Below are 144,179 nucleotides of genomic sequence, written 5' to 3' on the forward strand. Positions count from 1 at the left end.
AACGGAGGATGTGAGTGACCTCCTGCATCGCTGCGAGTGCCCCCTTGATGGTTTATATACGCCACAGCTGTAACGTTGTCCGACTGTATTCGGACTGGGCGACCCGCTAGCAGAGGGTGAAAACGTCTCAGGGCAAACCTGATAGCACGGATCTCCAGAATGTTTGTGGGAAGTTTCAACTCCCGCATCGACCAACGCCCCTGGGCAGTGTGGTGGAGAAACACCGCCCCCCAGCCGAGGAGACTGGCGTTGGTGGACACCACCAGCCAGTGGATCGGAAGAAAAGACCTTCCCTGGTGGAGAGTTGAGTCCAAAGTCCACCTCGCGAGCGCCTGCCTGGTCCGTGGGGACAGAGGGCATGGGCGGTCGAGGGTAAAGGGACTCCTGTCCCAGTTGTCCAGAAGAACCTGTTGTAAAGGACGGAGATGCAGTTGGGTGAAGGGAATCGCCTCCATTGAGGCCACCATCATCCCCAGGATCTTCATGGCAAACCGAATGGACTGCGGGTGAGGGCGAGACAACGTCCTGGCCCCCTGTTGAAGCGCTTGGGCCTTGGAAGAAAGATCAGTCCCTTGGACGTGTCTACGATCATGCCTAGGAAGGAGATCCTTCGAGCTGGAACAGGGGAGGATTTTTCCAGGTTGATTAACCAGCCAAGGCGCGAAAGGGAATCCAACGTAATGCGGACACTTGCTTCGCAGGCATGGAAAGATGGACGTTTGACCAGAAGATCGTCTAAGTATGGCAACACGACCACTCCTCGGGAGTGCAGGATGGCCATGACCGCCGCCATGACCTTCGTGAATACCCTGGGTGCTGTGGCAAGACCGAAGGGCAAGGCCGTGAATTGAAAAAGGTCCTCTTGGATGGCGAAGCGGAGGAATCTTTGGTGTGGCGGAAAGATTGGGATGTGAAGGTAAGCATCTCTGATGTCTATTGATGCTAGGAACTCGTCTCGCTCCAATGAGGAAATGACCGACCGAAGAGACTCCATCCGGAAGTGTCGTACCTTTACGTGCTTGTTTAGGAGTTTCAAGTCCAAGATGGGGCGCACGGACCCGTCCTTCTTCGGTACGACAAAGAGATTTGAATAGAAACCTTTGAATCTCTCGTGTTCCGGAACCGGGACGATGACTCCGTTTTAGCGGAGGGAATCGATGGGGCAATGGAGAGCGCGTGACTGAGCTCTTGAACTTGGGAGACGAGAGGGAAAGAAGCGAGCTGGAGGAGAGACAGAAAATTCTATTTTGTAACCAGACGACACCAGGTCTCTGACCTATTCGTCGGGGATGACGGAAAGCCAGACGTGACGAAAAAGAAACAGGCGTCCGCCTACCTTGGTGGTGTCGACTGGAATACTCCCCGAGTCATTGTGAAGGGAATCTGGCAGGTCTAGAACCTCTGGTTCTGGGTTGTCTAGGTCTTCCTCTCCATGAAGGATTTGGTTTGTAAGAAGGCCGAGAGTCCCTGTCTGTGCGTGTAGATCGTTCTGATCTAGACGATGCAGTGGAATTGGACCAGAAAGGGCCACCTCAAAAGGAGCGAAAACGAAAATACTGTTGGCGCTGAAAAGCAGCTTTTGGTCTGTGTTGAGGGAGGAACTTACTTTTTCCCCCTGTCGCATCGGAAATAAGTTGGTCCAATTTTTCTCCAAATAGGCGTCCACCCTGAAAGGGGAGAGAAATCAGAGACTTTTTTGAGGAGGAATCCGCCCGCCACTCTCTAAGCCAGATAGCTCTCCTGATGGTGACGGCGTTTGAAGCCGCTGTAGCCGCGCAGTCTGCTGCGTCTAAAGATGCATACATCAAATAATCTGCTGCCATAGCAATTTGTTTGGCGAGGTCCGCCGCTTCAGCCGGAAGAGCGTGGTCCTGAAAGGAATGTGCTAGAGTATCTGCCCAGGAAACCATAGCTTTGGCGACCCAGGCCGCAGCGAAGGAAGGGGATAGGGAGGAACCTGAGGCTTCATACACTGATCGCGCCAGGGAATCCAACTGGCGCTCTGTGGGACTTTTAATTGATGCACCGTCAGGTACTGATAACAGCGTTTTGGTAGCCAAACGCGACACCGGAGGATCCACCAGCGGTGGCTCTGTCCAATCCTTTACCAGCTCTGAGGAAAAAGGATATTTAGATTCCAAAGTCTTTTTGCCCGTAAACTGTTTATCCGGTCGCTCCCTGTGCCTCTTAACTATCTCTAGAAAATCCGGATGGGAGGCGAACACCTTATGGGATCGCTTGTTTCTAGTGAAGGAAACTGCGTGATCCGGAGCTGAATTAGGGTCCTCATTAACCTTTAGCGCATGATTGACAGCCTCAATGAGGGAGTCAACAGTTGAACGGAACTCCGGAGAATCCGGATCCATGGACACCTCAGACTCAAACTCAGAGTCGTGATCGCTTCTGGCCCCTGGAGAGGGTGAGCGAGAAGTGGAGCTATTGGAGGCTGAATGGCGCAGTGAATGATCAGGAGAGGTAATGCGGATCCGTTTAGTGGATGTCCGAACCTCCTGTGGGTGAGAGCGGCCCCTGCTGGCCGAGGATTCCCCTGAAATAGAGGGATCTCTTAACCCAGGTAAACAAACACCCCGCTCCCCAGAGGGGTCATGAAGGGATTCAATAGCCTTAGCTAGCGAGGCCACGGACTGGGACAGGGACGTGGCCCACTCAGGGGGGCTAGGAGCACTGGGGTCGGTAGCGGCGGAGGGCTCCTGGGCACATTGGGCATCACAGGATGGGCAGAATGGGGAGCTCTGAGGCTTGGGAAGAGGAGCCTGGCAGGTGGTACAAGCAGAGAAAAAGGTGGTATGAACCTTGAACCTTATTGACCTTTTTACCCCTTGACTGGGACATGTTGTACCCCAATGTAATGCACAGAGCTGCTATGAGGAGACAGGGAAGCTGAGGGATATCGCTGCAGGGAAGCAGATAAAGCCGTCTCCTTACCCTGTCCTGTGCCCCGCAATAGAGTGGAAAAGGAAGATCCTCCGTGGGAGTGAGTGGGAAGGCCGGCCGGCGCTGCGTGCTGCAGGAAGATGGCTGCCAAGACCCTGAAGTAAAGTCTCGCAGGGAGCGAGAAGCGCCAGAAGCATGGGCGGGGCCGTAGAAGTGATGCGTGGAGTGGGCGGAGCCTACCGGAGTGCGGCCTAGTAAGGGGCCGAAGCCGGGGACTAAATTTCTGGCCTCGGCCGGCGCGCACCCGCGGACCGCGGGGAAGAGAATCGCGGCGCTCTGAAATGGTTCTGCTGCTAAGGAGCCCCCAGAAAAGGTGACCGCCACAGAAAAACAACCGACCCCTTTGGCCATACACAGTGGTAGGGGCGCACGCCGTCTGCACTTACCCCATAAATGTCAGGGATGCAAGGGACGGTGCAGGGTTAGGGGAGCCTCCATCCACCATCCCCATGAAAGGGGGGTGGAGAAGAACTGTCCGCCTCCTTCCATCATCCGCTCTTTTTCAGTGGTGATGCAGTGGGGGCTGCACGGACGCCACAGGGAATAGTGCCTCTGTACAGCCGAGGGTGAAACCTGGTGGGCAGGGCAGATGTCCGGCAATGAAAGGCCTGGCTGCAGAAGAGGATACTGGAGGTAAAACACCAGTGCTCGTCTGTTAGTCGGGGGGAGATCGGTGCCCGTGAAAGGGTCCCGTCACCCAAAAAGATCAGCTCAGGCAGTGGCTTCCCACGTCGCAGGAGAGGATACGGAGAGGTGAAACTCCCGTGCTCGCCTGTTGTTGGTTCGGGGGAGATCGGAACATGAAAGAATCCGTCGCCCCCTTCGTCCGGAATAGCAAGGTTTAAATCCAGTGTGCCTCCTACGGACACTAAGCTTGAACTGGGTCTCTGGAAGCCAGCATGAGGGTGTATACTGCAGGGGAGGAGCTAACCCTTTTTGTCTCAACTTAGTGTCAGCCTCCTAGTGACAGCAGCATAACACATGATCCTGTGTCCCCCAATGTGGCGAAGGAGAAAAGCCTGCAGAATTTCCACTACTTAAGTACATGGCCTTAAAGAGTTTTCCCATGGACAAAGTACAAAAAAATAAGTTCCACAATTGAGTAGCAGCAAGAGAGTATACAGACAGGACCTCATTCTGTGAGGTAAAGCTTTTGTTTTTAAACATGCAAAAACTCACAAAAAAGGGATTTCATATTGTCCTGTCTGTACACACTCTTGCTTCCTCCCCTGCCCAGGAGCTGTGGTATGATCAGACCATGTTCCTGCACGGTCAGACACAGCCATTACACAGTACATAGCAGGGACAGTGGTTTTTTTTTTTTGTTGTTTGTTTTTTTTTGTTTTTTTAACACATCCAATTGTGGAATTTATTTTTATACCATTAATTAAAATTCACTTTATTTGTGGGAAAACGCCTTTAAAAGGCAAAAATTACCTTATTTAGTTACCTTCAGTTTTCCCTTTATAGTACACTAATATACAAGATTGAAATACTCTGTGAATGGAGCAGTAATAGTAATGTTCCACTTTGGGACGAGTGTGGGGCAATTTTTTAAGCAGATGGGTTTCTGACAATTTAATGAAAGGACTTGGGTAATGGCTTTGAGCAGTGATCCATTGACAATCTCTTCATTATTTCAGTCAACAATTATTGTAACATTTAGGGTGTGTTTTCACAAGGCGGATAAGCAACAGATGTAATAATTCAGATTTGATTAAGAAAAATCTGAATCTGACAGTAGCAGCAGTGTGGAACAAACTTCACAAAGTCTCATGAAATGTGCAGCAGAAAAGTCAATCGGGAGTTCATCCTACAAGAGGCATTTCCACAATAAAATGCACAGCAGTTTTTGCAGCTGTGGAAAATATGGACTGGAAATGTCCAAGTGGAATTTACCCATAACGTTAAAGTAGTCGTCTGACTTTTTTTTTTTTTTTTTTTTAAATCTCTTCCACTAACCATAGATAATACATGCAAAGACAATGTATCAAGATACTTTTCCACTGCTGCCGTCTTCCATTTCCAGTGCTGTTAAGGTCCTCTTTTGCAGCATGTGACCACAGCTCTGACTTGTCAGTTCACACAGTAGACTTACTTTCTCAGTGCAAGTATATCAGAATCTCAGACTTAAATAAAGTGACCCATTCACAAGGGCTGTGGAGTCGGTAAGCTGAACCTCAGACTCGTCAATTTCCACGACACCGACTCCAAAAAAATGGGCTCCGACTCCACAGCCCTCCCTTACACATTGAATAAGCTGTGTATTTCAGCAAGTCAGAACTGTCATATGGTGCAGGGGGAGGAACGTAGTGAAAAGGAACTGCAGACACATGGTGCAGGAGGAGGATCGGAGTGAGAAGCAACTGCAGTTACATGGTGCAAAAGGGGGTACCGGAGAGAAAAAGAACTGCAGTCACATGATGCAAATGGGGGGACCGGAGTGAAAAAGAACTGCAGTCACATGGGGACCGGAGTGGAAACTGGAAAAGGCACCGGAGGTTAAGTATTTTACTACATCAACTGTGCACCTTATACCTGTGGTTGAGGGAAGACTTATTAAAAAAAAAAACACCAGAAGGTTACTTTAATCAGTCATTCAGGAAAATGATCGTGGTGAATACATCCAGTGCACAATAATATGGGGGGAAACAAATTGTTACTTTCATCATTTGGTCTTACCAAATTTAATGAACAATATGTGAGCAGCTCTTGCATTATAACTTTCACCAACAGTTGTATTACACGGTAACAAAATCTATGCTTTTTATAGTCAACCCTTTTTGGTTCGATTCTTCCTGTTCAACTGTATAGTTTTCCTTAATTTAAAAGGCAAAAAATAATTACGTTCTCCTACTGTACAATGCTCACTAATGGTCAACTCTCATAATGCTGCAGGCACTCTGTAGCATCACATTAGCAAAAATACTCAATACAGAGACAATCTGCAAGAAGGTCATGTCCGGTTCAAGCAAAATGTCCCTTCACTCATTCTCATTTTAATATTTTCAAGTAACATAGTTCATGGAGTCCTAACATCTAGTGGCATTCACACTCAATCACACACAGTGCCTCCCTGGAAATGTTATTTCAGCCAGCACAGCCAGATTTAATGCAATGTACACAACCAACATTCTCTATGGAGTGGTTATTGTGGCAACTGGAAAAATCTTTTTAGACTGTGTGGCATTTGTAGACACATTGTCTAGTCAAAAAGACTAAAGAATAAACAGCACAGCCAGAACCAACGATCTTCAAGAAAGAATAAATATTTTTTCCCCATATTGTACTTGAACATGATGCAAACACCATGCGTGTCCCACCTCAACCCTTCTCATGCAGATGCACTATTTACAAGGTTGAAAAATACTGCTGTCTTCTGTTCACTTTAATCTTGTTTTGTTTTTAAAAGTCATGTACAAAGCTATTTTTTTTTTTTTCTTCTATTTTTTCAACTTTTCAAAGCAGTTCAGCTCCAACCCAGGAATAGAAAAGATGCAGAGGGGTAGTCTGAAGATAAAAATGAAATCGAGAAAAAGGGGAGAAACTGGCAGAAAAGCAGACAGGTTTAACAGGGGAGACATCGGCAGAAAAGAAGTTGGCGAGATGTTATAAAAGAATGAAAGGAAATGTTCTTGAGGGGGAGGGTGAAGGGGAAATCAGCCCGATTGTGGCAAGCCAAAGTTAGGGGAAAGCATTCGCAAATAGCTGAGGTGCTGCACACATTTTAACCCCCTGGTATAAAGTATCCAGTAACCAGTCACTATTAGCCAAGGGGTTAAACAAGCCTACAATACTGTCAAACCCACTGCCTCTGCTAACTGCTTTCTTTTTATTATTACAATATAATTTACTTAAACGTTCTGTTAACAAAGAAAAAAAAAAAAAAAAAGATTGGGGGAAAAAAACCCAAAACATTCTGGTAGGAGCGCAACAGATAAGAGCAAGAAATCAAAAAGGAGACGGCTGAATGTGCGGGGACCGGCCTCATGGGGCAGAGATGCATTTAATGGGATTTGAAATCTAGTGTCTGGTGGTGACAGGGTGGTCTGTGAAGACGGCTCAGTCCTCAATATATTCCCACAAGTCCTTCTCATAACCTTCGTGCACATGAAGAAGCAGTACCCGCCTCCTACTCTCGCAGTATCTAAGGGAACAAAGAAAAAATTAGGCTACTTTACAATGAATGTATCTACTTACACAGGTGATGCATACTCGTGCAATACAGCAATGTGAGTGGTTCCTGATGGGTTTCAAAATGTCTGCTTGCAATCAATATTCGGTATTTACATTCAGAAGATTGTGTCAATCCAGACTTGATCTAGGAGAAGCTTTTTACCTGTTGTTTTTAAGTCTGCAAGACAAAAAAATGGCAACAAAAAAGAAACCAAAATGTAAAGAAATGTCCACCCATGGGGCGTATGGGGGACACACAGTCTCAGTGGGATACCATAAATGTAGTAGTTGAAGTAGGAATATGTATTTTTATCTTCTAACCTTCAGTAGGCAAGTGTATGTAAGATTTTTCATTTCTTAGTGGTCAATAGACAGGCTTGTCAGTGTTTGGCTCTAATGCCCAGGTCTTCAATGCATGGACTGTCAAACGTCTGCAGTTACTATCCGGCTGGTCACGATCTGTGATTGTAGCATCTACATTCAGTCAGAAATCTACTGCAGCTCTCTCACATTGGATCACGCATACACCGGATGTCAACCAAATGATAAGACAAGGCCCCTTCCAGACTTCAGTCTTTGGGACATGTGGCCTTTATTAGCAAAAAAAAAAAAAAATCTTGCTCTAAGTGCATTTTGTACTGAAAAATACAGTAACTCATTTACAATAATTTTTTTCACTTATGTTCATACCTACAGATCAAAAGGTATATAGAAAGAGGCATGAGTACAGTTCAGAGCGCTATAACCTTTACTATTCTGTCAACCTATCTGTATTGGTGGTTTTATGCCATAAGTTTTGTGGGAAAAGATTGAAAGGAAAAAAAAAACCACATAATTTCTGCCATTGGTTTTCTACTTCCTTTCAAATTTAGTTTTTACATATAACATGCTAAATATTTGTAGTTTTATATTTTACTAGAAAATAGCACTCTTGTTTTTATATCACTATACTCCAAAAAGTGAACCTGTTTCACCCCTTATGCTTTTTTTTACACATACCGTGTTTTTTGCGGCCTGTTATTGCGGGCCTTTTTTGTTGGCCGTATTGACGCAATTTTCAAGGTCTGCCACAATAACGGACCGCAAAAAACTTGTGGATCACGGTTTTCCATGTTTCCAATACTATAGCAAAAGTATTGGGAAAAGAAAACGGTGATGTGCAAAACTGGAAGTCACGGTGCACCGCAAAAACAACCTTCCGTTGATTTTCAATAGGGCCGGTGGACGTAAGCCGTGAAAGCAGAATGCTAGATAAGCCTCTGATGCCGGTGGGCTTAGCTCACCTTTGATTTTGAGGGTGACAGGTTCCCTTTAACATCCCTGTTTGAAGAAAAGCTCCACCCTGGCTCTGTTAACCTGCTAAATGCCTCTCTCAATCACTGACAGCAACATTTACAGCAGATCGAAAGGGAAACAAGTTATTCTATGTGTCCATCGGTGCCTATTGCAGATAGGCTGCCATGACAGCCACATTTCTGCTGAAGACCTCCATGCCTGTCAAGAGAACACCAGCTTCTGACTGTTTTGATAGGAAACCATGATTTATCTGCAATAATTCTGTGGTATTGTAGTATATAGCAGAAGTGATCAGACGATCGCAGGTTCAAATCCTCTAAAAAAACAATAAATACAGTAAAAAGTTTAAAAAAAAAGTTTAAAAGAATATGAAAAAAATAATAATTTCAAATCACCCCCCCCCCATTTTACCCATTAAAAATAAAAAATACATATGTATTATTTCCATATCTGTATAAATCTGATGTATCAAAATATCAAATTAACCAGTTCAGTAAACAGTCTCATGACAAAAATATCTAGAATGCCAAAATTACACTTTTTCGGCCACTGCAATAATAAATAATATAAAAAAAAAAAATCAATGAAAGGTGATCACAACATCACATCTATCCCAAAAGGGTATATACTAAAAAGTTGGCTTAGAGTGCAAATAAACAAGTGTTCACACAGCTTCACTGACTGAAAATGTAAAATGTTACCGGTCTCGGAAAATCATACTGTTGGTAAATTTTTACCATATAGTAAACACTGTAAATAAATTTAAAAAAAACAAAACAAAAAAAAACAACTGTTGATTTGCGTTAGTTTTGCAATGTCATGGCACCTTGAATGTTTTTCACAATTTCCAATACATCATAAGATAAAATAAATTATATTATTCAAAAGTACAACTCGTCCTGCAAAAAAACAAGCCATCATATGGCTATGACCAGAGGAAAAAAAAAAAAGTTACAGCTGTTGGAAAGAGGAGAGGAGAAAACAAAAACGGAAAATAGCCATGTTGGGAAGGGATTCATAAATTCATTTTGGAGTAAAAATAAATGACTGATGAACCTGCAATCTTATTATTGATCAAATATTGCTTTGGTGTAATCAGTAATAAACAGACAGGCAATGGCTTTGCCAAATCCTAACAAACAGCCTCTGACTTAACACCTAGATGTCAAGGCTGCCATCAACTATGCAATATACGAGTCTATACTGCAGTGTTGCACAGTGTATAGTACAGTAGTGTTCACAGGGTTCAGCAGAGCCATTGGGGCACCAGACATCCGAAACTTCAGCTATCGTATAGAAAAAAGGCCATAGTGGGCAAAGTGCCTACTGCTGCAACAATCAATCATTCTGTGGTACACAAGAGACAGAATTATATATATATTTTTTATTGTATATTTTTCATTTATTTTTGAGGGAAGACCATCACTAAAAGAGGTACTATTCAGAGCTTTGAGTGGCAGAATTATAGGTTCCCTTAGAGCAGGCACTGTGCAGAAGAGAACTGGAATCAGAGACAGCCATGTATCCTAATAGAACAGTGTGACCAGACCGTCTGCGCCTGTAAGTAAATGGGGATGACATCACATAGCAAAGAGGCAGCCTGTGACTCCCGAGATGGCATGTATATTTCACAAGGTGCGCATGTGACTGACAACTGTGGCTCGGCAAGTATGAAAACATGTTTGTCCTTTTAGAACAAGTGATTTTTTGTAAAATGGTAATAATCAAAACACCCTGCTATTCTTTTAAAAAAAATTGAATTGGCACATGTGAAATCAGCAGCGCAGATCACTTTAAGCTGCAGAATTTCTCTACAGAATGTGGATGAGATTTTCTTAAAAAATCTCAACAATGCCATAATACACAGCAAAAAGTTTGTGGGAATCGATTCACACGTCCCATTCCATTGGCCATGGCTTTGATCTGTGGCTGGTGGACAAGAAAGGGGGCATTCCCCTCTTACCTGCAACTCTGCTTTTGATTAGACAGCCTATGGTGACGTCATCATTGCAGCAGGACGCACGTGATGTCGCACTAGGCCTGCTAGTCAAAAGAAGGGCATTGGCACAGCCAGGTAAGTAGCGGCACTCCCTCTCCTGTCCAGTGGGCCACTGTTGTGGCAGATAAAGTGGGACGTGTAAATAAATTGGCACCAACTCTAATAGCAGATATTTATTCTGGAGCTGCTGTGTATCCGACAGAGTGTGAACATACACTAAATGGAAAAAAAAAGGCGAGTATAGACTACAACACATCCCTTTTGTTCTGCTGCAACTATGTAATCTGGGCATGATGTGCGGAAGCAGCGCCTATACGAGCACAATGCCAGTGAGTAGTTATCTGTCATTGCACCCCTCCTCCAATGATAAGAAGGTGGACGTGCACAGCACATAAAAGAACTGAGCTACTTAAAAGGCTCCATTTACCTATAATATTTAAAATGTTTTTGTGTATAGGCAGTGGCATGGAAAATGGGAAACAAAATGTAAAAAAGAGTGTTTTCCTAAAAAAAATAAATGAATTTCCTTCCTCACTCCAAAATATACTAAGGCTTCCAATTAAATGAATTCAAGTGGGCGTTGGAAGACTGCCCCTGTTCTCTCCACATTTGTGAGAGAGGGGCACATTGCAAAGGTTTGTTATTTTCTGATAGTACATTCCATTTCATGCATGTTAAATTGAAGACAAAACTAAAAATGTGCAGAATAGCACAAATACCAGTGGTTCTCACCTGTACTTATCTTGTACTTTTTGCTTAATGTCTTGAAGGGAGTCCTGGGAAATATCTCGTTCCAGATATCCAGACAGAACTTCTGTTGCATTCTCTAAATCTGCCTGATTATTCTGCATATGAGGAAAAGTGAAGATGATAAATATTTGATTGTCTTAAAAGTTAGATCTATGCAAAATGTATAATTATTTGACACTTATCGCCAACTAGTATTTTCCATTTTCGCTGAAGCAGTTCACTGCTTATTGAGGTAGCATCATTAACCCCTTAATGACCTTGAGATTTTTCGTTTTTCCGTGTTCGTTTTTCACTCCCCTCCTTCCCAGAGCCATAACTTTTTTATTTTTCCGTCAATTTGGCCATGTGAGGGCTTATTTTTTGCGGGACGAGTTGTACTTTTGAACGACATCATTGGTTTTAGCATGTCGTGTACTAGAAAACGAGAAAAAAATTCCAAGTGCGGTGAAATTGCAAAAAAAAGTGCAGTCCCACACTGGTTTTTTGTTTGGCTTTTTTGCTAGGTTCACTAAATGCTAAAACTGATCTGACATTATGATTCTCCAGGTCAGTACGAGTTCATAGACACCTAACATGACTAGGTTCTTTTTTACCTAAGTGGTGAAAAAAAAATCCTAACTTTGCTAAAAAAAAAAAAAAAAAAAAAAAAAAAAAATTTGCGCCATTTTCCGATACTCGTAGCGTCTCCATTTTTCATGATCTGGGGTCGGTTGAGGGCTTATTTTTTGCGTGCAGAGATGACGTTTTTAATGATAGCATTTTGGTGCAGATACGTTCTATTGATCGCCCGTTATTGCATTTTAATGCAATGTCGCGGCGACCAAAAAAATGTAATTCTGGCATTTCAAATTTTTTTCTTGCTACGCCGTTTAGCGATCAGGTTAATGCTTTTTTTTTTTTGATAGATCGGGCGATTCTGAACGTGGCGATACCAAATATGTGTAGATTTGATTTTTTTTTATTGATTTATTTTGATTGGGGCGAAAGGGGGGTGATTTAAGCTTTTATATTTTTTTCACATTTTTTTTTACTTTTTTTTTTTTTTTACTTTTGCCATGCTTCAATTGCCTCCATGGGAGGCTAGAAGCAGGCACAGCACGATCGCCTCTGCTACATAGCAGCGATCTGCCGTTCGGCACCCGGCAGCAGCACAAGAAAAATACGGTAAATAAAAAACAACCTTTACATATTTGATGTCTATGAACTCGTAATTACTTGGACAATGATAATGGCAGGTCAGGTTTAGCATTTGGTGAACATGGTAAAAATAAAAATACAAAAACCAGCTGTGGAATTGCATTTTTTTGCAATTTCGCAGCATTTGGACTTTTTTTCCTGTTTCCTACTACATGACATGGTAAAACCAATGATGTCATTCAAAGGTACAACTCGTCTCACAAAAAAACAAGCCCTCACATGGCCATATTGACGGAAAAAAAAAATAAAAAAATATGGCTCCGTCATGAAGGGGTTAAAGTAGCGGCCTTTGTCGACGATCTGCTCATGAAGGTCTCATCCCCAAAACAAACACTTTATAATATCTTAATATCTTGGAAGATCTAAAACTTATAGGCACCTCATCAGATTTAGTATTTAACATAGACAAATGTAAAGCACAGATTCTGAAGAGTCAGAGTCAGCCTATCAATCCCACTTGAATGGAATTCTTCCTCTTTATGATATTTGTGTGAGTGATTTCATACAAGGCTGGAAAAGATTTATTCTTTAATCCTTTGATCCCTCAGCCTGTTTTCACACTCTGGACCAGGTCAATTGTTTCAATTCTGACCACTATAACTTTATGAGGTAATAACTCTGAACGCTTCAACATATCCCACGGATTCTGACATTGTTTTTTAATAGTAGAATAATAGGAAACAAAAAAGCACAAATGGAGTCTTATCCCACGGATTACTCTAATCAATGTTTAGAGAACTGCTCACTTGATGGTGCAGAGTAAGGGCATGTAGATGTCAGCTGCTGCAGATCCACAGGTCGGCAAACCGACTTCTCAAGAGACGTTATAATAAATATGGGTGGGTGATATCCGAGCAGCTGTGATAGAACGAATCCAGATATAGTTGTTGTAATACATTTTGGTGGTTTATTCAACGAGTTTCAAAGCCTATTGCTTCTTCAGGAAATTATCACAGAGACATGTCTCTGTGTTAATTTCCTGAAGAAGAAGCAATAGGCTTTGAAACGCGTTGAATAAACCACTAAAGTGTATTACAACTGTATCTGGATTTGTTCTATCACAGCAGCGCGGATATCACCCACCCATATTTATTGTTTTTAATGACATATTGTACTTCATAGAAGTAGTAAATTTAGACTGATATGATTCATGTTTATTTATGGAAATACTGAAAATTTGACAAAAGTTTGAAAATTTAGCAATTTTAAAACTTTGCATTTTTATAACCTTAAACAATATAGTTATACCACACGAAACCGTTAATAAATAACATTTACCACGTCTAATTCACATCAGCAACATTTTTTTTAAACAATTTTTTCTGTTAAGAATTTAGAAGGGTTTCTAAGCACCACATCCCTTCTGAAGTCATTTTGAAGGGCCTATTTGACAGATAATACCCAAAAGTGACACCATTTTAAAAACTGCACCCCTCAAAGTGCTCAAAAGTACATCAGTTTATTAACCTTTTAGGGGTTTCATAAGAATTAAAGCAGTATAGGAGGGGAAAAAAAGTGACTTTCTCCAAACTAAACATTGATTTAGCCCCTAATCTTGCATTTTTAAAAGGGTAACAGGAGAAATTGGACCACACTATTTGTTGTGCAATTACTCAACTACTGTTTGGTACATGGCAGTGCTCAGAAGGGTAAGTAGCACCCTTCTACTTTTGGAGAGCAAAATTGTCTGGAACAGATGTCGCGTTTGGAGAGCCACTGATATGGAAAACCCCTCCCCCATAACCTTATTTTGGAAACTACACCCTTCAAGGAACTTACCGTATTTAGAGGTGTGGTGTGCACATTGCACCTTTAGGTGCTTAACCACACAGCGAGACTCAGGAGGGAAGGAGTGCTATTTGACATTTTGAGAACAAAATCGTAGAATAGCTTGCAGACTCCATATATAAAGCCCTTAAGTGGCAAAAGAGCAGAATCCCCCCCCCCTTTAAGTGACCTCACTTTGGAAATTACACCCCTCTGAAATATCATCTACAGCTGTAGTGATGATTTTGAGTTTCTGGAGTCACGAACCCCATAAATTAGGCGGGCTCTCAGGGCTACAGAAATGCTAAACATTTGGATAATAAATGTGGTTTAGACACACTCTGAGGTTCAGAAAGGAGAGGGGCATTTGGATTTAGGACTGTGGAATTCGCTGGATTTCTTTGGGAGGGCTGGGGTGATGAGCCATAGCGCTTCTCCAGAGCCTTTGAACTACCAGTAACACGGAAGCCCTCTATATTTCCATTGACAGATGACAGACCTGAGTAGGACTTGCTTTTTTTGTTTGTTAAGTTGAAGCTTTTCTTGGGAACATTTAACATGATATTTTGGACTAGATGGTGGCCCGATTCTAACGCATCGGGTATTCTAGAATATGTATGTATGTATATAGAAGCCACATAGTATATAGCACAGGCCACGTAGTATATAGGAGCCATGTAGTATATAGCAAATACTACGTGGACTGTGCTATATACTATGTGGCTGCTATATACATACATACATATTGCAGAATACCCGATGCATTAATACAGCCCGCGCAGTCTACAGCACAGCCCGCGCAGTCTACAGCACAGCCCGCGCAGTCTACAGCACAGCCCGCGCAGTCTACAGCACAGCCCGCGCAGTCTACAGCACAGCCCGCGCAGTCTACAGCACAGCCCGCGCAGTCTACAGCACAGCCCGCGCAGTCTACAGCACAGCCCGCGCAGTCTACAGCACAGCCCGCGCAGTCTACAACACAGCCCGCGCAGTCTACAACACAGCCCGCGCAGTCTACAACACAGCCCACGCATAATACAACACAGCCCACGCATAATACAACACAGCCCACGCATAATACAACACAGCCCACGCAGTATACAACACAGCCCACGCATAATACAACACAGCCCACGCAGTATACAACACAGCCCACGCAGTATACAACACAGCCCACGCAGTATACAACACAGCCCACGCAGTATACAACACAGCCCACGCAGTATACAACACAGCCCACGCAGTATACAACACAGCCCACGCAGTATACAACACTGGCCACGTAATATACAGCACAGCCCACGCAGTATACAACACAGCCCACGCATAATACAACACAGCCCACGCAGTATACAACACAGCCCACGCAGTATACAACACAGCCCACGCAGTATACAACACAGCCCACGCAGTATACAACACAGCCCACGCAGTATACAACACAGCCCACGCAGTATACAACACAGCCCACGCAGTATACAACACAGCCCACGCAGTATACAACACAGCCCACGCAGTATACAACACTGGCCACGTAATATACAGCACAGCCCACGCATAATACAACACAGCCCACGCAGTATACAACACAGCCCACGCAGTATACAACACAGCCCACGCAGTATACAACACAGCCCACGCAGTATACAACACAGCCCACGCAGTATACAACACTGGGCCACGCAGTATATAGCACAGCCCACGCACTATATAACACAGCCCACGCACTATATAACACAGCCCACGCACTATATAACACAGCCCACGCACTATATAACACAGCCCACGCACTATATAACACAGCCCACGCACTATATAACACAGCCCACGCACTATATAACACAGCCCACGCACTATATAACACAGCCCACGCACTATATAACACAGCCCACGCACTATATAACACAGCCCACGCACTATATAACACAGCCCACGCACTATATAACACAGCCCACGCACTATATAACACAGCCCACGCACTATATAACACAGCCCACGCACTATATAACACAGCCCACGCACTATATAACACAGCCCACGCACTATATAACACAGCCCACGCACTATATAACACAGCCCACGCACTATATAACACAGCCCACGCACTATATAACACAGCCCACGCACTATATAACACAGCCCACGCACTATATAACACAGCCCACGCACTATATAACACAGCCCACGCACTATATAACACAGCCCACGTACTATATAACACAGCCCACGTACTATATAACACAGCCCACGTACTATATAACACAGCCCACGTACTATATAACACAGCCCACGTACTATATAACACAGCCCACGTACTATATAACACAGCCCACGTACTATACAACACAGCCCACGTACTATACAACACAGCCCACGTACTATACAACACAGCCCACGTACTATACAACACAGCCCACGTACTATATAACACAGCCCACGTACTATATAACACAGCCCACGCACTATACAACACAGCCCACGTACTATACAACACAGCCCACGTACTATACAACACAGCCCACGTACTATACAACACAGCCCACGTACTATATAACAGAGCCCACGTACTATATAACACAGCCCACGTACTATATAACACAGCCCACGTACTATATAACAGCCCACGCACTATATAACACAGCCCACGCACTATATAACACAGCCCACGCACTATATAACACAGCCCACGCACTATATAACACAGCCCACGCACTATATAACACAGCCCACGCACTATATAACACAGCCCACGCACTATATAACACAGCCCACGCACTATATAACACAGCCCACGCACTATATAACACAGCCCACGCACTATATAACACAGCCCACGCACTATATAACACAGCCCACGCACTATATAACACAGCCCACGCACTATATAACACAGCCCACGCACTATATAACACAGCCCACGCACTATATAACACAGCCCACGTACTATATAACACAGCCCACGTACTATATAACACAGCCCACGTACTATGTAACACAGCCCACGTACTATATAACACAGCCCACGCACTATATAACACAGCCCACGTACTATATAACACAGCCCACGTACTATATAACACAGCCCACGTACTATATAACACAGCCCACGTACTATGTAACACAGCCCACGTACTATGTAACACAGCCCACGCACTATATAACACAGCCCACGCACTATATAACACAGCCCACGTACTATATAACACAGCCCACGTACTATATAACACAGCCCACGTACTATGTAACACAGCCCACGTACTATATAACACAGCCCACGTACTATATAACACAGCCCACGTACTATATAACACAGCCCACGTACTATACAACACAGCCCACGTACTATACAACACAGCCCACGTACTATATAACACAGCCCACGTACTATATAACACAGCCCACGTACTATATAACACAGCCCACGTACTATATAAAACAGCCCACGTACTATATAACACAGCCCACGCAGTATATAGCAGTCACGTTGTATATAAGACAGGCGACGTAGTATATAACACAGGCCATGCAGAATATAACACTGGCCACGAAATATATAGCACAGCCCACGCAGTATATAACACAGCCCACATAGTATCTAACACTGGCCAGGTAGTATATAGCAGCCACACGGTATTTAACACAGCCCACATAGTATATAGCAGTGTGGTCACCATATCCCTGTTAAAAAAAATAATTATAATAAAAAATAGTTATATACTCACCCTCCGGCGTCAAGCGAAGCTGTGCCGATGCGCACACGGCTGCCGCCATCTTCTCTTCCCAGGATGCATAGCGAAATTACCCAGATGACTTAGCGGTCTCGCGAGTCCGCTAAGTCTTCTGAGTAATTTCGCAATGCATCTCTGGGAACGGAAGCTGGCGGCAGCCGCGCACCTGGGCAGACTACGGAAGGTGAGAATAGCAGTTTTTTAAATTATTTTTAGCATTACATCTTTTTACTATTGATGCTGCATAGGCAGCATCAATAGTAAAAAGTTGGGGACACACAGGGTTAATATCAGCGTTAAAGGAGTGCGTTACCCGCGGCATAACACGGACTGTTAACGCTGGCATTAACCCTGTGTGAGCGCTGAGTGGAGGGAGTATGGAGCGGGCGGCGGGCACTGACTGGACGGAAGTAGGGAGGGACTAATTCTCGGCCGGGCTGTGGCCGTCGCTGATTGGTCGCGGCAGCCAGGACAGGCAGATGGTGAGACCAATCAGTGACGCGGGATTTCCGGGACAGACAGACGGAAGTACCCCTTAGACAATTATATAGTAGATAACATTTATCCGGCACTCTTCGATGGGCACTGACATTGGAGTTTCCATAGTATTGGGTCTTATTCCAGAAAATCAGGTTTTGGCACAAAAAACGCAGCAAAACAACCTACGGTACTTGCATTTTTGGTGCATTTTTTCACCACCCATTCAAGTCAACAACAGAAAAAACGCTGAAAAAAGGGACATGCTCCATGTCCAAAAAAAACATGCAAAGTACAAAATACTGATGACAAAAAAACCAATGTGTGTGCATGAGATTTCTGTAAAATGCAACTGAAAATTAGCACTAAAAAAAACGTATCAAAAATGCCTGGTGTGGACTTTTCTTTACACTGATAGAAGCCTCTTAGACCATGCTCTTAGACCATTGTCTAAAAGGCACATGCCTGCCGCGGAAACACAGCTTTGTTTATTCCGCAGCATGTCAATTCTTTGTGCAGATTCCGCAGCGGTTTACACCTGCTCCTCAATAGGAATCCGCAAGTGTAAAACCGCAGGTGAAATCCGCACAAAAACCACGCGCAGTGCGGATTTCCTGCGGATTTACCAAAATCGGTGCGGAAAAATCCACACACCATTCCGCAACATGTGCACACACCCTTAGGCAGCGTCAGCAGAATCGCCGGCAGGAGCAGTATGTGACCGCTCTGTGCTGGCAGAGATCTGCTCTGAGCAGAAAAGGCAGGTATTTCGCAACTATCTGCCTGTTCATTCTCAGGCTCATATTAAAAAAAATAAAATAGTCCCAGACAACCCCTTTGAGTATCCAAACATGTAAAACATCTGAAAACAATTTTTTTTTCCAAACAAAAACATTCTGCTCATCTTTATAGGCAGATCAAACCTTTTAAAAATAATAGAGTAGCGTAGGAAGTTCTTTTTCATGCAGGAACTTCCTGTTAATCTTCATCACAGTAAAGAGCAAAGGATCAATTTCCTTTATCGATCTTTAACATGGGAGAAACAAAAAATAAAAGCTCCCCCTTAAAATCTTACAACAAAGTAGACTGCACGGTGGTGTGAACTAAGTTCTCAGACATATGCACTCTCAACCTGGCATCAATACTTATGTCAGGGGTCACCCCTGATGAAGCTGCTGCGTAGCAGCAACACGCATTGGGTCTTTCTGAAACATGCACTACGAACATACCCTGGTAAATACCATATATGTTACTTATGCATTGTATTTGCTACTAATTGTATGGTTTTACATCCACTGTGCCTTTCCACTTTATATGTTTTTGCCTGTTGAAGAGGTGCTAATTAAACCACTACATACAAGGACTTAAATTTCTCTATGTAAATACATTTTTAAATGTTTTTGTCAGTTAATGTTGATTTTCTGTTGTTTATGGTCATTAATAACATGTATCAATTCTTATAATGGGTGTACACATTTTCTTCCTTACTACCTTTTTCTCTTATACATTGCTATACAGCTCTTGTAGGGTTGATGTAGCACCTTACTGGTACTGTCTACTGTGCCCACTATAGCCCGTTGTGATTCTACATGCGGAAATACAGCAATTGGGCAGGGCTTGTCCAAACAGTGGACAATACCCTTTAAGAACCTATCGCAGATCATATGTCTCTCCCGACCAGAGGCGTTTCAAATGTGGCATTCCCCAAGCCGACATCACCCATTGCCTGTGGTCATGTGTAATGATTGAGAAATTCTGGCTAAGGATAAACATTTTGTCCTGATTCCTGACCACCTTTTTGCCCTTTGACATGCTGTGAATTTGTGGTAACAAAAAGTCTAAAAAAAAAACCTTACACCTGATCTCAACTGTAGCAAAGAAAGCAATCCTTCAAACTTGGATATATCTCCAGGCACCTTAACAAATTAAGAAAAACTATCCGTTCTTTTTCAGATGAACATGGCAGAGGCGTCCATCCTCAAAGGAGCTGAGTGGGAAAGTTGTTTTTTTTTTAACATATTGGAAAATATCATAGCTTCTCACCCTTCAGGCTATGTGCACACGTTCAGGATTTTTCAAGTTTTTTTCGGCCGTTTTCCACGGGGAAAACGCTTAAAAAACGCATACATAAGCATCCCATCATTTTGAATGCATCCTGCAATTTTTGTGCACATGATGCGTTTTTTTCTGTGAAAAAAACCGCATTGCGGTAAAAAACGCAGCATGTTCAATAATTTTGCATATTTTTCTCATTTTTCACGCTATTTAATGCATTGGGAAGCTGCGGAATAAAACGCACAAAAAATGCATGCGGATTACCTGCAGAAAAAGTCCGGTTTTGTTCAGGAAAATTCTGCAGAAAATGTTGACGTGTGCACATAGCGTCACAGTCCAGAGCAAAGTCAAAACGTATTATAAGAATGGAACTTGGTACTTGAAAAGGGACCCGATAGAAGATGTGCCCATTTAACTTACATAAAAAGCACCTTTATATAAAAAAAAAAAAAAGTATGGGAACTCACGGATCTCCTCCTCCCATGGTTTTTATTTATTATTGGTTATTTGTGACCCAATAAACTAGATCCTATCTCATCAAGAAGCTATTCTTAATTCTGGAAAAACTTTAAAAGGAAATTATCTAGTTCTTGGTAACCTTAAAGGGGTTGTTCTGGCTTGGAGCTTGATTCCCATCTCCACGAACCTATCCCAATATGTACCGTACTAGGTGTAGTAATAATAATAATAATAATAATAATAATAATAATGATATTAGCAAATACCTCCAATAAGAAATGTAGCATAGTTTTTCTGATTTGCTTATGTTTTTTTCATCATGTGCAGGCATTGTAGGTCCTTATGTATTCGTGGTTACATCCACTAGCAACCAGCTAACTGTCACTATATCAATGGTCATAACCATGGATATCTAAGGTCCTGCAATGCCTGCACATGAAGACATAGCAAATCAGAAAAAAACTATACATTTCTAATTGGAGGTATTTTCAAACATTATTACCCTAATACATATTGAGAGAGGATCTTGGAGATGGGAATACACCTTTAAGTCTGCAGTCACTCTGTGAGACCTCAGACTTGTGAATCATCACAATGCTCAGTGTACAGGCTGTTAGGACTTACTTACTGTACCTGGGACCGGCTGGGCATGTGACTACTTGCATGCTACATAAAATTAATGTATATAAGGAAACCAGCAATGTAGAAATTAAACTCAATCATATATTAACTCAATATTAACTATACTAAGTTAGGAGAACTAGAGTTATTTAATAAAAAGTATATTTTTTATTGAATACAAACAATAAGAGAGCTACAACAGAAAAAATGTAAGAAAAAACACGTAATTCATGTATTAGCATGGACAGATACCATTGTATATAGTGTGATCCCAATAAGTGCAAACGCACAGCGGTCGCAATCCTGGACTGATCAGAGCAGCTATCAATCAAATAGCTGTTAGGTGGCCATGATAGGCAGCACAAAGCAAAAAAGTCCCCATGATATATACAATAAGGGAAAGTACTTGGTCACGTGTTGGAATTAAGTACTAAGAGCTGCTATGCCCCATTTATAGAGAAAGATGATTGCTGCCCCAAAAATAATAGTAGTAAGTCAACGTAAAAGGTTAACGTAAAAGGTTAATTACCCATGAGATGCGAAGTAAAGTCCAGGACCAGACCGCTCTCCCCGACGCGCGTTTCGCGAGAGTAACTCTCGCTTCCTTCCGACGCCCCCTTGAGGAAGCGAGTCGCGCGTCGGGGAGAGCGGTCTGGTCCTGGACTTTACTTCGCATCTCATGGGTAATTAACCTTTTACGTTAACCTTTTACGTTGACTTACTACTATTATTTTTGGGGCAGCAATCATCTTTCTCTATAAATGGGGCATAGCAGCTCTTAGTACTTAATTCCAACACGTGACCAAGTACTTTCCCTTATTGTATATATCATGGGGACTTTTTTGCTTTGTGCTGCCTATCATGGCCACCTAACAGCTATTTGATTGATAGCTGCTCTGATCAGTCCAGGATTGTGACCGCTGTGCGTTTGCACTTATTGGGATCACACTATATACAATGGTATCTGTCCATGCTAATACATGAATTACGTGTTTTTTCTTACATTTTTTCTGTTGTAGCTCTCTTATTGTTTGTATTCAATAAAAAATATACTTTTTATTAAATAACTCTAGTTCTCCTAATTTAGTATAAAATTAATGTGGTCAAGTGCCAGGTAAATGTGCGCAGAAACGTCTGGCCCTTTCCCAGAGAATCCTGAGAGCGCGCACTAACTTTTGACAATTTTCAAACAGGTTTCTGGCAGCTTTATTATAAGAACTGTTATTTTTGAATACCAATATTGTAACCGTTTACTAAATAATACATTGCCTTAGAATATCTTACACACAAATTTATTGGTTGATCTATACCTTAGGACTCAAGTCTTAAATTCGACATACAAGCTTAAAAAAAACAAAAAACAAACCCTCACCTCAAAGATAATCGACTGGTTGTTCTTCTTGAGGTAGAACGCGAAGACGTAAGTGTACATGAGCGTGGAGCGGCACTGGCACAGCACGTCCACAGCCTTTTTCAGAAACTGCACTTCAATCCATGACATATTATGTTGCTGCATCTCCTCCATCTTCTGCTTGACTTGGGCATATAGTTTGTGCTCAAATCGCAAGCTCTGCATGTGGTTCATGTAGCGATTACAGTAGAACAGATACCTTTGTAAGGCTGCTCTGGATCGCTGCACCAGTAGGATGAAGTACAAAAATTAGTTCTTTCTTAAGGAATGCAAAGTCTTATTATATAACAAAATAAATAGAAAATCCTAATAAAGCAATGGCATAAGACATACCCTAACCTTCCCTTTTTAGGATAATATATATATATATATATATATATATACATACACACATACGTATATATATATATATATATATATATATATATATATATATATATATATATATATATATATATATATATATATATATATACATACATACATACACACACACACACATACATACATACATACATACATACAGACATACACACACACACACTTGGCAGACTTCCTGCAATTCTAGTATCCAAATTGAGATCATCATAGAACCCAATGTAAATTTAAGTTTGTTTTTGGGAACAATGGGACGTATGGGAAATTGACTTTCCCAAATAACATTCATTTACAAAATCAGGCCATTTTGGATAATAACGAGGTTTTCATACATTTTCTCATTGGGATGTGAGTGATGATGTTATGTCTACACATAACTGTCAGGATGCATGCTCAATCGGCAGGTAACACACTTCTGTCCTACAACATACTACAGGAGCATAAACCTACCAATTGATCCCGCTTTCCAGCAGGTATGTTTACATATGACGCTACTGCAATATCTGCATTTCCTTAAGGGGATATTAGATACTAGATGGTGGCCCAATTCTAACACATCGGGTATTCTAGAATATGTATGTAGTTTATTTATGAAGATTTTAGAATAATACAATGAATACACAGAATTCGGCTGGCCGGGTGCGACCAATTAGCGAAGCGTGGTTCAAATCCCGAGCCAATTTGCGGCCGGAGTGCGCCTATTGCTTATTGTTTGCGGCCGGCCACGTAGTATATAACACAGCCACGTAGTATATAACACTGCCCACGTAGTATATAACACAGCCCACGCAGTATATAGCAATGTGGGCACCATATCCCTGTTAGAAAAAAGAATTCAAATAAAAAATAGTTATATACTCACCCTACGACGGCCCCCGGATCCAGCCCAGGCCTTTCCCAGCTCTTCACGCGCCGCTCCGGTCCCAAGCAGCAATAACACGTGATGATATAGCGGTCTCACGAGACCGCTATGTCATCTCCGGTCATGGCCGCAATGCATTCTGTGGACCGGAGCGGCGCACGAGGAGCAGGAAAGGACTGGGCTGGATCCGGGGGCAGTCGGGGGGGTGAGTATATAATGATTTTTTTATTATTTTTAACAAATGTTTTTACTATTGATGCTACATAGGCAGCATCAATAGTAAAAAAATTGGTCACACAGAGGGTTAATGGCAGCGTTAACGGACTGTCTTACACGTTAACGTCTTACCGCGTTATGCTGAGGTGTAAGGCAGTCCTTTTAACGCTATGTGGGCGCTGACTGGGGGGCGGGGGTGGTGGAGTATGGAGGAGGCGCTGACTGCAGGGGAGTAGGGAGGGGCCAATTCACGTCCGGACTGTGCCCAGCGACGCGGGATTTCCGTGACAGACACAGACGGAAGTGGACCTTAGACGATTATATAGATAGATGGAAATGAGTGGCACCAAACAAACCCTTTAAAGAATTGTAAATATTGCAAGTCCACAAACTAAGTTTGCCATTCCATGTGCTCACCTCTTGTGCATCTCGGGCAGCTTTTGCGTCATCTTCATTGTAGCGATTACAATTATACCTGTAATATTTGGTACAATTATTGCAGCGAATTGTAAAAATAGCAGAAACCCCTGATATAAAGGATAACAATGATCAACAATATAGGTGTGTAAACACACAGATTTTTATCTATTGTCAGTCAATAAATGCTTATAAATTGGGAATCAACATTGGCAGTCTGATGGACAGACAATTTAAAGGGAACCTTTCATCAGGATTTTGCTCAGTAACCTACAAACACTGTCAGTTTGGTGCTGTTACACTGATTAAAATGATACCTGGGTTGAAGAAATCTGTCTTGTGGTTGTAGCCTTATCATAGTTCGCAGTTAATGAGATGCTCATGCTCTGGGGCGACCTGGGCGCAGTAGCATCTATCTGGAAGCAATGTTCTTAATCTGCACATGCACCACCGCCATTTTTTGGAGCACAAAAAATTTTTTGGCTCCAGCAAAATGGCACCAGCGCATGCGCAGTAGCATCTATCAGCAAGAGATTTTTTTTTTTTAAAGACCACAATATTAACTGTGCAAGTGCAGTATTTACAGCAGAAGGCAGGTTACTGAAGGTTCAATTACCTATCATTTAAGCCCACAAGGATGACTAAGCCAGGGCACCAAAAAAAGATCCGACCACCTGCCCACCCCGATGCACAAGAATCTAAACTGATCAGGCCAGTGATCGAGAAAATGATCACAAATATCCAACACAATCTATATTCTCTGCAAACATTAGACCCACAGTTCTCATGGTTCTATCAAAGCTTCAAACAGCACTACCCTTACCAAGCTGATCCATGGGGTTCCCAAGGACCCAAACACACCCAGCAGAACTCAGCTTTGCAATTTTGGTTCCGACACACCATATGATTACAGCCTCCATCTTTCTCTATGGTAACATGACATTTGGGACACTCCTAGTGTGGAGGAAACAAGAAATAAATAAAAGTGGTATTTCCTATGAGTTCAAATACATCTGTATTTTGAGCTTCTATCAAATAATGTTAAAATGAATGACTGGAGTGGGATAAGATTCACACAAGGTACCAAATAGAGAGTTTTCATTTAAACATGCGCTCTGAATAAAGTTTTTATGGGCTAAACCAGTATGAATATATGTGTAGTGATGTGTAAGTATTAATATGCTAGTTGATCACCATCTTATCCAGTTTTTAACGCCACTCTGGTACTCTTCTGGGTCATGCGACAAATATTGTGACTTACCTACTCACATTGGGGTTTATGTATGAGCTGGAAGTCGCTATTACTATGTAAGCCCATGGAGCCGCTTTGTGATATACCACAGGCTTACATTTTAAAAGCGACTTCTGGCTCACACAGAGCCATTTGTGATCCAGATTGTCCGAACTTCAGTCACGTGACTCAGAAGAGGCCTGGAGCGGCACTAGAAAAGACGGCCATCAGCGAGTATATTAATACACCTACAGTACACTACATAAACATTCACACAGGTATAGCCCATAAAATGTTAATCGGAATGCTCCTTTAACAGGTTAGGCTACGTTCACATTTGCGTTGTGTCGGGCGTAGGTTCGGCGACGCATAGCGGCGCATGCATCATGCGCCCCTATATTTAACATGGGGGCGCATGGACATGCGTTGTCTTGCGTTTTGTGACGCATGTGTCATTTTTGGCGCAAGCGTCAGGGCGCACAGGACGCTGCATGTTGCATTTTTTTTTCGTCCAAAATCAAGCCAAAAATGGACGCATGCGTCACAAAACAATGCGTTTTTGCATGTGTTTTGCATGCGTTGTGTCGCCGACGCAATGCCCAACAACGCAAATGTGAACTTAGCCTTAGTCCTGACACTGCAAGTTATCACGTATTCACAGGGCAGGTGATAACTTGCTCATCAGTGTATATCTGACCGCAAGGATCACCACTGACCTCAAAAATGGGGCTCGGAGTATGAACAACATTGCATAATTCATTGTCAAGTGGACTGTGTATATTGCTAATATGCAAATTAACATAGCATTCAGGGTCTGAGGAACGCTACACTAAAAAGAAAACACCAGTAAATTACCAATCTTACCTTTGTGTTAGCTGCAATCCAATTTGAGGTCTCACTATCATCATCACACTTCTTAATCCATTTTTTTAGCCACTGGGGGGGGAAAAAAAAAAAAATCACATTCAAAAAACTTAATCTCTCCTTCTATTCCCTTCATGACAGATTGATATTTAATACTTCTTTACGCAATACCCCAGAAAAAGAATTAGGCAAAGAAAAGTACCGTATTTTCCGGGGTATAAGACGACCGGGCGTATAAGACGACCCCCCAACTTTTCCAGTTAAAATATAAAATCTTCTTAAAAGTCGGGGGTCTTCTTATACGCCGTATGTCGTCTTATAGGGCCGGTGACTAATGTGCCTTTTGGGTGGGAGTGGTCCGATGACGACGAGGGGGCGTCTCACAGTAAAGTGTGAGTGGACTATCCCCCATTACCTCATCGTAGCGCTGAAGCGTGGGGTCTCTGCTGGGAGCGGCGGCTCCTCTTTGTGCCGCGTGGGTGCTGTGGGGCGGCGCCTCCTCTTCTGCAGTGTGGGGCCCCTGCGCTGTGGGGCGTCGGCGTCGTATTTTCATGCAGTCAGTCGGGGCTCCTCCGGCATCTTCTTAAAGCCCGGAGGCCCCGCCGGCAGCTCCATTGCTACGATGCGGTGGCCTCCGGGAAAATGGCCGCTAGGGGCGGCGCATGCTCAGAATTCAGATCTCGTCCCGAGATCTCGGGAGCCGAGATCTGAATCTGAGCAGCGGCCATTTTCCCGGAGGCAGCTCCATTGCTGCGATGCGGTGGCCTCCGGGAAAATGGCCGCTGGGGGCGGCGCATGCTCAGATTCAGATCTCGTCCCGAGATCTCGGGAGACAAGATCTGAATCTGAGCAGCGGCCATTTTCCCGGAGGCCACCGCATCATAGCAATGGAGCTGCCAGCGGGGCTTTAAGGAGATGCCGGAGGAGCCCCGACTGACTGCATGAAGATACGTCGCCGCCGCCCCACAGCACAGAGGCCCCACACTGCAGAAGAGGAGCCGCCGCCCCACAGCACAGCACCCACGCGGCACAAAGAGGAGCAGCAGCCGCCGCTCCCAGCGCAGAGACCCCACGCTGCAGCGCTACGATGAGGTAATGGGGGATACTCCACGCACTTTCCTGTGAGACTCCCCCTCGTCGTCATCAGGACCACTCCCCCCCCCCCCCCACCCACCATATACACCCGGCGTACAAGACGATACCCGGCGTATAAGACGACCCCCGACTTTTAAGATTTTCAGGAGTTAAAAAGTCGTCTTATACGCCGGAAAATACGGTAGTATGTTTACTAAATGTACTTACCTTGCATTTAACAGGATCATGCCAATTCTCTCCACAATTGAAACTATCAAAAATAGAAAATTATCAATTATCTATAGGGTTTATTTAAATATCTAAAATAGAGCATATCCTACCACCGTGGAAAACCGTGACATCCATACATGTATTACACAGTGCATCCTCCTGTGCACATGGTCACTCCACTTCATCTGTTACTCAAGGGCTCTTATTTGAACAATTACTATTATCGCAATATGTAATACTGGTCCAAAATACAATTCCAGCACACAAACAAAATGACTATTCATAATATAATTGTAATAAAAACTTTTACATTATTTATATATCAAAGAATAAAATCAGAAAACTGAAATATTTGGTCTATTATTCATTTACAAAACTGATAAAACCAATCCAGATGGAAGCAAAAAAATACATGAGCAGCACGGTGGCTCAGTGGTCATCACTGTTGCTTTGCAGCGCTGGGGTCATGGGTTCAAATCCAATCAAGGACGTCTGCAAGGAGTTTGCATGGGTTTCCTCCCACACTCAAAACACATACTGAGAGGGATTTTATTTAGATTGTGAGATCCAAAGGGAACAGTGATGGTGAAAAGCATATCTATCCATCTCTCTCTATAATAATAATAATAATAATAATAATAATAAATAACAATATATTCTATTGTTCACTGCCTAGGTTACTGGCCACCTCTAATGTATCTGAGGCGGCAGATCTCCTAGGCAAGGGGCACTGCGTTTAAAAGCCCTTTACTATAGATTGCTGCATCCAGCCAGCTTCAAAGCCCATGTGGGCTTTACTGATGCTCCCAAAGCAAAGCTGCTTGCAGTATCAGAGAGAGCATAAGTTTACTGTGCCAAACGCTCAATCATTCAACAGCGCATTGCCCCCAGCAAGAATGAAGCTGGGAGGCAAAGGAGATAAGCACTCCTGTACAATAATATTGGGATAACCCCTTTAAATAAGCAACAACAGATGGGTACTTAAAGACACACTTTTTTTTTTCAAAGGTCATTACGGTTTTTTTTTTTGTTTTGCACCAATTTATAGCTGTATTAGAGCTTGTTTTTTGTTGGACGAGTAGAATTTGAGTCTCATCATTTTGGGGTACATATATACCAAATAATTTATTTTTGTGGGTGTAGGGACAGGTTGTTTTGACAGCATTCAGCCTGTGGTATCTATGACATAACTTTCATGTGCAGGACATAATAATGACAATACCAAACTTACATAGTAGTTTGATTTTCTCCTTTAGTACAGATAAAACAATGTTGTCCCCTCACCCATTAAAGCTGGGTGTCGGTTCTAAAATGTGGTTGACATCGATAATTGGCAAAGCGGACCAGAGCTCTCGCTACCAGACTTATGGGACCCCCACCATTGCAGTTAGGTCCCCCAAGCTGCCATTCTTCGCCGAGAGGAGCAATAACTGTGCTTATTCAGCTTTTTCAAGTGAATAAGAGGTTTGGATGTAGACATGCTAGAACACTGTGCTTTTCAATAATGTTTTTACTGTAACTGGACCCCTGTACACAAAGGGGTGATCTATAAATACCATTCTTTCCACTAGTGTCTCACCAGAACTGACGGCCACATTTGCAACGCACAGGTTTGGCATCTGGATACTGAACTTTAACAACATGATGACAGTCTGGAGCAGGACACCACTTCAATAGTCTGTTACACTGCAGAGAGGAAATAAGAAAAAAATAATTAGGTAATGATATCATTTAGTGATGTGCATTATTTAGCATTGCTGAAACACGGTGAATAAAAGCAGGTGTATGTGTAGAAAAGCACTCTCAAAGTCATCTAAAGGAAACCTGTCAACAGGAATAACACTGTTAACCTGCAGATTAAAAGCGTTATGATGCAGAAGGGAAAAAAATTTCTTAATTCTCCCTTCCAACATTCGCTGTTCAGTCACCGCTCTGAATATAAACAGCAGCCACTGAAACCGGGGGTGCTCCTCGCTGCATTTGGCTGCGTGCAGGCGCCAGACAGCATTGTAACGCTGCTGACCTGCAGATTAACAGTGTTATTCCTGGCGACAGGTTCCCTTAAAGAATCTTTCTTTACATCATGCTTATACTGGTCACACATCGGGTCAACATCTCTCTCAATGCCTATATGCACAGGAACACTGCTTGGCCTATAAAGTGAGCTGGAAAGCCTCCATACACCTTACATGGTCGGGTGATCCTGACGAAGTCGGTGGGTTGCTTTTATTCTTCAACTTGACTAAACAGTAAATAACAAGGATATATAATTTGCATTCATAGTACAAACTTAAAGAAGCATTTGAGAATTATTTCTGCTCATATAATGCTTACTCACTATTAAAGGGGTATTCCCATCTCCAAGATCCTATCCCAATATGTAATAGGTGTAATAATATTACTATTAGCCAATGCCTCCAAATAGAAATGTAGGATAGTTTTTCTAATTTGCTGTCTCTTTCCTAATGTGCAGGCATTGCAGGACCTTCGGTATCCATGGTTACGTCCACTGATGAACTGACAGCTGTTTGTAAAGGTACCTTCACACTCAGCAACTTTACAACGAGAACGACAACGATCCGTGACGTTGCAGCGTCCTGGATAGCGATCTTGTTGTGTTTGACACGCAGCAGCGATCTGGATCCCGCTGTGATATCGCTGGTCGGAGCTAGAAGTCCAGAACTTTATTTGGTCGTCAGGTCGACGTGTATCGCTGTGTTTGACAGCAAAAGCAACGATGCCAGCAATGTTTTACATGGAGCTAACGACCTGTGAGAACGATAAGTGCGTCACCGTTACGTCACAGGATCGCTCCTGCATCGTTCTGGAGCTGCTGTGTTTGACATCTCTCCAGCGACCTAAACAGCGACGCTGCAGCGATTGGCTCGTTGTCTATATCGCTGCAGCGTCGCTGAGTGTGACGGTACCTTTAGTGGTCATAACCATGGATAAGTAAGGTCCTGCATTGCCTGCACATGAAGAAACATGGCAAAATTAAAAAAAAAAACCACACCTATACTACATTTCTAGTTGGAGGTATTTGCTAATATTATACACTGAGACTGCTATATACATCACTTAACATACACTGTGACTATACACAACATAGGATACAGACTGCTGTATCCATCACAAAGGATACACAGACTACTGTATACATCACATTAGATACACAAAATCTGCAACGTATACAACATAGACTATGGAGGGTCTTCCGAATATATCACATAGACTACACCGAGACTGTGCAGTATACATCACACAGGACACACCGATTACTGATGCATGCACACCATGAAAAAAAAAAAAGTGTCCGGAACACCTTAAGTATTAACGCCTTCATGACCCAGCCTATTTTGACCTTAATGACCTTGCCGTTTTTTGCAATTCTGACCAGTTTCCCTTTATGAGGTAATAACTCAGGAACGCTTCAACGGTTCCTAGCGATTCTGAGATTGTTTTTTCGTGACATATTGGGCTTCATGTTAGTGGTAAATTTAGGTCGATAATTTCTGAGTTTATTTGTGAAAAAAACGGAAATTTGGCAAAAATTTTGAAAATTTCGCAATTTTCACATTTTGAATTTTTATTCTGTTAAACGAGAGATTTATGTGACACAAAACAGTTAATAAATAACACTACCCACATGTCTACTTTACACCAGCACAATTTTGGAAACAATTCTTTTTTGCTAGGAAGTTATAAAAGTCTTAAAATCTGACCAGCGATTTCTCATTTTTACAACAAAATTTACAAAACCATTTTTTTAGGGACCACCTCACATTTGAAGTCAGTTTGAGGGGTCTAAATGGCTGAAAATACCCAAAAGTGACACCATTCTAAAAACTGCACCCCTCAAGGTGCTCAAAACCACATTCAAGAAGTTTATTAACCCTTCAGGTGCTTCACAGCAGCAGAAGCAACATGGAAGGAAAAAATGAACATTTAACTTTTTAGTCACAAAAATGATCTTTTAGCAACAATTTTTTTTTATTTTCCCAAGGGTAAAAGGAGAAATTGAACCCCAAAAGTTATTGTACAATTTGTCCTGAGTACGCCGATACCCCATATGTGGGGGGGAACCACTGTTTGGGCGCACAACAGGGTTCGGAAGGGAAGGAGCGCCATTTGACTTTTTCAATGAAAAATTGGCTCCAATCTTTAGTGGACACCATGTCACGTTTGGAGAGCCCCTGTGTGCCTAAACATTGGAGATCCCACACAAGTGACCCCATTTTGGAAACTAGACCCCCCCAAGGAACTTATCTAGATGCATAGTGAGCACTTTGAACCCCCAGGTGCTTCACAAATTGATCCATAAAAATGAAAAAGCACTTTTTTTTATTATTATTATTTCTTTTAGCCTCAATTTGTTTATTTCCACATGGGCAACAGGATAAAATGGATCCTAAAATTTATTGGGCAATTTCTGCTGAGTACACCGATACCTCACATGTGGGGGTAAACCACTGTTTGGGCACACGGCAGGGCTCGAAAGGGAAGGAGCGCCATTTGACTTTTTGAATGAAAAATTAGCTCCAATCGTTAGCGGACACCATGTCGCATTTGGAGAGCCCCTGTGTACCTAAACATTGGAGCTCCCCCATAAGTGACCCATTTGGAAACTAGACCTCCCAAGGAACTAATCTAGATGTGCTGTGACCACTTTAAACCCCCAAGTGCTTCACAGAAGTTTATAACGCAGAGCCGTGAAAATAAAAAATCATTTTTCTTTCCTCAAAAATTATTTTTTAGCCCGCAATTTTTTATTTTCACAAGAGTAACAGGAGAAATTGGACCCCAAAAGTTGTTGTCCAGTTTGTCCTGAGTGCGCTGATACCCCATATGTGGGGGGGAGACCACTGTTTGGGCACACGTCGGGGCTCGGAAGGGAAGTAGTGACGTTTTGGAATGCAGACTTTGATGGAATGGTCTGTGGGCATCAAGTTACGTTTGCAGAGCCCCTGATATGCCTAAACAGTAGAAACTCCCACAAGTGACCCCATTTTGGAAACTAGACCCCCCAAGGAACTTATCTAGATGTGTGGTGAGCACTTTGAACCCCCAAGTGCTTCACAGAAGTTTACAACGTAGAGCCGTGAAAATAAAAAATCATTTTTTTCCCACAAAAATAATATTTAGCCCCCATTTTGTTATTTTCCCACTGTTTGGGTGCACGTCGGGGCTCGGAAGGGAGGGAGCACCATTTGACTTTTTGAACGCAAGATTGGCTGGAATCAATGGTGGCACCATGTTGCGTTTGGAAACCTTATGTGCCTAAACAGTGGAAACCCCTCAATTCTAACTCCAACCCTAACCCCAACACACCCCTAACCCTAATCCCAAACCTAACCCTAATCCCAGCACACCCCTAACCCTAATCATAACTCTAACCACAAGCTTAATCTTAACCCTATTTCCAACCCTAACCCTAATTCCAACCCTAACCCTAAGGCTATGTGCCCACGTTGCGGGTTCGTGTGAGATTTTTCCGCACCATTATTGAAAAATCCGCAGGTAAAAGGCACTGCGTTTTACCTGCGGATTTACCGCGGATTTCCAGTGTTTTTTGTGCGGATTTCACCTGCGGATTCCTATTGATTAACAGGTGTAAAACGCTGCGGAATCAGTACAAAGAATTGACATGCTGCGGAAAATACAACGCAGCGTTTACGCGCAGTATTTTCCGCACCATGGGCACAGCGGATTTGGTTTTCCATAGGTTTACATGGTACTGTAAACCTGATGGAAAACTGCTACGAATCTGCAGCGGCCAATCCGCTGCGGATCCGCAGCCAAATCCGCACCATGTGCACATAACCTAATTCTAACCCTAACCCTAGTTCTAACCCAAGTTCTAACCCAAATTCTAACATTAACCCTAGCTCAAACCCTAACCCTAGCTCAAACCCTAACCCTAGTTCTAACCCTAACCCTAGTTCTAACCCTAACCCTAGTTCTAATCCTAACCCTAGTTCTAATCCAAGTTCTAACCCAAATTCTAACCCTAACCCTAGCCCTAACCCTAGCTCTAACCCTAACCCTAGCTCTAACCCGAACCCTAGCTCTAACCCGAACCCTAGTTCTAACCCGAACCCTAGTTCTAACCCGAACCCTAGTTCTAACCCGAACCCTAGTTCTAACCCGAACCCTAGTTCTAACCCGAACCCTAGTTCTAACCCGAACCCTAGTTCTAACACTAATTCTAACCCTAGCCCTAACCCCAGTTCTAACCCTAACCCTAGTGGAAAAATAAAAGTAAATATATTTTCTTTATTTTATTATTGTCCCTACCTATGGGGGTGATAAAGGGGGGGGGGGAGAGGTCATTTACTATTTTTTATTTTATTTTGATCGCTGTGATAGAACCTATGAAAGCGATCAAAATGTACCTGAACAAATCTGCCGGCCGATTCGGCGGGCGCACTGCGCATGCGCCCTTTATTTTGGAAGATGGCGGCGCCCAAGGAGAAGACGGACGGACACTGGAGGTCGGTAAGTATGCGGGGGTGGGATCGGACAGCAGGGGGGGTGATATCGGACTGCGGGGGGTGCGGACAGGAGGGAGCGGACAGGAGGATAGAGGGGAGCGGGGCACATTACAGGACAGGACGGAGGACTGGGGAGGAGATTGGTGGCGGTGGCAGATCAGGGTTTCCAGCCATGGCCGATGACATTGCAGCATCGGCCATGGCTGGATTGCAATATTTCACCACGTTTCATAGGTGAAATATTACAAATTGCTCTGATTGGCTGTTGAAAGTGAAACAGCCAATCAGAGCGATCGTAGCCACGGGAGGGCGAAGCCACCCCCCCCCCCCGGGCTGAAGCACCACTCCCCCTGTCCCTGTAGGTCGGGTGAAATTACAGTTAACCCTTTCACCCGACCTGCTGGGATGCGGTCATTCTGTGACACAGCATATGCGTCACAGTTCGGATTGGCACCGACTTTCATGACGTATACGCTGTGTCACAGGTTGGGAAGGGGTTAAATAAATAATATACAGGTCCACAAATGCGCCACAGTGATTAATATAAAAACTTTATACATACACTGTGTACCAGCACACAGATACATGAATACACAAATTCCATATTGCTAAACATACAAAAAAAATTGAGGTACTTGGAGTATATACCGTATTTTTCGGACTATAGGACGCATCGGACTATAAGGCGCACCCAGGTTTTAGAGGTGGAAAATAGGGAAAAAAATATTTGAAGCAAAAAAAATGTGGTAAAATATTTAATAACATAAATAACATACTATTATATGTGGTGTTATTATATATAATAGTATGTTATTATGTTGGAAGCTGCGGGACCAGTGTGGTGTCTGTGAAGTACGATATGAAGACGCTGGAGGGTGAGTATAAGGGCTCATTTCCACATGCGAGGCACACGTCCGTATCTTGCATGTGGAAACCAAGCTCTGGCGCCGGCACTTTGGAGCGGAGCTGTGCAGCTCCATGTGTTCCTATGCGGCCACACGCTCCGCTCTGGAGTGCCTGCTCCACAGCTTGGTTTCCACATGCGAGATACGGTTGTGTGCCTCGCATGTGGAAATGAGCCCTAAGAATGGGTGCACAGGGCTTATAGTGAAAGCACCACTCCAGCACTGCAAAATAACACTGGAGTGCTGCTTTAAAATCCCATGGGAGAACTATAACTCCCAGCATGTCCTGCAGATCCTATGACATGCTGGGAGTTATAGTTCACCAAAGGAGTGGCAGAGTGCTTTATTGTGTTTTGTAAAGACTAACCTCTTAATTGTGGCAGCCAGCCACACTGTTCTGAGGTAAAAGCTGGAGCATCCCATGGCTGCACACACAGAGCCCTCCCTGTTGTTGTTGTCTTTCCACAGCGCAGGACATAAGAGGAAGCTGCAGATTCTAGGTGGGAGTCTGAAGGACCTGTGATGATGTCAGAAGAGGGAGGGCTCTGAGCTGCCATGTGATGCTCCAGCCCGCCCACTTCTGACATCACACAGGTCCTCCCTGTGCACCAGACAGCTCAGCGTCCAGCACAGGCAGGTAGACAGCGATCTCCTGGCCCCTGCTGCTGCCTCCTCCTCCCCCGGACACACAGATTCTCCCCGGAATCAGTGCTGGGGAAACTGTGTGTCGCTGCTTAAGTGCAGTATTCATTTGCTGCTCCCGGCTCACAGCTCAGCTGATCGGTGGGCGGGGAGCAGCTAATAAATATTCACTGCACTTAATCAGCGGGGCCATGTGCTTTCCCCAGCAGCTGATTCCGGGCAGCGGGGACATCCTGAAGTGGGATATCATTGCGATCCCACTGCTGCTGCCCCCCTCCCCACATGCTATATCCGTACTATAAGACGCACCCACACTTTCCTCCCAAATTTGGAGGAAAAAAAGTGCGTCTTATAGTCGGAAAAATACGGTACTTATTTTTTATCAAGAGTTAAACTCCAACCACGATAAGGTGCACTTCACGAGTTGTCCCTAGGTTGTCTAGTTTAACTTCCCTTTCCATGTACCCCTACAGGCTACAAATTAAATAGGGAACATATACCACCATTCCTTCCCAAAAAGGTTTCATTATGATTTAAGCTTAGTTCTAGCTCTTCATTTCACTTGAGTCAAGAAATAATGTATCAATATATTAAGTTTCGGACTAGATGGCCTTCATCAGCTATACACCAGTAGCACATAATTTTAGAAATGTCTGTATATTAGACACAGGCTATTTCAATTTCAAATAGCAGCCCGTGTCGGAAACAAGGAGTACCTTGAGCAGTGACGCGGTGCGACATAGCAATGATTGTCAGCCAATATCGCACTGCAAAACTTCGCCAGGTACTCCTGGTTTCCAACACGGGCTGCTATTTGAAATTTAAACACCCGGAATCTAATCTTCAAACATTTATGAAATTATATACTACTAGTGTATATCTGAAGAAGGTCATCCAGACCGAAACGTTATACAGTGGGTACGGAAAGTATTCATAACCCTTTAAATTTTTCACTGTTTGTTTCATTGCAGCCGTTTGGTAAATTCAAAAAAGTTCATTTTTTTCACATTAATGTACACTCTGCACCCCATCTTGACTGAAAAAAATGGAAATCTAGAAATTTTTGCAAATTTAATTAAAAAAACAACTGAAATATCACATGGTCATAAGTATTCAGACCCTTTGCTCAGACAAATTTAAGTCACATGCTGTCCATTTACTTGTGATCCTCCTTGAGATGGTCCTACTCCTTCATTGGAGTCCAGCTGTGTTTAATGAAACTGATAGGACTTGATTTGGAAAGGCACACACCTGTCTATATAAGACCACACAGCTCACAGTGCATGTCAGACCAAATGAGAATCATGAGGTCAAAAGGAAGTGGCCAAGGAGCTCAGAGACAGAATTGTGGCAAGGCACAGATCTGGCCAAGGTTACAACAGAATTTCTGCAGTACTCAAGGTTCCTAAGAGCACAGTGGCCTCCATAATCCTTAAATGGAAGAAGTTTGGGACCAACAGAAGTCTTCCTAGACCTGGCCATCCAGCCAAACTGAGCAATCGTGGGAGAAAAGCCTTAGTGAGAGAGGTTAAGAACTAAAGAACCCCGAGATCACTGTGGCTGAGCTCCAGAGATGCAGTAGGGAGATGGGATAAAGTTCGACAAAGTCAACTATCACTGCAGACCTCCATCAGTCAGGCCTTTATGGCAGAGTGGACCAACGGAAGCCTCTCCTCAGTGCAAGACATGTGAAAGCCCGCATACAGTTTGCAAAAAAACACATGAAGGACTCCCAGACTATGAGAAATAAGATTCTCTGGTCTGATGACACGTAGATAGACCTTTTTGTTGATAATTCTAAGCGGTATCTGTGAAACAAAACAGGCACAGCTCATCACCTGCCCAATATCCCAACTGTGAAACATGGTGGTGGTAGCATCATGCTATGGGGGTATTTTTCAGCTGCAGGGACAGGACGACTGGTTGTCATTGAAGGAAGCATGAATACGGCCAAGTACAGAGATATCCTGGATGAAAACCTCTTCCAGAGTGCTATGGACCTCAGACTTGGCCAAAGGTTCACCTTCCAACAAGACAATGACCCTAAGCACACAGCTAAAATAAAATAGAGTGGCTTCAGAACAACTCTATGACCATTCTTGACTGGCCCAGCAAGAGCCCTGACCTAAACCCAATTGAGCATCTCTGGAGAGACTTGAAAATGGCTGTCCACCAACGTTCACCATCCAACCTGAGAACTGGAGAGGATCAGCAAGGAAGAATGGCAGAGGATCCCCAAATCCAGGTATGAAAAACTTGTTGCATCATTCTCAAGAAGACTCATGGCTGTACTAGCTCAAAGGGTGCTTATACTCAATACTGAGCAAAGAGTCTGAATACTTATGACCATGTGATATTTCAGCATTTCAGTTTTTATTTTTTAATAAATTTGCAAAAATTACATTTCTGTTTTTTTCAGTCAAGATGGGGTGCAGAGTGTACATTAATGGAAAAAAAATGAACTTTTTTGAATTTACCAAATGACTGTAATGAAAGAGTGAAAAATTTAAAGGGGTCTGAATACTTTCCGTACCCACTGTATATTGATACACTTTATTATATAAAAATTTGCTCTTTTTTTGAGGGTGCCGGATACCACATATTTTGTATTGTAAGGGTTGGGACCCTATCAGTGCACCTCCTATGTGTCTAAGAAGTGCCGTTCTTTTTTCTAATTTTCATTTCAATTCATTTGAGGCCTGTCCCGGGCTTTCTGTACCCTACATTGTCACTGTATGTGTCCTCTAAAAGTTTCTAAGGGGTAAGTCATAAGCAGTCTGATTCGGAGAGTCGGAGTCGTGAGTCAGGGAAATTGATGAGTCGGAGGTTTGGCTTACCGACTCCACAGCCCTGCCAAGAAGGAAAAATGTCAGGGTAGTATTAAAGGGAGCCTACCAGCAGGATTGTGCACAGTAACTTACAGAGAGTGTCAGGTTGGCGCCATTATACTGATTAAAATGATATCTTGGTCGATGAAATTCGTCTTGTGGTTGTTGTAAAATCTTTATTTTCAGTTTTGAGTTAATGACATGCTCGTGCTCCGGGGTGGCCTTCAGGTGGTGCTCTGCTTAGGTATTCGTAATGCAGACTGCTGATAGGTCACCGATCTCTCACTGACCCGCCCCCTAGTTTATATAATGAATACCTGTACACACTGGAAAAAAAGAAACATTCTGCAGGCACTGCAGCATAATCGCATGCTTAATGTCCCAATAATAAATGTGGTTGATGTTCTTTGGATAGGAAAAAAAAATCATTTTAAAATGGCGCCCGCATGCACATTAGCATCTATCAGTTCATCCATATACACCAATAGCTGCAACTGTGCATTTTAAAATTGATTTTTTTTTTCCGAATAACATCAACCACATTTATTATTGGGACATTAAACATGCGATTATGCTGCAGCTCAGGGGCCAAGGTTGGCAACAACCACAAGACGGATTTCATCAACCAAGGTATCATTTTAATCAGTAAAACGGTGCCGACCTGACACTCTCTGTAAGTTACTGTGCAAAATCCTGCTGACAGGTTCCCTTTAAGATAACAATATCTAGACATGTTAACAATATACAAATGTTGAAGAAATAGAAACAAAATTTTCAAAACTTCTTAATTCATTCCGGATCGAGTATGAGCACCATACAATAAAATAAATAAACACTTACATGCCTTGGCATGCAATCAGGTTGTTAATGGTTGTGTGAGCAATGTTCTGCCACACTGAATGCCCTTGGGCACGCGATTCATGAAGGTCTTACGCTAGCATTTCCCTTTTCAATTACTGACCAATGATGTTCTAGATGTGCTCAATGTGACAAGGCTGGAGACTCTGCTGGCCATGGTAGCACGACTAGGCTATGCACAGTAGAACAAACAAAGTGCAGTCTGGAACTGTGTTGAAAACCAGCTCCTGGGACACATTCACTCTTGAAGTTGCCCATGTGGTCTCCAAACCAATCACGGGCTATTTATGCATGCAAAACAAAAGCAGGACTCTTCTCTGAAGAGGATAGACCTCTATTCCAGCACCACTGCCCGCTTGCTCTACAATATGATAGCCTATGATAGCTTTGGAGTGAGAACATCCATAACTGGTCATCTGCTTTGTAGGCCAATGTCAACAAATGCCTTCTGATGGTTTGTGCAGATACTATTTGACACATTAGACTTGGTATGTAATATCCAATTTGACTTGCATTACAGAATTAATCACTACACAACATGACGTTCCCTAGCAAAGTACTCATCGATCCTACTCCTGGTATTATGGGATGGGGTGGCATAATGTAGGTAACTTGACCCCTTTAGTCTTTCAGGTACACTAACAGCTCTGTGTTACACTAATCTGGTTGTGGAACCAGTTCTATGGCCATTTCTCCAAGGAGCTGTTTTTCAACACCGCAAGGCCAGGCCGCATGTTGTGGGGCTACTGTGAGCAGCCTGCGTAGCCTACAAGTGCTACTACATGGCCTGGTGCATCTCTAGACTTGTCGCCCATCGAAAACATCTGGGAATCATGGGCCGGAAAATTACAAAGGCAGCTTCCAACAGCGGATCTTGATGATTCGCACACTCAAGTACATTCATTGTAGCAGAACACTCCCCATGCAACAAATATTAACTTCATTAATAGTAGCCAAGGTGTGTAAGTCATGATGGATACAGAAGAAATCAAGATGTTTTGAAAATTTTGCTTTCATTTTTTCACGATTTGAATATCATGAATATGTTTATCGATTCTGTGATTTTCATAATTCAATTGCTTTTTCTTCTTGGTGTTGCAATTTCAATGTTGAGAAGTGTAGAGGCGTTCAATCCAACATTTGTACATCAAGCAAAATATAGAATAAATTATCTTTTTAGCCAAAGATGATGTTGGATGTCTGCTTCTACGGGATGATAGTTCAGTAAAGAATGCTCCTTTATCAGTTAATCAACAAGGTCTAACATCTATGTTCACCTTTACAGTTTTAGGCTGTGATAAATGCATCAAATAAAACAGTGCTGAAAAAAAGCTTTTTCGGCAATGAATGGCTGCTTTTAAAGGGAACAATATGCCAATCATAGAACACGCTGACTAGTTTACCATCTTTCCATATTTTTTTCTCTTAAATACAAGGCGTTTTAAATAGTAATGAGCAAATGTGCTCAGATAAGGTGTTATCGGAGCATGCTTGTGTGCGGAGTGTTTTCGGCGTGCTCAAAAAATATGTGCGAGTCCCCGCGCCTGCATGTCTCACGGCTGTTCCAACAGCTGCAACACATGTAGGGATTGCCTGTTTGGTAGGTAATCCCTGCATGTGTTTTGGCTGTCGAACAGCAGCGAGACATGCAGGCGCAGGAACTCCGGACATTTTTCGAGCACGCCGAAGACACTCAGCACACGAGCATGCTCTGATAACACCTTATTCGAGCACTTTCGGTCATCACTAGTTTAATCAAAAAAATCACTGACATATAGAAATGTGTGGAGCTATAAAAAGACGCTCCAAAATTTTTTGATTTACTAAAAGACAATTCACGACAGAAAACATTTTTTTTCAGACCCCAGTATAAGGCCCTCTGATCTATACTAAAACACTAACAGAATTCTGTGAATCAAGCACTTACCTCTACAAAGCTATTAGTTATTAAATGCTGATACTTTAATTTCACTTTTGAATCTGTGATTAAACGCCTGATGGAGAAAAGAGATCAAATAAGTTATAAGATCTAAATATCTTACATTTTAAAAATTTTGGGTGGATCCAGGATAAGCCAAACTGGCTCGTCGCCCTATCCATGGGAGAAATCCAGGAGAACACGTCAGATCTTGGACATAGAAGCTTCCATTAGCACTAGTTAATTGTAGCACATACATACTTTTGTCTATATACACAATTTTAAAAAGTAGTTGGGAGAAAATAATATCAACTGGGGACATGATGGCAGAGTGAACTGTAAATAAAAAGAGGAGCCCTCCACTGAAGACAAAAAGATACCCGTGATCCGCTACTCTGCTGGAAATGACTTGGAAACTGAGCAACAGTCAGAAATGTGTTCAGTGGAATTATACATGAACCATTTCATCATCACTTGCTTAAGTGGCTTTATTTTCCAGCACAAATAAAACATGACACCAAAGAAAATTATTTTGAGGCTGGAATCCACATGCAGTTTTAGAGTAGTTTGAGGTGCCATCTGTGATGCAGTATTTTGAGCCAAATCGGATCCAGCAGAAAGGAGAAAATACTTTTTATTTTATTTCCCATTCCCATAGAGTCCAATACTGGTTTTGGGGGTTGCCCCGTTTCAAATATTTTTTCACCATAAAATAATTGCTTTGGATCTAGGAAAGGAAAAAAATAGGCAGGGTGTGAAATGCTTTTACACCATGTAAATTTATAACATGTGATGTAGCCAGGTCCTATGAAGAATATGTAAGTGGGTAAGACATTCATTCTGACTGGATGACACCACCTTCAGCGAGGCTACTGCTCCGTCACATTCCTCCTCAGTAAATTGACCCAAACCTTACCCTCTTATCTCTGTTCTGTTGTTTTTTCTTATAATTATTACTTTTTTTTTTATATAATTATCAATTCTCTACCAGTCATGGTGTTCAAAGTTTAAACTTCAAATAGATAAAAACCTGCAATGAGGATGGTCATAGGTGAAAATCAGTTCCCGTGTATATTTCAGATATAAACCAGATACCAGAAACCTTTTCGTTAACACAACATTTTTCATGATGCCAGAGAAGTGGATTTCTTCTATTGCATGCCATACTAACAGCACCTGCTGAACACAGCAGCGCAAGAGCTGACTGTTTAATTGTGGCCTGATATAACCTAACCTGGTGATGAGTACCATAGAAAAACAGATACCGTAGTCAATATTATTCCCTTCATCTTTGTGCGTTTAATGGTATGTTTTATCAGTCCGTGTAAAATAGATTTAAAAAAAAAAAAAAAAAAAAGGTTACACACCCCTGTTAAAATGCCAGGTTTTGGTCTTGAAGAAAAATAATTTCAGAACTTTTTCCACCTTCAATATCACCTATAATCTGAACAATTCAAATGAAAAAAGTATATATTTTCAGGTCGAAAAAAGAAAAATACAGAACCAAAATAATGTGGGTACATAAATGTCCACACCCTTAAACTAATACAGTGTTGAAGTACCCTTTTAATTTATAACAGTATTCAGTCTTTTTGGATAGAAGTCTATCAGCATGGCACATCTAGAATTGGCAATCTTGCAGTAGCATTCTGAATCTGTTAGATTGAAAGGTCATTCTCCTGTCCACAGGTCTGGGCTCTGGGTGGGCCTTTCCAAAATGTTGATGATCTTCTAGTGAAGTCATGTTTTTGCTAATTTGGAGGCTTATGCTTAAAGTCATTATAATGCTGAAATTCATCTTTATCATTTTAGAAAACGTATGACTGTTTTGTTGCAAAATTTGGAACGGTTCATAATTCACCCCCCATCTGCACTAAAACCCCAGTTCCAGCTGCCAAAAAACAGCAACAGCCCCAAATGCTGTCTCCGCCATGCTTTATTGGGTACAGGGTGGGTTTTTTTTTGTTTTTTTTGTTTTAATTATTGCCAAAAAGTACAACCTAGGTCTTATCAGACCATAATTAAGTTTTCCCACATGCGTTTGCCATTTTCAGGTTTGTAGATGTAATTTTGGCAAAACATAGCTGGGATTAAAAGTTTTTCTTTGTAAGAAAAGCCTTCCACCGTGCCACCCTATGCCACAGGCCAGACATATCAAAACTTGGGGAGATTGCTGTCACGTGCGCTACACAACCAGTAGTTGCAAAAATGTCTGCCTCTCCTTTACTGTTGTCGTAGGCCTCTATTCAACCTTCCAGACTTATTTTAATTTTCTTCTAGTCTTTTTATCATTTTTTTGGGAGATACCGAGTTCTAGGAAAAGACACAGTGTTCCATGGTATATCTCACGTCTTGAAAATTTCTTTGTATTCGTCTCCTGACTGACAACTTTCAACGAGATCCTTTTCCTGTGCAGTAACCCATTTACAGACAATGGATTTTGCTGTAAAATGCAACTAAGGGTACCTTCACACGAAGCGACGCTGCAGCGATAGCGACAACGATGCCGATCGCTGCAGCGTCGCTGTTTGGTCGCTGGAGAGCTGTCACACAGACCGCTCTCCAGCAACCAACGATGCCGAGGTCCCCGGGTAACCAGGGTAAACATCGGGTTGCTAAGCGCAGGGCCGCGCTTAGTAACCCGATGTTTACCCTGGTTACCAGCGTAAAAGTAAAAATAACAAACAGTACATACTCACCTGCGCGTCCCCCGGCGTCCGCTTCCTGTACTGTGTGAGCGCCGGCCCTAACAGCAGAGCGGTGACGTCACCGCTGTGCTTTTACTTTCACTTTAGGGCCGGCGCTCAGTCAGAGCAGGAAGCGGACGGCGGGGGACGCGCAGGTGAGTATGTACTGTTTGTTTTTTTTACTTTTACGCTGGTAACCAGGGTAAACATCGGGTTACTAAGCGCGGCCCTGCGCTTAGTAACCCGATATTTACCCTGGTTACCAGCGTAAAACATCGCTGGTATCGTTGCTTTTGGTGTCAAACCTGACGATACACGCCGGTCTGACGACCAAATAAAGTTCTGAACTTTATTCAACGACCAGCGATATCACAGCAGGATCCAGATCGCTGCTGCGTGTCAAACACAACGATATCGCTATCCAGGACGCTGCAACGTCACGGATCGTTGTCGTTCTCGTTGTAAAGTCGTTTCGTGTGAAGGTACCTTAAGAAAATGTCAGGAAAATCCTACTAGAACAGCTAAACTTTATAATATAATTTCTATAAAAAATGGCAGCTATGTAATGAGCATCATGAGAATAAATGTGATTGGAAAATTCTAAAGACCACATCCTGAATTTTAATACAGTGTTCAACGCTATGCAACATTATTTTAGTTTTGTTATTTTTATTTTCCCCTCAAAAATGGTTTCAGTTTGTTTCTCTATGCATTTGTACAGATTATGAGTGGCATTAAAAGGTGGAAAAAGTTCTAAAATGATTTTTCTGGTTCTGTTTTTTTTAACATGACAAAACTAACATTACACTGGGATGTGTAGACTTTTTATTTCCGCTGTGTGTACCGAAGTCTTAAATGAAAACTCAAAAGCTCTCTAAAGTTATTGCTTTTTATAATTAGCACTAGCATTTTTGACAGCAATAGGTCTACTAATAGCACCATTAACCATGAAATACTGTGGAAACATGACACCTATATCCCTATAAACAGTCTATTGGATACATCAGTATTGCTTCAAATAAGGATCTGCCATAACCAGTGACATTCTAAGATCATAGAAATGGGCACACACAGAAGATCATTTAGTGAAAGTTTTTTTTAGCATACACACATTTGTATCTGAGATGCTGTGAAAAAGAAAAAAAAAAAAAAAAGTTGCTTCGTTTGGCTATTAGCAGCACTTAAAACACCGGACACAGAATCCGAAGACAGAGTCTGGCATGTTCAAGTATAATATGCTGCCCTTTCATCATATTAAGCCGACAGGTCTGAACACATATAGTGTAAATATATTTTTATATTCAAACTGTATAAGAGACAAAGTCGCTCAACCTTATTTAATAGTTTCAGATAATATTTGAACACTTAAGAAATACAGTAAAATATATTAGCTCACCACTTACATTACTGTATTGTCATCAACTAAAATGTCGCAGCCATGAGCTGGGCAGGAGATGGTCTAAAGAAAAAAAAATACGTGAATGTAAAATCAGCTAAAGTAAGATAATAAAATATTTAAAACTATTAGCTTAAGTACGAAACAAACCCAGGAACATTTTTTTTTAACTATTGTAAGAAGTGTAGAAAAAAAAACCAACATAATTAAAGAGCAGATAATAGAAAAAAATAACTACTAAAAAGGTTATTACCTGTCCCATTCCTTCCTCAATGATTTTGGTGGTTAAATATTCACCCCAGCACTGCATGCAGAACTTGTGACCACACTCAAGACCTGTGAAATACTGCAGAAAACACAAGGAGAGGAAGATGTTTCAAATACGCACGGAACAAAATTGTAAAATTGTACAGTGTAGAAGAACTGAATCAATAATCTCTATACACCTGGAGTCTCCAAATCACAGGGCTGTGCATATTTTATCTTCAAGTAATAAATGCACTCTATTTGCGACAGAAGGCAACTGTCTCACAAGAGAAATATTGTGTTTAGTCTTTGGAAACTTGCAAACATTTCTTCTTTGGGTTTGGTTACTTCAATCATCTAGTTTTGAAGAGTATGCTTGCTTTTACATTTTATCATATCCATATTTTCATCCAAAGGTACAAAAGCAAAAGGAAACTTCCTTAAAAGAAACAATAGTGCAGGTTTCCCAAACATACTCATGCATGGATTCACTTACCGTATACACTCGTGTATAAGCAGAGTTTTTCAGCACCTTTTTTTGTGTGCTAAAAATGCCCAAAGCCCCCAAACCCCCCCCCCCCCCCGCAGAGCTTACACGAGTCATTGTCCTAGAAAGACGGCGGGGAAGGGGTCACAGAGGCAGGGGCCAGCGGCTGTGGCTAAAGTCTGTGGCGCTGCTAAAGAGAAATGAATATTCACTGCACTGGCAATGAATATTCATTTCTCTAATAGCGCACACAGTTACAGCCACCAGCCTCCGGCACACATCCTACTTGCCTTTCCTGCGCGTCCTCGCTGCATCTTGTTCCGGCACCAGCAGCTCTTCTGGCCGAGCGATCACGTGGCCCCGCTCATTAGGGTAATGAATATTCACCCCTCTCCACTCCCATAGGCGTGGAGTGAAAATTAAATATAAATATATATATATATATATATATATAAATATATATATATATATATATATATATATATATATATATATATATATATATATATATATATATATATATACACATACACAGTTAGGTCCATATATATTTGGACAGAGACAACAATTTTCTAATTTTGGTTATAGACATTACCACAATGAATTTTAAACAAAACAAATCAGATGCAGTTGAAGTTCAGACTTTCAGCTTTCATTTGAGGGTATCCACATTAAAATTGGATGAAGGGTTTAGGAGTTTCAGTTCCTTAACATGGGCCACCCTGTTTTTAAAGGGACCAAAAGTAATTGGACAATTGACTCCAAGGCTATTTCATGGACAGGTATGGGCAATCCCTTTGTTATGTCATTCTCAATTAAGCAGATAAAAGGCCTGGAGTTGATTTGAGGTGTGGTACTTGCATTTGGAAGGTTTTGCTGTGACGTATACATGCGGTCAAAGGAGCTCTCCCTGCAGGTGAAGCAAGCCATCCTTAAGCTGCGAAAACAGAAAAAACCCATCCGAGAAATTGCTACAATATTAGGAGTGGCAAAATCTACAGTTTGGTACATCCTGAGAACGAAAGAAAGCACTGGTGAACTCATCAATGCAAAAAGACCTGGGCGCCCACGGAAGATAACAGTGGTGGATGATCGCAGAATAATCTCCATGGTGAAGAGAAACCCCTTCACAACAGCCAACCAAGTGAACAACACTCTCCAGGAGGTCGGCGTATCAATATCCAAATCTACCATAAAGAGAAGACTGCATGAAAGTAAATACAGAGGGTTCACTGCACGGTGCAAGCCACTCATAAGCATCAAGAATAAAAAGGCTAGACTGGACTTTGCTAAAAAAACATCTAAAAAAGCCAACACAGTTCTGGAAGAACATTCTTTGGACAGATTAAACCAAGATCAACCTCTACCAGAATGATGGAAAGAGAAAAGTATGGCGAAGGCGTGGTACAGCTCATGATCCAAAGCATACCACATCATCTGTAAAACATGGCGGAGGCAGTATGATGGCTTGGGCATGCATGGCTGCCAGTAGCACTGGGTCACTAGTGTTTATTGATGATGTGACACAGGACAGAAGCAGCCAAATTAATTCTAAGGTATTCAGAGACATACTGTGTGCTCAGATCCAGCCAACTGCAGCAAAACTGATTGGTCATCGTTTCATACCACAGATGGACAATGACCCAAAACATAAAGCCAAAGCAATCCAGGAGTTTTTTAAAGCAAAGAAGTGGAATATTCTTGAATGGCCAAGTCAGTCACCCGATCTCAACCCAATTGAGCATGCATTTCACTTGTTAAGACTAAACTTCAGACAGAAAGGCCCACAAACAAACAGCAACTGAAGACCACCGCAGTGAAGGCCTGGCAGAGCATCAAAAAGGAGGAAACACAGCGTCTTGTGATGTCCATGAGTTCAAGACTTCAGGCAGTCATTGCCAACAAAGGGTTTTCAACCAAGTACTAGAAATGAACATTTTATTTAAAATTATTGATTCTGTCCAATTACTTTTGGTCCCTTTAAAAACAGGGTAGTACATGTTAAGGATCTGAAACTCCTAAACCCTTCATCCAATTTTCATGTGGATACCCTCAAATGAAAGCTGAAAGTCTGAACTTCAACTACATCTGAATTGTTTTGTTTAAAATTCATTGTGGTAAAGTCTATAACCAAAATTAGAAAAATGTTGTCTCTGTCCAAATATATATGGACCTAACTGTATATATACATACATATACATATCTATATATATAATTGTCTAAGGGTTTTTCCGTCTGTCTGTCTGTCTGTCTGTCCTGGAAATCCCGCGTCTCTGATTGGTCGAGGCCGCCGGGCCTCGACCAATCAGCAACGGGCACAGCATGGCGACGATGATGTCATAATGGAAATCCCGCGTCTGATTGGTAGAGGCCGCCAGGTCTCGACCAATCAGCGATGGGCACAGTATCGACGTAGATGTCATAATGTTTGCCATGGCGACGATGTCATAAAGGTTGCCTCGACCAATCAGCGACGGGCACAGTCTGCCGCGAATTCTGGAATCATCATTGTCCATATACTACGGGGACATGCATATTCTAGAATACCCGATGCGTTAGAATCGGGCCACAGTCTAGTATATATATATATATATATATATACATACACACACACACACACACACACACACATATTTTATAGGAACCATACATACAAGGACGGGGATGTGGAGCCATACATACAAGGACAACATACAAGGACAGGGATAAGGAGCCATGCATACAAGGACAGGGATAAGGAGCCATGCATACAAGGACAGGGATAAGAAGCCATGCATACAAGGACAGGGATAAGGAGCCATGCATACAAGGACAGGGATAAGGAGCCATGCATACAAGGACAGGGATAAAGAGCCATGCATACAAGGACAGGGATAAGGAGCCATGCATACAAGGACAGGGATAAGGAGCCATGCATACAAGGACAGGGATAAGGAGCCATGCATACAAGGACAGGGATAAGGAGCCATGCATACAAGGACAGGGATAAGAAGCCATGCATACAAGGACAGGGATAAGGAGCCATGCATACAAGGACAGGGATAAGGAGCCATGCATACAAGGACAGGGATAAAGAGCCATGCATACAAGGACAGGGATAAGGAGCCATGCATACAAGGACAGGGATAAGGAGCCATGCATACAAGGACAGGGATAAGGAGCCATGCATACAAGGACAGGGATAAGAAGCCATGCATACAAGGACAGGGATAAGGAGCCATGCATACAAGGACAGGGATAAGGAGCCATGCATACAAGGACAGGGATAAAGAGCCATGCATACAAGGACAGGGATAAGGAGCCATGCATACAAGGACAGGGATAAGGAGCCATGCATACAAGGACAGGGATAAGGAGCCATGCATACAAGGACAGGGATAAGGAGCCATGCATACAAGGACAGGGATAAGGAGCCATGCATACAAGGACAGGGATAAGGAGCCATGCATACAAGGACAGGGATGAGGTGACAATGCATACCTGGCTTATACTCAAGTCAATAAGTTTTCACAGCTTTTTGTGGCAAAATTAGGTGCCTCGGCTTATACTCGGGTTGACTTATACTAGAGTATATACGGTAATTAGAAATTATGATGCCTTCGGTTTTGACAGAGCAATAGCCATCATATAGCTGCACAGCATTATTTCTGGACTGATTTTTTTTTCTTCTAGGACATATGATGGATCTCTTCTCTACTTTGATGGCGAACAACTTTCTCCTCAGCATCAGCAGTTGTGCTCTCCTCTCTGTACACTCAAACACAGCCTATAAGAGCTCTCTCCCACCTACAACCTTTTTTTTGTGTTATTTCCACCATATCTACAGCGTCTGTGACCTGTTGTTCCAGTAGACTTAGATGCTTTCTAGGAGCAGTGCACTGCCGGATACATTTTAGAATATGCAGTGCCATTAAGTAGGTGAAGTTTACACAGACTACACAACGGCAAAACGGTAGGAAACCTTAAATGAAGATTATGTAAACTGTTTAATAAGTTCCCTAACAGTTTCTAGTCACTGTACTAGATTTTCAAGCCCTAATCGAATGTGCCGCTTTCCATTAGGACGTGAAAAGGCGTCCTGGATCATGATTGTTCCCACTCTCTCACCTAGCTCAATCCCCGCTGCATGCAGGGATACAGCAGCTAGGAATGAACAGTGTGTGTTGTCCAAAACACCAGTGTTAACTCCTTACGATTAGCAAAAGCACATTAAGATTGCATATAAATAAAATCCATTGAGTTGAAAGATCAATATACTATAACTACACAATCTAGGTTTTTGCATAGACTTTACTATTCTGCCAAATTTTATCAACACTCCATAATGGATATATACTGTATATATTCAAGTATAAGTGGAGGCACCTAATTTTACCACAAAAAAACTGGGAAAACTTATTGACTCGCACATAAGAAGGGTATGCATGCCCCCTCAGCCCCATCCTGGTCTGCACGGCCCCCTCATCCCCATCCTGGTATGCATGGCCTCCTCATCCCCATCCTGGTCTGCACGGCCTCCTCATCCCCATCCTGGTCTGCATGGCCTCCTCATCCCCATCCTGGTCTGCACGGCCTCCTCATCCCCATCCTGGTCTGCACGGCCTCCTCATCCCCATCCTGGTCTGCACGGCCTCCTCATCCCCATCCTGGTCTGCACGGCCTCCTCATCCCCATCCTGGTCTGCACGGCCTCCTCATCCCCATCCTGGTCTGCACGGCCTCCTCATCCCCATCCTGGTCTGCACGGCCTCCTCATCCCCATCCTGGTCTGCACGGCCTCCTCATCCCCATCCTGGTCTGCACGGCCTCCTCATCCCCATCCTGGTCTGCACGGCCTCCTCATCCCCATCCTGGTCTGCACGGCCTCCTCATCCCCATCCTGGTCTGCACGGCCTCCTCATCCCCATCCTGGTCTGCACGGCCTCCTCATCCCCATCCTGGTCTGCACGGCCTCCTCATCCCCATCCTGGTCTGCATGGCCTCCTCATCCCCATCCTGGTCTGCACGGCCTCCTCATCCCCATCCTGGTCTGCACGGCCTCCTCATCCCCATCCTGGTCTGCACGGCCTCCTCATCGCCATCCTGGTCTGCACGGCCTCCTCATCGCCATCCTGGTCTGCACGGCCTCCTCATCCCCATCCTGGTCTGCATGGCCTCCTCATCCCCATCCTGGTCTGCATGGCCTCCTCATCCCCATCCTGGTCTGCACGGCCTCCTCATCCCCATCCTGGTCTGCACGGCCTCCTCATCCCCATCCTGGTCTGCACGGCCTCCTCATCCCCATCCTGGTCTGCATGGCCTCCTCATCCCCATCCTGGTATGCATGGCTCCTCATCCCCATCCTGGTATGCATGGCTCCTCATCCCCATCCTGTAAGGCATGGCTCCTCATCCCCATCCTGTAAGGCATGGCTCCTCATCCCCATCATGGTCACTGTTTTTCCACAAATTTTTTATTTTTATTTTTAGGAAAAATAAACCAATTTCAAAACTACACCCACAAAGAGCTCAAAACCACATTCAAGAAGTTTATTAACCCTTTAGGTGTTTCACAGAAATTAAAAATGTGGAAAGAAAAAACGAAAATTGCCATTCTTCACACAGAAATGTTGCTATAACCCCAAATTTTTCATTTTCACAAGGGTAAAAGGAGACAATGGACAGTAAAATTTGCTGTGCAATTTCTCCCGAGTACACCAATACCTCATATGTGGTGTAAAACTACTGTTTAGGAGCGTCCAGCAGGGTTTGGAAGGGAAGGTGCACCATTTGACTTGTGAAGAGTAAAACTAGCTGGAATAGAGAGCGGATGCCATGTCGTGTATGCAGAACAAACTGATGTTGCCTAAATAATGGAAACCTCCACAAGTGACCCTATTTTAGGAACTACACCCCTCAAGGAATTTATCTAGAGGTGTGGTGAGCACCTTGAACCCACAGGTGATTCATTGAATTTTAAAATAGACTGGGAAAATCAAAAATTTCATTTTCATAAAGGTAACAAGAGAAAATGAACTGCCAAATTTGTAGTGAAATTGCTCGAGTAGATCGATGCCCCATATGTTTGAGAAAAGAACTGTTCAGGCACACGGGAAAGCTACACAAGAAAGGAGTGTCGTTTTGGGAAGCGCTTATGGACACTGTTGGGTGCATATGTTTGGGCGGTATACGCCCTGTCAGGATAGATCCCAAAGCACCTGTCCACCATAAGGACAAATTTTATTTCACTTATTTTTTTTTTTTTTTTTTACTTGGTCCCACGAAGGGACATCAATTTTATCTGCCCTGATCGCTGATCTAACAGTCTCCAATGCTTTTACTTTGCAGAGCATTAGACCAGTTAATCAAACAAAGGCAGGAGGCATGTTAGGTCCGGCTCTCCGTGGGACCTTACAGGCCACCATACCTGGGTGACCCTGGGCCATTTTTCGGCTTAGGGTCACTATGGAGTCCATTACATGATGCAGTCATGTGCTGATAGGAGCAGAGAGGGAGCCCAATTACGGTACTCTGTAAGCAGATCGATGCCACTATCACTTCAGGCAGCGGCATCAGAGGCGTTAAACGCTCGTGATCGCCGTTAGCGCTGATCATAGGGGTTAAGCGCCATCGATTAGAGCTAGCACCAATAGTGGGTGTTACTGCAGGGTGTTAGCTATGATGTATAGCTGACACCCACTGATGATATTACAGGTTTTGCTAGTGAGCAAGTGCCGTACTCATAAGGTGGTTTGCAAAAACGCACTTCCCACATATGTACGGCGAATGTTGTGAAGAGGTTAAGACACAAATAGTAAAAAAACAAGTTATACTTGTTTAGTATTACAGTAATCATACTGACCTGGAAAATCATGTAAGGTAATTTTTTCTACTCAATTAGGCTAAGGCTGAACAAAGACGTGTGTCCCACGTCAATGAAGTCGTAACAACACATTGCAACAATCACTGCAATGGATTTCCTATGGTGTAGCGTTGTGACTTGAATTGCAAATGTTTTTATAAATCTGTTGGATTATCCGTTATATTTACAGCAAAAATCAGAGCTCTAAAATTGTCACACGATAGTAAGTCTGCCTGTCGCATGACTGTTGGAGCTCTGATTTTGCTGTAAATAAAACAGCCAAATTGCAGATATGTCGCAGGTCACTTGAATTGAAGTTTATGTTACACAAAAGTTTTGGTCACACGACTTTTCAGAGAATAGCTGTTGCATGACATGTTGCCGTGTAGCCCCAGCCTAAACACTGCAAAAATAAATACCAAACCACTTCACCATTTTACTGCACTAGGACTTTTTTGCCATCTTACCCATATTCTATATGTTAAAATGAATGTCATTCAAAACCACAACTTATCCCACAAAAATACAAGCCCTCATAAAAATAAAGTTATGGCTACTTGAAAAGGGGGGAAAAATGAAAATGCAATAAGAAAAATTGTCTACATCACTAAGGGGTTAAAGTTTCCCTGCATAATCTTAAAGTGCTGCGGAATATGTTGATGCTATATAAACAAAATTATTATTATTGTTATTATTACTAACCCCTTCCAGACACCGGATGTATTCTGTACGTCATGGTCGGCTGGTACTTACAGACCTATGACGTATGGATAAGTCATGGGGATTTTGTGTACACACAAGCTGTGTGCGTGCAATCGCCGCCGGGTGTCAGCTGATTCTGCCAGCTGACACCCGGCACTCAGTACAGGAGTCTTGCCAGCATCTCTCCCAGCACTTAACCCCCTAAATACGGATATCGATAGCAGTATTTAGCAGGCAATCAATCGAAGGGAGCCCCATCTGCTCTCCGATCCGTGTCCCCATGACATCAGTACGAGGGGGCGGTCGTTGCCATGGTGACCCGATGTCTACATCCGAGGCACCAGAGCTAGCAAGCTTGCTAGATCATGGTCAGAGCATGATTCATGGTCAGAGCATGATGTAGCGAGTTTGTCTATCCGTGCAGCCGTGGCAGTTTGTAAAAGCATAATTCCTGATTTGCTATGCTTTACACGCGCGATCAGACTGTAAAAAGTGAAAGTTCCACAGTGGGACAAAGTAGTAAAGCAAGAAAAAAGTGAAAAAAATTGACAAAATAGTGATAAAATAATATGATATATATACTTTATTATCCATAAACAAATATTTTTCTGGAAGAAACCTTTTTCTCTTACACTTTTCGTGTATCTGCAGCACATGCATCTACACATTCACAGCCTGTGTTAGCTTTGGATTTCTGCCTCGGATGTTCAAGTGTTTAGTGTTAATCACCAGATGATAAAAACGCTGATTGGATTGAAACTACAACACACAGCCTAGTAAGTGACCCATAGCTGGAATCAGGCTCTCTGCATCTACATTATGCTGCTCTCAGATTACACAGCAAAAATCTTCTGACAGATTCCCTTTAAAAGAGGTTACCCACTACTTGGACAACCCCTTCTCAATCACCATATTGCCCCATGCAAAATAATAACCTGTACTAACCTCCAGTGCTCATGCGAGCTCTGCAGCCACTTAGCGGCCTCTAATAGCCCGCTCCATACTCACTTCACTCAGATAAAACTGACATTCAGAAGATGCGAGAGCTGCTGCTGCTCTCTGAATTCCTCTAGATGTCAGATATGTCTAAAGAAAGAGAGAGTAAAACAGCCTATTAGTGGCCCCTGATTGGCTGCAGGGCTCACGTGACAAAATGTCGTGTAAGCAAAGGGAATCCCAGAGCTGACGTTACTAACAGTGCCAGCACCGAAGGGGAACACAGGCTATTATTTTAGGTTAGGAATAGGATGATTGAAAAGGGGTTGTCAGAGTAGCGGACAACGCCGTTAATCAGGATCATAATTACAAGACCACTTACTGAGTTTGGGTAATTCAAGTAGCAAATCTGACAGGGCATATCTTGGGCAGAGGAACGTGTGTTCATCTGCCGTGTCCGAGACTTCTTACTAGGGTTTATGACGTGACATTCCGAGAAGAGTTTCTCCAAGTTGCCATCAAAATACCTATACAAGCAAAAAAAGAACAACTTGTTATTAACAGAGACTCAATGCCAGAAAGGAAAAACAATATACATGGTGCCAAAATTACTGAAAAAACGGCTTGTGCTCTAAGAGGTAAAGAGTCCAAAGTCCAAAGGTGCACCAAATAAAAACAGATCCGAAATTCAGAGTTTTATAGAAACATTTCATAGAAAGGAGATACATTGATTACCACATCATCTTAAGTCACTTACTAATAAACTTAAATTTTCAATTCTGTCCTGAATTGTGCAGATTAAATCTCGCCATGGGGAAAATGGAAGCCCTGACGTTTCCTCAATGTGATAAGTTGACCCATTCCTGAGTGAAGGATGACTTGGTCCCCATACCATTAGTGTCTTTACATCATCAAGCACATCACTGTAAAGGGCCGACTGAAATAAATGAGCCAGCCTCTCCTGTCTGCTAGAGAACAGCACAGAGCAGGGGCAATTAGTTTCCCCGAGGGGCCACATGAGACCGTGACTGTTGTGGAGGGGGGCGAATTTATTCTGTTCAATATTAACCCCTTCCCGACCCATGACGCCTATGTGGCGTCATGGAATGATCGCGTCCCTGCAGATCGGGTGAAGGGGTTAACTCCTATTTTACCCAATCTGCAGGGAGAGGGGGAGTGGTACTTCAGCCCAGGGGGGGTGGCTTCACCCCCCCGTGGCTACGATCGCTCTGATTGGCTGTTGAAAGTGAAACTGCCAATCAGAGCGATTTGTAATATTTCACCTAAAAAACTGGTGAAATATTACAATCCAGCCATGGCCGATGCTGCAATATCATCGGCCATGGCTGGAAAACCTGAAGTGACCCCCCCCCCCCCCCCCACCCCACCGATCGCCCCCCCCAGTGCTCCGTTATGGGGTCCGGTCCCCTCCGTCCTGTGCTCCGCTCCCCCGTCCTCCTGCCCGCTCCCCCCTGCTCCTATGTCACCCCCCGGTGCTCCGACGCCCCCCCCGTGCCCCGTTCTCCCCCCCCTTATACTTACCGAGGCTCCCGGTGTCGGTCCGTCTCCTCGCTGGGCGCCGCCATCTTCCAAAATGCCGGGCGCATGCTCAGTGGGCCCGCCGAATCTGCCGGCTGGCAGATTCATTACAAGTACATTTTGATCGCTGTGGTAGGTTCTATCACAGCGATCAAAATAAAAAAATAAATAAACCCCGCCCCTTTATCACCCCCATAGGTAGGGACAATAATAAAATAAAGAAAATATTTTTTTTTTCTTTTTCCACTAGGGTTAGGGTTAGAACTAGGGTTAGAACTAGGGTTAGAACTAGGGTTAGAACTAGGGTTAGGGGTAGGGTTAGGGTTACGGGTAGGGTTAGGGGTAGGGTTATGGCATGTGCACACAGAGCGGATCGGCCGCGGATCCGCAGCGGATCGGCCGCGGTTCGGCAGCGGATCCGCAGCGGATCGGCCGCGGATCCGCAGCGGATCGGCCGCGGATCCGCAGCGGATCGGCCGCGGATCCGCAGCGGATCGGCCGCGGATCCGCAGCGGATCGGCCGCGGATCCGCAGCGGATCGGCCGCGGATCCGCAGCGGATCGGCCGCGGATCCGCAGCGGATTGGCCGCTGCGAATTCGAAGCAGTTTTCCATCAGGTTTACAGTACCATGTACACCTAAGGAAAACCAAATCCGCTGTGCCCATGGTGCGGAAAATTCAGTGCAGAAACGCTGCATTGTATTTTCCGCAGCATGTCAATTCTTTGTGCGGATTCCGCAGCGTTTTACACCTGTTCCTCAATAGGAATCCGCAGGTGAAATCCGCACAAAAAAACACTGGAAATCTGCTGTAAATCCGCAGGTAAAAACGCAGTGCCTTTTACCTGCAGATTTTTCAAAAATCGTGCGGAAAAATCTCACACGAATCCGCAACGTGGGCACATAGCCTTAGGGTTAGGGTTGGAATTAGAGTTAGGGTTGGAATTAGGGCTAGGGTTTGAAATAGGGTTAAGATTAGGCTTGTGGTTAGGGTTACGGATAGGTTTAGGGGTGTGTTGGGGTTACAGTTGTGGTTAGGGTTGGGATTAGGGTTACGGTTGGGATTAGGGTTAGGATTAGGGTTGGAATTAGGGTTACGGGTGTGTTGCGGTTAGGGTTGTGGTTAGGGGTGTGTTGGGGTTAGGGTTGTGATAAGGGTTATGGCTACAGTTGGGATTAGGATTAGGGGTGTGTTGGGGTTAGTGTTGAAGTTAGAATTGAGGGGTTTCCACTGTTTAGGCACATCAGGGGTCTCCAAACGCAACATGGCGCCACCATTGATTCCAGCCAATCTTGCGTTCAAAAAGTCAAATGGTGCTCCCGCCCTTCCAAGCCCCGACGTGCGCCCAAACAGTGGTTTACCCCCACATTTGGGGTACCAGCATACTCAGGACAAACTGGGCAACAACTGTTGGGGTCCAATTTCTCCTGTTACCCTTGCAAAAATAAAAAATTACTTGCTAAAACATAATTTTTGAGGAAAGAACAATTATTTTTTATTTTCACGGCTCTGCGTTATAAACTTCTGTGAAGCACTTGGGGGTTGAAAGTGCTCACCACACATCTAGATAAGTTCCTTCGGGGGTCTAGTTTCCAAAATGGGGTCACTTGTGGGGTGTTTCTACTGTTTAGGCACATCAGGGGCTCTGCAAATGCAATGTGACGCCCGCAGACCATTCCATCAAAGTCTGCATTTCAAATGTCACTACTTCCCTTCCGAGCCCTGACGTGTGCCCAAACAGTGGTTTACCCCCACATATGGGGTATCAGCGTACTCAGGAGAAACTGGACAACAAATTTTGGGGTCCAATTTCTCCTGTTACCCTTGGGAAAATAAAAAATTGTGGGCTAAAAAATCTTTTTTGAGAAAAGAAAAATTATTTTTTATTTTCATGGCTCTGCGTTATAAACTTGGGGGTTCAAAGTGCTCACCACACATCTAGATTAGTTCCTTGGGAGGTCTAGTTTCCAAAATGGGGTCACTTGTGCGGGAGCTCCAATGTTTAGGCACACAGGGGCTCTCCAAACGCGACATGGTGTCCGCTAATGATTGGAGCTAATTTTCCATTCAAAAAGCCAAATGGCGTGCCTTCCCTTCCGAGCCCTGCCGTGCGCCCAAACAGTGGTTTACCCCCACATATGGGGTATCATCGTACTCAGGACAAACTGGACAACAACATTTGGGGTCCAATTTCTCCTATTACCCTTGGGAAAATAAAAAATTCTGGGCTAAAAATCATTTTTGAGGAAAGAAAAAATTTTTATTTTCACGGCTCTGCGTTATAAACTTCTGTGAAGCACCTGGGGGTTATAAGTGCTCACTATGCATCTAGATAAGTTCCTTGGGGGGTCTAGTTTCCAAAATGGGGTCACTTGTAGGGGAGCTCCAATGTTTAGGCACACGGGCTCTCCAAACGCGACATGGTGTCCGCTAACGATTGGAGCTAATTTTCCATTCAAAAAGTCAAATGGCACGCCTCCCCTTTCCGAGCCTTGCCGTGTACCCAAACAGTGGTTTACCCCCACATATGAGGTATCGGCATACTCAGGAGAAATTGCCCAACAAATTTTAGGATCCATTTTATCCTGTTGCCCATGTGAAAATGAAAAAACTGAGGCTAAAATAATTTTTTTGTGAAAAAAAAAGTACTTTTTCATTTTTACGGATCAATTTGTGAAGCACCTGGGGGTTTAAAGTGCTCACTATGCTTCTAGATAAGTTCCTTGGGGGGTCTAGTTTCCAAAATGTGGTCACTTGTGGGGGAGCTCCAATGTTTAGGCACACGGGGGCTCTCCAAACGCGACATGGTGTCCGCTAAAGATTGGAGCCAATTTTTCATTCAAAAAGTCAAATGGCGCTCCTTCCCTTCCGAGCCCTGCCGTGCGCCCAAACAGTGGTTTACCCCCACATATGAGGTATCAGCGTACTCAGGACAAATTGGACAACAACGTCCGTGGTCCAGTTTCTCCTTTTACCCTTGGGAAAATAAAAAATTGTTGCTAAAAGATCATTTTTGTGACTAAAAAGTTAAATGTTCATTTTTTCCTTCCATGTTGCTTCTGCTGCTGTGAAACACCTGAAGGGTTAATAAACTTCTTGAATGTGGTTTTGAGCACCTTGAGGGGTGCAGTTTTTAGAATGGTGTCACTTTTGGGTATTTTCAGCCATATAGAACCCTCAAACTGACTTCAAATGTGAGGTGGTCCCTAAAAAAAATGGTTTTGTAAATTTTGTTGTAAAAATGAGAAATCACTGGTCAAATTTTAACCCTTATAACTTCCTAGCAAAAAAAAAATTTGTTTCCAAAATTGTGCTGATGTAAAGTAGACATGTGGGAAATGTTATTTATTAACTATTTTGTGTCACATAACTCTCTGGTTTAACAGAATAAAAATTCAAAATGTGAAAATTGCGAATTTTTCAAAATTTTTGCCAAATTTCCGTTTTTTTCACAAAAACTCAGAAATTATCGACCTAAATTTACCACTAACATGAAGCCCAATATGTCACGAAAAAACAATCTCAGAATCGCTAGGATCCGTTGAAGCGTTCCTGAGTTATTACCTCATAAAGGGACACTGGTCAGAATTGCAAAAAACGGCAAGGTCATGAAGGGGTTAATACATTTATTATAATTATTTTGTTAATTGTGTCACTTAATACTGAGCAGAATTTATTATGCTGACAGCCCTCCTTTATACAGTATGAGCCCACACACAGCCCCTATATACGCACACAGCCCCTATATACAGAATGAGCCCCTACACAGAACTCCTGCATACAATATAATTCCACACACAGTCCCCGTTTACAGTATGAGCCCGCACACAGCCCCTATATACGCACACAGCCACTATATACAGTATGAGCCCGCACACAGCCCCTATATACGCACACAGCCACTATATACAGTATGAGCCCCTACACAGAACCCCTGCATACAATAATTCCACACACAGTCCCCGTTTACAGTATGAGCCCACACACAGCCCCTATATACAGTATGAGCCCCTACACAGAACCCCTGCATACAATAATTCCACACACACAGTCCCCGTTTACAGTATGAGCCCGCACACAGCCCCTATATACAGTATGAGCCCCTACACAGAACCCCTGCATACAATGATTCCACATACAGTCCCCGTTTACAGTATGAGCCCGCACACAGCCCCTATATACGCACACAGTCCCTATATACAGTATGAGCCCCTACACAGAACCCCTGCATACAATGATTCCACATACTCGGCCCCTTATATATTCAGAGGATGTAGATAGAGGTGACATCGGGTCGCTGGGCGGGGGAGGGCGGGTGCATGGTGCTGCCTGAAAGCCACTGTTTTCAGCCCTTCAGCTGTCTCAGTCTGCGGGTCATACTGGAACAGCCAAAAAGCTGGATGTGGCCTGCAGGTCACACAATGCCCAGGTCTGGCGTAGAGCATACATGTACTGTACATAATGAGCAGCTAGTATTAGTATGAATAAGGGTATGTGCACACGTTCAGGATTTTTCGAGGGTTTTTTTTGCGTTTTTTCGCGATAACGCATAAAAAACGCATACATATGCATTCCATCCTATCATTTAGAATGTAATCTGCAATTTTTGTGTACATGTGCAATTTTTGTGCACCTTTTTCCGCAAAAAAAAAACGCATCGCGGTAAAAAAAAGCAGCATGTTCATTAATTGTGCGGATTTCTGGCAGAAATGTCTGGTTTTTGTCAGGAAATTTCTGCAAGAAATCCTGAACGTGTGCACATACCCTAAGCCTCGTCTCATAATCAGAGGAAAGAGCGGTGCAGTCTTGACAATGAAGCTCTATGACATATGCTAGTTTTTGCATGTATAATGTCATGTATGCAAGCTGTAACAAATCAAAGTGTTTCATTTAATTTAGTTTTTTTCCTTAGATTTTTCTTTCCAACAACCCCTTTAAGATGGTACAGACAAAGCATAGCATGTCCTACACACACAAGTCAGTATGTTATTTAATTAGACCACCACATGTTTTTTATTGAAAATATAGATACAATCTTTTTGTACACGCATATTTATTACTATAGACATACAGAGAGTTCACTTATGGCCGTGCATTCAACAGAAGCTTTACAGTTTTGCCTTATCTATTTTGTTACCACGTCCACAAAAGACAGTCTGTGCAAAACAGCAATGCTTCAGCTACATTTACAACAAAATTCAGAAGGAAGATTGTAAAAGCTTCAGAAGGTATTACCCAAACATCATGCACAGTGGACTGACTGTTCACACCTCCCAAAGTCTTTTTTTTTTTTTTCTTAAGAGCACAATCAAGCATCTTGTTTTCCAGAAATGACTGAAATAAGAAATCACTGTGCAGATTAATGGGATTTTACACAGAAAAGCACTCACCTCTCCATTAGCTTCTCCTTGTCCCAGTTGAAATGACTCAGAAGTATTCTTGTGATAGTGGCTGGATTCTATAGATTTAATACAAATACACAGGATTAGAGTTATGCACAGCAGATAATGAAATATGCATTATTACCATTAACTAAACGCTACATTAAAGAAAACAACAAGAAAAAAAAAAACTGAAATTGGGAAGATTTATATTCCTAGTTATACTTTCTATTGGAACCATACCAACACTTTTGGAATCAAAATGGAACACAATGCTGGGCTGGACAGTGAGAACTCAGGTTTCATATCAAAATGTTATTATATATTGGCAAAGTTATGTAACATACTTAAGAAGAGTTCCTACACTATCATGACAAAATGATTATAGTGCAGGGCTCTGAAATATAAGTATATTTCTAAATTACCCTATTAGCAATTTTTGCTGATATCCCAGAGAACGGACAGCCCTAAAGGTACCTTCACACTCAGCAACTTTACAACGAGAACGACAACAATCTGTGACGTTGCAGCGTCCTGGATAGCGATCTCGTTGTGTGATATCGCTGGTCGGAGCTAGAAGTCCAGAACTTTATTTGGTCGTCAGGTCGGCGTGTATCGTCGTGTTTGACAGCAAAAGCAACGATGCCAGCAATGTTTTATATGGAGCTAACGACCTGTGAGAACGATAAGTGAGTCACCGTTACGTCACTGGATCGCTCCTGCATCGTTCTGGAGCTGCTGTGTTTGACGTCTCTACAGCGACCTAAACAGCGACGCTGCAGCGATCGGCTCGTTGTCTATATCGCTGCAGCGTCGCTGAGTGTGACGGTACCTTTAGGTTGTACTGCCGGCTGCACTAGACGACGCACCGTCCTCCTGCTAGGCTACACCATCAGTGCAGGAGCAATCGGCACAGGATTTTACAGCGCTCATTCCTGCACTGAACATGGGAGCTAAGTGACGAGCAGGACACGGCTTAGTGTAGCATGCTGCACAGACTTCAGGAGATCGGTGCTGCAGGTTTTCAACAAAAATCACTAAAGGAGCGATTTAGAAAACGTTTTATACTGCAAAGTTCTGCATGATAAGCATTTTGTGAAAGTGCAGGTACGTGTTAATATATCTTAATAAGGCATCTTCTACACCTTCCAGAGCCTGGAGCCTCTAGTACTTGTCTGGAGGTTCTTTGTTAATGCTATGAATGTCTCCGATACTTAAAAAAAAAAAAAAAACAACAATTAGTCTAGACTAATATAGCTAGTAAAAGAAAGGGAGGAGGGAGATGAAGCTGCATCAGCTCGATTTCATAAGGGGTGCAGAACTGTATGCTATGAGAGGTTAGGAGGAGGAACAGCAGATCGGCTAATAGCACACACCAGAAAGCATTTTCCTACTCAGAAAGAATTCAAGATAAAGGGTGAGACTACATTGTGCAGCGAAAACCCCAATCACCATTATGGCCAATGACTGCACAATTGTGAAAACAAAGGGTGTAGCCATTCACCACCAAGGGTGGGTGACGTTGTCACCATGTGGTCTGTCGCAGCAAACAGTGTCTATTTTCAGAAGCAAACATAAGGGAAAAAAAATAAAAAAAATCCTAAAATACATGTAGTGCATGCCAACTACATTTGTACACATAGGCAATCGTATATACCCTCCCAGACCAAACATTGATAGTTTCATAGGCTCCTATTGACCAGATGTAGGCCCAAAAGTGTGTTCTTTTGGCCTCTCTTGTGGTTAGAAATCTACAAACCATTATTTTTTCGCAGCAGGTCCCTATGGATGCTGACTGTATGCCTCATGAGTGTATACGACTTATCCTATGTGCAGTTAGCCCTAGACCTTTTTATTTTCAAAACTTATCAGCAGCAGCCAATTTGACTAGAAACCCAATTCACATCAGTGAGCACTGATAAGGGCAAATGCTGAGTCATTTCGTAGCAGATAGTACGCAGTATCATTTACGCAGGGTGGTTTAACTATGTTTTAAGCCTGGAAATCCTTTCCTCATCACACTGTACCAAAATCTGTATGAAAGTTTCAAAAAAATAATTACGGTAAAAAAAATTATAGCACTCTACAAAAAAAAAACATATTACAAGGCAACGACCAAAAACACAAATGGCACACATATTTCTAGCAGATTTGTAAAAGTAGCAATAGACAGAAGCTCCAGGGATGTAAAATCTGAATTGAGATACCCTTCCAGTTTGTAATAAAGGGAATGCAGATTCTCCATCAATTTAGAGCTTTCATTTCTTGCTTCAACAGGACTGAACGCCAAAAATCTGTGAACTACACATGGTTCTGCAGGAGCTGCAGACTTCCGAGCCGTGTTTTGACCGATCGGTGGAAGTCTCAGGGCCCGGACCCCCAACAATCAGCAACACTAATATATAAAAACTAATAATGAAATTATAAGTTACACTTCATCTATTTGGAAGAGCAGCTCCACCTCTGTGACTTTATACTAGAGATCAAAGTTACGGTTTTCCCCGATTCTGAATCTGCCAGGAGGAAGAAGCTCCTTGTTGTGAACCTGTCACCTGGATAAGAGGTTGGTAGCGGCTGTGCCGAGAGGTTCACTTTATGGGTAATGGCACAAAACGGATTTGACGTGAATTTTCAGCTGTGTATCCGAAGCATTTCCACATCAAAATCTGCAAGTGTTACATTCAAATTTTGCTGAAAATTTCACCTAAATACGGTACTTGGCAGTCTTAGGCCATGATCACACTCAGCACTTTTTTTTGCAGAAAAGTAGCTGCATTTTATAGTACCAACAAAGGCTAAAAGTTTTTAGAATGCACACACTTTTTCCTGAGTTTTAGCACTGCAGCGTTATGTAAATCTGCAGAATTTTAGCATTTTTTCACCCATAGAAAGCAATGAGAAAGTGCAAAAATGTTGCAGTGCTCAAAATCAGGAGAAAAAAAAAAAAAAGAGGGGACATTTCTGAAACCTAGGATTTTGCTGCCTTTTTGCAGCTTTTTTATGTGTGAATAAATCTAACTTTAAACATGTACTGTAGACAAATCACATGTCATCTGCTCCAAAAAATGCAGAACAGCTGCACCAAAACCTGCAATATGAAAGCCGTGTGTGAACACTCGGACTTCATGCAACACAATTAATGTTTTGTTTTTAATATACGATAGTTATGGAAAAGGCAAGATAAAATAAAAAAAAAAATACAGTGCAAAGTCACAAAATGCATGTCTCTTTCCAATATACTAGATTATTTATTGATGGTGTCAATCCATCACCATAACTAATGACTTCCATCGCTGTTGTATAAATACAACATAGAAATTACCGTATTTTTCGGACTTTAAGACGCACCGGACTATAAGGCGCACCCAGGTTTTAGAGGTGGAAAATAGGGAAAAAAATATTTGAAGCAAAAAAAATGTGGTAAAATATTTAATAACATAAATAACATACTATATGTGGTGTTATTATATATAATAGTATGTTATTATGTTGGAAGCTGCGGGACCAGTCTGAAGTGCGATATGAAGACGCTGGAGGGTGAGTATAAGGGCTCATTTCCACATGCGAGGCACACGTCCGTATCTCGCATGTGGAAACCAAGCTCTGGCGCCGGCACTTTGGAGCGGAGCTGTGCAGCTCCATGTGTTCCTATGCGGCCGCACGCTCCGCTCTGGAGTGCCGGCTCCACAGCTTGGTTTCCACATGCGAGATACGGACGTGTGCCTCGCATGTGGAAATGAGCCCTAAGAATGGGTGCACAGGGCTTATAGTGAAAGCACCACTCCAGCACTGCAAAATAACACTGGAGTGCTGCTTTAAAGTCCCATGGGAGAACTATAACTCCCAGCATGTCCTGCAGATCCTATGACATGCTGGGAGTTATAGTTCACCAAAGGAGTGGCAGAGTGCTTTATTGTGTTTTGTAAAGACTGACCTCTTAATTGTGGCAGCCAGCCACACTGTTGTGAGGTAAAAGCTGGAGCATCCCATGGCTGCAAACACACAGAGCCCTCCCTGTTGTTGTTGCCTTTCCACAACGCAGGACATAAGAGGAAGCTGCAGATTCTAGGTGGGAGTCTGAAGGACCTGTGATGATGTCAGAAGAGGGAGGGCTCTGAGCTGCCATGTGATGCCCCAGCCCGCCCACTTCTGACATCACACAGGTCCTCCCTGTGCACCAGACAGCTCAGCGTCCAGCACAGGCAGGTAGACAGCGATCTCCTGGCCCCTGCTGCTGCCTCCTCCTCCCCCGGACACACAGATTCTCCCCGGAATCAGTGCTGGGGAAACTGTGTGTCCCTGCTTAAGTGCAGCATTCATTTGCTGCTCCCTGCTCACCACTCAGCTGATCGGTGGGCGGGGAGCAGCTAATAAATATTCACTGCACTTAATCAGCGGGGCATGTGCTTTCCCCAGCAGCTGATTCCGGGCAGCGGGGACATCCTGAAGTGGGATAACAGTGCGATCCCACTCGCTGCTGCCCCCCTCCCCACATGCTATATCCGTACTATAAGACGCACCCAGAACTTTCCTCCCAAATTTGGAGGAAAAAAAGTGCGTCTTATAGTCCGAAAAATACGGTACATGAGTTTTTACAGTTTTGGGTAGAAAAGTTTAACAAAGATACTTCTGTAAGTGCATAGAAAATACACTTTTCATAGATCATTAGTGAAACTTTGCAATACTCCTTTATCAAACAAACATGCTTCTTTCTCCACTTCTCATACAGGTGCTTCTCACAAAATTAGAATAGCATCAAAAAGTTAATTTTAGTTCTTCAATACAAAAAGAGAAACTCATTATATAGAGTCATTACAGAGTGATCTATTTCAAGTGTTTATTTCTGTTAATGTTGGTGATTATGGCTTACGGCCAATGAAAACCCAAAAGTCATTATCTCAGTAAATTAGAATACTTTATAACACCAGCTTGAAAAATGATTGTAAAATCTGAAATGTTGGCCTACTGAAATGTATGTTCACTAAATGCACTCAATACTTGGTCGGGGCTCCTTTTGCATCAGTTACTGCATAAGTGCAGTTGTGCATGAGGCACTGCTGAGATGTTATGGAAGCCCAGGTTGCTTTGATAGCAGCCTTCAGCTCAACTGCATTGTTGAGTCTGGTGTCTCATCTTTCTCTTGACATTACCCCATAGTGGTAGATGATATTCATCAACATTAACAGAACTAAACACTTGAAATAGATCACTGTTTGTAATGACTCTATAGAATATGAGTTTCACTTTTTGTATTGAAGAATTCAAATTTTAACTTTTTGATGATAGTCTAATTTTGTGAGAAGCGCCTGTATGTGGCCTCCCACACAGATTAGGGGAGGAGAAGCTTGAGAAATAACAGAGCGCAGAAAGTGAAACTTGCGATGCCAAGGCTAAATTTGCACATTTGTATGCTGTTCATTTTTCCTCGGACATTATTGATCCCCATGGATACCTTTTAAAATCGGATTAATGTGTTGGGTCTGTGAGTCTCCAAGAATGTCCTATTTTCATCCATTTTGCAGATCCCAGTCAACCATTAAAGTCTATGAGTATGCGTATAAAACATGAAAGAGACTGCACTTTTTCCCTGATCCATTAATAAGAATCAATAGATAAAACGCATTTCAGATAATCTACCACTTTCAGTTCATAAAAACGGTTGTGAAAAAAGAGATGAAAAATGGATGCCACATGGATGAGTGAGCTCAGGGGGCTGGAGGTGGCAGAGAAGCACAGCTCACCAATTGGCAGCCAGACTGTCAACATGACGTCTGTGCCGCAGACAATTCCAGATACCGGAGGAAACTCACTGGTGGACATGGGGAAGGCGAGTACAGCACGGGTTAATTTTAAAAAAACTGCAGCTCGGGACAAATAATATCTGAAAGCTAACAACCCCTTTAAATCACTCACACAAGGCATCATTATTTCACAAGGGCCTAGACGTGGACACAAACAGCCTAGGCTACAGGTCTATACAATGCATTTGTGACCCTAGCACACTGTGGTTACATTCATGTAACTGTGAATCTTTACATCCATAAAGAAATGGACCATTTCTAATCCCTGTGTCATCCCATCCATATTGCCTAATATCTTCCTACATGCTGCATCTGACTTTTTCTCATCCAATTTTAAAAACTGAAGGAGGGAAACCGTGTGGACTTTATACACTGACTTAACAATAGATCAGTGAAAACGGATTAAATACGGATGGAACACTAGTACAAAGTATGTCCAAGAGAGGAAGATAGACAGCAAAGGTGAGTTCCACTATTGGACCATGGTCATATGTTCAGTATTTGATCAGTATTTTACATCAGTATTTCTAAGCCAAAACCAGGCGTTTATGAAGAATGCATCCTCTGACTGTTCCACTCCTGATTTTGGCTTACAAATACTGATGTAAGATAATGACCAAATACTGAATGTGTGAATGTGGCCTCAGTCTGACACACAAAGTCCAAATCGAATAATGATTACAGAAAATTCATCATTGCTAGTTCTTATGGAGTAGAATCCATTTCTGGCCGAAATCCTTTATGTCCAGCAGTAGAAAGGTTAACCCAATGATTCAGTAACATTAGGAGATCTTCGTTCACTACAAGCTCTCCGCTTTCAAGGACATGGTGTACGCAGTTCAGACACTTGACAGAAATAAGGACATAAAATGCAGAACCTTTCCCATTTCACACGTACAACATGAAAAATACATAAAAAAAAAACAGTTCATTTAAATCTAGTACAGCGTTTACCTATGTCAAACTCACACTCCTAGTATAAGAGGGAACCGAGGGGTCAGAATAATTGTCATGCAAGAAGTGGAATGTATCATGTATAAAGACATTTGGAAACATATCACTCGCCTCCATCGTCCTTCATCAATTACAGCAGTAAGATTCCTTGTGACCAGATTATTTTGTCTGGGAACAGAAAGGAATAGTCCAAAACAGATAAGCACTTGAAGGTTTTTTTAAACCCCCGTGATGGAATATTGTAATTCTACAGGCTGAATAGGTATTAAATATCAAAACTAGAATATTAGTCTATAAAATAACATTTAAAGGGGCTGCCCACTACTTTAATATTGATAACTAGTGATGAGCGAGTGCACTCGTTGCTCAGGTTTTCCCGAGCACGCTCGGTTGGTCTCCGAGTACTTATGACTGCTTGGAGATTTAGTTTTCATCACGGCAGCTAAATGATTTACAGCTACTATCCTGCTTGATTACATGTGGGGGTTGCCTGGTTGCTAGGGAATCCCCACATGTAATCAAGCAGGCTAGTAGCTGTAAATCATTCAGCTGCCGCCGGATGAAAACTAAATCTCTGAGCAGTCAAATACTCGGAGACCACCCGAGTAACGAGTACACTCGCTCATCACTATTAATGACCTATTCTTTTCAGATGGGTGGGTGTTGGACACCTGCCTCCCTCACAGTTGTTACCAGCTCCATCAGTGACCGAATGTAGTATACAACGCGGAACAGCTCAGCGCCATACACTGATTAGCGGCTGTAACTCCGCTACCAAGCAGTTACATAGGTTGATAAAATACAAGCTCAACTGAACACCGTTTACATCAGGTTGTCATGAGCAAACAGCTGATCAGTGGGGGTCCCAATGATGGGCCATCAATATCAAAGTCATATACTACCCATTTACATTTGCAGCTATGACAACTGGGGAAGTAAATGAGAAAGCAATGATTTCTACTAGAGGGGTCATACAGATTCCAGCACAGACCATTCTGTGAGGTTGGTGGGCTATTCTTATTTACACACTGGATAAACGGCTGCTGCAAGTTAGCCAACTTCAGAAGAAGCCGGAACATTTTAGTTAGGACTTCTCAACTGAAATGATTAGTTTCTACAATGTGTGACACCACAGGCATAATAAACCTAAGGTGTATAGTTAGGGGAAGACTATTTTACTCCATTGTAAAATCATGCCACGGTGCCTCTTCTATAGAGAAATAATGGAGTAAAGCTGATTAAACCTGGCCTCAGGATGAGTAAGACTCCTGACACATTTAGGGGCAGGTACCGAGACAGGGACTAGTGATTAGCTCCTGCGTCACACGTAAGAAGCTTGTGCTATAGCCCAGGAATTAACCTGTTCACTCTACAGTGGCAATGAAGCTAAAGCTTCACCTGAAAGAGGTCTTCCATATGTGGGGACATATGGGAATATTCTGTAACAAAAATGTGTCCCATACATGTTAATGAGAGAGTTTCTGCAGCATGGTATACTACTGGATGCAGGAAGGCTGTACAGGATCTGAGTTTTTTGTGTTTTATTATTAATTTCTAATACTTTCTAAGATAATACATATTCTAACAATTATTCATTGCTTGTTATTTTTTTCAGAAAGTAGTAATATTTACTTGCACAGCTCACAAAATACTAGACACCTACTGAACAGCATCATTATTGAGCGAGACAATGGGACAAGTTATTGCTGAAAACATTGCAAGCTGGCAAGCCAGTCTTTCATAAAGATTGTTAATGTTGCTTGGGCTGGTTTTCTAATGCAGGTTCTGCAGTTTTATGACTAGCAACTAGTGCCCCAATGACTTTACGAGGATACCAACACCTACACTAAAGGGAATGGACAGGAAGGCGTACCAGCAGAATCCACTACCATGAGTACTTTGTAATTCCATTAAACTAGAATCAAACTGGTGCAAAGTTCAGATTCCATTCACTATTATAGGTTGAAATTCTGAAAAACATATAGCACTCAAACACAAAAAATGACATGTGAATGAGCCTTTATTCTAGCTATATGGGTGGCATGTATGGAAAACAACCAAATAGCTGTTTTATGTACAACAAATCCCCCTTCATCCCCAACAACTACAGCTGAGAAACGCAAGACAAAGCTTCTCCATCAGCAATCACCAGATATCCTGCTCACAGATCACACTGTACTTACTGTATGATGATCAGGACAGATGCTTAGAGTAATTGTTTTAATTTTTATTTCATAAATCAGCTTTGTAATAAATATCAGAAAAATCTTCTTTCTCCTCAGACTAATTTTTCACTCTCAACTCATGGGTAAAATGTGTGAAAATCAGTATTCAGAGAAGACAGATTTGCCCATTACTGAGATTGATGACAGTTTTAAAGTGCTTGGCGAGGGGAGGAGGAGCTGGCGGCAGACAGACATTCTGCTGCAAGTTCTCCTGAAACGTCAGTTACAGTTCTCCATAGGACCTTATGAGCACCAGTTGTCTTCTCTTTCAATGGGAAAATCTGTAATCACTGAAGATAAATTTTATCCATGAATTGAGAATTTTGAAAATGATCAGTCCCGGAGGAAAAAGAAGTAAATTTTTTTAATTAGTTATATTATTAAGTTTATTATTTTCACCTGTGCTATTGTATCTCCAGGGATAGCAAAAACAAAAGTAAATAAACTAAAGGAAATGTCATTAGAAATTCCTAATCACCATTTAATTATTAAATTGCATTCTTTTTCTAGGGAGGTAATTTCTACAGAATTTAAGTACTGGAAATGTCCTTACACAGCCAGAAATCTATCCTAAAATGTTAATAGGGCGTGTCGGCATGTCCAGAAGGAGACTCCGCTCTTGTGACCTGGAAATAACCTATACCAGGTTCTTTCAATCGAGCATTTGCTCATAACTGCTAAGTATTTAGAAGGAAAGGGTGGACAACAGGGTGTGCAGCCTCTTACATCAGCACCCCATGTAATCCACAGTATTAGATCAGATAGTCCTTGGGGACAGCAGAGTGCGCAGTCTCTTCTTACCTCATCACAGTATTAGACCGGATAGACAGCAGTGTGAACAGTCCTCAGCACACTTAGGCCATGTTCACACTTCGCGGTTTTTACCGCGGATCCGCGGCAATTTTGATGCTGAGGGTCCGCAGCAGTTTCCATTGCGTTTACATTAACATCTAAACCCTATGGAAACCGCAAACCGCAGTGCACATGCTGCGGGAAAAACCGCGCAGAAACGCAGCGGTTTACAACCCGCAGCATGTCACTTCTTTGTGCAGAATCGCTGCGATTCTGCACCCATAGGAAAGCATTGATCCGCTTACTTCCCGCATGGGGCTGTGCCCACGTTGCGGGAAGTAAGCGGATAATGTGCGGTTGCAACCCGGGGTGGAGGAGAGGAGACTCTCCTCCAGGCCCTGGGAAGCATAAATAGTGTAAAAAAAAAAGAATAAAAAATAAAAAATGATGCTATACTCACCTCTCAGCGCTGCACGCGGCCGGCCGGTCTTGGTTGCTGTGCGAACAGGACCTGCAGTGACGTCACGGTCACATGACCGTGATGACGCCGCGGTCACATGACCGTGATGACGCCGCGGTCACATGACCGTGACGTCACGAAGGTCCTTCTCAGCACAGCATCTTTGGAACCAGACCGCCGAGTGCAGCGCCGAGGAGATCCGGACATCGGAGGGCAAATATAGCCAATTTTTATTATTTTTAACATTACTATTGATGCTGCATATTGCTGCATATGCAGCATCAATAGTATAGGCGGAAACCCGCAGCAGAAACCGCGGAACAAACCGCGATAAATCTGCAGGGATAACCGCAGCGGGTTTGCCCTGCAGATTTATCAAATCCGCTGCGGGAGAACCCGCAGAGGTCACACGCAAAGTGTGCACATAGCCTTAGTATTTCCAGTGTTAGATCTTAAAGTAAGGGTGGACAGCAGTGTGAGCAACCTCTTACCTTAGCACCCTGGTATTTCTAGTATTAGATCCTAGGGTGAACAGCAGTGTGAACAGCCTATTCTGACCACAGCACCACCGATATATCCAGCCCCAGTATTAAAGGGAACCTGTCACCCCCCCCAGGCGTTTGTAACTAAAAGAGCCACTTTGTGCAGCACTGATGCTGCATTCTGACAAGGTGGCTCTTTTAGTTCGGGTCCCTGGCACTGCTGAAATAATCGTTTTTGAAATTTGTCCCTCATACCATGAAATCGCCACGGGGGCAGGTCTTTCCCCCCTAATCCAGACGCCTCCCAGCCGTCACTCAGGGCCTCTGCACACCGGGCGCCGCCTCCTCTTCCTTCATTGGCGTTCCCGGCGGGAAGGGGGGGAAAGACCTGAATCCCTGGCAATTTCGAGGTATGAGGGACAAATTTCAAAAATGATCATCATCAGCAGTGCCAGGGACCCGAACTAAAAGAGCCACCTTGTCAGAATGCAGCATCAGTGCTGCACAAGGTAGCTCTTTCAGTTACAAACGCCGGGGGGAGGGGATGGGGAGTTTAAACCCTTCCCGCCGCAACCCTTTTTTTTTTTTTTTTTTTTTGGTTTTCCGCTCCCCTCCTTCCCAGAGCCATAACTTTTTTATTTTTCCGTCAATATGGTCATGTGAGGGCTTATTTCTTGTGGGACGAGTTGTACTTTTGAACGACACCATTGGTTTTAACATGTCTTGTACTAGTGTGGGGAAATTGCAAAAAGTGTGCAATCCCACACTTGTTATTTGTTTGGCTTTTATGCTGGCTTCACTAAATGCTAAAACTGACCTGATATTATGATTCTCCAGGTCATTACGAGTTCATAGACACCAAACATGTCTAGGTTATTTTTTATCTAAGTGGTGGAAAGAAATTCAAAACTTTGCTAAAAAAAAAAAAAAAAAATTGCTATTTTACGATACCCGTAGAGTCTCCATTTTTCGTGACCTGGGGTCGGGTGAGGGCTTATTTTTTGCGTGCCGAGCTGACATTTTTAATGATACCACTTTTGTGCAGATATGTTCTTTTGATCTCCGGTTAATGCTTTTTTTATTGATAGATCGGGCGATTCTGAACGCGGCGATACCAAATATGTGTATTTTGATTTTTTTATTGTTTTATTTTGGATGGGGCAAAAGGGGGGTGATTTAAACTTTTACATTTTTTTCATATTTTTAAAAACATTTTTTTTTAACTTTTGCCATGCTTCAATAGCCTCCATGGGAGGCTAGAAGATGGCACCACTGGATCGGCTCTGCTACATAGCAGCGATCATCAGATTGCTCCTATGTAGCTGAATTGCAGGCTTGCTATGAGCACCGACCACAGAGTGGCGCTCACAGCAGGCCGGCATCAGTAACCATAGAGGTCTCAAGGACCTCTATGGTTACCATCCTGATGCATCGCCGACCCCCGATCATGTGACGGGGTCGGCGATGCGCTCATTTCCGGCCGCGCGGCCGGAAGCGGCCGTTAAATGCCGCTGTCAGCGCTTGACAGCGGCATTTAAAAGGTTAATAGCGGCGGGTGAATCGCGATTTCACCCGCCGCTATTGCGCACACATGTCAGCTGTACAAAACAGCTGACATGTTGCGACTGATGTGGGCTCAGCGCCGGAGCCCACATCAAAAGGGGGAGACATGACATGCGCCATACTAGTACGGCGCATGTCGGGAAGGGGTTAAATGAAAATATCCAGAGAGCACATTTTCCAACAAATGAAGTGGTGGAACGTCTTACTGCCCATGCTCCCAGGCACCTGTCCTACTAACATTTTAGGGCAGTTTTGACCGCATAACAAGATGCCGGCCATTTTAGTTCCATAGTGATTACACTGCATAGACAATACTAGTGTTAGCAAATTAAAATCATTTAGGAATTTATTTATAATGACATTTCTTCAATTCACTTTTTTCTATTTGAAAGAACCACTTCCATTACGTTTTGTATTCATTACATTCATATGCACATTTAATGTTGTATGAGTGTATTAACCCCTTAGTGACGGGGCCAGATTTTTAAAATCTGACCAGTGTCCCTTTATGTCATAACTCTAGAATGCTTCAACAGATCCCAATGATTTTGAGATTGTTTTTATTCGTGACATGTTGTACTTTATGTTAATGGTAAATTTTAGGTCTATATGTTTTGTATTTATTTATATAAAATATCAGAAATTTGACAAATGTAAAAAATTTGCAAATTTTCAAACTTTGAATGATTATCTCTTTAATCCAGATAGCCATACCACACAAGAACATCATAAACATCTCCCACATGTCGGATTTACATCCGCACCATTTGTAAAATGTTATTTTATTTTTTTAGCCTTTTAGGGTAAGTTCACACATGGCTTTTTTATGCTAATTTTCAGCTGCTTTTTACAGTACCAGCAAAGCCTATGAGATTTCAGAAATCTCATGCACACACATTGGTTTTTTTGTGTGATCAGTATTTAGTGCTTTGCTGCGTTTTTTAGACACAGAGCATGTCACTTCTTTCAGCGTTTTTCACCCATTAAATTAAAAGTGTGCTGCGTTTTTCCTGCTGAAAATCCAAGGACATTAGCATGGACAAAGAGGAAAAAAAACACCAAAAAAATGCACCAAAAAAACGCACCTAAACTTGCATTTTTGACGCAGCTTCTATCCTGCCAAGAAGATCAGGTTTTGCTGCAGAAAAAAAAGCAGCAAAAACACCTTGTGTCAACTTACCCTTAGGAGGTTTAAAAATGTAGTAGTAATTTTTCATTTTTTCAAGGAAATTTACAAAACTTATGTTTTGAAGGACCTATTCAGGTTTGAAGTGACTTTTGGGGTCCTAGATATTGGAAAACATCCGAAAGTGATACCTTTTTAAATACAGCACCCCCCGACATATTCAAATCTGCTGTCAGGTAGTTTTATTAACCTACCATGTGATGTTAAGGAATGAATGCAAAGTGGCAGGACAGGAATTAAAAAATGTATTTTTACCACTTAAATTTTGCTGACTTCTGAACAGGCTACTGTAGCCGGCAGACTAAGGCCACTATTTGGCTGTGTATTGCCACGGCAAGTACCAGGAACACAGAATCATGATCTCAGAGTGCCGATGAGGTTAAAGAGGAAGCCCCCACATTCTGTTAACCATTTATGTGATGTAGTTATTATTGACAGCAGCATCTAAGGGGTTAAACAAATAAGGACGATGCCAACACTGTCAGCTATAGTGTACAGCTGCTGGATTGTCACCTGTATGGGGATGCTACTCACTTATACCTCAGGTCAGTTAAAAGACGTATTGGCTGTGATTAAGGGGTTAATATACTCACTTACCATTTGCTCTCTCCGGTGTTCATTGCAATTCTTCTCTTTTCAGTGACGCCAGCGACAAACTCTCCGGCTCACTCTATATACTACAGTCTGAAGTCTCTTTTAGGCTATGCGCCCATGATCAGCAAACAGCAGCGTTTTAGAAGCAGCACACTTTTGCTGCATCCCAAACGCTGCGTTCTAATCACAGTTAAATTCGCGTGTGTTCAGTGAACCAAGTGGATTTACCGCATCTAGTTTATTATGCTTTGCTTATATATTTAATGAATGGCTATGTGTGAAACTACTATTGAACATACTGCAGCTCATAAACCTGCATTGCAAGTGAGTTTACGCAGCGTTAAATAGAAGCACAGTGGGAATGGGATTTCTAAAAATCCCATCCACTGTGCTTCTAATGAAGAACGCAGCGCACTGGATGCAGCGCAAGAGAGCTGCGTCCAAAATGCTGCTCTTCCTGATCGTGGGCACGTCAGTGTCTCCAGTGACAGTATTCACACGTACTGGAGACACTTACACACTTAGACCCATTCAAATCTATGGGTCTGTGCACATGTCAGTGTGTTTCCACGAACTGTGTGTCCAATTGCAAAACACCCTGACATGCCCGATTTTTTGTGGCAACACTGTCCGCAAAACGTCCAGCACACGTGCACACACGGATGACATCCTTGTGTCATCAGTGTGACATGTACAGGTGTCTGGGAAAAGCAGTAGTTTGTGCTGTTCCCAGGCGACAGGTGCTGAACCCAGCTCTCATGATTGTCGCCTTGTATCCTGCGATCAGCGACACCAGGCGATGCTTAGAACAGTTGTAGTCAGCACACGTCGCCTGGGAATATCTGGAACCACAAGTGGTCTCCAGAGCAACGCTGATGTGACTTGTAGTCAACACCTGCCGTCTTTGTACCATGCGTATTAAATCAATTAAAAAAAAAAAAAACACGGTATGAGAAACTTCTCATCGTGCGAGCGGTGACGTCAGTAAGGTTACCGCGGTTCACAGGCCAACTCTAACAGAGCTTACTGCGGGGATGGTACATAGTTACATAGTTATTAAGGTTGAAGGAAGACTGTAAGTCCATCTAGTTCAACCCATAGCCTAACACCTAACATGCCCTAACATGTTGATCCAGGGGAAGGCAAAAAAACCCCATGTGGCAAAGAGTAACTCCACCATGGGGAAAAAAATTCCTTCCCGACTCCACATACGGCAATCAGACTAGTTCCCTGGATCAACGCCTTATCAAGGAATCTAGTGTATATACCCTGTAACATTACACTTTTCCAGAAAGGTATCCAGTCCCCTCTTAAATTTAATTAATGAATCACTCATTACAACATCATACGGCAGAGAGTTCCATAGTCTCACTGCTCTTACAGTAAAGAATCTGCGTCTGTTATTATGCTTAAACCTTCTTTCCTCCAGACGTAGAGGATGCCCCCTTGTCCCTGTCTCAGGTCTATGATTAAAAAGATCACCAGAAAGGTCTTTGTACTGTCCCCTCATATATTTATACATTAAAATAAGATCACCCCTTAGTCTTCGTTTTTCCAAACTAAATAGCCCCAAGTGTAATAACCTATCTTGGTATTGCAGACCCCCCAGTCCTCTAATAACCTTGGTTGCTCTTCTCTGCACCCGCTCCAGTTCAGCTATGTCTTTCTTATACACCGGAGACCACAGTATTCTAAGTGTGGTCGAACTAGTGACTTGTATAGAGGTAAAATTATGTTCTCCTCATGAGCATCTATGCCTCTTTTAATACATCCCATTATTTTATTTGCCTTTGTAGCAGCTGCCTGACACTGGCCACTGAATATGAGTTTGTCATCCACCCATACACCCAGGTCTTTTTCATTGACGGTTTTGCCCAGAGTTTTAGAATTAAGCACATAGTTATACATCTTATTACTTCTACCCAAGTGCATGACCTTACATTTATCCCCATTAAAGCTCATTTGCCATTTATCAGCCCAAGCTTCTAGTTTACATAAATCATCCTGTAATATAAAATTGTCCTCCCCTGTATTGATTACCCTGCAGAGTTTAGTGTCATCTGCAAATATTGAAATTCTACTCTGAATGCCCCCTACAAGGTCATTAATAAATATGTTAAAAAGAAGAGGGCCCAATACTGACCCCTGTGGTACCCCACTGCTAACCGTGACCCAGTCCGAGTGTGCTCCATTAATAACCACCCTTTGTTTCCTATCCCTGAGCCAGCTCTCAACCCACTTACACATATTTTCCCCTATCCCCATTACTCTCATTTTATGTAACAACCTTTTGTGTGGCACCGTATCAAAAGCTTTGGAAAAATCCATATATACTACGTCCACTGGGTTCCCTTGGTCCAGTCCGGAACTTACCTCTTCATAGAAGCTGATCAAATTAGTCTGACATGAACGGTCCCTAGTAAACCCGTGCTGATACTGGGTCATGAGGTTATTCCTCTTCAGATACTCCAGCATAGCATCCCTTAGAATGCCCTCCAGGATTTTACCCACAGTAGAGGTTAAGCTTACTGGCCTATAATTACCGAGTTCAGTTTTTGTCCCCTTTTTGAATATTGGCACCACATTTGCTATACGCCAGTCCTGTGGTACTGACCCTGTTATTATGGAGTCTTTAAAGATTAAAAATAATGGTCTATCAATGACTGTACTTAGTTCCTGCAGTACTCGGGGGTGTATCCCATCCGGGCCCGGAGATTTATCAATTTTAGTTATTTTTAGACGCCGCTGTACTTCCTGCTGGGTTAAGCAGGTGACATTTAATGGGGAATTTTTATCACTAGTCATTTTGTCTGCCATGGGATTTTCTTTTGTAAATACTGATGAAAAAAAGTCATTTAGCATATTGGCTTTTTCCTCATCCTCATCAGCCATTTCACCCAGACTATTTTTAAGGGGGCCAACACTGTCATTTTTTAGTTTCTTACTATTTATATAGTTAAAGAATATTTTGGGATTATTTTTACTCTCTCTGGCAATGAGTCTCTCTGTCTCAATCTTTGCTGCCTTGATTTGCTTTTTACAGAATTTATTTAATTTTCTGTATTTATTTAATGCCTCCTCACTACCTACTTCCTTTAATTCTCTAAATGCTTTCTTTTTGTCCCTTATTGCGCCCCTTACAGCTCTATTTAGCCATATTGGTTTCCTCCTATTTCTAGTATGTTTATTCCCATACGGTATATACTGTGCACAGGTCCTATCCAGGATGCTAATAAATGTCTCCCATTTTCTTTGTGTATTTTTGTGTCTCAGGATATTGTCCCAGTTAATTGCACCAAGATCCTCTCTCATCCGTTGGAAATTTGCCCTCCTGAAGTTTAGTGTCCTTGTCACCCCCCTACTACCCATCTTATTAAAGGTTACATGAAAACTTATTATTTTGTGATCACTATTCCCCAAGTGACCCCCAACCCATATATTTGATATGCGGTCTGGCCTGTTGGTTAATATTAGGTCTAGCAGTGCCCCCCTCCTTGTTGGGTCCTGAACCAGTTGTGAAAGGTAATTGTCTCTCATAGTTGTCAAAAACCGATTACCTTTGCTGGAACTGCAGGTTTCTGTTCCCCAATCTATTTCAGGGTAGTTGAAGTCCCCCATAATAATGACTTCTCCTTGAGTCGCAGCTTCATCTATTTGCTTTACGAGGATATTCTCCATTGCTTCCATTAGTTTTGGAGATTTATAACAAACCCCTATCAGTAATTTATTATTTTTTCCCCCTCCCCTTATCTCCACCCACAGGGACTCTACATTTTCATTAAATTCACCTATATTATCACGCAGGATGGGTTTTAAGGAAGATTTTACATATAGACACACCCCTCCCCCTCGCTTATCTGTACGGTCATTTCTGAACAGGCTATAGCCCTGCAAGTTAACAGCCCAGTCATGGCTCTCATCCAGCCACGTCTCAGATATCCCCACCATGTCATAATTATGCTCCAACAACATTAGTTCTAATTCATCCATTTTGTTGGCGAGGCTTCTGGCATTAGTATACATGCACTTGATGTTACTCTCTGTACCTCTATTCTTTCTTAAATTACTAACTGTTCTAACCCCACCCCCCATGCCACCGCCACCCCCAACTTCCTTATTTGTGCCCAGGTCTCTATCTGCACTATCTTCCCCTCCTATAAAATGAATACCCTCCCCCCCATTCCCTAGTTTAAACACTCCTCCAACCTTCTAACCATTTTCTCCCCCAGCACAGCTGCACCTTCCCCATTGAGGTGCAGCCCGTCCCTAGCGTAGAGCCTGTAGCCAACTGAGAAGTCGGCCCAGTTCTGCAGGAACCCAAACCCCTCCTTCCTACACCAATTCTTGAGCCACTTATTAACCTCCCTAATCTCCCGTTGCCTCTCTGGCGTGGCACGTGGTACAGGCAGTATTTCGGAAAATACCACGTTGGAGGTCCTTGCTTTCAGCTTGCAGCCTAATTCCCTGAAATCATCTTTAAGGACCTTCCACCTACCTCTAACTTTGTCATTTGTGCCAATGTGCACCATGACCGCTGGGTCCTCACCAGCCCCTCCCAGTAATCTGTCCACCCGATCAGCGATGTGTCGGACTCGAGCGCCAGGTAGGCAGCACACCGTCCGACGATCCCTGTCTTTGTGACAGATTGCCCTATCTGTTCCCCTAATAATTGAGTCCCCCACTACCAGCACCTGTCTGGCCTGCCCTGCTCTCCTATTTCCCCCCTTACTGGAGCAGTCACTCCTCCGGCTTTCAGAGGAGGAGGTAGGATGGAGCTGCAGGACAGTAAAGTAGGTAGCTGGGTGACATTCAGAAAGCGGGGTAGAGGGAAGAGTGCCAGGGAGGCTAGTCCTGATCTGGCTCACCCCAATAAGTTTGCTAAGTTGGCAGATGAGGGGGGTACCAGTACAGGGGTAGCACTGCTGCAGCCAGGCATGTCCTCTGAAAGCCGGAGGAGTGACTGCTCCAGTAAGGAGGGAAATAGGAGAGCAGGGCAGGCCAGACAGGTGCTGGTAGTGGGGGATTCAATTATTAGGGGAACAGATAGGGCAATCTGTCACAAAGACAGGGATCGTCGAACGGTGTGCTGCCTACCTGGAGCTCGAGTCCGACACATCGCTGATCGGGTGGACAGATTGCTGGGAGGGGCTGGTGAGGACCCAGCGGTCATTGTGCACATTGGCACAAATGACAAAGTTAGAGGTAGGTGGAAGGTCCTTAAAGATGATTTCAGGGAATTAGGCTGCAAGCTGAAAGCAAGGACCTCCAACGTGGTATTTTCCGAAATACTGCCTGTACCACGTGCCACGCCAGAGAGGCAACGGGAGATTAGGGAGGTTAATAAGTGGCTCAAGAATTGGTGTAGGAAGGAGGGGTTTGGGTTCCTGCAGAACTGGGCCGACTTCTCAGTGGGCTACAGGCTCTATGCTAGGGACGGGCTGCACCTCAATGGGGAAGGTGCAGCTGTGCTGGGGGAGAAAATGGCCAGAAGGTTGGAGGAGTGTTTAAACTAGGGATTGGGGGGGAGGGTATTCATTTTATAGGAGGGGAAGATAGTGCAGATAGAGACCTGGGCACAAATAAGTTGGGGGTGGCGGTGGCATGGGGGGTGGGGTTAGAACAGTAATTTAAGAATAGAGGTACAGAGAGGAACATCAAGTGCATGTATACTAATGCCAGAAGCCTCGCCAACAAAATGGACGAATTCGAACTAATGTTGTTGGAACATAATTATGACATGGTGGGGATATCTGAGACGTGGCTGGATGAGAGCCATGACTGGGCTGTTAACTTGCAGGGCTATAGCCTTTTCAGAAATGACCGTACAGATAAGCGAGGGGGTGGGGTGTGTCTGTATGTAAAATCGACCTTAAAACCCATCCTGCGTGATAATATAGGGGAATCTAATGAAAATGTAGAGTCCCTGTGGGTGGAGATAAGGGGAGGGGAAAAAATAATAAATTACTGATAGGGGTTTGTTATAAATCTCCAAAAATAATGGAAGCAATGGAGAATATCCTCGTAAAGCAAATAGATGAAGCTGCGACTCAAGGAGAAGTCATTATTATGGGGGACTTCAACTACCCTGAAATAGATTGGGGAACAGAAACCTGCAGTTCCAGTAAAGGTAATCGGTTTTTGACAACTATGAGAGACAATTACCTTTCACAACTGGTTCAGGACCCAACAAGAAGGGGGGCACTGCTAGACCTAATATTAACCAACAGGCCAGACCGCATAGCAAATATATGGGTTGGGGGTCACTTGGGGAATAGTGATCACAAAATAATAAGTTTTAATGTCTCCTTTAATAAGATGTGTAGTAGAGGGGTGACAAGGATACTAAACTTCAGGAGGGCAAATTTCCAACGGATGAGAGAGGATCTTGGTGCAATTAACTGGGACGACATCCTGAGACATAAAAATACACAAAGAAAATGGTAGACGTTTATTAGTATCCTGGATAGGACCTGTGCACAGTATATACCGAATGGGAATAAACATACTAGAATTAGGAGGAAACCAATATGGCTAAATAGAGCTGTAATGGGCGCAATAAGTGACAAAAAGAAAGCATTTAGAGAATTAAAGGAAGTAGGTAGTGAGGAGGCATTAAATAAATACAGAAAATTAAATAAATTCTGTAAAAAGCAAATCAAGGCAGCAAAGACTGAGACAGAGACTCATTGCCAGAGAGAGCAAAAATAACCCCAAAATATTCTTTAACTACATAAATAGTAAGAAACTAAAAAATGATAGTGTTGGCCCCCTTAAAAATAGTCTGGGTGAAATGGTGGATGAGGATGAGGAAAAAGCCAATATGCTAAATGACTTTTTTTCATCAGTATTTACAAAAGAAAATCCCATGGCAGCCAATATGACTAGTGATAAAAAATTCCCAATTAAATGTTACCTGCTTAACCCAGCAGGAAGTACGGCGGCGTCTAAAAATCACAAAAATTGACAAATCTACGGGCCCGGATGGGATACACCCCCGAGTACTGCAGGAATTAAGTACAGTCATTGATAGACCATTAGTCTTAATCTTTAAAGAGTCCATAATAACAGGGTCTGTACCACAGGACTGGCGTATAGCAAATGTGGTGCCAATATTCAAAAAGGGGACAAAAATTGAACTCGGTAATTATAGGCCAGTAAGCTTAACCTCTACTGTGGGTAAAATCCTGGAGGGCATTCTAAGGGATGCTATGCTGGAGTATCTGAAGAGGAATAACCTCATGACCCGGTATCAGCATGGGTTTACTAGGGACCGTTTATGTCAGACTAATTTGATCAGCTTCTATGAAGAGGTAAGTTCCGGACTGGACCAAGGGAACCCAGTAGATGTAGTGTATATGGACTTTTCAAAAGCTTTTGATACGGTGCCACACAAAAGGTTGTTACATAAAATGAGAATAATGGGGATAGGGGAAAATATGTGCAAGTGGGTTGAGAGCTGGCTCAGGGATAGGAAACAAAGGGTGGTTATTAATGGAGCACACTCGGACTGGGTCGCGGTTAGTAGTGGGGTACCACAGGGGTCAGTATTGGGCCCTCTTCTTTTTAACATACTTATTAATGACCTTGTAGGGGGCATTCAGAGTAGAATTTCAATATTTGCAGATGACACTAAACTCTGCAGGGTAATCAATACAGAGGAGGACAATTTTATATTACAGGATGTTTTATGTAAACTAGAAGCTTGGGCTGATAAATGGCAAATGAGCTTTAATGGGGATAAATGTAAGGTCATGCACTTGGGTAGAAGTAATAAGATGTATAACTGTGCTTAATTCTAAAACTGGGCAAAACCGTCAATGAAAAACACCTGGGTGTATGGGTGGATGACAAACTCATATTCAGTGGCCAGTGTCAGGCAGCTGTTACAAAGGCAAATAAAATAATGGGATGCATTAAAAGAGACATAGATGCTCATGAGGAGAACATAAATTTAACCTCTATACAAGTCACTAGTGCGACCACACTTAGAATACTGTGCACAGTTCTGGTCTCCGGTGTATAAGAAAGACATAGCTGAACTGGAGCGGGTGCAGAGAAGAGCGACCAAGGTTATTAGAGGACTGGGGGGGTCTGCAATACCAAGATAGGTTATTACAATTGGGGCTATTTAGTTTGGAAAAACGAAGGCTAAGGGATGATCTTATGTTAATGTATAAATATATGAGGGGACAGTACGAAGACCTTTCTGATGATCTTTTTAATCATAGACCGGTGACAGGGACAAGGGGGCATCCTCTACGTCTGGAGGAAAAAAGGTTTAAGCATAATAACAGACGCGGATTCTTTACTGTAAGAGCAGTGAGACTATGGAACTCTCTGCCGTATGATGATGTAATGAGTGATTCATTACTTAAATTTAAGAGGGGACTGGATACCTTTCTGGAAAAGTATAATGTTACAGGGTATATATATTAGATTCCTTGATAAGGCGTTGATCCAGGGAACTAGTCTGACTGCCGTATGTGCGGTCGGGAAGGAATTTTTTTCCCCATGGTGGAGCTTACTCTTACCACATGGGGTTTTTTTTGCCTTCCCCTGGATCAACATGTTAGGGCATGTTAGGCTATGGGTTGAACTAGATGGACTTAAAGTCTTCCTTCAACCTTAATAACTATGTAACTATGTACTGCTGGAACCGCTGCCTGTGGCCTGTGGTAACCTTAATTACATCACCGCTCGTCACCCTAGCCGCGTTCTCGCGTTAAACTCTGTGTTCCAGATGGCATGGTGAGCAGTCACATTACTGACGTCACCATTCACCAAACCATCCAGATGTAGCACAGTTGGGTATCGTCTTGAGACCTCATCATTATGGATTAACGGCGGACAGGTGAGGAATGCTTTGATTTTGTATATTTAGGTTAATAAATGGGTAAGATAGGGTCGGGAGATTTTTTTTTTTTCAATTGAAGGACTTTTCCCTGTGGGTTGTCTATTAATTTTCACTATGGAGTTAGTAATCGGGGTGTCTGATGTCAACCCCAAAACTATTACCTCACTTGCCACCGCACAAGGACAAGTGGGAAGAGATGAGGCTAAGAGCCAGAATTGGTGCATCTAATGGATGTGCCATTTCTGGGGCGGCTGGGGTTCTTAGTTCGGAAGGGGGTCAATATCCATGGCCTGTTCCCAGTCTATTAATATCACCCCGCAGCTGTCTATTTAGCCTTTGCTGGTTAGTAAAATTAGAGGGTACCGCACACAATATTTTTACAGTGCCCCTTTTTACTAACTAGTAAAGGATAAGCAAACAGCTGTGAGCTGTTATTAATAGGCTAGGAACCTTTATGGCTATTGGCCCCTTCCCAGAATATTAACACTAGCCCCCAGCTGTTGGCTTTCCCTCAACTGGTTAGGAAAATTATTGGAACCCCACACCATTTTTTTATTTAATATGTGAGATATATAGATGGCGGGTGCTGACTAACATTCAGCAGCATAGCCTGGTCGCGCTGATCACAGGGAGAACAGGCAACAATGATGAGAGCTGGATTTAGCACCCAGGGCCCTTGGAACAGCACTAACAATACTACTTTTTCCCCCCAGACACCAGTACATGTCACACTGAGTGTGCACACAGATGGCACAAAGATGCCACACAGATGTGACATACGGACATGGATAGCACCGGTACTGGTTTTCCAAGTACCGGTAATATCAGGGCCTGCGAAAAAGGCTTAATAATGTAAGTCTGCGATTTCTAGTTCTGACGCCTAATAGATGTACAATGTAAAAGTCACTTTCAGATCACGCAATGCAACCAGGGCAGTCTGCAGATCAGTAACGTCACTCAGAAGAGGAGAAGAACATCTCTGGACATTGGAGAGTGGCTAAAGGGGAATATATCAACATACTCTACATTACATACTCATATGCACATGTTTAATGAAAAGAAATTGAATGGCAGTGCTTCTTTAATGAGCAAAACTACAGAAATACACAAATTTCAATTAGATGATCACTTATAGTCAGATTGACTTCTATCACACTTTACATTTTTATTGCCCTCATTACTTTCAACACAATCTTAGCGCTTCACATTCGTATAAACAACTTCAGATGGGTGCAAGCTCAAAACTTCTACATGTAGTCCTGCCTAAAAATGCGAGTTAGTATGTTGCAGTGGGGAAAAACAAACACCCACAAAAGAATCACTTTGAAAATTACAGCAGCTTACAAGAAAAATAGAAAATGCATACTTATATCTAAAGCAATAGTGTTTAATGATGCAATTTGTTTTATTTGTAGCAGGCATTTTTGGAAAAATGACAACTGAATCGTCTAAACTGAATTAAGGAATGATTACAACGTCTCATTCTTAGGCCGGTTTCACACGTCAGTGGCTCCGGTACGTGAGGTGACAGTTTCCTCACGTACCGGAGACACTGACACACGTAGACCCATAAAAATCAATGCATCTGTTCAGATGTCATTGATTTTTTGCGGACCGTGTGCGGACCGTGTCTCCGTGTGCCAAACACGGAGACATGTCAGTGTTCGTGGGAGCGCACGTTTTACACGGACCCAATAGAGTCAATGGGTCCGCGTAAAACACGGACCTCACACGGACATTCTCCGTCTGGGGTCCGTGTGGCGTGCCGGAGACAGCGCTACAGTAAGCGCTGTCCCCCCCACATGGTGCTGAAGCCGGTATTCATATCTTCCCTGTAGCAGCGTTTGCTATAGAGAAAATATGAAGAATAGTGTTAAAAATAAAGATCCATGTGTCCGCCGCCCCCCCACCCCCTGTGCGCCCCCCCGCTGGTCAGAAAATACTTACACGCTCCTTCCTGGTCTGGCCGCGCCTCCTACTGTATGCGGTCACGTGGGGCCGATCATTTACAATCATGAATAGTCGGCTCCGCCCCTATGGGAGGTGGAGCCACATATTCATGACTGTAAATGATCGGCCCCACGTGACCGCATACACTAGAAGCCGCGGCCAGACCAGGAAGGAGCGACAGCCGACGGGGGACCCGGGTGAGTATTTTCTGACCAGCGGGGGGGCGCACAGGGGGTGGGGGGGCGGCGGACACATAGATCTTTATTTTAAACACTATTATTCATATTTTCTCTGCAGCAAACGCTACTGCAGAGAGGATATGAATCGCAGCTTCAGCACCATGCAGAGTGGGTACCACACGCTCCGTGTGGTACCCACTCGCCATACGGGCGGCACACGTGTGCCGCCGGTATGGCCTCCGTGAGTTCCCAGGCACACGGACACGGATAACTCCGGTACCGATTTATTCCGGTACCGGAATTATCTGGACGTGTGGGACAGCCCTTAGCAAGTACAGTGGAACAGAGTGTCCTCTTTGAACAATCCATTTTAATTTAAGGGGATAAGATCACCATAAGATGCCCTTCATCAGAGACCCCCACAAATCAGCTGTAAATTTTAGAACCTTTACTATATATTTTGCCAGCGCTGCTCTGAAGCTCTCCAGTGATTCAGCCAATTTCAGTGCCCCTGCGCTCCTCTGATGCAGCAGAGGCAAAGATGCGTCAGCTTGCAGCATTAGACAGGGTACAGTTTAGGCCAGCTGCGAGCCACGCCACTGATCCAAGTCATCAAGAGTGTATCGTTACATGGCAAGCAAGAAGCATGGGGAGCTGTGCCCTCCTGAGGAATTAAGATGAAAAAAAAAAATTTAAGTCAGGCATAAACATTTAAATGTGGGCAGCAACTACACCATATGCCTCTGCCCAGCCCGTTTGGATGTGAGAACCATACGCTGCACTTAGGCTATCACAACTTGGATGTGATATAAATTCATACGTTCTAGCCACATGTTTTGTAATAAGGAAACTTTCAGTTTTCTGTAAATGTTATAAACACTGAGCCAAAATTAAAAAAAGGGTCAGTTTTTAGGGAACAGGATAAATTTAACTTTTTGGAATGCAGCATTTTAATACCGTATATTAAAATTAAAAAGACTGAAAACACAAACTGTTAAAAAAAAACCTATGGGAGTGTAGCCAATGGTTGTCACTCAGGGTAACTGAAATGTTAGTCTAGAAATATGAGGTTTGGCAAGGTATAAGGGAGATTTATTTCCCCAATATTCCCTATAAGTTACCCTGCCTAGCTGCAGAGGTTGGTACTCCAATATTAGCGATATTGCGCCCCCGGCTCAACGTTAATACCCCTGAGTGCCCTAGACAAAACAGAATTCATCATCTTTCCCCCATCTCACTCTACCAGACCTATCCATCAATGTCAATGGCTGCTCACTTTCCCCAGTCCCACACGCCCGGTGCCTCGGGGTGATCCTCGACTCTGCCCTCTCTTTCAAGCCACATATCCAAGCCCTTGCCTCCTCATGCCGTCTCAAACTCCAAAACATTTCCCAGATCAGCGCATTCCTTGACAGCGACACCACAAAAACACTAGTGCATGCCCTTATCTCCCGCCTTGACTACTGCAACTTCCTACTCTCTGGACTCCCCTCTAGCACTCTGGCACCCCTCCAATCCATCCTACACTCTGCTGCCCGACTAATCTACCTGTCTCCCCGCTATTCACCAGCCTCTCCACTATGCCAAGCCCTTCACTGGCTTCCTATCACCCAGAGACTCCAGTTCAAAACCCTTTCAATGACATTCAAAGCCATCCACAACCTGTCTCCTCCATACATCTGTGACGTCGTCTCCCGATACTTACCCACACGCAACCTCCGATCCTCTCAAGATTTCCTTCTCTACTCCCCTCTCATCTCTTCTTCCCACAACCGCTTCCAAGACTTCTCCCGTGCTTCCCCCCATACTCTGGAACTCTCTATCCCAACACATCAGACTCTCGCCTACCATAGAAACCTTCAAAAAGAACCTGAAGACTCACCTCTTCCGACAAGCCTACAGCCTGCAGTGATTCTCAACCTACTGAACCGCCACACAACCAGCTCTACCCTCTCCTAGTGTTTCCTCACCCATCCTCTGCAGACTGTGAGCCCTCGCAGACAGGGTCCTCCCTCCTTATGTACCTGTGTGCCTTGTTTTTTGCTCATGTTTAATGTATTTGTCTTCATTTGCCCCTTTTTCACATGTAAATCGCCATGGAATAAATGGCGCTATAAAAATGTATAATAATAATATTAAGTCAACACTATCTATGCTACAAATACACAGAATAGGCAAAAGATGGGTGCAGAACAAATGTATGTATGGCAGACCAATAAACACTGGCTAAACAAAAATATCAGAAGTTTAGCCTAGATCATGGGCTTTGGATAGATATTGTGTCTTTAACATAGCAAAAAAATAGGGGGCTATCAATTCCCTATCAATCCCTTCCAATTATCCTACCTACTTGCGGAGTTTTGCACTCTAATGTTCAGCGGAATGTTGCCTCCGCTCATTGTCGATGTCCCCAAAAAATCCTAATATCAGTGAAAAGGGTATAGATGTGTGTAAACTAAATTTATCCGTTAAATATTATGCAAGGTAGTACACTAGTTAAACACCAGACTTGTCCCACAGTCAAAAAAAACTGTATAATTCTATCCGACAATATGGACATAATATATAAGGAGATGTTTAACTCCTTAGATGTTTTGGAAACAGGAGCTACAATAGATATAACACACAACCTGTCCCACAATCAAAGCCCTGTACATGTCTAACCAACAGAATAGACTTCTCAAATAGATAATTATTCCTCTCACTCAAGTATATGCGGACGTGTATATCAGTGGACTTATATAGGTCTCTCCAGCAATGTGGACATAGAATATGGAAAGATACTCAACTATCTCTTCCCATTTAGAATATACCTAAAGTGACATAATTGATCCACATGTCCTCTCAGATAGATACATGTAAGATGTGTCCACAAGATGTCAAACAATCCCATTAATATACAGTCTGCACCTCAATGAATACTCAGTAATGAGGGTATCAAACAGACAGAAAAAAAAGGTTACTAATCATCAGTCATTCCTTCAGAAACGTTGTCCCATCATTTTTACAGAAAAATGAATATTTATTAATTGTGCAGGGTTCATCAGGGGACCATTGAGAGAGTGGTATCCCTCCATGTAGCTAGCCAAATGCTGCACCCGGTGTCTACTACTGGCCCACCATTTATAGGAGTGGACTTTACCTTTCGGTTGCTGCCAGACATGCAGATACGTAGAGCACAGGCCATGCTTTCCCAATGCCAAGCTGACAGAAGTGACGTCTGTGGAATGCATCCTGCACTCCACGCAGATAGCAGACCGGGAATGACGTACCTGGGACCTGCCAGTGTGAGAAAGCACTGGGCAGTGTTTAACAGATGTGACATGACCAGAAGTGATGTGCATTGCATTCCACACAGTCACCCTATAGAGTGGTTTATCTTAAAACATCTGTAGGCAACTCAGATGACAGGATGAGCAGAAATACTTGTAAGCTATGTCCACTAAGTGAAAAATCACCAGGTTAAAGTCCTGATAGTAGTATAGTTACGAAGAATGTCCACCTTTAATAAAAATGTCAAATCTCCTGGAACGGACACTGCAAAGAGAAGTATCAATCAGTATCCAAAATTCATATGCTGACCAAAGGTCATAAACAACATAATTGTTAAACACAAAAGTGTGCCAAAACTGAGACCTATTTAAACAATAAATAAAATCATAATAGATGATTCAATTATACATACAACAACCAATCTCGAGCCTAATCAAAAGACTAGTCCTAATCATACTGACCAAAATAAATATAAATAGAGTGGATTCAGATGAAGCTTGAGAAGCCCAACTGCTTGTTGAGTCCTATGGGGCTAAGCGATTTCATCCAATATATCCACCGTGTTTTTCGCTGAAGTATATTTTTTATTCCAATCGCCTTTTCTGACAGATGTTGTATAACCTCAATTACACGAAAAGTGATACATACCACATCGCCCACATGTTTAAGATTAATATGACGAGCCAGTGGTCTATCTCTGCAATGTCTCACATCCCCAAGGTGCTCACCAATACGTATACGTAATTCACGTTTACTTTTTCCCATATAGTCCATGGGGCACGTGCAAGTGAAGACATACACCACTTCTGAGAGTTTGCAAAGCACTTCATACTACAGTATATGTCCTGTTGGTTGCAGTTCTTATAGAGCTCTTTGGAGGGTGAGACATATTGGCAGAAGCTACAATGGCCACACCTGAAGGTACCTAGTGATATTTCGCAACCCCCTTTCCTTCTTGGGTAGGATAAAGTGACCGTGTACCACATAGTCCTTAATCGATTTTCCCCTTCTGTAGGTGACCAGAGGTTTAGGGGAAATAAAGTCACAGATATCAGGGTCAACTCTTAAGGCCCCGTCTCACTTATCGATTTACCAACGATCACGACCAGCGATATGACCTGGCCGTGATCGTTGGTAAGTCGCTGTGTGGTCGCTGGGGAGCTGTCACACAGACCGCTCTCCCCAGCGACCAACGATCAGGGGAACGACTTCGGCATCGTTGAAACTGTCTTCAACGATGCCGAAGTCCCCCTGCAGCACCCGGGTAACCAGGGTAAACATCGGGTTACTAAGCGCAGGGCCGCGCTTAGTAACCCGATGTTTACCCTGGTTACCAAAAAAAACAAACAGTACATACTCGCCTTTCGGTGTCCAGGTCCCTTGCCGTCTGCTTCCTGCTCTCACTGACTGCCGGCCGTACAGCGAGAGCAGAGCGCAGCGGTGACGTCACTGCTGTGCTCTCACTTCTCACTGTACGGCCGGCAGTCAGTGAGAGCAGGAAGCAGACGGCAAGGGACCTGACGGACATCAGAAGGCGAGTATGTATTGTTTGTTTTTTTTTACATTTACGCTGGTAACCAGGGTAAACATCGGGTTACTAAGCGCGGCCCTGCGCTTAGTAACCCGATGTTTACCCTGGTTACCAGTGAAGACATCGCTGGATCGGTGTCACACACACCGATTCAGCAATGTCAGCGGGGCCTCAACGACCAAAAAAAGGTCCAGGCCATTCCGACACGACCAGCGATCTCGCAGCAGGGGCCTGATCGCTGGTACGTGTCACACATAGCGAGATCGCTATGGAGGTCGCTGTTGCGTCACAAAACTTGTGACTCAGCAGCGATCTCGCTAGCGATCTCGCTATGTGAGACGGGGCCTTTAGTATGTCCCAATATCTTTTAAAGGGAATCTGTCACCCCATTTTTCGCCTATAAGCTGCAGCCACCGCCATTAGGGGCTTATCTACAGCATTCTGTAATGCTGTAGATAAGCCCCCGATGTAATCTGAAAGATAAGAAAAACAAGTTAGATTATAGTCACCTAGGGGCGGTCCGGTCTGATGGGTGTCGCGGTCCGGGTCCAGTGTCTCCCATCTTCATGCGATGACGTCCTCTTCCTTGCTTCCTGTCGCAGCTCCTGCGCAGGAGTACTTTATCTGCCCTGTTGAGGGCAGAGCAAAGTACTGAAGTGTGCAGGTGCCGGGAAAGGCAAGAGAGGCCCAGCGCCTGCACACTGCAGTACTTTACGTTGCCCTCAACAGGGCAGATAAAGTACGCCTGCGCAGGTGCCAAGACCGTAAGCAAGGAAAAGACGTCATCACATGAAGATGGGAGGCGCCGGACCTGCGACGCCCATTGGACCAGACCGCCCCGGGTGAGTATAATCTAAGTTGTTTTTCTTATCTTTCAGGTTACATCGGGGGCTTATCTATAGCACCTGATGGCGGTCGCCGCAGGTTATAGGTGAAAAATGGGGTGACAGATTCCCTTTAAGGACATCCATGTCTTTATATGATTGGTCGTCATAAGTCCCTATTAATCTTGTTAGGGAATTCGTGTCAGATTTATGTAGGGAGTTAATACAGAAGATCTATTGACTTCTATCGCCTAATGGTACGCCAACTTGATAATGCCTTCCGGGTACCCCCTATCCGAGAATCTTCCTCCTAAATCACTTGACTGGGCATAAAAGTCTCTCCAAGAGAAAAATTTCCTCCTGACCCTGTGAAACAGTCCTTAAGAAATGCCTCTCTTGAATTGGGGTGGATGGTAGTTCTACCAATTGAGATGTCTAGGCTATTGGCAGCCATAGGCTTCCAAAAGAATTAAGTTTTTAGGGATCCATCTTTCTTCTTGGAGATTTAAAACATCCAAGAATGCAATCCCTTCTTCCCCAATCTCATGAGTAAAGAAAAGGCCCAACTCATTACAGATGAGGTAGCTAATAAAGGACCTCCACAACTAGGCAGGGCAAATTATAGTCTTCCTTATACCTTGCCTAACCTGATATTTATAGACCAACAATGGAATTGAGTGACACGCAATGACTACACTCCTATAGCTCTTTTTAACAATTTGCATTTTAAGTCTTTTCAGTTTTAATATATTATTAAAAGTAAATTTTTAGGGGTTGTTCCACCTTTTTTCTGGTTCACAAGTCATTGAGACGCAGTCTTCTATTTATGAACTTGTTTTGCTTTTGCATTCTAAATGTTGCAATTCCAGTGGAACCAGGCTGAAGAAAAGCATTACATATGGAAATGTTAGGGAAATTTAACCTTCCTCCTTAGGCTAAGATCTAGTAATCTTATTGATCGCAAAAGCAGTACAGGATATCAGATCTCTTGAATGTGATGTGAAAGAGTCCTAAAATAATTCATTCATTTGCTGACCTGACAATACCAACACAATAATACCTTCTGCCTCCAAAAAGTATGCCTAAAGACAAGAATAACATGCCTATATTCATTCTTTACAGTCACACAATTATCTCAGACACAGAAGGAAACAGCGCATGACAGAATAAAGTCAGTTAATCATTTACTTGACATGGAAATTATTGAGATGACAAACTCCAAGTCACACAACTGCACCTCTATGTGTTTGCTCATAGCAGGTCAAAGCATGATAGGATAGTAACACCCATATAGAATCTAATACCAACCAAGACGGTTAGAACCAAGGAAAAAGGAGCAGTGCAATAAAGACTTATTTTAGGATAACTGTTATTTTGATTTTCCTCCTTCTTATCCATGTGAAGTCACTATCAAGTAGTCATTAGATGTACATGGAGACCACTTAAGCATCACCACCAAGTAGCTACATCAGTTAAATAAGAAGACTAGCAAAGAGTAACATTATGACAATACAATGCAGTGAATTCATAGAATAGAAAATAAAGACAGAAGAACTGGCTGGGAATGGATTTAGGAGAATGAGGAAAAAAGAAAGATAGGGGATAACTTGGTGACCCAGAAGTCAGACTCCTAGCGATCACAATATCAGGGCTCTGCAACATCATCTTGAATGGAGGTGCAAAAGCTGGACTTCCGCTCCATTTACTGTCTATGGGACTCCTGGAGCTAGCCGACCGCTTGGCTCAACAATCCCATACAGAATGAATGGATCGGAAGCGGTGCCTGCGCTCCTCCACTCCATGCAGGACAGGGCGGAAGAGGTTTGCTCTTGCAGTTCAGAGCCCCGATCTCAGGATTGCTGGAGGTCCCAGAAATGGGATTGGCAGCAATCAGCAATTGATCTTGAATATTACAGATATAACCCTATAATTCATGGCTTTACATTTTATGCAGAGAAGTAGTATGTGGATTTCAGGTTATTGCTTAGTCATATCTTTGACAGTGCCCATAGGTAAGGCATAACAGATTTATGATATATGGCCACGAGTATTGCTACCCTCAGGAACTTTTAATATTACGAAGGTTGTTGGATAATTTATTTTCCCCATGCGGTTGCAGCTGTCAAAAGTAAACTTATACTCACCTTCCCCCAGTCTAGAGATGCCTCCCTGTCACTGACCCAGTCTTTGTTGCAATAGTGAAGTCACGATAACAGCCCACCTGACTGCTGCAGGCAATCACTAGGATCAGAAGTCTCATAGGCTACGTTCACATTAGCGTTTGGCTAATGTGCGTCGGGTTTGCGTCGGCGACGCAGCGGCGACGCATGCGTCATGCGCCCCCTATACTTAACATGGGGGACGCATGCGTTTTTTTTTGTTGCGTTGTGCCACACATGCGTCTTTTTTGCCGCAAGCGTCGGACCAAGAAAACGCAACAAGTTGCATTTTTCTTGCGTCCGATTTTCGGCAAAAACCGACGCATGCGTCGCAAAACGCAGCGTTTTTGCGTGCGTTTTGCCGCGGTTTTGCGTGCGTTGCGTCGCCGACGCAGCGGCGCACAACGCTAGTGTGAACGTAGCCATACTGATTACTAAGACATGTAGGAAAATAGTGATGGACCTCGACAGGTTGTATATAGGAGACTGAATAATCGATCATAACCCACTAAAAGATACATTAGTAAATGTTTTGATTTTGCAGAAACTACTAAAAGGAAGACCTTTTCAGGAGATCCACGGCCATTCCATGCATCGTAGTCCATACTCGAATCACAAAACAAAGGTGTTGAAAATCTGGCCTTACACTGTACCTACACTTTAAAGTGATTGTCCACTTCCAGGAAATTTGACCCAAAACACTGTAAAATACCTAAAATAAGCACAGCAGGTACTCACCTTCCCTGGGTCCAGCGACAGCTGTCCGACGCTGCTCAGGTCTCAGTATTTTGGCTGCAGCAGTGGACATCACATTGACATTGCGCATCACTGATGTAACCAAAAACATGACGTCTGCCTTGGCACAGCCGCTGAGCTCAGTGACTAGTTACAGCGGTGATGTGACCTGTCAATACGATGTCACTGCTGAAGCCAAAACAAAGACCAGCAGCAGACAGCGCAGGTTGGACCAAATGAGCACGACTACCTGCTTTAAGGCATATGTGCAAAAAAAACAAAAAAACAGCAAACTGACCAATGAAGTCTTACTTTGCAGTTTAATGTGCAGCAAAAATAAGCTAACTTAATTCTTCACATTTTTATGGTGACCTATTGAAAAAAAAAATGGAATAAATATTTTACTTATAATATTGAATATATACGGTAGCATTCCATAACATTGACAGGCAAACTATCAGGCTGTTCCACTGGCGTGACCTAAAAGGAAAATGTGTACAGTACACTGGGGTACCTCTTAGGGTGCTTTCACACTGCGTTCTGGAACCGGTTCATTGGTCCCGTAGGGGCTTACATCCAGACCCCCCGCAAAACTAGATTCAGGCGTATGTGCCGACAAAGCCATAGATTATAATGATGCAGGCAGAGCGAACGTGTGCTCTTTCGTGAATCATTCTCGGGCATGTATGCCTACTAGAAGCGTACTCCCAGACGTAGTAGACTGCATATGGATGTCCATCTCTAGTAGGTGCACACGCCGAAAAATGATGCACGACAAAGCACACGTTCACTCTGTGGGCACCTTTACACTCTATGGCCCAGACGGCTCATATGCCCGAATCCCGTTTTGACAGGGGGTTTTGACGCAAGCCAACAAACGGGTGCCTGAACTCAGTATGAAAGCAGCCTGAGAGAAGGAGCGCCATCCATCCGTCTGTCAGTCTACTATTACCCTGCAATGTTGTAATGTACCAAAACACCTTAGATGCAGCGGTTGATACCAACAGGCATCTAAGATGTAGAGCAGCTGGAATCATACATTTCTCAGGTACCATGCCCCCAAGATGATGCATAGCTACATCAGTTTGTCTTACCTAAAAGCATTTTAGGACATGTTCAACAATTTGTGCCGAAAGTGTATTTTATGCTGTTTACTTAGAACACCAGACTACTGAGGGGCTAGTAGCAGTAAACATTTGTATATAATAGTACTACCAATGTATTAATGAAATGCACTGCTGATAACTATACAGAAGAAACCACAGCAAAAATCATAAAACCATTATCCCAGTGATAAAAAGAGACAGTAGCAATATTTTGATATCACGTTAATTGGCATCAATAGTGGACAGCCCAAAAGAAATAATCTGGTCACCTAAGTGTTCTGGCTTCTCCTGATATAAGAGCCATGATAGCAAAGCTGGATCCATATTTCAATGGATTCTGATGGACTTTAGTGTCCTGTAACATACTCTGCCTGGTTTTCTTCCAGATTCTGGATTTTTTACAGCAAGAACGACACTGAAGATAGTGATATTCTTACTGTAAAGCACCTCTAGAACCCCTGCCAGAAAGCATAAATTTATGTGAATGCAGCCTTAGGTATAAGTAAAATTAGGTTTGCTGACTGGCTCCCAGGCTACCCTTGCATATATATATTTATTATATATACACACATATATACATACACACCTTAAGCCCACATTTGACATCCCTGACATGTTATAGGAAATACCTGGATGACTTCGTTAACTTCGCGGATGCATTCTACCATGTGCTGTAAAATCTGCTCAGCGGTGAGGACCTCGTATCTGTAGTCGTCATCTTCCTCCCCTCCATGACCAGGCCCGAGGACACCTCCACCTCCTTCTCCCCCTATCCCGGCTCTTTCGGTGCCGCCATGTTCGTGTTCCACCAGCTCCACATCGGCCAGTTCTAGCTCATCTTCAGGCTCGTCAGCGGCGCTGTCTTCACTACACTCTTCATCGAATTCATAGTTGTAGCCTTCGTCCGAGTCCATGTTCCCAGTTGTAGGAACGAGATAAACAACGACTACAAACCAACACTGGGTATCGGCTAGACAGGCTGCCCTGTCAGAGGAGACAGTACGGAAGCAGACAATGCAAAATTTGGGGGAATTACTGGATCCAAAGTTTTTCCTGAAACCGTCCCGAACGTCGGCACTCGCTGGTCTGTCTATGGGCAGAGCACGGTGGGTTAGAGGGGGCTACAACTGCTGCGATGCTGGCAGTACAGGGGGACGATGGCTTTTACTACCTATTAGTAAATATCTCAGCGGCAGAATAGATATGTTATTAAAATAAACAATAACTAAAACATATTGAACCCTTCTGTATCACTCAGTATATGGAGCAGTCACATAGCCTGAGGTGACTTCTAGTAGCCCCGGGGGCACCGGCATGGGACGGGGACCACCATGACATGTGGCAGCCTACAGGCTGCACCTACTGTAGTGAGTGAGGAATGCCCTCAGTGAGTCACACAGGAACTGGCCGGGCTGCGGACGGAGCCGAGTGCTGAGCCCGGACCCGGCTCCCTCCTCTATACGGGGCCTTCTCACCGGAGCGACCGCCAGCTACACACACACGGGGTCTCCGGTGTGTCCGAGGCAGACAGGCCTCAGGCCCCTCTATCGCCGCCCCTTCCCTATGCGCGCTCCCGTTCCGGTTAGCGCGCGCTCCCGGGGTAAAGAGTCCGCTCCTCCAACGGGCCGAGAAGCTGCGCCGTTAAAGACACTCTCACTCTCCAACTAACGGACAACCCCCCCTCCCCTGGTTCCGGTCTCCTGGAGACACCGAACAGCTCCCCGTCGCTGAGCCAACAAAGGGGCGGGAGTGTCACGCACGGGCACGTTAGCGCGTCACCACCTGAGCGACCGCGTCGAGTTTCCGGCGAAATCAGTTCGCCATCTTGGATGTGGAAAGACAGCAGTAGAGCAGCTTTGTGTGTGGTCGGATATTAGTGACTTTATCAGGGAGCCGTTTTGGTTGTGGCAGTGGTGTGTATGGGACGAGATTCCCCTCAGTGCATTGTGTGCCATAGTAAAGGTGGCATAAATGAGGGGGCACCAAGTTAGTGCTGCTTCTAAACTCGACTAAATAGAAAAATGGTAAAAGCATGGGAAAAAAACTATTCACCTGCAATGGAGTTACTATCGCTGAGGAAAGAAACAGAGGACGGTGGGCACAGCAGCAATAGAGTAAGGGGGCTTCTCTGCTGCACAAAAGAGAACTATGGAGAAGAGAGAGAAAAAGCTTCACCCAAAAGTGTAACTGGTGCACAGCAAATTACACAGATGGAAGAAATCATGGGAAGGTTATTGAGAAAAATGGAACACTCACAGATAATTTAAAAACAAACAGTAAATGAATATACCAAAAAACTATATGTAAAGGGTAGTGTAAATTAACTTTCATTACCCTTTATATATCTGACACCACACCGCATTACCCCTGATGAAGCTACCATACTGTAGCGAAACGACCCGTGGGAATGCTTGTACCAGGCGGCAGGTCATCTAACTATATTTTATCCCATGTGGCTGGTTTTGTATAAGTAAGTTTCTAATGTATTATACATATTATGCTTATATGGGATTATCATATTCCACAGCGCGTTACAAACATCATCCCTGTCCCCATTGGGGCTCACAATCTAAATTCCCTATCAGTATGTCTTTGGAGTGTGGGAGAAATTGTCGGCTTTTCTCCTATCTATGTATGTAATATACAGCTCTGGCAAAAATTAAGAGACCATCACATCAAAACCCTGTCATGGGCAGCCCATTCTCCAGCCCTGAACCACCTTGAAAACCTCTGGAATGTAATAAAGAGGATGATGGATAGTCACAAGCCATCAAACAGAGAAGAACTGCTTATATTTTTGCGCCAGAAGCAGTGTGAAAGACTGGTGGAAAGCATGCCAAGACGCATGAAAGCTGTGATTAAAAATCATGGTTATTCCTCAAAATATTAATTTCTGAACTCTTCCTGAGTTAATAATAATAATAATAATCTTTTTTTATATAGCGCCAACATATTCCGCAGCGCTTTACAGCTTAACAGTTTCAAACACAACAGTCATAAGTAACAACGTTAGCAATACAATAATTAAAGCAAAATAAGATGACCCTGCTCGTGAGAGCTTACAATCTACAATGAGGTGGGGAGATACAAAGTACAGGTGTGTATTTACAATGATGTATTTGCAATGAAGGTCAGCCATCTTCAGGGGGTGGGGATAGATGGAGATAGTGAATGGGCTACAAACACACAAACATAAAATGACTTTGATTAGTGAACGTGATAGGCCGCTCTGAACAAATGTGTTTTGAGGGAGCGCCTAAAACTATGCAAATTGTGGATGGTCCTAATATCTTGGGGTAGAGCATTCCAGAGGATTGGCACAGCACGGGAGAAGTCTTGGAGTCGGGAGTGGGAGGTACGGATTAGTGCAGAGGTTAGTCGAAAGTCGTTTGCAGAGCACAGTGGTCGGTTAGGTCGATAAACAGAAATGAGGGAGGAGATGTAAGGGGGTGCTGCACTGTGGAGAGCTTTGTGGGTGAGGTCAAATACTTTAAATTGTATCCTGTAATGAATAGGCAGCCAGTGTAATGACTGGCGAAGAGCGGACACGTCCGAGTAATGATTAGCTAGATGGACAACCCTGGCTGCTGCATTAAGGATAGACTGGAGAGGGGAAAGTTGAGTAAGGGGGAGGCCAATTAGTAGAGCATTGCAGTAGTCCAGGCGGGAATGGATCAAGGCAACAGTGAGGGTTTTTGTTATTTCCATGGTGAGAAAAGGACGGATTCTAGAGATGTTCTTTAGGTGTAAGCGGCATGAGCGGGCAAGAGATTGTATGTGGGATGTGAAGGAGAGATTGGAGTCAAACATAACACCCAGACAGCGCGTCTGCTACCGGGGTATTATGGTGCCACGCACGGAGAGGGAAATGTCAGATTTAGGGAGGTTAGTAGATGGCGGGAGCAGAAGAAGTTCAGTTTTGGAGAGGTTGAGTTTCAGATAGAGAGCGGACATGATGTTGGAGACTGCAGACAGATAGTCAGTGGCGTTCTGTAGTACAGCGGGGGTAAGGTCAGGGGATGACATGTATAGTTGTGTGTCATCAGCATAAAGATGGTACTGAAAGCCAAATCTGCTAATGGTCTGTTCAACTGGGGCCGTGTAGAGGGAGAAGAGAAGGGGGCCAATGACTGAGCCCTGTGGTACCCCGACAGTGAGAGGAAGAGGAGATGAAGTGAAGCCAGAGAACTGAACACTGAAGGAAAGATAGGAAGATAGGAGGAGAACCAGGAGAGAGCAGTGTCCTTAATGCCTAGTGACTGGAGCCTAGAGAGTAGGAGAGGGTGATCAACAGTGTAGAAAGCTGCAGAAAGGTTGAGAAGAATGAGCAGAGAGTGGTCACCGTTACATTTTGTTGTAAGAAGGTAATTGGTCACCTTGATGAGTGCCGTTTCTGTCGATTGTAGGGGGCAGAAACCAGACTGTGAAGGGTCTAGGAGGGAATGAGAGGAGAGGTTAAGGGTAAGGAGGGAGTAGATCAGTTGCTCCAAGAGTTTAGAGATGAAGGGGAGATTGGAGACTGGTCTGTAGTTGTTTGTGCAGGATGGGTCGAGGGTGGGTTTCTTTAGTAATGGAGTAATGATAGAGTGTTTGAAGGAGGAGGGGAAAATGCCAGATGAGAGGGAGAGATTAAAAATTGTAGTTAAGTGAGTTGTGACGACTGGAGAGAGAGACTGGAGGAGATGAGAGGGAATGGGGTCAGTAGTTCATGTAGTCGGACGAGAAGAAGAGAGGAGCTTGGAGACTTCTGTGATGGGATCGAATGTGGAGAGTGAGCCAGGGGAAATGCAGGGAGGGATGGGAGTCGCTGCGCTTGGTGTCTGGGAGCGGATTTCCCGGCGGATGTTATCTATTTTCTCTCTAAAGTGGGAGGCCAGGTCATCAGCACAAATGTCTGTGATAGGGGCTTGTGCTTTTTGCCTGAGGAGGGAGGGAAAGGTGTCAAAAAGATTCTTGGGGTTGTTTGATAGTGAGGAGATCAGAGTGGTGAAGTAGATCTGTTTGGCGAGGTGAAGGGCAGAGTTATAGGTTTTTAATATAAATTTGAAGTGTATGAAGTCTTCTGGTATGTGAGTTTTCCTCCATAAGCGTTCAGCACTCCTAGAGCATCGCTGGAGATATCAGGTTTGCGATGTGAGCCAGGGCTGTTTTACTCTGTGCTTGGAGGTTCTGAGGGTGTGGGGCGCTACTTGGTCCAGGGTGCTTCTAAGAGTATCATTGTAGTGATGTGCAGCGAGATCAGGACAGGAAAAAGAGGAGATTGGGGACAATGATGAGTGTAGGGAGTCTGAAAGTGTGTGAAGGTTGATAGCATGTAGATTTCTGAATGTGTGGTAGGTAGGAGGGTGCTGGGGTGGGTGAGGAATTGTGAGTGTAAAGGAGAGAATGTTGTGGTCAGAGAGGGGAAGCGGTGAGTTATCTAGGTAGGAGATTGAACCGAGCCGGACGAAGACCAGGTCAAGGGTGTTACCGTCTTTGTGTGTTTCAGAGGTTGAGAGCTGTGAGAGGCCTAGGGAAGTGGTTAGTGATAGAAGCTAAGATGCAGATGTGGAAGTGGGGCTGTTAGTGAGGATGTTGAAGTCTCCCAGGATAAGGGTTGGTAGTTCTGAGGACATGAAATGCGGCAGCCAGGCAGAGAAATGGTCCTGGAAGTGGGTGGGTGAGCCTGGGGGCCGGTATATGACCGCTACTCTGAGGGAGAGGGGACGAAAGAGCCTGATTGTGTGGACCTCAAAAGAAAAAAAATGAGAGTGATGGAGGAGCTGGGGGGATAACCTGGAAAGTGCATTGTGGGGACAGGAGTATGCCGACTCCACCACCATGTCTGTTTGTGGGTCTCGGTGAATGTGAGAATTGTAAGCCACCATGGGAAATGGCAGCAGGAGAGACAGTGTCGGAATCCTGAATCCAGGTTTCCGTGAGTTAAAACATTATTGTTGTTTCTAAATTATTAAGAACTTGTTTTCTTTGCATTATTTGAGGTCTGAAAGAACTTCTTTTTTTAAAAAATTTTGACCATTTCTCCTTTTCAGAAAAAAAAACCTAAATTTATTGCTTGGAAATTCAGAGACATGTTGTCAGAAGTTTGTAGACTAAAAGAACAATTTACATTTTACTCAAAAATATACCTATAAAGAGAAAAATCAGACAAACTGAACTTTTTGCAGTGGTCTCTTAATATTTGCCAGAGCTGTATGTGTGTGTCACTGACATCTATAAATCTATATTCTATGTGTGTATATATATATATATATATATATATATATATATATATATATATATATATACTGTATATATATAATCTATTCTAACCTGTCAAAAGGTACGGACTGGGCCTGAAATTCAGTCCTGGCATTTGAAATCACACAGACCCATGTTGTCCCTGTCCCCATGAACCAGATGGGATATATTACTAATATTACCCTGGATGGAGGAAAGGAAGATTTTCTACAAGACCGAAATTTCTAACGATACCCGTGGCCTGCTGAGGTACCGTATATACTCGAGTATAAGCCGACCCGAGTATAAGCCGACCCCCCTAATTTTGCCACAAAAACTGGGAAAACTTATTGACTCGAGTATAAGCCTAGGGTGGAAAATGCAGCAGGTACCGGTGAATTTCAAAATTAAAAATAGATACTCCATACCGTTCATTATGGCCCCATAGATGCTCCACATAAAGCTGTGCCACATATAATGCTCTGCACCGTTGCCCCATAGATAGCTGTGCCATATATATAATGCTCTGCACCATTGCCCCATACCTGTGCCATATAGTGCTCTGCACCATTGCCCCATAGCTGTGCCATATATGCTCTGCACCGTTGCCCCATAGCTGTGCCATATATATAATGCTCTGCACCGTTGCCCCATAGCTGTGCCATATAGTGCTCTGCACCGTTGCCCCATACCTGTGCCATATAGTGCTCTGCACCGTTGCCCCATAGCTGTGCCATATAGTGCTCTGCACCGTTGCCCCATAGCTGTGCCATATATGCTCTGCACCGTTGCCCCATAGCTGTGCCATATATATAGTGCTCTGCACCGTTGCCCCATAGATAGCTGTGCCATATAGTGCTCTGCACCGTTGCCCCATAGCTGTGCCATATAGTGCTCTGCACCGTTGCCCCATAGCTGTGCCATATAGTGCTCTGCACCGTTGCCCCATAGCTGTGCCATATAGTGCTCTGCACCGTTGCCCCACAGCTGTGCCATATAGTGCTCTGCACCATTGCCCCATAGCTGTGCCATATATGCTCTGCACCGTTGCCCCATACCTGTGCCATATAGTACTCTGCACCGTTGCCCCATACCTGTGCCATATAGTGCTCTGCACCGTTGCCCCATAGCTGTGCCATATAGTGCTCTGCACCGTTGCCCCATAGCTGTGCCATATAGTGCTCTGCACCGTTGCCCCATAGCTGTGCCATATAGTGCTCTGCACCGTTGCCCCATACCTGTGCCATATAGTGCTCTGCACCGTTGCCCCATAGCTGTGCCATATAGTGCTCTGCACCGTTGCCCCATAGCTGTGCCATATAGTGCTCTGCACCGTTGCCCCATAGCTGTGCCATATATGCTCTGCACCGTTGCCCCATACCTGTGCCATATAGTGCTCTGCACCGTTGCCCCATACCTGTGCCATATAGTGCTCTGCACCGTTGCCCCATACCTGTGCCATATAGTGCTCTGCACCGTTGCCCCATAGCTGTGCCATATAGTGCTCTGCACCGTTGCCCCATAGCTGTGCCATATAGTGCTCTGCACTGTTGCCCCATAGCTGTGCCATATAGTGCTCTGCACCGTTGCCCCATAGCTGTGCCATATAGTGTGTTGTGAATTTGCTTTTTGCTCCCTCTAGTGGTTACTAGTTTTTTGACTCTGGTTTTTCTGTCATTCCTTTTATCCGCACCTGGGTCGTTAGTTAGGGGTGTTGCTATATAAGCTCCCTGGACCTTCAGTTCAATGCCTGGCAACGTAGTTATCAGAGCTAGTCTGCTGTGCTCTTGTCTACTGATCCTGGTTCCAGTTATATCAGCTAAGTCTGCCTTTTGCTTTTTGCTATTTGTTTTGGTTTTGTATTTTTGTCCAGCTTGTTCCATATCTATATCCTGACCTTTGCTGGAAGCTCTAGGGGGGCTGGTGTTCTCCCCCCGGACCGTTAGACGGTTCGGGGGTTCTTGAATTTCCAGTGTGGATTTTGATAGGGTTTTTGTTGACCATATAAGTTACCTTTCTTTATTCTGCTATCAGTAAGCGGGCCTCTCTGTGCTAAACCTGGTTCATTTCTGTGTTTGTCATTTCCTCTTACCTCACCGTCATTATTTGTGGGGGGCTTCTATCCAGCTTTGGGGTCCCCTTCTCTGGAGGCAAGAAAGGTCTTTGTTTTCCTCTACTAGGGGTAGCTAGATTCTCCGGCTGGCGCGTGTCATCTAGAATCAACGTAGGAATGATCCCCGGCTACTTCTAGTGTTGGCGTTAGGAGTAGATATATGGTCAACCCAGTTACCACTGCCCTATGAGCTGGATTTTTGTATTCTGCAGACTTCCACGTTCCTCTGAGACCCTCGCCATTGGGGTCATAACAGTTTGCCAGGCCCGTATTAAATGTTTAATGCATTGCAGAAGAGGGATTATAAGAAAGAAGATTCTGAGTTTTTTTTTTTTTTTTTTCTTCTTCCCCTTTACCTCAGAGTGGCTATGCTTGCTGCAGACATGAATGTCCAGACCTTGATTACAAGTGTGGACCAGCTGGCTACTCGTGTGCAGGGCATACAAGACTATGTTATCAGAAATCCTAGGTCAGAACCTAAAATACCGATTCCTGAACTGTTTTCCGGAGACAGGTTTAAGTTTAGGAATTTCGTGAATAATTGTAAATTGTTTTTGTCCCTGAGACCCTGTTCATCTGGAGATTCTGCTCAGCAAGTAAAAATTGTTATTTCGTTCTTACGGGGCGACCCTCAGGATTGGGCTTTTTCGCTGGCGCCAGGAGATCCGGCATTGGCTGATCTTGATGCGTTTTTTCTGGCGCTCGGTTTACTTTATGAGGAACCCAATCTTGAGATTCAGGCAGAAAAGGCCTTGCTGGCTATGTCTCAGGGGCAGGACGAGGCTGAAGTGTATTGCCAAAAATTTCGGAAATGGTCCGTGCTGACACATTGGAACGAGTGTGCACTGGCCGCTAATTTTAGAAATGGCCTTTCTGAAGCCATTAAGAATGTTATGGTGGGTTTTCCCATTCCCACAGGTCTGAATGATACTATGGCACTGGCTATTCAAATTGACCGGCGGTTGCGGGAGCGCAAAACCGCAAATTCCCTCATGGTGTTGTCTGAACAGACACCTAATTCGGTGCAATGTGATAGAAAAACTGCAAATTCCCTCATGGTGTTGTCTGAACAGACACCTGATTTAATGCAATGTGATAGAATCCTGACTAGAAATGAGCGGAAAATTCATAGACGCCGGAATGGCTTGTGCTACTACTGTGGTGATTCTACACATGTTATCTCAGCATGCTCTAAACGTATAGCTAAGGTTGTTAGTCCTGTCACCGTTGGTAATTTGCAACCTAAATTTATTCTGTCTGTAACTTTGATTTGCTCACTGTCATCTTATCCTGTCATGGCGTTTGTAGATTCAGGTGCTGCCCTGAGTCTCATGGATCTCTCATATATCAAGGAGTCTTTGGAGAAAGGACATATTCGTCCGTCTTCTTCCCCTCTTGGTGCGGGATTCTTTTTTGTGGCAAAAAAGGACGGATCTTTGAGACCTTGTATTGATTATCGGCTTTTAAATAAGATCACTGTCAAATTTCAGTATCCTTTACCGCTGTTGTCTGACTTGTTTGCCCGGATTAAGGGTGCCAAGTGGTTCACCAAGATAGACCTTCGTGGTGCGTACAACCTTGTGCGCATTAAGCAAGGTGATGAATGGAAAACCGCATTCAATACGCCCGAAGGTCATTTTGAGTACTTGGTGATGCCTTTTGGGCTCTCCAATGCGCCTTCAGTTTTTCAGTCCTTTATGCATGACATTTTCCGGAAGTATCTGGATAAATTTTTGATTGTTTATCTGGATGATATTTTGGTTTTTTCTGATAATTGGGATTCGCATGTGGAGCAGGTCAGGTTGGTCTTTAAAATTTTGCGTGAAAATTCTTTGTTTGTCAAGGGCTCAAAGTGTCTCTTTGGTGTACAGAAGGTTCCCTTTTTGGGGTTCATTTTTTCCCCTTCTGCTGTGGAGATGGACCCAGTCAAGGTCCGAGCTATTCTTGATTGGACTCAGCCCTCGTCAGTTAAGAGTCTTCAGAAGTTCTTGGGCTTCGCTAACTTCTACCGTCGTTTTATCGCTAATTTTTCTAGCATTGTGAAACCTTTGACGGATATGACCAAGAAGGGCTCCGATGTAGCTAACTGGGCTCCTGCTGCCGTGGAGGCTTTCCAGGAGTTGAAACGCCGGTTTACTTCGGCGCCTGTTTTGTGCCAGCCTGACGTCTCACTTCCCTTTCAGGTTGAGGTGGATGCTTCGGAGATTGGGGCCGGGGCCGTTTTGTCGCAGAGAGGCCCTGGTTGCTCTGTTATGAAACCTTGTGCCTTTTTCTCTAGGAAGTTTTCACCTGCCGAGCGAAATTATGATGTGGGCAATCGGGAGTTGTTGGCCATGAAATGGGCATTTGAGGAGTGGCGTCATTGGCTCGAGGGTGCTAAGCATCGTGTGGTGGTCTTGACTGATCACAAAAATCTGATGTATCTCGAGTCTGCTAAACGCCTTAATCCTAGACAGGCCCGCTGGTCTTTGTTTTTCTCCCGCTTTGATTTTGTTGTCTCGTATTTACCAGGTTCAAAGAATGTGAAGGCCGATGCTCTTTCTAGGAGCTTTGTGCCTGATGCTCCTGGAGTCGCTGATCCTGTTGGTATTCTTAAAGATGGAGTTATCTTGTCAGCTATTTCTCCGGATCTGCGACGTGTGTTGCAGAGATTTCAGGCTGATAGGCCTGAGTCTTGTCCACCTGACAGACTGTTTGTCCCGGATAAGTGGACCAGCAGAGTCATTTCCGAGGTTCATTCCTCGGTGTTGGCAGGTCACCCGGGAATTTTTGGCACCAGAGATCTGGTGGCCAGGTCCTTTTGGTGGCCTTCCTTGTCAAGGGATGTGCGGTCATTTGTGCAGTCCTGTGGGACTTGTGCTCGAGCTAAGCCTTGCTGTTCTCGTGCCAGCGGTTTGCTCTTGCCCTTGCCTGTCCCGAAGAGACCTTGGACACATATCTCCATGGATTTCATTTCTGATCTTCCGCTATCTCAGGGCATGTCCGTTATCTGGGTGATATGTGATCGCTTCTCCAAGATGGTCCATTTGGTTCGTTTGCCTAAGCTGCCTTCCTCTTCCGATCTGGTTCCTGTGTTTTTCCAGAACGTGGTTCGTTTGCACGGCATCCCTGAGAATATTGTGTCAGACAGAGGATCCCAGTTCGTTTCCAGGTTCTGGCGATCCTTTTGTAGTAGGATGGGCATTGATTTGTCGTTTTCGTCTGCTTTCCATCCTCAGACTAATGGACAGACGGAGCGAACCAATCAGACTTTGGAGGCTTATTTGAGGTGTTTTGTCTCTGCTGATCAGGACGATTGGGTTACATTCTTGCCGTTGGCTGAGTTTGCCCTTAATAATCGGGCTAGTTCCGCCACCTTGGTTTCGCCTTTTTTCTGCAACTCTGGTTTCCATCCTCGCTTTTCTTCGGGTCATGTGGAGCCTTCTGACTGTCCTGGGGTGGATTCTGTGGTGGATAGGTTGCAGCAGATCTGGAATCATGTGGTGGACAACTTGAAGTTGTCACAGGAGAAGGCTCAGCGCTTTGCCAACCGCCGCCGCGGTGTGGGTCCCCGACTACGCGTTGGGGATTTGGTATGGCTTTCTTCCCGCTTTGTTCCTATGAAGGTCTCCTCTCCCAAATTTAAACCTCGTTTTATTGGGCCTTACAAGATATTGGAAATCCTTAATCCTGTATCTTTTCGTCTGGATCTTCCTGTGTCGTTTGCTATTCACAATGTATTTCATAGGTCCTTGTTGCGGCGGTACATTGTGCCTGTAGTTCCTTCTGCTGAGCCTCCTGCTCCGGTGTTGGTTGAGGGCGAGTTGGAGTACGTGGTGGAGAAGATCTTGGATTCTCGCCTTTCCAGGCGGAGGCTTCAGTACCTGGTCAAGTGGAAGGGCTATGGTCAGGAGGATAATTCCTGGGTGGTCGCCTCTGATGTTCATGCGGCCGATTTAGTTCGTGCCTTTCATGCCGCTCATCCTGATCGCCCTGGTGGTCGTGGTGAGGGTTCGGTGACCCCTCACTAAGGGGGGGGTACTGTTGTGAATTTGCTTTTTGCTCCCTCTAGTGGTTACTAGTTTTTTGACTCTGGTTTTTCTGTCATTCCTTTTATCCGCACCTGGGTCGTTAGTTAGGGGTGTTGCTATATAAGCTCCCTGGACCTTCAGTTCAATGCCTGGCAACGTAGTTATCAGAGCTAGTCTGCTGTGCTCTTGTCTACTGATCCTGGTTCCAGTTATATCAGCTAAGTCTGCCTTTTGCTTTTTGCTATTTGTTTTGGTTTTGTATTTTTGTCCAGCTTGTTCCATATCTATATCCTGACCTTTGCTGGAAGCTCTAGGGGGGCTGGTGTTCTCCCCCCGGACCGTTAGACGGTTCGGGGGTTCTTGAATTTCCAGTGTGGATTTTGATAGGGTTTTTGTTGACCATATAAGTTACCTTTCTTTATTCTGCTATCAGTAAGCGGGCCTCTCTGTGCTAAACCTGGTTCATTTCTGTGTTTGTCATTTCCTCTTACCTCACCGTCATTATTTGTGGGGGGCTTCTATCCAGCTTTGGGGTCCCCTTCTCTGGAGGCAAGAAAGGTCTTTGTTTTCCTCTACTAGGGGTAGCTAGATTCTCCGGCTGGCGCGTGTCATCTAGAATCAACGTAGGAATGATCCCCGGCTACTTCTAGTGTTGGCGTTAGGAGTAGATATATGGTCAACCCAGTTACCACTGCCCTATGAGCTGGATTTTTGTATTCTGCAGACTTCCACGTTCCTCTGAGACCCTCGCCATTGGGGTCATAACAATAGTGCTCTGCACCGTTGCCCCATACCTGTGCCATATAGTGCTCTGCACCGTTGCCCCATAGCTGTGCCATATAGTGCTCTGCACCGTTGCCCCATACCTGTGCCATATAGTGCTCTGCACCGTTGCCCCATAGATACTCCACAGAAAGCTGTGCTGCTGCTGCTGCAATAATAAAAAAAAAAAACACATACTCACCTCTCTTGCTTGCAGCTCCTCAGCGTCTCGTCCCGGCGTCTCCCTGCACTGACTGATCAGGCAGAGGGCGGCGCGCACACTATATGCGTCATCGCGCCCTCTGACCTGCACAGTCAGTCCGGAGAGAGAGACGCCGGGAAGACAGAGCGGCGCCCGGCGGGTGGAACGAGGGAAGGTAAATATGCGATACTTACCTGCTCCCGGCGTCCCGCTCTTTCCCCCGGACAGCTGGTCTTCGGTGCCGCAGCCTCTTCCTCTGTCAGCGGTCACCGGCACCGCTTAATTAGAGAAATGAATAGGCGGCTCCGCCCGTATGGGAGGTGGAGCAGCCTATTCATTTCTCTAATGAGCGGTCCCATGTGACCGCTCAGGGGAAGAGCTGCGGCACCCGGAGACCGTGGGACGGGCAGGGGGAGCGACAGGAACGCCGGAACTAGGTGAGTATATGACAGTCCTCACCCGCCGACCCCACCACCGATCATGACTCGAGTATAAGCCGAGAGGGGTACTTTCAGCCCAAAAATTTGGGCTGAAAATCTCGGCTTATACTCGAGTATATACGGTAAGTGACGGAGTCAGCAACTTTGTGCTCCATCACAACTCTTCACAGTATGGGTATCTTGAGAACACCGATTCTGTTAACAACGTAGCAGACAAGGCAGCACATGACCAGACAGGCCCTTCTGGCATTTGCCAGAATTGCCAGATGGCCAGTCCGGCTCTGTCTGTCAGAGTGATTTTACTGTACGCTGCACATGAATTGCTTTTCAAAGGACACCAAAGCTTAAAAATCGAGTCCTGTGTGATTTTTTTTTCTCGTAGGCTTTCATTGGCGAGTCTCGGCTGAGTCTCGGTGACAATCGCAGCATGCTGCGATTTAACACGCACGCTGAATACACCCGAGAAAATAAACGGTGATGTGAGCTGCCCCATAGATTAACACTGGGCTGAGTGTTATGCAATGTTTTCTCGCATAGCACTCGTCCGTATTCTACGGTAGTGTGACGCCGGCCTTAGTTACATTTCCTCTTGATTGGGTTGTGCAGTCATTTTTGCACCCAAGCATCTTTCACACAGCATCCTGAAGATTGGTCTGAAACAGAAAGCCCCTGGTGGTAGGAGTTAGGACTTAGCTATGTCATGGCAGAGCGCCCCCTATGGTCTTCATCACAGGAACCAATGCATGTGTTTTCCTGTTTTGGACTTAAGTTGGATGAACCAAAGAAAGCCTGGACATGGACTTCTGGAGCTGGAAAAACATTATTACAAAGTCTGTGACAATATAAGTCGGATTTCAGGGGCCAATGTCAATGTTTTCTATAGCTTGGAACTAAATCCATGTAGTGAGGATGCAGATACATGTAAAAGTTGAATTTATTAGCAAGTCCATGTGTTGGTGCCGTTCTGACCCAGAGACAATGGAGCCCCTACTGCTACAATCTTTTCATCACTATAGAATCCCTGATTTCCCATAGTACACGGAATCTATATGACACTCCCCTACACAGAGGATATAGAGAGATACCAGTCCTCCAGGCTGCAGATGGGGACAGAGTCCTCTTCATCCAGGAGTGAGGTTTAGGCTCCAGTAAATGCGCCTACATCTCCCTGAGCCCAATTAACTTCAGGCTGATTTGCAGTGTTAAACAAGGGACAGTAATTCTTTTAAAAATATGCTCCCATCCTCCTGATGCCGATGTTTTAAAGTATTGGAATAAAGAAGGGTTTTTTTAACCTTCTTAACACTCTGCTGTATATATTCTTGCAGCACCAGTTCATGCAGTTACCTGTGCACTGAGTGGGCTTCCCCGCTGTGCGGATTAACACTGTTGGAGCCACTTTTCCATCTTCCCTACAAGACTATCATCCAGTGGCCTTAACATCACATGCAATGAAGTCCTTGGAGAGAATAATACTAGCCTACTTGTGTCCGAGAGTAAGGGCTTTTACTGACCCCCTACAGTTTGCTTACCAGCAGAGATTGGGGGTGGATTATGCGGTAGTGTCTCTGCTACATACAGTACATTAATTCTTGGACAATGATGGATCTATAGTGCGTGACATGTTCTCTGACTTCTCAAGTGCTTTCAGTACCTTACAGCCACCCTTACTACGTAATAAGTTGACTGATATGGCAGTAGATGAGGGGATGGTGAACTGGATAAACAACTACCTGACGGACAGGCCACAGTTTGTGTACAGAGCAGTGTTGGAGCCCCTCAGGGAACAGTGCTGTCGCCCTTCCTCTTCACATTGTATACAGCTTAAGGCCCCGTCTCACATAGCGAGATCGCTAGCGAGATCGCTGCTGAGTCACTAGTTTTGTGATGCAACAGCGACCTCAGTAGCGATCTCGCTATGTGTGACACGTACTAGCGATCAGGCCCCTGCTGTGAGATCGCTGGTCGTGTCGGAATGGCCTGGACCATTTTTTGGTCGTTGAGGTCCCGCTGACATCGCTGAATCGGTGTGTGTGACACCGATCCAGCGATGTCTTCACTGGTAACCAGGGTAAACATCGGGTTACTAAGCGCAGGGCCGCGCTTAGTAACCCGATGTTTACCCTGGTTACCAGCGTAAATGTAAAAAAAAACAAACAGTACATACTCACCATCTGATGTCCATCAGGTCCCTTGCCGTCTGCTTCCTGCTCTGAGTGCCGCCGTACAGTGAGAGCGCAGCACAGCAGTGACGTCCCCGCTGCGCTCTGCTCTCACTGTACGGCGGCTCAGTCAGAGCAGGAAGCAGACGGCAAGGGACCTGACGGACACCGAAAGGCGAGTATGTACTGTTTGTTTTTTTTGGTAACCAGGGTAAACATTGGGTTACTAAGCGCGGCCCTGCGCTTAGTAACCCGATGTTTACCCTGGTTACCCGGGTGCTGCAGGGGGACTTCGGCATCGTTGAAGACAGTTTCAACGATGCCGAAGTCGTTCCCCTGATCGTTGGTCGCTGGAGAGAGCTGTCTGTGTGACAGCTCCCCAGCGACCACACAACGACTTACCAACGATCATGGCCGCTGGTCGTGATCGTTGGTAAATCGCTATGTGAGACGGGGCCTTTACTTTCAGTATATATCTGATTTTTGTCACCTCCAAAAATTCTCAGATGACTCAGTGATTGTAGGGGGCATTGTGGGGGGCCGGGGGGAGGAGGAATATAGAAGGGTGGCTTTTGACTTTGTAGATTGGTTCCAGACTAACTGTCTAGAGCTAAATGTGAAGAAAACCAAGGAGTTGGTAGTGAGTTATAGAAGGAAAAAGGATTACTTACCGATCACTATTGCTGGCCAGGGGGTTGAGATTATTGAGAGCTACAAATATTTGAGGGTTCACCTTGACAGTAAACTCGATTGGAGGTGTCATATAGAAAAGGTTTACAAGAAGGGAATGAGCAGACTCTACTTTCTTCGGAAACTCAGGTCGTTCAATGTGTGCAGTAAAATGCTGGAAATGTTCTACCAGTCAGTAGAGTGCGAGTATCTGATGCTAATAAGCTCAACAAACTTATCAAGAAGGCAAGCGCGGCTGTTGGCCTCCATCTGGACTCTTTTGAGGAGGTATTGGAAGAAAGGATTCAGAAGAAGTGTAGGGCTATAATGATCAATAATACACACCCACTATACGAGCTGTTCTTGAAGCAGAAGAGCACATTCAGCAGCCGTCTAATCCTACTAAGGTGCAAGAAGGAGAAATTCAGGAAATCGTTTGTACCTACTGCTATGGGGATGTATAATAATTTCCTAAGGGTGGTAGACAACAATGACTGATTGCTGGTGTACTAATGTCAATTAACAGTGACTTATATACCTGAACTACTCACCTTTATTTGTTATGTAATGTAATGTTGTCATACTTGTGCAAGATTTGTGTCCTAATATTTTATGTACTGCGGTTTGCATTGCTGCTGTAATACCGTAATTTCCCCCAGGATCAATAAAGTGTATCCTATTGTATCGTATGTGACTTAAATATGAGTGTTTGATCAAAGGGCCTGAATACTTATGACCACGTAATATTTCAGTTTTTCTTGTTTAATAAATATGCAAAAATTTCTACATTTCTGTTTTTTACAGTCAAGATGGGGTGGAGAGTTAATTAGTGAGAAAAATCATGAAAATTTTTGAATTTACCAAATGGTTGCAATGAAACAAAGAGTGAAAAATTTAAAGGGGTCTGAATACTTTACGTACCCACTGTATACCTACCAAAAACCCATACATTGTGTTGTTGTCACAAATATGTACTACTTGGAGCCCATACATTCTGATGTCTTCACTAATATATACAACCAGGAGCTTATTCATTCTGATATCTTCACTAATAAATACCTCTCAAGGGCCCACACTTTCTGATGTGGTCACTAATATATACCACAAGGAGCCCATACATTCTGATGTGTTCACCAATATATACCATATATATAATATATTCTGACTCCTGTAGACTGCAAGACCTGTGGTGACATCACGTTCACATGACTGGTTACATGATCGTGATGTCACTAAAGGTCCTAAAGTCAGAAATTATGTCTCAATGAAAGTCTATGAGAACCCGAATAAGGCTCTCATAGATGTACATTGAAAAGTGACCTCCGGCTTGGTCCATGAAACACTTGAACAATCCAGGAGGTCACAAAATGCTGGAGACCGGCCGGAGTGGGAGCAATAGAAGGGGAAGTTGGCGGCTGGTAAGCATGAGACTCGGTATAGGGATATTAGATTCAAAACACCACTCCAGCGCTAAAAAAAAATGTTTGAGTGGTGCTTTAACAGGTCTATCGATCCTGTGATTTTCATAATTCCACAATTTTTCCTTCTTAGTGTTGCAATTTCAAAGTTTAGAAGTGTAACAAATGATTTAACAAACATGGTATACTGTATGTTGTAAAGAAAAAAATAATTGAATTACTAGAATGGTGTACAATCCAAAATCAATGAAAACATTGTACCCCAAAATGGTATCAATAAAACTGTCAGCAAAACACAAACCCTTACACAATTCCATAGATGGATAATGTAAAGTTATGGGTCTCAGAAGATGCTATTACACACACATAAAAAATATATATTTTTTAATTTCTGAAGAATGAGGGTATGTGCACACGTTGCAGATTTGCCTGTGGAATTTACTGTGTAGATTCTTCCCTCTCTTGCCATAAAATGCAGGTGCGAATTTGCTGCATTTTGGTGGCATCTTTTGATGCGTTTTTGATGCATTTTTGGTGCGTTTTTTTCATGCGTTTTTTTCATGCAGATTTGTCTGCGTTTTTGTAACCTAAATAAAGCTAACATGCTTAAAAAAAAAAAAAAATTGCGATGTCATTTCTTGTCCAACCTCTTCATTTACATGCTCCATTGAAGAATACTGTCTAGATAGATGGATGGATGGATAGATAGATAATAGATAGATAAATAGATACAGTAGATAATAGATAGATACGATAGATAGATTGATAAATACCAAGCCCAATGTTTAGTAATAAACATAATAAAATGGTACATAAAGAGTTAAATAAAGACACAGACACGAGCACAAAATCTGCGTTGGCCGGGGTCACACTTGAGAGAAACTCGCACGAGTTTTGCACCTCAGTATTCGGGAATGGAGCGTTCAGCTGCATAGAAATACATGCAGCCGCACACTCTGGTCCGAGTGCAGGCAGCTGTGCCGGGTACTGAGGTGCAAGACTCGTGCGAGTTTCTCTGAAGTGTGACCCCGGCCTTAAACGCAATATCTGTTTTATTTTTAAAAAATGGAAAAAAAAAAATTGCGTGGGCTCCCACGCAATTTTCAAGTCCAGAGTGGTAAAGCCGGCGACTGGGGGCTGATATTTGAAGCCTGGAAAGGTTATTACCCATGGAGCTTCCCAGGCTATGAATCTCAGCACGCAGCTGTATATTTAGCCTTTACTGGCTAATAAAATAGGGGAACCCCCCAAAAAATGATGTTGGGTCCCCCTATAATTTATAGCCAGAAAAACTATGCAGACAGCTGCGGGCTGATATTCATAGCCTAGGAAGGGGACATGGATATTGCCCCCCTGACTACAAATACCAGCACACAGCTGCCCCTGAAATGGTGCATCTGAAAGATGTGCCAATTCCGGCACTTAGCCTCTCTCTTCCCACTGCCCTGCAGTGGTGGCAGATGGGGTAATAAGGGGTTAATGTCACCTTTGTATTGTAAGGTGCCATCACGCCCGATTAGTAATGGAGAGGCATCAATAAGACACCTAACCATTACTAATCCTATAGAAGTGAAAGAGTTAAAAAAAGGCACAACTAGAAAAAAGTTGTAATATTCTTAATTTCACCATACTTACAACCACGCCTAATTCCCCGAAGCCATTGATAGCCTGCAAAAAATTAAAAATAATAAACCAACCGTATACTCCCTGTCCGACGTAGTCCAATTAATAACGAGTGCCCCTCGACGATCTCCCCTATAGAGCTGTCACATCAGGAGATGTGACAGCTCTATAGACCTCCAGTGACACACTGACAGGAGACAATGGCACCTGCAGTGTTATCACTGAGGGTTCAATGAGTTCATTGCTCTCACTTTACGGCACTGCTGCTTGAGAATGTTCCCATGCAGCTGTGCCACAATTGACAGTATGAACTGTACTGTACTCACAGCGGCAGAGGGATACAGTGCGGAAGGATACATTCCGTCATTGTATCCCCTTGGAGCCCCTGGAGAGCGGTCGCATCTGTTGATGTGACAGCTCTCCACGGGAGATCGTCTTGGGATACTCGTTATTACATGGTTTACTGCAGACTAGGGAGTATACTGTTGGTTTATTATTTTAATATTTTTTTACAGATGATCGAGAGTTTCGGGGACTAGGTGATTGGTGAGTATGTACTCTATGTTGTATGTCTATATGTGTGTACTGTATGTTCTGTATATGTGTGTATGTGTTGGTTGATTTTTTTTACACTTGAACACAGTAGCCGGATGATGGGACTATACTCCCTGTCACTGTAGCAGGCATAGCCGAATGGGACTAGTAGTCCCATCGGACGATGCCTGCTGTTGTGAATTCTGCTCTTGGGCTCCCTCCGGTGGTTGTAAGTAGCACTTTTGTGAATTCTGCTCTTGGGCTCCCTCCTGTGGTTTTGAGTGGAATAGCTGCTTCTTGGATTTAGCATCAGCAGCTGCTTCTACTGATCGTCTTTCTGGCTCGGCTATTTTAGTCTGGCCTTATCCCTCAATCAATGCCAGTTGTCAATTGTTCCTGCTTGGAGCCACTGCTCTTTTGGATTTCCCTGACACTCTGTCCAGTTCAGCAAAGATAAGTCCTTGCTTGTCCTTTTGCAGTCCACTTGTTGTGGACTTTATTGTTCAGCACATTCTATGTTTTGCTCATTTGTCCAGCTTATCAGTATGGATCTATTCAGCTAAGCTGGAAGCTCTGGGCTGCAGATTTTGCCCTCCACACCTTTAGTCAGGTGTGTAGATTTTTGCATATCTCTGCGGTGGACTTTTTCTAGTTTTTATTACTGACCGCACAGTGTTCTTTCCTTACTATCTATTTAGCTAGAAGTGGCCTCCTTTGCTAAATCTTGTTTCATACTACGTATGTCATTTCCTTCTCCTCTCACAGTCAATATTTGTGGGGGGCTGTCCTATCCTTTGGGGATTTTCTCTGAGGCAAGATAGCTTTCCTGTTTCTACCTTTAGGGGTAGCTAGTTCTCTGGCTGTGACGAGGTGTCCAGGGAGTGACAGGAACATCCCACGGCTACTGCTAGTGTTGTGTTAAGATTAGGATCTGCGGTCTGTATAGTTACCACCTGCTCAGAGCTAGTCGCATGTCGCTCCTAAATTACCAGTCCATAACAGTACAACTGGCCAAAAATGAGTTGAATGCATCTCAAAAGAAGGAAAAGAAAAAGAGTTCTGAGCCATTTTTTTTTCCTTTAATCTGTTTTGTCTTTTTCCTTCCTCTTAATCTCTGGGTGGATTTAGGCGCAAACATGGATGTTCAGGGTTTGTTTTCTCGTGTGGATCAGCTTGCTGCAAGAGTTCAGAGTATCCAAGATTATGTTGTTCAGACTCCAGCCTTAGAGCCTAGAATTCCTACTCCAGATTTGTTTTACGGGGATAGATCTAAGTTTTTGAACTTTAAAAATAACTGCAAATTGTTTTCTGCTCTGAAACCCCGTTCCTCTGGTGACCCCACTCAGCGAGTTAAAATAGTTATTTCTTTGCTGCGTGGTGACCCTCAGGACTGGGCATTCTCCCTTGAGTCAGGGGATCCGGCATTGCTTAATGTAGATGCATTTTTTCAATCGCTCGGATTATTGTATGACGAGCCTAACTCTGTGGATCATGCGGAAAAAACCTTGTTGGCTCTGTGCCAGGGTCAGGAAGTGGCAGAATTATACTGCCAGAAATTTAGAAAATGGTCTGTGCTCACTAAATGGAATGAGGACGCTCTGGCAGCAATTTTCAGAAAGGGTCTTTCTGAAGCCCTTAAAGATGTTATGGTGGGGTTCCCCACGCCTGTTGGTCTGAGCGAATCTATGTCTCTAGCCATTCAGATCGATCGGCGCCTGCGCGAGCGCAAAGTGGTGCACCATATGGCAGCATGGCATATGGCAGCATCCTCTGAACAGAGTCCTGGGCCTATGCAATGTGATAGGATTCTGACTAGAGTGGAACAGAGGGGATACAGACGTCAGAATGGGCTGTGTTTTTACTGTGGTGATTCAGCTCATACTATCTCTGATTGCCCTAAGCATATTAAGAGGGTCGCTAGATCTGTTACCATTAGTACTGTACAGCCTAAGTTTCTCCTGTCTGTGACCCTGATTTGCTCATTGTCATCTTTCTCTGTCATGGCATTTGTGGATTCAGGCGCTGCTCTGAACTTAATGGACTTAGAATTTGCCAGGTGCTGTGGTTTTTCTTTGCAGCCTTTGCAGAGCCCTATTCCTCTGAGGGGTATTGATGCTACACCGTTGGCCAAGAATAAACCACAGTATTGGACTCAGCTGACTATGTGCATGGCTCCAGCACATCAGGAAGATTGTCGTTTTCTGGTGTTGCATAATTTACATGATGTTGTTGTACTGGGTTTTCCATGGTTACAAGTACACAATCCAGTGTTGGATTGGAAATCGATGTCTGTGACTAGTTGGGGTTGTCAAGGGGTACATAGTGACGTTCCTTTAATGTCAATTTCCTCTTCCCCCTCTTCTGATGTTCCTGAATTTTTGTCAGATTTCCAGGATGTATTCGATGAGCCCAAGTCCAGTTCCCTTCCTTCACATAGGGACTGTGATTGTGCTATTGACTTGATTCCAGGCTCTAAGTTCCCTAAGGGCCGACTTTTCAACCTGTCTGTGCCAGAACATACCGCTATGCAGAGCTATGTTAAGGAGTCCTTGGAGAAGGGGCATTGTTGTGAACTCTGTTTTCGGGCTCCCTCTTGTGGTCACTGGTGGTATGGTGTGACTTTTGCTTTGGGCTCCCCCTGGTGGCTTTGTTTGTTATCCTGCTGGTCTCTGGCTATCAGCTGGTTCGTTATCCTCTGGGAGGTTCCTATATAGCTCTGTTTTACTTTCACTTGTTGCCGGCTGTCGATGTAATCAGTGCTACTCAGATTCCTTCTGACTACCTTGCTCCCAGTCCATCCAGGATAAGCTAAGTTTTGTTTGCTCATTTTTTGATCAGCAGTGTTTATCATGTTTTCTGTTCCAGCTTGCTAAAATGTAATTCCCTCGCTTGCTGGTTGCTCTAGTGGGCTGAGTTTCTCCCCACACACCGTTAGTTGGTGTGTGGGTTCTTGAAATCTCAGGATGGATATTTTGTAAGGGTTTTTTATTGATCGCATAGACCCCTGCTCTATTTTCTGCTTTCTAGTACTAGTGGGCCTCTTTTGCTGAATCTGATTTCATCCCTATGTATGTGCCTTCTTCTTATTTCACCGTTAATATTTGTTGGGGGCTTCTATATCTTTGGGGATTATTTCTCTGGAGGCAAGCGAGGTCTTTCTTTCTCTTTAGGGGTAGCTAGTTCCTCAGGCTGGCTCGAGACGTCTAAGAATTTTTAGGCACGTTCACCGGCTACCTCTAGTTGTTTTGGATAGGTTCAGATTTGCGATCAGTCCAGTTACCATCTCCCTAGAGCTCGTCCTTAGTTTAATCACTTGCTGATCTATTTGTGATCCTTCGCCACTAGGGATCATAACAGTACAGCCGGCCCAAAAAAGTGTTAATTGCATGGCAGAAGCAGGAGAAAAGAAGCCTTGAGAATTTTTTTTTTTTTTTTTTTTGCCGTGTGTCTAGCTTCTGTGGCTATCTTCTCTCCTCCTCTTAATCTTGGTGTGGCTCTGAGTTCAGCTGCTGACATGGATGTCCAGAGCTTAGCTTCCAGTCTGGATCATCTTGCTGCTAGGGTTCAAAGTATTCAGGATTTTGTTGTTCACAGTCCTATGTCAGAGCCTAGAATACCTATTCCGGAGTTGTTTTCTGGAGATAGATCTAGGTTCCTGAATTTTAGGAACAATTGTAAGTTGTTTCTTTCTTTGAAACCTCGTTCCTCTGGTGATGCCGTTCAGCAAGTTAAGATTATCATTTCCTTTTTGCGTGGTGACCCCCAAGATTGGGCCTTCGCATTGGCGCCAGGGGATCCTGCATTGCTTAGTGTAGATGCGTTTTTTCTAGCCCTTGGATTGCTCTATGAGGAACCTAATCTTGAGAACCAGGCTGAAAAAACGTTATTGGACCTCTCGCAGGGGCAAGATGAAGCAGAGGTGTACTGCCAGAAATTTCGGAAATGGTCGGTGCTTACTCAGTGGAATGAGTGTGCCCTGGGTGCAAATTTCAGAGAAGGTCTTTCTGAAGCCATTAAGAATGTCATGGTGGGGTTCCCTACGCCTGCAGGTCTGAATGAGTCAATGACTCTGGCCATTCAGATTGATCGGCGTTTGCGGGAGCGCAAACCTGTGCACCATTTGGCGGTGTCTTCTGAACAGACACCTGAATCTATGCAATGTGACAGAATTCTGACCAGAAGTGAACGGCAAAATTATAGACGGCAAAATGGGTTGTGCTTTTACTGTGGTGACTCAGCTCATGTTATCTCAGCATGCTCTAAGCGCAAAAAAAAGGTTGATAAATCTGTCACCATTGGTACTTTACAGCCTAAGTTCATTTTGTCTGTTACCCTGATTTGTTCCCTGTCATCTTACCCGGTTAATGCTTTTGTAGATTCAGGTGCCGCCCTGAGTCTGATGGATTGGTCATTTGCCAGGCGCTGTGGTTTTGATTTGGAGCCTTTAAAATTCCCTATTCCTCTAAGGGGAATTGATTCTACACCATTGGCTATGAATAGACCTCAGTACTGGACACAAGTGACCATGTGCATGACTCCTGTTCATCGGGAGGTGATTCGCTTTCTTGTACTGCATAATTTGCATGATGTCGTCGTGTTGGGTCTACCATGGTTGCAGACTCATAATCCAGTCCTGGATTGGAAAGCTATGTCGGTGTCAAGTTGGGGTTGTCAGGGAATTCATGGTGACGCTCCTGTGGTGTCAATTGCTTCGTCCACTCCTTCTGAAGTCTCTACGTTTTTGTCAGACTACCAGGATGTATTTGAGGAGCCCAAACTCAATTCTCTACCTCCTCATAGGGACTGTGATTGTGCTATAAATTTGATTCCTGGTAGTAAGTTTCCTAAGGGACGACTTTTCAATTTATCTGTGCCGGAGCATGCTTCCATGCAGAGTTTTATAAAGGAGTCTTTAGAGAAGGGACATATTCGCCCGTCCTCATCCCCTCTTGGTGCAGGATTCTTTTTTGTGGCTAAAAAGGATGGTTCCCTGAGACCCTGTATTGATTATCGCCTTTTGAATAAAATCACGGTCAAATTTCAGTATCCTTTGCCATTGTTAACTGATTTGTTTGCTCGCATTAGGGGGTCTAGTTGGTTCACCAAGATAGATCTTCGTGGTGCGTATAACCTTGTGCGTATAAAACAGGGTGATGAATGGAAAACTGCATTTAATACGCCTGAAGGCCATTTTGAGTACTTGGTGATGCCTTTTGGACTTTCTAATGCTCCTTCAGTCTTTCAGTCCTTTATGCATGACATCTTCCGTGAATATCTGGATAAGTTTATGATTGTGTATCTGGATGATATTCTGGTTTTTTTCGGATGATTGGGAGTCTCATGTTAAGCAGGTCAGGATGGTCTTTCAGGTCCTACGTGACAATGCTTTATTTGTGAAGGGCTCAAAATGTCTTTTTGGAGTCCAGAAGATTTCTTTTTTGGGTTTCATTTTTTCTCCTTCTACTATTGAGATGGACCCAGTCAAGGTTCAGGCTATTCATGACTGGACGCAGCCTACATCTGTTAAGAGTCTTCAGAAGTTCTTGGGTTTTGCTAATTTTTACCGTCGCTTCATAGCTAATTTTTCTGGCGTTGTTAAGCCTTTGACGGATTTGACCAAGAAGGGTTCTGATGTGACTAATTGGTCTTCTGCGGCTGTGGAGGCCTTTTGGGAGCTGAAGCGTCGGTTTTCTTCGGCTCCGGTCTTATGTCAGCCAGATGTCTCACTTCCCTTCCAGGTGGAGGTTGATGCTTCCGAGATTGGAGCGGGGGCTGTTTTGTCGCAGAGAAGCCCCGATGGCTCTGTGATGAAGCCATGTGCTTTCTTTTCAAGAAAGTTTTCGCCTGCCGAGCGGAATTATGATGTCGGTAATCGGGAGCTGTTGGCTATGAAGTGGGCATTTGAGGAGTGGCGACATTGGCTCGAGGGAGCTAAACATCGTGTGGTGGTCTTGACTGACCACAAGAATTTGATTTATCTCGAGTCGGCCAAGCGGCTGAATCCCAGACAGGCTCGTTGGTCGTTGTTTTTCTCTCGTTTTGATTTCATGGTCTCGTACCTGCCGGGTTCGAAGAATGTGAAAGCTGATGCTCTTTCTAGGAGTTTTGTGCCTGACTCTCCTGGAGATTCAGAGCCGGCTGGTATCCTTAGAGAAGGGGTGATTTTGTCTGCCATCTCCCCAGATTTGCGACGTGTGCTGCAAGAGTTTCAGGCGGATAGACCTGACCGCTGTCCACCGGAGAGACTGTTTGTCCCGGATAGATGGACCAACAGAGTCATCTCCGAGGTTCATTATTCGGTGTTGGCGGGCCATCCTGGAATATTTGGTACCAGAGACTTGGTGGCCAGGTCTTTTTGGTGGCCTTCCTTGTCGCGGGATGTGCGTTCCTTTGTGCAGTCTTGTGGAATTTGTGCTCGGGCGAAGCCTTGCTGTTCTCGTGCCAGTGGTTTGCTGTTACCTTTGCCTGTCCCGAAGAGGCCTTGGACGCACATTTCCATGGATTTTATTTCAGATCTCCCTGTCTCTCAGAGAATGTCTGTCATCTGGGTGGTGTGTGATCGTTTTTCTAAGATGGTCCATTTGGTGCCCTTGCCTAAGTTGCCTTCCTCCTCCGAGTTGGTTCCACTGTTTTTTCAAAATGTGGTTCGTTTGCACGGGATTCCTGAGAACATTGTTTCTGACAGAGGATCCCAGTTTGTGTCTAGATTTTGGCGGACCTTTTGTGCTAAGTTGAGCATTGAATTGTCTTTTTCGTCGGCCTTCCATCCTCAGACGAATGGCCAAACCGAGCGAACTAATCAGACCTTGGAGACCTATTTAAGATGTTTTGTTTCTGCTGACCAGGACGACTGGGTTACTTTTTTACCGTTGGCCGAGTTTGCCCTTAATAATCGGGCTAGTTCTGCTACTTTGGTTTCTCCTTTTTTTTGTAATTCGGGGTTTCATCCTCGTTTTTCCTCGGGTCAGGTGGAGCCTTCTGACTGTCCTGGAGTGGATGTTGTGGTGGATAGGTTGCATCAGATTTGGAATCATGTGGTGGACAATTTGAAGTTGTCACAAGAGAAGGCTCAGCTCTTTGCCAACCGCCGTCGCTGTGTGGGTCCCCGACTTTGCGTTGGGGACTTGGTGTGGTTGTCTTCTCGCTTCGTTCCTATGAAGGTCTCCTCTCCTAAGTTCAAGCCTCGGTTTATCGGTCCTTATAAGATTCTGGAAGTCCTTGGCCCTGTGTCATTCCGTCTGGACCTCCCGGCATCATTTGCTGTTCATAATGTGTTCCATCGCTCGTTGTTGCGGAGGTATGTTGTACCTGTGGTTCCTCCGGTTGAGCCTCCTGCCCCGGTGCTGGTTGAGGGAGAATTGGAATACGTGGTGGAGAAGATCTTGGATTCTCGTGTTTCTAGACGGAGGCTCCAGTATTTGGTCAAGTGGAAGGGCTATGGTCAGGAGGATAATTCTTGGGTTGTCGCCTCTGATGTTCATGCGGCCGATTTGGTTCGTGCCTTCCATGTGGCTCATCCTGATCGCCCTGGGGGTTTTCATGAAGGTTCGGTGACCCCTCCTTAAGGGGGGGTACTGTTGTGAACTCTGTTTTCGGGCTCCCTCTTGTGGTCACTGGTGGTATGGTGTGACTTTTGCTTTGGGCTCCCCCTGGTGGCTTTGTTTGTTATCCTGCTGGTCTCTGGCTATCAGTTGGTTCGTTATCCTCTGGGAGGTTCCTATATAGCTCTGTTTTACTTTCACTTGTTGCCGGCTGTCGATGTAATCAGTGCTACTCAGATTCCTTCTGACTACCTTGCTCCCAGTCCATCCAGGATAAGCTAAGTTTTGTTTGCTCATTTTTTGATCAGCAGTGTTTATCATGTTTTCTGTTCCAGCTTGCTAAAATGTAATTCCCTCGCTTGCTGGTTGCTCTAGTGGGCTGAGTTTCTCCCCACACACCGTTAGTTGGTGTGTGGGTTCTTGAAATCTCAGGATGGATATTTTGTAAGGGTTTTTTATTGATCGCATAGACCCCTGCTCTATTTTCTGCTTTCTAGTACTAGTGGGCCTCTTTTGCTGAATCTGATTTCATCCCTATGTATGTGCCTTCTTATTTCACCGTTAATATTTGTTGGGGGCTTCTATATCTTTGGGGATTATTTCTCTGGAGGCAAGCGAGGTTTTTCTTTCTCTTTAGGGGTAGCTAGTTCCTCAGGCTGGCTCGAGACGTCTAAGAATTTTTAGCCACGTTCACCGGCTACCTCTAGTTGTTTTGGATAGGTTCAGATTTGCGATCAGTCCAGTTACCATCTCCCTAGAGCTCGTCCTTAGTTTAATCACTTGCTGATCTATTTGTGATCCTCCGCCACTAGGGATCATAACAGGGCATATTCGGCCGTCTTCGTCACCATTGGGAGCGGGATTCTTTTTTATTGCCAAGAAGGATGGCTCCTTGAGACCCTGTATTGATTATCGCCTTCTTAATAAGATCACGGTCAAATTCCAATACCCTTTACCTTTGCTCTCTGATTTGTTTGCTCGGATTAAAGGGGCTAGTTGGTTTACCAAGATTGACCTTCGAGGGGCATATAATCTTGTTCGTAATAAACAGGGTGACGAATGGAAAACTGCATTTAATACGCCCAAAGGCCATTTTGAATACCTGGTGATGCCTTTCGGGCTTTCTAATGCTCCTTCTGTATTTCAGTCCTTCATGCATGACATTTTCCGCAATTATCTTGATAAATTCTTGATTGTGTATTTGGATGATATTTTGATTTTTTCCAATGATTGGGAGTCTCATGTGAAGCAGGTCAGGATGGTATTCCAGATCCTTCGTGATAATGCTCTATTTGTGAAGGGGTCTAAGTGCCTATTTGGAGTTCAGAAGGTCTCTTTTTTGGGGTTTATTTTTTCTCCTTCGTCTATAGAAATGGATCCTGTTAAGGTCCAAGCCATTCATGACTGGATTCAACCCACATCTGTGAAGAGCCTTCAGAAATTTTTGGGCTTTGCTAATTTTTATCGCCGTTTCATTGCCAACTTCTCTAGTGTGGTTAAGCCCCTGACCGATTTGACGAAGAAAGGCGCTGATGTGACAAATTGGTCCTCTGAGGCTGTTGAGGCCTTTCAGGAGCTTAAGCGCCGATTTACTTCTGCCCCTGTCTTGCGTCAGCCGGATGTGTCTCTTCCTTTTCAGGTTGAGGTTGACGCTTCTGAGATTGGGGCAGGGGCCGTTTTGTCACAGAGGAATTCTGATGGTTCCTTGATGAAACCATGTGCCTTCTTTTCCCGAAAGTTTTCGCCTGTGGAACGCAATTATGATGTCGGCAATCGGGAGTTGTTGGCTATGAAGTGGGCATTTGAGGAGTGGCGACATTGGCTTGAGGGAGCCAAGCACCGCGTTGTGGTCTTGACCGATCATAAGAATTTGATTTACCTCGAGTCGGCCAAGCGGCTGAACCCTAGACAGGCTCGATGGTCCCTGTTTTTCTCCCGTTTCGATTTTGTGGTTTCATATCTTCCGGGATCTAAGAATGTTAAAGCGGATGCCCTCTCTAGGAGTTTTTTGCCTGATTCTCCTGGAGTTCTTGAGCCGGTTGGCATTCTTAGGGAAGGGGTGATTCTTTCTGCCATCTCCCCTGATTTACGGCGGGTGCTTCAGGAATTTCAGGCTGATAAACCTGACCGCTGTCCTGTGGGGAAGCTGTTTGTTCCTGATAGATGGACAAGTAAGGTAATTTCTGAGGTCCATTGTTCGGTGTTGGCCGGTCATCCTGGGATTTTACCAGATGGTACCAGAGATTTGGTGGCTAGGTCCTTTTGGTGGCCTTCCTTGTCGCGGGATGTGCGTTCTTTTGTGCAGTCCTGTGGGACTTGTGCCCGGGCTAAGCCTTGCTGTTCCCGCGCTAGTGGGTTGCTTTTGCCTTTGCCTGTCCCTGAGAGGCCCTGGACGCATATTTCCATGGATTTTATTTCGGATCTTCCTGTGTCCTAGAGGATGTCTGTTATCTGGGTGGTTTGTGACCGGTTCTCTAAAATGGTCCATTTGGTACCTTTGCCTAAATTGCCTTCCTCCTCTGATTTGGTTACATTGTTTTTTCAGCATGTGGTTCGTTTGCATGGCATTCCGGAAAATATTATGTCTGACAGAGGTTCCCAGTTTGTTTCCAGGTTTTGGCGGGCCTTTTGTGCTAGGATGGGCATTAATTTGTCTTTTTCTTCGGCGTTCCATCCTCAGACAAATGGCCAAACTGAGCGAACTAATCAAACCTTGGAAACCTATTTGAGATGCTTTGTGTCTGCTGATCAGGATGATTGGGTGGCTTTCTTGCCGTTGGCCGAGTTTGCCCTTAATAATCGGGCCAGTTCGGCTACTTTGGTTTCGCCTTTTTTTTTGTAATTTTGGTTTCCATCCTCGTTTTTCTTCAGGGCAGGTTGAGCCTTCTGATTGTCCTGGTGTGGATTCTGTGGTGGACAGGTTACAGCAGATTTGGACTCATGTGGTAGACAATTTGACGTTGTCTCAGGAAAAGGCTCAGCGTTTTGCTAACCACCGTCGGTGTGTTGGTCCTCGGCTTCGTGTGGGGGATTTAGTCTGGTTATCTTCTCGTCATGTTCCTATGAAGGTTTCTTCCCCTAAGTTCAAGCCTCGGTTTATTGGTCCTTATAAGATCTCTGAGATTATCAATCCAGTGTCTTTTCGTTTGGCCCTTCCAGCCTCTTTTGCCATCCACAATATTTTCCATAGATCTTTGTTGGGGAGATATGTGGTACCCGTTGTTCCCTCTGTTGATCCTCCTGCCCCGGTGTTGGTTGAGGGGGAGTTGGAATATGTGGTTGAGAAAATTTTGGATTCTCGTTTTTCGAGGCGGAGGCTTCAGTATCTTGTTAAGTGGAAGGGTTATGGCCAGAAGGATAATTCTTGGGTGGTTGCCTCCGATGTCCATGCTGCCGATTTGGGGAACAATTGACATCTGGCATTGATTGAGGGATAAGGCCAGACTAAAATAGCCGAGCCAGAAAGACGATCAGTAGAAGCAGCTGCTGATGCTAAATCCAAGAAGCAGCTATACCACTCAAAACCACAGGAGGGAGCCCAAGAGCAGAATTCACAAAAGTGCTACTTACAACCACCGGAGGGAGCCCAAGAGCAGAATTCACAACAGTACCCCCCCCTTGAGGAGGGGTCACCGAACCCTCACCAGAGCCCCCAGGCCGATCAGGACGAGCCAAATGGAAGGCACGAACCAAATCGTCAGCATGAACATCGGAGGCAACAACCCAAGAATTATCCTCCTGGCCATAACCCTTCCACTTGACAAGATACTGAAGCCTCCGTCTTGAAAAACGAGAATCCAAGATCTTCTCCACAACATACTCCAACTCCCCATCAATCAACACCGGGGCAGGAGGATCAACAGAGGGAACCACGGGCACCACATATTTCCGCAACAAAGATCTATGAAAAACATTATGGATGGAAAAAGAGGCTGGAAGGGCCAAACGTAAAGACACTGGATCGATAATCTCAGAAATCCTATAAGGACCAATAAACCGAGGCTTGAACTTCGGGGAAGAAACCTTCATAGGAACATGACGAGAAGACAACCAGACCAAATCCCCAACCCGAAGCCGGGAACCCACACGCCGACGACGGTTGGCAAAACGCTGAGCCTCCTCCTGAGACAACACCAAATTGTCCACAACGTGAGCCCAAATTTGCTGCAACCTGTCAACCACAGAGTCCACCCCAGGACAATCAGAAGACTCAACCTGCCCTGAAGAAAAATGAGGATGAAACCCAGAATTACAAAAGAATTGTGAAACCAAGGTAGCAGAACTAGCCCGATTATTAAGGGCAAACTCGGCCAATGGCAAGAAAGCCACCCAATCATCCTGATCGGCAGACACAAAGCATCTCAAATAAGTTTCCAAAGACTGGTTAGTTCGCTCGGTTTGGCCGTTTGTCTGAGGATGAAATGCAGAAGAAAAAGACAAATCAATGCCCAGCTTAGCACAAAAGGACCGCCAAAACCTAGAAACAAACTGGGAACCTCTATCGGACACAATATTCTCCGGAATGCCATGCAAACGAACCACATGCTGAAAAAACAACGGAACCAACTCAGAAGAGGAAGGCAATTTAGGCAAAGGTACCAAATGAACCATCTTAGAAAACCGGTCACAGACCACCCAGATAACCGACATCCTCTGGGAAACAGGAAGATCCGAAATAAAATCCATAGAAATATGCGTCCAAGGCCTCTCAGGGACCGGCAAAGGCAAAAGCAACCCACTGGCGCGGGAGCAGCAAGGTTTGGCCCGCGCACAAGTCCCACAGGACTGCACAAAAGAACGCACATCCCGTGACAAAGAAGGCCACCAAAAGGACCTACTAACCAAATCTCTGGTACCAAAAATCCCAGGATGGCCAGCCAACACAGAACAGTGAACCTCAGAAATCACTTTACTAGTCCATCTGTCAGGAACAAACAGTTTCCCCGCTGGACAGCGATCAGGTTTATCAGCCTGAAACTCCTGAAGAACCCGTCGCAAATCAGGGGAGATGGCAGAAAGAATCACCCCCTCCTTCAGAATACCAACCGGCTCAAGAACCCCAGGGGAATAAGGCAAAAAACTCCTAGAGAGGGCATCAGCCTTAACATTCTTAGAACCCGGAAGATACGAGACAACAAAATCAAAACGGGAGAAAAACAGGGACCATCCGGCCTGTCTAGGATTCAGCCGTTTGGCAGACTCGAGGTAAATCAGATTCTTATGATCGGTCAAGACCACAATACGGTGCTTGGCCCCCTCAAGCCAATGTCGCCACTCCTCAAATGCCCACTTCATAGCCAACAACTCACGATTGCCGACATCATAATTGCGTTCCGCAGGCGAAAACATTCGAGAAAAGAAGGCACACGGTTTCATCAAGGAACCATCAGAATTCCTCTGAGACAAAACGGCCCCTGCCCCAATCTCAGAAGCGTCAACCTCAACCTGAAAAGGAAGGGAAACATCCGGCTGACGCAACACAGGGGCAGAAGTAAATCGGCGCTTAAGCTCCTGAAAGGCAGAAACAGCCTCAGAGGACCAATTCGTTACATCAGCGCCCTTCCTCGTCAAATCGGTCAGGGGTTTAACCACACTGGAGAAGTTGGCAATGAAACGGCGATAAAAATTAGCAAAGCCCAAAATTTTCTGAAGGCTCTTCACAGATGTGGGCTGGATCCAATCATGAATGGCCTGAACCTTAACCGGATCCATTTCTATAGATGATGGAGAAAAAATGAAGCCCAAAAAAGAAACCTTCTGTACTCCAAAGAGGCACTTAGACCCCTTCACAAACAAGGCATTATCACGAAGGACCTGAAATACCATCCTGACTTGTTTCACATGAGACTCCCAATCATCTGAAAAAATCAAAATATCATCCAAATATACAATCATGAATTTATCAAGATAATTCCGAAAAATATCATGCATGAAGGACTGAAACACAGATGGGGCATTAGAGAGTCCGAATGGCATCACAAGATATTCAAAATGGCCCTCGGGCGTATTAAACGCAGTTTTCCATTCGTCACCCTGCTTAATACGAACAAGATTATATGCCCCTCGAAGGTCAATCTTAGTAAACCAACTAGCCCCCTTAATCCTGGCAAACAAATCAGAAAGCAAAGGCAAAGGGTATTGGAATTTGACTGTGATCTTATTCAAGAGGCGATAATCAATACAGGGTCTCAAGGAGCCATCCTTCTTGGCAACAAAAAAAAAACCTGCTCCCAATGGAGAAGAAGATGGCCGAATATGCCCCTTCTCCAAAGACTCCTTAACATAACTTCGCATGGCGGCATGTTCAGGCACAGACAGGTTGAAAAGTCTGCCCTTAGGGAACTTACAGCCTGGAATCAAGTCAATAGCACAATCACAGTCCCTATGCGGTGGAAGGGAACTGGACTTGGGCTCATCGAAAACATCCTGGAAATCTGACAGAAACTCAGGAATTTCAGAAGAGGGGGAGGAGGAAATTGACATCAGAGGAACGTCATCATGAACCCCCTGACAACCCCAACTAGTCACAGACATAGATTTCCAATCCAACACCGGATTATGTACCTGTAACCATGGAAACCCCAGCACAATAGCATCATGCAAATAATGCAACACCAGGAAAGGACAATCTTCCTGATGGGCTGGCACCATGCCAACTGTGTCCAAAACTGAGGTTTATTTTTAGCCAATGGTGTAGCATCAATGCCCCTCAAAGGGATAGGACTCCGCAAAGGCTGTAAGGGAAAACCACAACGTCTGGCAAATTCTAAGTCCATCCAATTTAAAGCGGCGCCTGAATCCACAAATGCCATGACAGAAAATGACGATAATGAGCAGATCAGGGTCACAGATAACAGAAATTTAGGTTGTACAGTACTGATGGTAACGGAATTAGCGATTCTCTTGGCACGCTTAGGGCAATCAGAAATAACATGAGCAGAATCGCCGCAGTAAAAGCACAACCTATTCTGACATCTGAATCCTTGGCGTTCAGCTCTAGACACAATCCTATCACACTGCATAGGCTCAGGACTCCGCTCGGAAGACAACGCCATAGTGTGCACAACTCTGCGCTCACGCAAGCGCCGATCAATTTGAATGGCCAGAGACATAGAATCACTCAGACCTGCAGGCGTGGGGAACCCCACCATAACATCTTTAACAGATTGAGAAAGACCCTTTCTGAAAATTGCCGCCAAAGCATCCTCATTCCACTTAGTAAGCACAGACCATTTTCTAAATTTCTGGCAATATGATTCTGCCGCTTCTTGACCCTGACACAGGGCCAACAAGGTTTTCTCAGCATGATCCACAGAATTAGGTTCATCATACAATAACCCAAGCGCCTGAAAAAAGGTGTCTACATTAAGCAAGGCCGGATTCCCAGATTCCAGGGAAAATGCCCAATCCTGACGGTCGCCACGCAACATAGATATGACAATTTTTACCTGCTGGATGGGATCACCAGAGGAACGGGGCTTCAGAGCAAAAAACAGTTTACAGTTATTTTTAAAGCTCAAAAATTTGGACCTGTCCCCAAAAAACAGATCGGGGGTAGGAATTCTAGGCTCTAAAAACAGGAGTCTGCACGATATAATCAGAAATACCCTGTACTCTAGCAGCAAGTTGATCCACATGAGAAGCAAGTCCCTGAACATCCATGTCAGCGCCTAACTCCTGAGCCACCCAGAGGTAAAGAGGAAAAAAAAAACACAACAGTGTACAGAAAAAAAAAAATGGCTCAGCACTTTCTTTCCCTTCTTTTGAGATGCGGTTAACTCATTGTTGGCCAGTTGTACTGTTATGATCTGGTGGCCTAGGAGCGGCATGAGACGTACTCTGGAGAATGTGGTAACTGTACTGACCGCAGACCCTGGACTTAAAACCGCAACTAGAAGTAGCCGTGCAATGTACCTACCAATCCTAGACACCTCGACACAACCGGAGGACTAATTAACCCTACAGATAGAAAAGGGAAAACTATCTTGCCTCAGAGAAAATTCCCAAAGGATAGGCAGCCCCCCACAAATATTGACTGTGAGAGGAGAGGAAAAAACATACACAGGCTGAAAACAGAATTTAGCAAAGGAGGCCAATCTAGCTAGATAGAAAAGATAGGACGGAGAACTATGCGGTCAGTATTAAAATACTATGAAATGTCCACCACAGATAATACAAAAAAAACTCCACATCTAACTAAAGATATGGAGGGTAAATCTGCCTCTCCAGAGATTCCAGCTTGGCTGCATAAATCCTTACACAGATAAAGCTGGACAAGAAAAAACATGCAATGCACTGAACAATGAGGCCCACAACATGTGGGCAGAAAAACAAGCAGAACTTATCTTGTAGAAATGAACTGCAAGCAGGAGCGACCAGGAAGGGATGTGAATCCTCCAGAAACAATGAACAACTGGCACTCACTAAAGGGTGAAGCCAGACTAAATAGCCCCGTCCGAAGTGGACGCACCTGATGACTGCTGTGAAGGACAAACAGCAGCACTACCACTTATAACCACCGGAGGGAGCCCAAGAGCAGAACCCACAACAGAATTCACAACAGGACTGGCAGGAATGGCAGAGACACAGGGCTGGCAGGAATGGAGTGGGAAGGAACAGGTTGGGACCTGTTCACACAGGAGGTGCAGGTACGGATATGTAGTATGAAGGAACAGGTAGGGACCTGTTCACACAGGAGATGCAAGTACGGAAACAAGCAGGAAGGAATGGAGCGGGAAGGAACAGTTGGGAACCTGTTCACACAGGAAGAGAACCGCAAGGCTGCGGATAGGAATGGTAGAGCAGCAGGAGATGGAGTAGCAACAGAAGCTAAGCAGAGCAGAACCGCAAGGAATGCAGAGAGGAGCTGCAGCAAGAGGTTTCTGCAGCAGCAAAGCAGAGCAGAACCGCAATGAATGCAGAGAGGAGCTGCAGCAAAAGATTACTGCAGCAGCAGAAGCTAAGCAGAGCGGAACCACAAGGAATGCGGAGAGGAGCTGCAGCATGAGATTCCTGCAGCAACAGGAGCGGAGCAGAGTAAAACGGAGCAGAACTGCAGGAGTGCGGAGCCACAAAGGTACAGAGCAGGCAGTGCGGAGCATAAGCCAACAAAGAGGACACAAGGAAAGACACAGCAGGGAAAGAAGCCACAGACAAGGAGACAGAGATAGGACTAAGTTCAGACAAGGTAATGGAACAAGACAAGGAACAAGAACAAAGACACAGGGACCAGGATATTCTGCCTCCTGGAGGGAGGACAACAAGATCAAGGCAAGAACACAGAGAAAAGCCTCTAGAGAGGGAGTAACACAGAGCAAGGCCTGGCAAACTCAGAAGCTAAACACAAACTGAGCTAACACATTGCACAGGCCCAGACCACTGGGTAGAGCTGCACTAAATACTGGAGGCCTCTTGGTAATTGGTCAGGAACAGATTAGACAGGTGCACCTGATTCCTATAAGAACCAGAGAGTTCAGGCGCCACCCCCCCTATGCACACAGCCAGGAAGCATGCAGAGAGCAGAGGAACAGAATATGGAGCTGGCAAGAAACAGAAACCAAGAAACCACATCATGGCCTGGAGCAGTGGGTAAGATAGTGTGAGAGATGAGAGGCCATGCCGTGATGCCAGCAGAGTTGTTACACCTATTAAACACTAGCTGTTTCCAGCCAGCTAACCCTCGGCACGCTCATTGCTATATAATTAACGCTGCTGGTGATTAAACTAAAGAAAATAATGACAACATTCAATAGCGCTTACGCAGGTGGTAAATTAACTTAAAATAAAGTTAATAATAATAATCATTAAAAATCTGAATAATACTAAATACATTTTATTCACAGTGTAAAATCAAAAACAAACTGGATTCAGTAAGATGTGCGTTTTTTAATTCATTCCAGCATATCTGTGGTAATGTGGTGGGGGGGCGGGATTATGTGTGGTGATGTGGTGGGGGGGTGGTATTATGTGTGGTAATGTGGTGGGGGCGGGATTATGTGTGGTAATGTGGTGGGGGGGTGGGATTATGTGTAGTGATGTGGTGGGGGGGTGGGATTATGTGTGGTAATGTGGTTTGGGGGCGGGATTATTTGTGGTGATGTGGGGGGATTATGTGTGGTAATGAGGTGGGGAGGCGGGATTATGTGTGGTAATGTGGTGGGGGCGGGATTATCAGTGGTAATGTGGTGGGGGGTGGGATTATGTGTGGTAATGTGGTGGGGGCTGAGATTATGTGTGGTAATGTGGTGGGGGGCGGGATTACGTGTGGTAATGTGGTGGCGGGGATTATGTGTGGTAATGTGGTGGGGGGCGGGATTATGTGTGGTAATGTGGTGGGGGGGTGGGATTATGTGTAGTGATGTGGTGGGGGGGTGGGATTATGTGTAGTGATGTGGTGGGGGGTGGGATTATGTGTGGTAATGTGGTTTGGGGGGCGGGATTATTTGTGGTGATGTGGGGGGATTATGTGTGGTAATGAGGTGGGGAGGCGGGATTATGTGTGGTAATGTGGTGGGGGCGGGATTATCAGTGGTAATGTGGTGGGGGGTGGGATTATGTGTGGTAATGTGGTGGGGGCCGAGATTATGTGTGGTAATGTGGTGGGGGGCGGGATTACGTGTGGTAATGTGGTGGGGGGGATTATGTGTGGTAATGTGGTGGGGGGCGGGATTATGTGTGGTAATGTGGTGGGGGGGATTATGTGTGGTAATGTAGTGGGGGGGCGGGATTATGTGTGGTAATGTGGTGGGGGGCGGGATTATCTGTGGTAATGTGGTGGGGGGTGGGATTATGTGTGATGATGTGGTGGGGGCGGGATTATGTGGGGGGATTATGTGTGGTAATGTGGTGGGGGGCAGGATTATCTGTGGTAATGTGATGGGGGGCGGGATTATGTGTGGTAATGTGGTGGGGGCAAGGTTATGTGGTAATGTGGTGGGGGGTGGGATTATCTGTGGTAATGTGGGGGGGGGCGGGATTATGTGTGGTGATGTGGTGGGGGGGCGAGATTATGTGTGGTGAGGGGCGGGATTATGTGTGGTAATGGGGCGGGATTATGTGTGGTGATGTGTTGGAGGCGGGATTATGTGTGGTGATGTGTTGGGGGCAGGATTATGTGTGGTAATGGGGTGGGGGGCGGGATTATGTGTGGTAATGTGGTGGAGGGTGGGATTATGTGTGGTAATGTGGTGGGGGGCGGGATTATCTGTGGTGATGTGGTGGGGGGCGGGATTATGTGTGGTAATGTGGTGGGGGGCGGGATTATCTGTGGTGATGTGGGGGATGGGATTATGTGTGGTAATGTGGTGGGCGGGATTATGTTTGGTGATGTGTTGGGGGCGGGATTATGTGTGGTAATGTGGTGGGGGGCGGGATTATGTGGTGATGTGGTGGGGGGCGGGATTATGTGTGATGTGGTGGGGTGGCGGGATTATGTGTGGTGATGTGGTGGGGAGGCGGGATTGTGTGTGTAATGTGGGGGGTGGGATTATCTGTGGTAATGTGGTGGGGGGCGGGATTATGTGTGGTAATGGGGTGGGGAGCGGGATTATGTGTGGTAATGGGGTGGGAGGCGGGATTATGTGTGGTAATGAGGTGGAGGGGCGGGATTATGTGTGGTAATGGGGTGGTGGGGCGGGATTATGTGTGGTAATGGGGTGGGGGGCGGGATTATGTGTGGTAATGTGGTGGGGGGGCAGGATTATGTGTGGTGATGTGTTGGGGGGCAGGATTATGTGCGGTAATGTGGTGGGGGTGGGATTATGTGGTGATGTGGTGGGGGGCGGGATTATGTGGTGATGTGGTGGGGGGCGGGATTATGTGTGATGTGGTGGGGTGGCGGGATTATGTGTGATGATGTGGTGGGGAGGCGGGATTATGTTTGTAATGTGGTGGGGGTAGGATTATCTGTGGTAAGGTGGTGGGGGGCAGGAATATGTGTGGTAATGGGGTAGGGAGTGGGATTATGTGTGGTAATGGGGTGGGGGGCGGGATTATGTGTGGTAATGGGGTGGGGGGATTATGGGTGGTAATGTGGGGGGTGGGATTATGTGTGGTAATGTGGTGGGGGGCGGGATTATGTGTGGTAATGTGGTGGGGGCGGGATTATGTGTGGTGATGTGTTGAGGGGGCGGGATTATGTGTGGTGATGTGTTGGGGGGCGGGATTATGTGTGGTGTTGTGTTGGGGGGCGGGATTACGTGGTAATGGGGTGGGGGCGGGATTATGTGTGGTAATGGGGTGGGGGAGGGATTATGTGTGGTAATGGGGTGGGGGGCGGGATTATGTGTGGTAATGTGGGGGGCGGCATTATCTGTGGTAATGTGGTGGGGGGCGGGATTATGTGTGGTAATGTGGGGGGGGCGGGATTATCTGTGGTGGGGGGTGGGATTATGTGTGGTAATGGGGTGGGGGGCGGGATTATGTGTGGTAATGTGGTGGGCGGGATTATGTTTGGTGATGTGTTGGGGGCGGGATTATGTGTGGTAATGTGGTGGGGGGCGGGATTATGTGGTGATGTGGTGGGGGGCGGGATTATGTGTGATGTGGTGGGGTGGCGGGATTATGTGTGGTGATGTGGTGGGGAGGCGGGATTATGTGTGCAATGTGGGGGGTGGGATTATCTGTGGTAATGTGGTGGGGGGCGGGATTATGTGTGGTAATGGGGTGGGGAGCGGGATTATGTGTGGTAATGGGGTGGGAGGCGGGATTATGAGTGGTAATGAGGTGGAGGGGCGGGATTATGTGTGGTAATGGGGTGGGGGCGGGATTATGTGTGGTAATGGGGTGGGGGGCGGGATTATGTGTGGTAATGTGGTGGGGGGGCGGGATTATGTGTGGTGATGTGTTGGGGGGCAGGATTATGTGCGGTAATGTGGTGGGGGTGGGATTATGTGGTGATGTGGTGGGGGGCGGGATTATGTGGTGATGTGGTGGGGGGCGGGATTATGTGTGATGTGGTGGGGTGGCGGGATTATGTGTGATGATGTGGTGGGGAGGCGGGATTATGTTTGTAATGTGGTGGGGGTAGGATTATCTGTGGTAAGGTGGTGGGGGGCAGGAATATGTGTGGTAATGGGGTAGGGAGCGGGATTATGTGGTAATGGGGTGAGGGGCGGGATTATGTGTGGTAATGGGGTGGGGGGATTATGGGTGGTAATGTGGGGGGCGGGATTATGTGTGGTAATGTGGTGGGGGGCGGGATTATGTGTGGTAATGTGGTGGGGGCGGGATTATGTGTGGTGATGTGTTGAGGGGGCGGGATTATGTGTGGTGATGTGTTGGGGGCGGGATTATGTGTGGTGTTGTGTTGGGGGGCGGGATTATGTGGTAATGGGGTGGGGGGCGGGATTATGTGTGGTAATGGGGTGGGGGAGGGATTATGTGTGGTAATGGGGTGGGGGGCGGGATTATGTGTGGTAATGTGGGGGGCGGCATTATCTGTGGTAATGTGGTGGGGGGCGGGATTATGTGTGGTAATGTGGGGGGGCGGGATTATCTGTGGTGATGTGGTGGGGGGTGGGATTATGTGTGGTAATGGGGTGGGGGGCGGGATTATGTGTGGTAATGTGGTGGGCGGGATTATGTTTGGTGATGTGTTGGGGGCGGGATTATGTGGTAATGGGGTGGGGGGCGGGATTATGTGTGGTAATGGGGAGGGGGAGGGATTATGTGTGGTAATGGGGTGGGGGGCGGGATTATGTGTGGTAATGTGGGGGGCGGCATTATCTGTGGTAATGTGGTGGGGGGCGGGATTATGTGTGGTAATGTGGGGGGGCGGGATTATCTGTGGTGATGTGGTGGGGGGTGTGTTGTGAATTTGCTTTTTGCTCCCTCTAGTGGTTACTAGTTTTTTGACTCTGGTTTTTCTGTCATTCCTTTTATCCGCACCTGGGTCGTTAGTTAGGGGTGTTGCTATATAAGCTCCCTGGACCTTCAGTTCAATGCCTGGCAACGTAGTTATCAGAGCTAGTCTGCTGTGCTCTTGTCTACTGATCCTGGTTCCAGTTATATCAGCTAAGTCTGCCTTTTGCTTTTTGCTATTTGTTTTGGTTTTGTATTTTTGTCCAGCTTGTTCCAAATCTACATCCTGACCTTTGCTGGAAGCTCTAGGGGGCTGGTGTTCTCCCCCCGGACCGTTAGACGGTTCGGGGGTTCTTGAATTTCCAGTGTGGATTTTGATAGGGTTTTTGTTGACCATATAAGTTACCTTTCTTTATTCTGCTATCAGTAAGCGGGCCTCTCTGTGCTAAACCTGGTTCATTTCTGTGTTTGTCATTTCCTCTTACCTCACCGTCATTATTTGTGGGGGGCTTCTATCCAGCTTTGGGGTCCCCTTCTCTGGAGGCAAGAAAGGTCTTTGTTTTCCTCTACTAGGGGTAGCTAGATTCTCCGGCTGGCGCGTGTCATCTAGAATCAACGTAGGAATGATCCCCGGCTACTTCTAGTGTTGGCGTTAGGAGTAGATATATGGTCAACCCAGTTACCACTGCCCTATGAGCTGGATTTTTTGTATTCTGCAGACTTCCACGTTCCTCTGAGACCCTCGCCATTGGGGTCATAACAGGGGTGAGATTATGTGTGGTAATGGGGTGGGGGGCGGGATTATGTGTGGTAATGTGGTGGGCGGGATTATGTTTGGTGATGTGTTGGGGGCGGGATTATGTGTGGTAATGTGGTGGGGGGCGGGATTATGTGGTGATGTGGTGGGGGGCGGGATTATGTGTGATGTGGTGGGGTGGCGGGATTATGTGTGGTGATGTGGTGGGGAGGCGGGATTATGTGTGCAATGTGGGGGGTGGGATTATCTGTGGTAATGTGGTGGGGGGCGGGATTATGTGTGGTAATGGGGTGGGGAGCGGGATTATGTGTGGTAATGGGGTGGGAGGCGGGATTATGAGTGGTAATGAGGTGGAGGGGCGGGATTATGTGTGGTAATGGGGTGGGGGGGCGGGATTATGTGTGGTAATGGGGTGGGGGGCGGGATTATGTGTGGTAATGTGGTGGGGGGGCGGGATTATGTGTGGTGATGTGTTGGGGGGCAGGATTATGTGCGGTAATGTGGTGGGGGTGGGATTATGTGGTGATGTGGTGGGGGGCGGGATTATGTGGTGATGTGGTGGGGGGCGGGATTATGTGTGATGTGGTGGGGTGGCGGGATTATGTGTGATGATGTGGTGGGGAGGCGGGATTATGTTTGTAATGTGGTGGGGGTAGGATTATCTGTGGTAAGGTGGTGGGGGGCAGGAATATGTGTGGTAATGGGGTAGGGAGCGGGATTATGTGTGGTAATGGGGTGGGGGGCGGGATTATGTGTGGTAATGGGGTGGGGGGATTATGGGTGGTAATGTGGGGGGCGGGATTATGTGTGGTAATGTGGTGGGGGGCGGGATTATGTGTGGTAATGTGGTGGGGGCGGGATTATGTGTGGTGATGTGTTGAGGGGGCGGGATTATGTGTGGTGATGTGTTGGGGGGCGGGATTATGTGTGGTGTTGTGTTGGGGGGCGGGATTATGTGGTAATGGGGTGGGGGCGGGATTATGTGTGGTAATGGGGTGGGGGAGGGATTATGTGTGGTAATGGGGTGGGGGGCGGGATTATGTGTGGTAATGTGGGGGGCGGCATTATCTGTGGTAATGTGGTGGGGGGCGGGATTATGTGTGGTAATGTGGGGGGGGCGGGATTATCTGTGGTGATGTGGTGGGGGGTGGGATTATGTGTGGTAATGGGGTGGGGGGCGGGATTATGTGTGGTAATGTGGTGGGCGGGATTATGTTTGGTGATGTGTTGGGGGCGGGATTATGTGTGGTAATGTGGTGGGGGGCGGGATTATGTGGTGATGTGGTGGGGGGCGGGATTATGTGTGATGTGGTGGGGTGGCGGGATTATGTGTGGTGATGTGGTGGGGAGGCGGGATTATGTGTGCAATGTGGGAGGTGGGATTATCTGTGGTAATGTGGTGGGGGGCGGGATTATGTGTGGTAATGGGGTGGGGAGCGGGATTATGTGTGGTAATGGGGTGGGAGGCGGGATTATGAGTGGTAATGAGGTGGAGGGGCGGGATTATGTGTGGTAATGGGGTGGGGGCGGGATTATGTGTGGTAATGGGGTGGGGGGCGGGATTATGTGTGGTAATGTGGTGGGGGCGGGATTATGTGTGGGGATGTGGTGGGGGGCGGGATTATGTGCGGTGACGTGGTGGGGGGTGGGATTATGTGTGGTAATGGGGTGGGGGGCGGGATTATGTGTGGTGATGTGTTGGGGGCAGGATTATGTGTGGCGATGTGGTGGGCGGGCGGGATTATGTGTGGTGATGTGGTGGGGGGCGGGATTGTGTGTGGTGATGTGGAGCGGATTGTGTGTGGTAATGTGGTGGGGGACGGGATTGTGTGTGGTAATGTGGTGGGGGGCGGGATTGTGTGTGGTAATGTGGTGGGGGGGCGGGATTGTGTGTGGTAATGTGGTGGGGGGCAGAGCTTCTGTGCAGGGGGCGGGATTAGCGAGTAATCACGATGCCTCTTATATATATAGATTTGTTAAAATATGCAATACAATTTAGGTATATTTTTTAAATTTTAAAATGACCAATAATATCACACACAAGGGACAAATCCCACCATTCCATGACCAGACACCATATTACCACCACATAGTGACCTATAATACCACATACAAAGTGAACCTGGAAATTATAGGCCAGTAAGTCTAACCTCTATTGTTGGTAAAATATTTAAAGGGTTTCTGAGGGATATTATTCTGGATTATATCAATGAGAATAACTGTTTAACTCCATATCAGCATGGGTTTATGAGGAATCACTCCTGTCAAACCAAGAAGAAGTAAGCTATAGACTGGATCAAGGTGAGTCATTGGACGTGGTATACCTTGATTTCTCCAAAGCGTTTGATACCGTGCCACACAAGAGGTTGGTACACAAAATGAGAATGCTGGGTCTGGGGGAAAATGTGTATAAATCGGTAAGTAAGTGGCTTAGTGATAGAAAGCAGAGGGTGGTTATAAATGGTATATTGTCTAACTGTGTCGCTGTGACCAGTGGGGTACCACAGGGGTCGGTGGTGGGACCTATTTAATATAATTATTAACGATCTGGTAGAAAGTTTACACAGTAAAATATCAATATTTGCAGATGATACAAAACTATGTAAAGCAGTCAATACAAAAGAAGATAGTATTCAACTACAGATAGATCTCGATAAGTTGGAAACTTGAGCCGAAAGGTGGCAGATGTGGTTAAACAATGATAAATGTAAGGTTATACACATGGGAAGAAGGAATCAATATCACCATTACACACTGAACAGGAAACCACAGGGTAAATCTGACATGGAGAAGGGCTCGGGGATCCTAGTTAATGATAAACTTACCTGGAGCAGCCAGTGCCAGGCAGCGGCCGCCAAAACAAACAGGATCATGGGGTGCATTAAAAGAGGTCTGGATACACATGATGAGAGCATTATACTGCCTCTGTACAAATCCCTGGTTAGACCACAGATGCAGTACTGTGTACAGTTTTGGGCACCAGTGCTCAGGAAGGATATAATGGAACTAGAGCAAGTACAAAGGAGGGCAACAAAGTTAATAAAGGGGATTGGGGAACTACAATACCCAGAGTGATTAGCAAAATTAGGATTATTTAGACTAGAAAAAAGATGACTGAGGAGCGATCTGATAACCATGTATAAGTATATAAGGGGACAATACAAATATCTCTCAGAGGATCTGTTTAAACCAAGGAAGTTGATGGTCACAAGGGGGCATTCTCTGCATCTGGAGGAGAGAAGGTTTTTCCACCAACATAGAAGAGGATTCTTTACTGTTAGGGCAGTGAGTCTGGAATCTGGAATTCTTTGCCTGAGGAGGTGGTGATGACGTACTCGGTCAAATGGTTCAAGAGAGGCCTGGATGTCTTCCTGGAGCGTAACAATATTGTATCTTACAGTGATCACGATCTTTAGAAGGACGTAGATCTAGGGATTTTTTCTGACAGAATATAGGCTGAACTGGATGGACAAATGTCTTTTTTCAGCCTTACTATGTTACTACAGTATGTTCCAAAGAACAAATACCGCCACACCATGTCCAGACCACATATTAAAACCACAGTGACCGAATAATATCACATACAAGGGACAAATACTGCCACACCATGACCAGACCACATATTACCACCACATGGTGACCAATAATACCACATACAAGGAACAAATACCACCACACCATGGCCGGACAACATATTACCACCACTTTGTGGCTGAATACTACAATACTGATCAGTAATAAAAAAAAACAAAATACTAATATCACTATGTGTGTCATTATACACAGGAGATCTGTACTTAGTATTGTGATGCAGTGACCCCTGTTACAGGTAGGGGGCGCTGTATGGTCTTCCCAGAATACGCATGGAGGCGTATTGAGGCCATAGGAATGCATGGCAATTGCAGGAATAACTGTAGTAATGAGTCAAAATCTGTCAGTATTGTGAATGGCCGGTATGTGTGTCACAGAGGAAGACACTCTGCACTGCCGGCCTGAAGTAAGGTTGTTCTGGGACTTGTAGTCCCACAAGTAAATGTGTTGTTTGTATAATTGTGAAGGGAGGCTGGCAGGGCTAGTTATGAGAGATGGGTGGGTCGAACTAGCCACACACACACTCCCACCTGTGTGACCATAGGCCTTGACGGTCTGTGTTGGGGAAGCTACCGTCCTTCGGTGGCTCTGGACTGACTGATGTGTGCCTGCCAGGAAAGTTGGTGAACCCCATAAGGTTGTTTCCCCAGGAGAGAGGACTGACAAGGAGTCAGCAGGAGCTCCCGTAAGGTACCATAGACTGTGGGTGCTTATAATACTCTATGAACTGTGTGGTCACCCACGGCAACTGGTCAGATAAGGATCAGCATGTTTAGTGAAGTAAGCTAATGATGTGAAGCCTGATATAAAGACTGTCCATCTATTGTTGGTTTTGGTTGTTTATGCTGTATAAAATAAACCCACATAGACTGTTTAAATGAAAAAACTTGCCAGTGTGCTTGAATCCCGTGCCAAGCGAGTGTCCCCCAACACATGCAGTGAGTGCTATCTCACAGTATGCAGTGTCAGTGTAAAGGTAATACAGTGATCACTAGTGACATTGTACACAGGACCCCTGTATATAGTATACAGTGTATAGGTAACACACTGGCTCACCAATGACGCCTCTAGGTGAAGTCTTTCATCTTCATCCAGCACAGAATGACGTCACTTCTTCCTGCCAGGGCTTGTCTCTGCAGGAAATAACACAGTTATCTAGAGCTCCGCTTGCAGAACACATTACTTATTTTTTTCCCAACTTCTACCCTACACCAAATGAAGAAAAAAAGGCTATGTCACTCTGCACAGTAACAGGACTGCCACCCCATTTAAAACAGTATCCTCAAAAAAGAAAATAAATACATCACTGCAGTAATAATATGGCCCCCGTGTATCTCATTCCTGGCTCCAGCCATATGTTCTCCCATCCTGCCCTGATGAGTATCCATTCTGCCCCATATGATCTCCCCATCCTGCCCCATTTGTCCAATGATCCTGCCCCATTATCCTGCCCCATCTGTCCTATTATACTGCCCCATCTGTCCCATTATCCTGTCCCATGATCCTGTCCCATGATCCTGCCCCATCTGTCCAATGATCCTGTCCCATAAACCTGCAACATCTGTCTCCATCCTGCCCCATCTGTCTCCATCCTGCTCCTTCCTGCCCCATTATTCTGCCCCATCTGTCCCATGATCCTGTCCCATGAACC

General features: G+C 44.5%; 1 protein-coding gene across 2 annotated transcripts; it reads right to left on the reverse strand.

Moving 5' to 3' along the window:
- Positions 1-6,325: 6,325 nt before the first annotated feature.
- ARIH1 (ariadne RBR E3 ubiquitin protein ligase 1) lies at positions 6,326-98,520 on the reverse strand. 2 transcript variants are annotated; one of them, XM_077264131.1, is made up of 14 exons: positions 97,317-98,520; positions 62,029-62,096; positions 55,482-55,626; positions 46,143-46,235; positions 45,897-45,952; positions 41,816-41,882; positions 29,744-29,850; positions 28,162-28,204; positions 26,860-26,931; positions 25,588-25,718; positions 24,765-24,822; positions 22,853-23,113; positions 11,159-11,271; positions 6,326-7,102 (listed from the first exon to the last, which is right to left on the reverse strand). In XM_077264131.1, the coding sequence occupies exons 1-14, from the start codon at positions 97,599-97,601 to the stop codon at positions 7,018-7,020; spliced, it is 1,584 nt and encodes a 527-aa protein (XP_077120246.1). In that variant the 5' UTR covers positions 97,602-98,520; the 3' UTR covers positions 6,326-7,017. The 2 variants fall into 2 exon arrangements, with proteins under 2 accessions (XP_077120246.1, XP_077120247.1); XM_077264132.1 differs by lacking the exon at positions 6,326-7,102 and adding an exon at positions 7,276-7,309 and having other exon boundaries at positions 97,317-98,453.
- Positions 98,521-144,179: the final 45,659 nt, after the last annotated feature.

The sequence above is a fragment of the Ranitomeya variabilis genome, chromosome 5 (assembly GCF_051348905.1).
Source record: "Ranitomeya variabilis isolate aRanVar5 chromosome 5, aRanVar5.hap1, whole genome shotgun sequence".
Lineage (NCBI taxonomy): Eukaryota > Metazoa > Chordata > Amphibia > Anura > Dendrobatidae > Ranitomeya > Ranitomeya variabilis.

Excerpts from the sequence above, each read along its gene's own strand:
- ARIH1 (XM_077264131.1), bottom strand. The coding sequence starts at position 97,601 with ATGGACTCGGACGAAGGCTACAACTATGAATTCGATGAAGAGTGTAGT. Across the intron at positions 46,236-55,481 it reads ACTTGAATTACCCAAACTCA|TATTTCACAGGTCTTGAGTG; the intron begins GTAAGTGGTCTT and ends TGTTTTCTGCAG. Across the intron at positions 25,719-26,859 it reads GGATTGCAGCTAACACAAAG|GAGTGTCCCAAATGTCATGT; the intron begins GTAAGATTGGTA and ends CCTCCACACTAG.